We start from the raw sequence: 123500 nt of genomic DNA, 5'->3' as shown, positions 1-123500 counted from the left end.
TGTATAGCTCTTTATGGACAAGACCTGAGGGGGAATGGGACTGTGCAGTGTTACATGGGAAGAGAAAAAGAACCATAGCTAGAAGAGAGACGAAAAGGAGAGTAGAAGGGATGCAGAGAGAGACGAACGGGAGTAAGAGAGGAGAGACAGTTGAGAGTGCTGGCTGTTTTGTTAACCCCCCCCCCCCCCCTCCCCGAGTTCAACTTACAGTAAAGTACAGGACAGCAGAAGACGAGTGAAGAAAGGGACTTCAAATATGACGACATAATTGACATATGTACCAGTCCCAGGGACTTTGTTTTAGAGGCGCCTGTTAATGTGTGTTTTTCTGTGTGAATGCATGTGTAGGATGTGGTGTAAATATCAATACCACGACAGATATGCTTTTGTTGTCACTATCTGGACAGGAGAGTCCAACCTCTCTGCTTTGAGTGCATCTTTCCTTAGACCCAACACCAAGACCAAACACTTTGTCTCTCTCTCTCTCTCTGACACTCAATCACTCACTCACTCCCTTTCTTTCTCTCTCTTCTTCACACACACACACACACACACACGCACGCACACACACACACACACACACATACATACACTCACTCACTCGCTCACACTATAAGATCCTCCAGCCTCAGAGCTGGGTAGACGCTGGGGCTCTTGGGGGTATATAAATATATAAATACCCCTCTTCTGCTGCAGAGGGGCTCCGGTTTCTAGCCCCTGGATTCAGACAAGCTCCCCCGTGAGCCTGGAGCCCACAGGAAGACCTCACCCACCGCAGAGCCACACAGAGAGACCATGAGGAGATACACACTGCAGAGACGCCCTGACAGTGCATGCACACACTGTGGACAAACTCATCCTGATGACCAATGCAGGAAAAGATACCCACACAATCTGTTTCCGAAACCGCACGTGGCTAAAATGCTGCCGTTGTTTTAGGCCAGTGATTAGCGTTGGGCTCGTGTTTTTTTAATACCCTCTTCTCCCTTTACCACCTTTGTCACCCAAGCAGCTTCCATGGAGGATAAGGTAGGACCTGAAGAGGCTCTGAGGTGGGTTCCTCTCTATCTCTCTCTTCTCCCCCTCTCTCTCTCTTCTCCCCCTCTCTCTCTTCTCCCTCTCTCTTCTCTCTCTCTCTCCCTCTCCCTCTGTCTCTCTGTCTCTCTCTCCCACTCCCTTTCCTCCTCCCAATCTACGGGCGAGATTACACTTCCTGCCTTCTCCCCAGTCCTATGTGCAGCAAACTGAATTCTCAGTCTTAATTTAGAGCTGGGCGTCGCGGCCTGGAGACATGAACTCCTGACCCACCTTTTAATGAAGACAGATCAGGTGACAGAGGGAGGGTCATCAGCATTATTAAATACACATCGCCATGGGTGCGTCCGTGTGGTGGCTACATGTGTACAGGATGTCGCCTTGTGGAGGCGACATCCAGATGAATCATGAAAAAGTGTATCATGAATTCTGACAGGATTCGATCCTGTGTGGATCTCCAATGCCGTCAGGGGCCCCAGCGATCAGAAGATGATAACTGTAGGTCCACTATAAGGTTTGTTACTAGCCATGCTATCAATATGAAGTGTAGTAATAACTCATATCCCCCGCTTTCCTCTCTCTCTCTCGCTCTCTGCTTCTTTCCGTTCTCTTCGTCTTGGAATCTCCTGACAGTAAGATACCCCCACACCAACACTTTCCTTTTCGGGCTACCGGGAATGCATGACGTAATTTGGGAGCAGCTCTTGCTTGTGCTAGCAGTAGGGTAGTGTGGAAAGTAGAGTATGCTGTGTGTGTTTATGTGTATGTGTGCGTGCGTGTGTGTTATAAAGGAGTCAGAACGAACCAATACGCAGCTGCTGATTGGCTGAAGGGCGGTGATTCCTCCTGTCACGATTTTGGTCGCTCGCAGGCTAGTGCACACCGTTCAGCGGTAGAGTCGTGCAGTACACCGTCCCCCAGGGTGACGCATGAAGGGCTCTACCAGTGGTGGGACCGAGGATCTGGATAGCCGCTTTCGTTGGTGAGAGAGTGGGAAGAGCAGAACAGCGCAGTGTGCTGGAGCGACCAGCCGCCTTTCATCTGTAGGGCTGCGGTAGAACTCGTTCATCATGCCGGTGTTTCACACCAAGACGATCGAGAGTATTCTCGAGCCGGTGGCGCAGCAGATCTCCCACCTGGTCATCATGCACGAAGAGGGAGAGGTGGACGGTAAAGCCATCCCGGATTTAACGACCCCGGTGGCGGTGGTGCAGGCGGCAGTTAGCAACCTTGTGCGGGTGAGTCCCATGTTTGCCATCTCCTTCACCATTTGGAACATGGAACTCTCTCTCTCTCTCTCTCTCTCTCTCTCTCTCTCTCTCTCTCTCTCTCTCTCTCTCTCTCTCTCTCTCTCTCTCTCTCTCTCTTACACACACACACACACACACACACACACACACACACACACACGCACGCACGCACGCACACACACACACACACACACACACACACACACACACACACACACTTTCCCCCGTTCTAAACAATGACAGCAATGTATCAAACTTCGCCCTGGCGCTGAACCGAAAAAAGTTTGTGGGGCGGAATAAACGAATCCTGGTAAAATAAACAGAGCGAGCCTATGTCACGCAAGACCCTCTGTCCTTGAACCGAGAGGCAAAGAGAGCTGTCATCTGTCAATGAGGAGGAGAAGGTGCTTGTGCAATGCCCTGTAATGTGCCCCCAACTGCTCAGAAAATTAAGGTGTGAATTTGTTATTGGCTTGTTGTTATAGTTCAAAGTCCTTCTCAAATCCTTATGGAGACTTTAGGCTTCCAAGTCTGCATGATATATTTCCACCTGCCCCCCCCCCCCCCCAGCCCTCTACTACAGACACTTAACCTCAGTTTTCTCCCTATGTTCTTCCAGTCCTGCATACCCAATGATTGGTATTTCTTCACCTTGTCAGTCATCTCCAATTCCTTATCTTAATTGACTGAGCACTCGAGTTTTTTTTATGATCACAACTTCATTATCTGGGGAATATCAGAGCTTGGCATGACCTGCTGTAACCTGCGGTCTGGATAAAAGACAGAGGAAGTGGCATCGGCAGGGCAGACCAGGGGGAGACAGATGCGATTCAATGGGTTCTAACTGTGGGCAGATCGATGCAGGACAGACCATTATCACTGCTCTGGGGTCATTATTATTGACACACAGGCAAACTGGGTCTCACACTTCATCGAACATCAGGACTGAGCTTGCATCAGCTAGTGGTGGTGGAGTAGCAGGAGAGAAGGACAGGGGGAAGGATGGAGGAAAACAATTTAGGGGTAGAAAGGAGAAGAGAACCAGAAAAAAGGATAGATTGAACATGAGACGAGGGGACAGAGAAAAAGGATGGAATGGAGAATGGGTGATTTAAGGGCAGAAAAAGGATGGAAATGAGAACAGGAGGGAGGAAGGAACAGAGGGATCGACAGCCTTGGTCCAAGTACAGCAAAATAAAACATGTCTCCCAATGAATGAACTCAAATTGAAAGGCTTCTTAGTCCTGAACTAGAATTACTGGTGCTTCTGGGAAACTGGCCACTGGTGTTCAATAAGACTGGGTCAGAATTTGGCCAAGGGCTGTTTGGCCCTAGACTAACTACCGAGAGTCCTTCCAATGGGGTCCCTCCCTAAGTCTAGTTTCTCTGATGTTCGGTTGCCACTGGATACTTCGACATTCCCCTATGAAGCATACCTTTAATCTCCTCTCTCTCCCCCCACCCCCATCTCCCTCTTTCTCTCTCTCTCTCTCTCTCTCTCTCTCTCTCTCTCTCTCTCTCTCTCTCTCTCTCTCTCTCTCTCTCTCTCTCTCTCTCTCTCTCTTTTATCTTTCCTTTTTCTATCTGTCTATCTCTGTGTCTCTCTGATTTGTCATTGTACTTTTGTATGTGTGTTTTGGAGCGGGAGGATGGTGGATCCATGCCGTGAGAGACACTCATCCGAGGGGGTTAATGCTGGCCCTCGGGCAGGCAAGTGGACAGACAGGCAGACAGACCTGCAGGGAGACAGACAGGGAGACAGACAGGCAGGGAGAGGAACAGGCATCTGTGGAAGAGAGATAGAGGACTAGGGGACACGGGAGTTAGACGTAGACATTTCATGTGGGGCACGGAGAGAAGTGCGAGAAGCTGGAGATGAGAGAGGGATGAGAAAGGGATGAAGGAAAGAGAGAGGTGGTCCTTAGGAGAGGGAGGAGGAGTGGAGGATGACGGGAGAAGACGTATACAAGAAGGCGTCAAAATGGTGGGAGTGGTTCCATGTTTAACTGTTCTCTGTTTTCCCAGTGCAGTTGTGTCATATTGACTGTGATATCCAAGCAGTGTGACCAGACTGGGAGGCTGTTCTCAGTACTGTGCTTCCAGACAGCAGCAGCAGCCAGGGTCCCAGAGAGAGAGAGAGAGAGAGAGTCAGAAACAGACTCACTCATGGATGGTGTGACAGCATTACAGCACACCGATACTGTTACACTGTTAACCCCAACCAGGGAGGACTGAACATTAAGACCCTCTAAAAGAACCACGTCATTGAGCCACCAACGCACACGCCATATTTTGAAACTGACCCACATATACTCGACATTTGTCTCCTAAACTGTCCCAACCTGTCTGTTTAGGCAGTAAATAGAGAGTACATTTATGCAGGTAATGTGCTACTTTAGCTGCAGTTCAAAAACAGCAGGGAAGTCCTTCCCTGGCTCCTGTCCTGTCCCTTCTGTAACCACACATCTGCTGCTGCAGGTGGGAGTCTGCATGGATGTCTGAAGTCAACATGGACCCCAACTATGTGGGGGAGGGGAGGAAGGAGAGAGGGAAAGGGAGGAATAAATAGATTTACTGGTTGGGGAAGTAACACACTCGCAGAGGGCAAGCAGAGAAAGTGGGAGAAGAGAACGAGGTTGAAGAAAAGCATGAAGGAGAGAGGGTGAGAGGATTGGAATCCAAGTGGAGAGGGAGAGATACTTGGGCAAGGAGAAAGAGAGAGAGATGAAGAGAAAAAGAGAGAGAGAAAAAATAGAGAGAGAGATCTGAGTAGTATGCTCTGCAACTGGGGCTCCCTGCTGAGTTGGGAAAGTCTGGCGTCAGTGTCTTCGAGTGAGACTATCCTCAGATCACATACACCACAAACACACACACACACACAGCTATCTTGGGTCTTTAGGACTATTTACAGGGTGTTCAGACAACTCTCACTTGCCCCACCCAGTCTGTCTGTTTGCTGTCTGTCTGTCTGTCTGTCTGTCTGTCTGTCTGACTGTTTGTCAGTACGTCTGTCATCTGGTAATCTAACCCTGTACTTGACCCTTAAGTAGCCCTGACATCACCAGACACTTTTATTTCCTTTAGAGTAAAAGGGAGAGTGACACATGGACAGAAAGATAGACAGTGAAATAGAAAGACCTGTTCGTTTGGTTGTCATGGCGTCATGTGATTCCGAGAAGACCTGGTCAGATGGGTGAACTCCTCGGATATGATCATGTAGCCTGAATATCTTTCCTATCACACACACTCTGCTTGTCTTTCCCTTCCTCTTTACTTTGCTCAATGCCTCTGATCTGTGATGTAATAGCTGGCTTACTGTAAACCTCTTAAATCTCCATTAATTAAGTATTGAACATTAGTTGTGAGCACTGACTGCCATTGCGAAAGTCCTGAGGCCTGGTACAGTTACTCTTAAATAAATATCCTTATTTCTCCCTTGATCACTGATCTTGCATGACTTCATCATTGGCAAACTCACAGACACACACAAACACCCACCCACTCATTTTTCAATTGGCTAGTATTTAGAAATCCCAGATAAGTATGAAAATGATCAGTCATCTTTACAGATGGTTTGTAGAGTGCCCTAAACTCACAATTCGTTCAGTCATTCATTCTCCCATTTACGCATTCATTCATTCATGCAATGATTCAGTCTCTGAATTGTTTTACTAAGACTGTTCTCTGGACTCTTGTGGCCCAGTTTGATTTGAGCGTGGAAGGATGTTGTACAGGAGCATAATGATGTTCCTTATCTGAGGCCGAGATAGCATGACGTTCAGCATGCTTCCTCTCTGGAGCGGAAAACCTATTAACTGACTTTCACAGACACTGGAAACAGAGACTGATGCTCTAGCCTCTGTAATTGCATTTGGTATGTGTGTGTGTGATGTGTGTGTGTTTGTATGTATCTGTGTGTGTGTGTGCTTGATGTGTGGGCCATGTGTTTTTAAGAGATAACCAGCTCCATCACTATGGTGATATGAACAGTCTCCGCTGAAGGACAGAGCAAGGTCACCCGAAGTGTGTGTGTGTGTGTGTTTAAACGCTGAAGCGTTGTGGTGTTGTTCTTCTGTATGATGCAAGGGCATTGCCTCTGTCGTTCCTCCTGAACACAGGCTAATCGAATCTCATAAAACAATGGCTGCTATTGATGTTTCAATTGAGATCATTGAGACTCTAAATGAGCTCATATTAACCTGTTATATGCAGAACTTCAAATCAAAAACATGGTCAGCACACACATTTACCACAGTTTATTTCTAGTTTGGGTGTGAGACTGTTCATAACACATGTTGTGTGTGTTTGTGTCTGTTCAGGAGCTTGTGTGTATGTGGGTTGGTGTCTCACTGTGGATTTGTGATGAACAGAAGTGTTTATCAGACCTTCAGTGAGAGTACCCCCTTGTGTTTGGCTGTAGCCCAGGACCAGGCCAGGCTGCTGGGCAGACAAGACTAGAGCAGCCCCTTGGACAGAGAAAAATGGGCTCTTTGTCTTGGGTCTTCAGGCTCGCCACACAACCATACTGAGATCAGTCTGTCTCTCCTTTCCCTGGCTTCTGAGATTGGACCTAAAGGGCTTTTTGACCTACACCATTATCACCATGATGGCCTGAGTCCACAGCCAATCAGCACCCAGAACTCCGTTCCTAACTGTGACACTTCAAATTTCCTTTGGCTGATCACTTCCATTCTAGGTTGAACAGAGGGAAGTGATTTAGAAAAGCATTGTAACCATTTTCAAACACTTGTGACTGTCCCTGGTTTTTAGATGAGGCTGAGGACAGTGTTCCCAGATGGGCGATCTACAAACAGACACACACACATATATACACACACATTGATTCAATATATTTACTTTCCCCTTCTCTTATACTTAGTATGTGTATGTGTGTCTTATAGGTGGGGAAGGAGACTGTTCAGACCACAGAGGACCAGGTGATGAAGAGGGACATGCCTTCTGCGTTCATCAAGTAAGTCCCACTATGAGAAAGGTTGACTGTTGGGCTGTGTCTGAATCTTCTGAAACGGCATCCTTCCTTCTTCTTCGTCTTCCTTGAGGAAGCCTCCGACCTAACATGGTTATGTGAGTGGAAGCACATGCCTCCATACAGATGTTTCTTGATCAGATCAGTCATTTGTTCAAAGAATGGACCAAGGAAGGAGGGAATCAAGGAAGGAAGGAAGGAAGGAAGGAAGGAAGGAAGGAAGGAAGGAAGGACGGAAGGAAGGAAGGAAGGAAGGAAGGAAGGAAGGAAGGAAGGAAGGAAGGAAGGAAGGAAGGAAGGAAGGAAGGAAGGAAAGAAAGAAAGAAAGAAGGAAGGAAAGAAGGAAGGACTGTGGGCAGGGCCCTGCTGGCTCTTCAGCATCCTGAGAGATGAACTACTTTGTTGTTGACTGCATGGGTCCAAACAGCTGACTCTGGATCTGCCAGTGAGCTGTTACTCAGCAGTCCTGGGTCTCAGCCCTAACGCTGTGTGTGTGTGTTGTCGGGAGGTCAAGGAAGGCCATTTGTTATCACTGTTGCAACCACTTTCTCACTTCCTCTTTTTTTCAATCCCGTTTTTCCTCTCTGCACACTTTCTCCTTCTCCCCCTCGCCCTCCCTCATTCCTGGTGACTGTGGCAGAAGGGGTTGTCTCTCTAAGAGATACACACTTCCATGCTAAAGCACACACACACACGCACGCACGCACACATCACGTACACACACGCATCATAAATCTCACACACGGGGCTTAGGAAGGGGGCATGTGGGAATGTGAACCCTGCTAAATATAGATCCCTCTGCGGCCATCGATACCCTGACCAATGGGGGTCACGGAGGGGAGGGGCTATTTCTCCCCAGACAGGCCTTTATAACACCACTCTTAATATGCATCACCCCCCCCCCCCCCCCCCGGGGGGGGGCCATCACTAATCTGAAAATCATCTGCTATTAGACACAAAGTGTCACCTGCTACACAGAAATATTAATCTAACCAGCGGTGCCCCCGCACCCCCAACCTCAGATCAGTCGAAGAGGGATGCTCTAATGATAAACCCGGAAGAGTGTCATCTAAACAGGGCCAGTAGACAGCATGTGCCCTGTTCCTTGGATGGGAAAGTGGCGTTCTGTGGGGTTGCTACTGTATAAGTGGGGTAGACAAGAGATCCTACGCTGGTGTTCTGTCTTCGGGTTTGACCATTCCTGCTCTGAGACGGTTCTGTGTTCTAAGGGTGGAGAACGCGTGTTCGAAGCTGGTCCAGGCAGCCCAGATGTTGAAGGCAGACCCGTACTCCGTCCCGGCGCGGGATTACCTCATCGATGGGTCCAGAGGAATCCTGTCTGGGACCTCGGATCTTCTGCTCACCTTCGACGAAGCAGAGGTGTGAGTCTGTGTGTGTGTGTGTGTGCGTGCATGTGTTTAAATCTGGTTGTGTTTGCATGCATTCCCACACAGAAGGCACACACAAGCATTCAGCAACATTCAGGACACCAGCTTTCAGGCTAACTCACTAACTGACTTACGAGGCTGTTAGTGACCTTCCCCTGATAAACACAGGCAGTGTAAGTAGAATCACATTGAGCTGCTAAATACTGTCTGATCACCACACTGGCCCCCATTCCGATAGAGTGGCTTCCCTCAGTCACAAGACCTACATCACAAGACATGTACACACAAAAAAACACACATAGACAGACACAGACATACATGTATACACACAACCGTTTGGGTTATGGTTGTAAACGGAAGGGGGGAAACCAAAAGAATGCACTAATGCACGAGGAAGACTTAAATGCTGTGAGACTTTGTTATCTACAGCGTCATTGCGGAGTGTGGTGTTAGTGTAGTTGCCTATAATCGTGTGTGTGTGTTGTGTGTTGTGTTCCAGGTCCGAAAGATCATCCGAGTGTGTAAGGGCATCTTGGAGTATCTGACAGTAGCGGAGGTGGTGGAAACCATGGAGGATTTGATCACCTACACCAAGAACCTGGGACCAGGTAACCTATCCTAGCCTTCATCACTCAGCCCAGACCCCTGACTCAGAGAACGAGCCTTGGGACCAGGTAACTTCTCTTAGCCTTCACCCCTGACCCCTGAACCCTTATTAAAAAAAAAAACTTTGGGACTGACCCCTGACCCTTTCACAGTAACCAAACCACCAGCCTTTAACTTCCAGCCCCTGCTTCATACAAGCAGTCAGTTCTGTTGTAGTGGTCTGGAGAAAGAATCATCAGAAACAGACTGTAGATAGCGTGTGTGTCTGGATCTAGGAGCCTCACCTCGACAGAACTGTCACCACTGAAGATCCCAGTGCAGTAGCTGCTTCTGGCATGTAGGGTGATGATGACATCCCAAAGCATTAATGCTTTAAATGTTCTGGGATAAACCCTCCTACAATTGTTTTACCTTTTACAGATAACATGGGTTACAAAATGTATATTTTATTATGTATATGATTCTGAGGGAAGCTGTCTATTTGGCCCAGAGTAAAGAGCTGGAGACAACAGATATTCATTAGGATTGGTTGGTCCCGACCTCTGATTATTGGTGGGCAAAGTCTCTTCCAGCATTTTGATAGATTGCTGTCCTTTTCAGGGATGACAAAGATGTCAAAGATGATTGAGGAGAGGCAGCAGGAACTGACCCACCAGGAACACAGAATGATGCTGGTGTCATCCATGAACACCATCAAAGAGCTACTACCCGTCCTTATATCAGGTGTGTGTCTGTCTTTGTGTGTGTGTGTGTGTGTGTGCATGTGTGTGCGCCTGTATGTGTGTGTGCATGTGTGTGCCTGTGTGTGTGTGCCTGTGTGTGTGTGCATGTGTGTGTGTGTGTGTGATAGAAGCTGCAGCAGCAGGAGGTAGTACAGCCAACGGGCCTTCAATGGTTGTTATAGCAACCCTGATAATTACAGCCATTAGTTCCTGGGCCTGTTAGACTCACACACACACACACACACACACACACACACACACACACACACGCAGACCGCCCACCAGCTGCTGCTGTCTACTGTGGTGTACTGTTAGTACTGTACATGAAGTGCAGTGAACCACACACTATAACCCCCCCCCCCCCTCTCTCTCTCTCTCTCTCTCTCTCTCTCTCTCTCTCTCTCTCTCTCTCTCTCTCTCTCTCTCTCTCTCTCTCTCTTCTCTCTCTCCATCGGTGCAACACTTAAAGTGTGCTTTGATGGTCAGATGTGTTCTTGAATCTAATGGTGTCAAGTGACATGATGGCATTAAAAGTCAAACATGAAAAGACATGGTCATGCATGCAACCACGTACTGTAAGATGGTATACGGGAACTGAAAGCCGTCTGTCTTTGATTGTGTGTGTGCGTGTTCAAGCTCAGTGTAAGTACGTTACTGGTTGTACCAAAGAGGTTCTATGGAAATGACTCAATGCCACTGACACTTTATTTGACTTTAACCAGTGGACCAGTCCTATACGTTTTAGAAAAGAAGCTAAACAAATGCATCTTTTACAATTATTTAAAAAATCCTTTAGTTGAAATGATATTTGAACGTGATTGTGCCCAATAGTAACCCTCCTCTCCCTGCAGCCATAAAGATCTTTGTAGCGACCAAGAGTGGAGGCAATGCAGGCGTAGAAGAGGCTGAGAGGAACAGGAGGTTCACGTTTGAGAAGATGAGCTCTGAGATCAACGAGATCATCCGCGTTCTGCAGCTCACCACCTGGGATGAAGACGCCTGGGCCAACAAGGTGCGACACGCGCACACGCACACTCTCTCGCCCGCTCAAATACCTCTGCCACCTCAATCATCTCCCCAGTCCTGGGTCTAGTACCCCCTCACACCCTCACACCTGTCATCGACACCTTAACCTAACTCCCTCACTCCCCCATTCCCCTCCTCCTCCTCCTCCTCTTCACCCCTCCCTCCTGTCTTCTCCTTCCATCCCTTCTCCTACTGTTCCTGCTTCTCTCCTACTTCCCCTCCTCCTCCCTCGTCTCCTCCCCTCCTGCTTCTCTCCTACTTCCCCTCCTCCTCCCTCATCTCCTCCCCTCCTGCTTCTCTCCTACTTCCCCTCCTCCTCCCTCATCTCCTCCCCTCCTGCTTCTCTCCTACTTCCCCTCCTCCTCCCTCATCTCCTCCCCTCCTGCTTCTCTCCTACTTCCCCTCCTCCTCCCTCATCTCCTCCCCTCCTGCTTCCCTCCTACTTCCCGTCCTCCTCCCTCATCTCCTCCCCTCCTGCTTCTCTCCTACTTCCCCTCCTCCTCCCTCATCTCCTCCCCTCCTGCTTCTCTCCTACTTCCCGTCCTCCTCCCTCATCTCCTCCCCTCCTGCTTCTCTCCTACTCTCCCTCCTCCTCCCTCATCTCCTCCCCCTCCTCCTGCTTCCCTCATCTCTTCCCCCTCCTCCCACTCCCTCTCCTCCCCCATCACCTCCCCCTCTCCTCTCCTCCCCCCCCCCCCCCACCATCAATATGTAGTACAGGGCAGCTGGTTGGCACCACAGTCCTGCTGACATGGAGGCTGTGTGTGCATCCACTCTTCTGACAGCAGCCTTCAGTCTCTTTGATTCGCACTCCTCTTTCAAACCTGGTATTATAACTCTTGATTTCTCTTTTTCTGTTCTTTCTTTCTTTTCTTTTTTTTGGCCCTTCTCCATTATTTTCCTCCTTGTAGAAGGTAAGCCTCCTCCTGCCCCCCCCCTGTGCAACTCTGCGGCATGCCTGTGTGTCCTTTTATAGAGGCTGTTTTGCTTTGTGTCTGGTTTGGGTTGGCTACTGTGTCTGTAACCCATAAGATGCTGCGAGTGAGTGCGTTCACCTCACCTCAATCATTGTTGTTTGTTAGTGAACTTGGCCAGTCTCTGTGCAGGAAGCTGACGGATATCTGTCCATAACTGTTTTCAATGTAGTGATACATGCAGTTTATATAACAGATATATTGGCTTTACTATTTCTACGTACAAATTATAACTTTCATTTCATGTTTTTACTTATCTGCCTGATTACGTAATGGCTGTTTAACTTTTATAGCCTGTTTCTCAAACTAATGTACTAAAGGCTCCCGTTCATGTATCTGTGAGATGTTCCTCATTGTTACTGAACATCTCCAATGTGCCACTGATGAGGCAGAATGCACTCTATGTGAAAGTCCAGTCACATTCCACCGACCACTCACCACTTGCATTTTGATGAGGTCATTCCAGGCTGAGGTAGAATCTGTCTTACAAGTATAACCTGTAACTTGGAACCCTACATGTACTGTAACCTGTAACCCCACTTCACAACTAGACCAGCCAGGGCAGACAGACACACACAGAGTGTGTGTGTGTGTTGACTGAGGTGTTTTGATTGCCCAGTGTGGGTCCGCTCTCTCTCTCACATCCTGCATAATGGATGAGAGTTGGTGAGACTTGCAGACATCCATTATACATGTCCATTATCGAACAGGTGCCTCTGAGAAGTCCATTACTCAATAAGGAAGAAGAGCTTTTCTCTCAGACCCCAAGTAGTGAGATTGATTCTCTGTGATGTCGTTATGTTCTCCCTGTTTCTTTACCCTCTCCCACTCTGTCCCTTTACACCACAGTCCTGAGCGAATCCTTAGCGATGCCCTCACAACCTTCAACATTTCATGACATTGAGGAACAGTACATGGAGGGGAATCGGTATCGATAGTCAAACGATCCATAACTGAGCGGCACTTTGTGTGGGTGTTTCTGTGCGGACTGGATGGTTCGTCTGTTAGTGTTAATGCTCGGCTGTCTGCTTGTCAGGATATGGAGGCCATGAAGAGATCTCTGGCTCTGATCGAGTCTAAGATGGCGCTGGCTAAAGGCTGGCTGAAAGACCCCCATGGACAGCCAGGTATACAGCCAATACACACACACACACACACAGGTGCACAGTTTAGTACACACACAGGGACACAGTCTAGCGCACACTCACTACCAGAAACAATATAACTACTACAGTAATCTCGTCATGTACCTTTGCGTTTGTGTGTAGGAGATGCCGGGGAGGGTGCAGTGCATGTGATCCTGGACGAGGCAGGGAAGGTGGGCGAGTTGTGTGCCGGGAGAGAGCGGAGAGACGTCCTGGGAACCGGCAAGACCCTGGGACAGATGACCGATCAGGTGTCCGAGCTGCGAGCCAGGTAGAGGGGGCGTTTGCGTCAAGGCGTGCGCATGTGTGTCAGGGTGGCAACGTGAATCTTGTGTGCTCTGTTGAAAGAAGTGACCAGAAGGATAGAGCGTGGAAAGTGTGCGTGTGCGTTCTAATGTGTGTGTGTGTGTGTGTGGTGTAGGGGGCAGGGTCCCTCTCCCCCGTGTGTCCAGCGAGCTGCTCAGTGTTCCCAGGGTCTGGACCTGCTGTTCGGGAAGGTGGACAGCGCCGCTCGCAGACTGGAGGCCTTGATCAACGCCAAGTCGGCCATTGCCCGGAGGCTTGATGCTGCACAGGTCACACAAAACACACACACACATACTGAAACACACACACATAAGGGAGTCAGGTGGCTGAGCGGTGAGGGAGTCGGACTAGTAATCCGAAGGTTGCCAGTTCGATTCCCGGTCATGCCAACTGACGTTGTGTCCTTGGGCAAGGCACTTCACCCTACTTGCCTCGGGGGAATGTCCCTGTACTTACTGTAAGTCGCTCTGGATAAGAGCGTCTGCTAAATGACTAAATGTAATGTAAAATTACCGTTATTTGACTGCAATCATATACACATCTGACCGTGGGTGCTTCTGTGTGTGTGCGTGTCCTGCAGGCATGGCTGGCGGACCCTAACGGGGGTCCTGAGGGGGAGGAGAACATCAGGGCGTTGCTGGCGGAGGCCAAGCGCATCGCTGACCTGTGTGAGGACCCCCGCGAGAGAGATGACATCCTGCGCTCCATCAGCGAGATCGCTGGACTCACCTCCAGACTAGTGGAGCTACGCAAGCAGTATGACACGCACGCGCACACACACACACACAGAGACACACCCTGGCTAACCACCAGAGTTCTGTGAAGGGCCTGCTGTCTAGGGACAGATGGTTTGATGCAGGCTCTTAGATGGGGACCTATTAGGGTACATTGGCTGAATAACACGATCAAATCCTCAGCACTGTTATCAAAAATGTATTCATGCAGCTAAAGTCTACCCTTGAGTGTTTTGGAACACTGTGGGATAAAAGGTTTTAGATGTATCCTTTTGTCATCCTCTGACTTTCTATCTCTCCCTTTTTTCTCCTTCCATCTATATTTACCCTCCCCTCCCTCCCCCTCCTTCCCTCCTTCCCTCCTTCCCTCCCTCAGGGGTAAGGGTGACAGTCCGGAGGCCCGTGCGTTGGCTAAGCAGATCGGTGCAGCGTTGCTGACCCTGCAGTCTAAGACCAACCGGGCCGTGGCCAACATGAGGCCTGCCAAGCCTGCCATTACCCTGGAGGGAAAGATGGAGCAGGCCCTGCGCTGGGTCAACAACCCTGGAGTGGACGACCGAGGAGTGGGTGAGTTGAACGGGGAGGAAGGGGGGGGGGGGGGGGGGGGTGGAGAGAAGAGAGGAGAGCAGAGGAGGGGAGAGGGGAGGGGGTAAGAGTGGGGATGGGAGAGGAGAGGGAAGGGAGAATGAAGGGTGATGGGAGAGGAGGGGAGGGGAGAAGGGATTGGAGAAGGAAGGACAAGGACAGTATATCCAGTAAAAGTCTATCCAGGTCAGGTTGTATTTTGTGCATGCGGATGAGATGGGCCGTAGTGCAGGTCCCTGGAGAAGGCTCTGTCATCTGATGGTTTTACACCAAAATAAACCCAGTGACCATCGGGTCCTGTTATGCCAGCTTTTGTGAATGTTGGATGGCGTGTCAGCTTGTGGATAACATGTGTGTGTGTGTGCTTGTGTGCGTGTGTTTGTGTGTGTCTGTTGGCTGGCAGTTGTACCATATTGAAAGATGTGAGTGGTGCGAGGCTATTTGTGGGTCCAGGGGGAGATGGAGGGTATCTCTTGTGCCAGCCATGCCCTCCCTCTGAAACCACCACACACTTAGACTCTGACCCGCGCATACTCTTAGAGATGATGATGACAGATAGACATTACTGCAGCCACGTTCAGTGACTTATGTCACATACACACAGATACACCCCCCCCCACACACACACGTACACACACATGTCCATTAACCGATGTGGGCATTCTGTGTCTATCTGCACCCTGCTGAGAGTGTTTTGCTTCTCTCCAATGCTGTCTGATTGGAGCAGTGTGTGAGCGGCCCCAGAGCCACACAGGTAACGTCTTCTGATGTCTCCACTCCTGACCATTCCAACACTCCTCCCTCCCTCCCTCCCTCCCTCCCTCCCTCCCTCCCTCCCTCCCTCCCTCCCTCCCTCCCTCCCTCCCTCCCTCCCTCCCTCCCTCCCTCCCTCCCTCCCTCCCTCCCTCCCTCCCTCCCTCCCTCTACGTCTCTCCCTCTCTTTCTGTCTGAATCGACGTCTTTTCTTTCTCTCTCTTTCCCTACCAATCGTTTTCTCTCTCTCTCTCTCTCTTTCCTTTTTCTCTCTTTCACTCTCACTTTCTGGCCCCCCGCCGCCCCCCTCCACTGACTTTCTGCCTGTCAGTTCTAGTGAGTAATGTGCTGGTCTCAGCCAGCAGTTGAGGTAAAGTAGCTTGACCCCTGACTCCTGACCCCTGACCCCTGACCTCTGTCCCCTGTCCCCAGGTCAGGCAGCAATCAGGGGCATGGTCTCAGAGGGGCGGAGGCTAGCAGGTGGGCTTGGAGGGCCGTACCGCCAGGACCTGATTGGTCGCTGTGACCGCAATGAGGCGTTGATGACGTCGCTGGCTGACATGGCGGGAAGGGGCGAGGCGGAAGCACCTCACGCTCGAGCCACAGCTGCTCAGCTGCAGGACAGTCTGAAGGTGGAGCCCAACACACTACCACACACACACTACTACACACACACACTACTACTACTACACACACACCCACTCTACTACTACACACACACACACTCTACTACACGCTCACACTCTACTACACACACTACTACATACACACACTCTCTTCTACACACACACACTCACACTCTACCACACACACATTACTACACACAATCTACTACTATAGGCTTGACTACACACACACACTCTACTTCATACTTACACACTCTACTACTGCACACATACACAGTAATAAAGACATACACGCTAGTACATAGGTACACACTACTACTCACATGCAGTAATAGACACACACACTACTACCGCTGCTATACAGTCCCTCCCACTGTCTCACTCAATCAGCATCAAATGTGTGTTGTGATTTCAAGGCCATGATCTTCCTCTAGTGGTCAAACATGGTATTGCTTTTTGATCTGGATATTCATGCTTCACGACATTACTGGAATGGGCTACTATGGATCCCTGTGTGCTTAACCCTTGTGTTATCTTCGGGTCATTCTGACCCATCAGTCATTGTGACCCACCGTCGTATTGCGACAAATTTACCGCATAGAAAAACAAAGTGAAGCATTTTCTTTTAACCGTTGGGCTGTCTCAGACCCCCCACATTGCAAAGGTTAAAAGAAAATTATTTTTATTTGTTTTTGTATTGGGTAAAATTGGGTAAACACAATGATGATTCGTTATGAACCTTTGGGTCATGTGACCCGAAGGCAACACAAGGCTTAAGTGTGATGCAGTATGGACTCTAACCATCTTCTGTGTGTATCTGCAGGATTTAAAGGGGCGCATGCAGGAAGTGATGACACAGGAAGTGTCGGATGTGTTCAGTGACACCACCACCCCGATCAAGCTGCTGGCTGTGTCTGCCACTGCTCCCCCCGATGCCCCCAACAGGGAGGAGGTCAGTACTACACCCTGAGCGGTAGAACCCAGTCAATCACTACGAGTCCATATCTGTGTGTTCTGTGATTGAGGAGTGGATTAGTATAATCAAAGCCTCAATTGTCGGGCTAAAACATGTTCTGGGCTCGTGTGTTTGTGTGTGAGTTGTTAACAGGCGTGTGCTGGTGTTGCAGGTGTTTGATGAGCGCGCGGGGAACTTTGAGGCTCACGCAGGGCGTCTGGGGGCCACGGCGGAGAAAGCCGCTGCCGTCGGATCAGCCAATAAGGGCACGGTGGAGGGCATCCACGCCGCTGTGAAACATGCCAGGGAACTCACACCACAGGTACGCCACGGAGAGGGTGCGAGGGGTTTCTTGTTTGTGTCTGTCTGTCAGAAGACTTCCTCCCACGCACTTCTTATATCTGAACGTAGGTGACCTCGGCTGCCCGTATCATGCTGAAGAACCCAGGTAACCAGGCAGCGTATGAACACTTTGACACCATGAAGAACCAGTGGATCGACAATGTGGAGAAACTCACAGGTAAAAACCTGACCTGGGGTCAGAATGACAGAATAAGCCAGCTTAGCTAACACAAGACGCACAAGAGAAGGCCATGATATCTTTCTTATTTTGAAAAGGATTTCAATATGGAGGGCTAGTTTGAGAATGAGAATCCTGTGTGTGTGTGTGTGTTTGTGTGTGGTATGTGTTTGTGTGTGTGTGATGTGTCTGTGTGTGTGTGGTGTGTGTCGACAGGTCTGGTAGATGAGGCTATTGACACCAAGTCTTTGCTGGATGCCTCTGAGGAGGCCATAAAGAAGGACATCGACAAATGCCGCGTTGCCATGGCCAACGTACAGCCCCAGATGCTTGTTGCCGGGGCGACCAGCATAGCCAGGCGAGCCAATCGGGTGCTGCTGGTGGCGAAGAGGGAAGTGGAGAACTCTGAGGACCCACGATTCCGAGACGCTGTCAAACACGCCTCCGACATTCTCTCACACACCATCTCACCCATGGTGATGGATGCCAAGGCTGTGGCGGGGAACATACAGGACCCAGGTAAACACACACACAACCAATATATATAGTCCTCACACACACACTCACATACAGGACTCACACACACACACACACACACACACAAAGACACATTCTCACACATCAGACTTCTGTTCCCTCTTTAATCTTTCACAGCTCTTCAGAAGGCCTTCCTAGATTCCTGTCTGAGGATCCTGGCATCGGTGGGGAAGGTGAGAGAAGCCTTCCAGCCCCAGGAGCCTGACTTCCCCCCTCCACCCCCAGACCTAGACCAGCTGCATGTAAGTACCACACAGACTCTCTCTCTCTCTCTTTCTCTCTCTCTCTCTCTCTCTCTCTCTCTCTCTCTCTCTCTCTCTCTCTCTCTCTCTGTCGCCTACTCCCTCTAGCTCTCTCTTGGTCTGCCTCCTCTTACTCAGCACACTTCCAATACTTGTTCCGGAGATAACCTTGCAGATTTTCATGCCGATCATGAAGGCTGACACAGTCCGTCTGCGTGTGTGGGTGTGTGTGTGTGTGTGTTGGCCCCTCCCAGGTGAGTGACGAGCAGGCACCCCCCAAGCCCCCCCTGCCCGAGGGAGAGGTGCCCCCCCCCCGCCCCCCGCCCCCGGAAGAGAGGGACGAGGAGTTCCCCGAGCAGAAGGCTGGGGAGATGGTCAGCGAACCCATGATGGTGGCTGCCAGGCAACTCCACGACGAGGCTCGCAAGTGGTCAAGCAAAGTCAGTGAAACCTCACACACACACACAAGTGCTGTAGTCCTGCGGACAGAGCGGTCAGTTAGTGTGTAAACAGATGCCGAGAGACTGTAGAGCGGAGGTTTGTAATGCGAGTTGATGGGACATGACATACACATCGATTTATCTGGCAGTAATCTTCATAGTGCCAGTGCAGATTTTCGAGACGTACAATGAGGATTAGAATCTTCTATGATGTCCTGTGGATGCAATGGCTCGATCACGAAATACGCTGTTGTTATTTTCTCCTAAGACTATGTGTGTCTCTGAAATGTGGAGATCTGTGTCTGGATTCCAATTTCAGAGGAGAACTGGAAACTGTCATCGACTGGAGGAGAGTCTGCATGCAGGGTCGCTACTTAATACACACACAAACATAAACACACACGCACACACACACACACACACACACACACAGACCCTCAGGGGGGTTCTGCATGTGGAGGCCATCTAATGAACCCTTAGCCTTTCCTGCTACAAGAGAAATGTCACCCACCTCCCGAGAGAGAGTTAGAGCCGAGTCAACCGAATCACTCTTCACGTTCTTCTGTCTGTTTTAGCTGAGTGGCGGTGTGTGGTTCTAATGCTAAGCTGGGCCTCTTCTACAGTAGGGGACTTCCAGGTCTTTCTATATACATGATGGATCTCTTGCCTTATCAGTGAGGACATTCTATCCTTCTTTATCACTAAGTCTTCTTATCACATCTTTAGATATTTTATAGAGAAGCTCGAACGGAGACTGGTCTTACCCAACTACAGTGCTCCTCCCTGTTCCTGACCTGTGTCGTCTTAAGCAGTATTATCTATGGGAACAAAGGCTGCAAGAAAAATAGGCCACATGACTCGACAGTGACTTCAACTAAATCTGAACTCGAAACCACTAAAACTCCCAGCAGGCTATTAGGTGTAACTGTTGCCTCTCTCTTTCTGGAAGTCGGACTTAGTGTTGGCATTCGAGCATAGTTCAAAATGGTCTTATGTCTATGCTGGCTGTTTCCCCTCCACCGTACCTAAAGCCTCCATCTCCTTTCCTCGCTTTTACTTTATAGCATAAGAATGTCTTCATCAACCCTCCTCCTCCTCCTCCTCCTCCTCCACCCTTCTAGAACTATCCTACACCTCCACCTCCTCCTCTTTTGCTAGATTTCCTCTCTGCCTCTGTCCCTTCCTGCAGATCCTCTCTCAGTGAACTATATCTTTACCTTTCTCCATGCCTCCCTCCCTCCCCTTCCATCCATCCCCCCTTCCCTGTCTCCCCCCATCCCTTCCTCCCTGCACTCCTCCCCCAGCCTGAGGATGAGGAGGCAGTGGAGGAGAGGGAGGTAGATGATGAAGATGAGTTTACTGACGGTGAGGATGACTATGAACCTGAGCTCCTGATGATGCCCTCCAACCAGCCTGTCAATCAACCTATTCTGGCAGCTGCCCAATCTCTACATCAGGAGGCCCGCAAGTGGTCCAGCAAGGTCTGCACACACACACACACAAACACGCACACCCACACAAACACACACAAAAGCACCACATGGAGGACCCTGTGTGGTACAGACACACCCACTGGATTTAAGCCACACCCTTATGGCTTTCACTGCCAACCACTGGCCACCACATCCTGACTGCACCGTGGGAACTTTCAACTCTGCATCCGTCATTACCATGGAAACCTTCAACCAGCCATGGCTGTTGATGTGGTTGTTGTTGTTGCTGCTGCATCACAGGCAGATTCAAAGTTCACACAGGGTTATGCTGGGGTTGTGCTTAGATTGAGGATTGTTGGAATGGCGTTTGCTGCACCTGATGGATGAACTGGGACTGGCTTCACAAGTCCCTACCAGTCGTGTTCACGTGATTGATTGGAGGAGAGTGTGTTAAAGAAGGACGAGCCAGTCACTCTGACAGGTGGTCGCTGCTGTCAATCACTCTGCCTCTGGCCAACCTGTGAAGCCAAGGATGACAGTTTCCCAAAGACTTCTGTGTGATGTCGCTTTCAAAGTCAGTTGGCCTGCCTGCTTGTGTGCCTGCTTCTATGACATGGTCACCAGCTGATCCTGAGCCTGCAGGGTCATTTGATCCCAGCACAACAGAATCACATGCTAACACCTCACGGATGCTACTAAACTGCTAGCGTTGGCATCATGACAGCTAACTTCAGCTCACCTCTGCCGTGTGGGGCGGTGGGCTACAGCCTGAGGGTCTTGTGCCTCTGTTCCACTCTGTGGAGGAGAACATGGAGCCAGGGCCTGGTCACTTTCACTAACCGCTCTTTCACTGCTTGCTGCCACTGTTGACGGTCGATCGAAATGCTATCCTACTTAGTGCGTTTCAATGTACACTACAGAAAATGTTTCCGCATTTGGATAACAGTGTTGTGAAACATGATGACCGGTCACTGATAATTACTTTTGAAGGAGGGCCATATACAAAATCATATGTGGAAAAGGGTTTTATATAACGACGGCATGTGCTTCTTTCAATGTCCCACTTAAAACCATGACAGTCAGACCCACCCTGACCTTTGCCTTCTGCCCCCCCCCCCCCCCCCCCCCCCGCCTCCTCACTCTCTCTCTAGGGTAATGACATCATCGGGGCAGCCAAACGGATGGCCCTGCTCATGGCGGAGATGTCTCGTCTGGTGCGTGGCGGCAGCGGTAACAAGCGGGCATTGATCCAGTGTGCCAAGGACATCGCCAAGGCCTCCGACGAGGTCACCCGACTGGCTAAAGAAGTGGCCAAGCAGTGTACCGACCGACGTATCAGAACCAACCTACTACAGGTGTGTAGGGTACACATGCGTATACACGTAACGGAAAACACGCGCACGATTTATTGACCGGAGCACAAACACACTGAATTTATAGTCATTGTGACTTCTGTCTGTGCTGTGTGTTTTTGTTTTCTTTCTGTAGGTGTGTGAGCGTATTCCCACCATTAGCACTCAGCTGAAGATCCTCTCCACTGTAAAAGCCACAATGTTGGGACGAACCAACATCAGCGAGGAGGAGTCAGAACAGGTATGGCACACACACACACAACCAAACACACACACACACAGGACCACAGTGTAGTCCCTCTCCTCAAAATGATCGACGTCAGAGATCTACATCTCTCACACGGGCCATTTGTCTTTCTACCTCTCCACTCCTTCCCTCCATCCCCTGCAGGCTACAGATATGCTGGTCCACAATGCTCAGAACCTGATGCAGTCTGTGAAGGAGACAGTCAGAGAAGCAGAGGCAGCGTCCATCAAGATACGTACAGACTCCGGCTGCACCCTGCGCTGGGTCCGCAAGACCCCCTGGTACCAGTAAATACACACCTGCTCGCAGAGATAACAGTACTGTCTACCAGATATACACACATACAACCTTGATGTTGACCACACACACTTCCTGGTAGCACACAAACACGTGACTTTATGAACGTACTGTATAGTACACACCTAGTACACTCAAAACGCCCACACACAGAACATTACAAAACAGGCAAAACCTGCAGGTGAACTCGACCCTGGTGTGTTTAGAACCCTAGGAACCAGTTTACTGCTAGAAGCCCTTCTTCTCTGGGTCGAGTACAGCTTTGCTTCACAATATATCCCTTTATCTGTAACGGTAACATGTTAGGACAACTACAAAAGGTTTTTAATATATATTTTTTGGTATGTTGTGTTACAAAAGGTTTATCCAAAATCCCAGGTATATTTTTAGCATGAAATGTTTTTTCTATTTTCTTAAAAAAGCGAGTGATCTATGAACTGTCTCTCTGCCCCCCCTCTTTATGACAGTACGAGCTTTAGACGTTTACTTTAGATTCTGTTTTACCAGTGGAGTTTTTCTTATTGTCTAAATGTACATATTTTTTTGTCTTATTGCAAATGACATTCAGCTAAGGGTTGAACAGGAGTGAGTGCCCCTGGCTGATGGTACACCAGTTCTCCCACTTCATGTTTACGTTGAGTGGCAACACTTTTTAACACATTTATTTGTGAGGTCTGTTTGTGTGTGATATTATTTATCCAATAGGCTAACATCAGGTGATATTTTAACGGGTGCTTCACAAGTGTGCTTCATGTTCTTTGACTGTAGTTTTATTTCAAGTGTTACCATGTTGAACTATGCCAAAGGATTTGTTTGACCGTAAAGCATATTTACTCTCAACTTTAAAAGCACAAGCTAAATGAAAGAAAATTCACGTGTTTCTTTTTTGAGAAGTTGGGTCTACCATAATTTTCTAGTTTCAAAGATGATTGAATTAGTACTATGTTTCTGCAGTGTGATACCTAAGTTAGTTATTAGATGAAGCCCATTTTTTTTTCTGTATGATCTGTGTAACAGTTGAACTGTTTTACTTTGATACTTTATCATGAATGATAGTCAAAGCCATTCTTGACAGACATGCACACAGCTGACCTATTGTTGCTCTACCAGCCTGTCAGTTTGAGGCCTGGGTCAGGCACTATTTCCAACAATCCCACAACAGAAAACTCTGAGGTAACTAACTCAAACACACCCTCAAATCATTTTAATTATGCCCACAAAATCGTTTTTTGTGTATTTGACCCAGGTTCTGGCAGTTTAGTAGTACACAGTCACCTGTTGTTCTGAGGACTGGTGCGTGTGTTAGTAGGGGAGAGTTTTTTAACAAGACCCCGGTGGCTTGTCAATAATAATACGAAGAACGTTGTGTGAAACTGTGGGCATGAATAATGTCACAGTGCTATGGTATTTAGAACCTGTAAGGGGAGGCTCTGCTGTGTTGGGGCGTTTAAGTGAATGGAGCCGCTGAGCAAATGCCCTGTTGTTTAATAATAATGACTAGTGATGAACATAGAGCTTTGTATGTAAGTGGTGATTCAATCCAAGACAATTACCAGATATTTTCAAGCAGCAAGGGGCTGAGGTTTGTGTACTGTATTGTACTACATTGTGTACTGTAAATCATATCCAGCTGAACCCATCAGTATTACCCTCAGCCCTAATGAATCCTAGAGACTAACAACATCTAGCATTTCATGTAGAACTCAGGGGTGGTCTACCACTTATACGTCTGAAATACTTTGATGTTAGAGGGAATTATTACTGAAGCATCTGCTTGAGCCCAGCCTAAGGCCCCATCAGCCAAGGGTGGACAGTTTTGTGGTGAAGCTGTTATCTATGGGTGACATGGGGTGGGTTGAGTGTATGTACGTGTGTGTGAGCCATCTTCACTTGAGAAACAATGTATTATTGAACTGTAGTATGAAGGCTGGCACTCTGTGTGCACAGTACTCTGAACAGTTAGCTGAACTAGTTAACTAGTCACCTATGGTTGTCTGTCCAATCACAGATACTGAATAGCAGCTTGATCCTTTCCAGGACTTTACTTCAGAAGAGAGTCTGTAGCAGTCCCGAATGACTGAAGGACTGGTTAAGGTTACCTATACAGTGTTCTCTTACTGACTGACTGACTTGAGTGTTAGGGTGTGTATGTGTACCCATTGTTCCACACTCTGAATGTATGTATGACTACTGCCCTGCCAACACAATCTGCTGTGCCTTGGAATAATAAAGTACAAAGCTAGTAACTCACTTCAGACTCCTCCTTTTCCAATTCTAAAAGGCAGCTGCGTTTTGGAAGTACCGTCTCTCAGAATGTCTGATGTGTGCTGCATGTAGGGCGGCAAGAAATGCAGTAGGAACCAAGCAAAGAGTCAGATGCACAGGGATATATTCACATTTCAAGCAGTATAATGTGAAGGCCTCAAAGCTGGAATACAGATTTTTGACACATACAGGTGCTATAGATTAGTTACTCTTCCCAGCATGACCCTTGAAAACCAGATTGTATTTGTTAAAATCCTGTGCAGATATTCTAAGCGTGTGAACAAGTTTAGTGATGCAGGTAACTGGGTCATACCCGTGTGTTTTCCTGAGGCAGCCTTCCCCCATTTTCCTACACAAGCAGTAATTAAAACTTGCATTCCAACGACAAACCAGGAAACAATCCGTCATTTTAGGCACTTTCCACGATCAAAACGCATAGACGGTTTGGAACTGTGTTGAAACACATCGCTGTCCAAATCCATCCATTGATATTTTTTCCCCATTATTCCTTCAGGTTGGGGTGAAAAAAGTCTTTGGCGCATACTGTACAACACAAGACAAGCATATTATCTGCAAAGGCCACTGGTGTGAATACGTGCGCTGTGTTCAAACGTGTGTGACACACCGCAAAGCTTATACTAGGTTCACATATTAGCTGGGGTTGGTTAGGACACCGTTCTCAAAAAATAAACTTCTCTACAAAACAGCTTTGGAATCCGGTTATGTGAGAAAAAGGGATACAACGTGCGCTTGTGGTTGAACACTCAGAAAACAGGTGAGGATGCATTTTGTGTGTGTGCACATGGGGCTCATGCCTCCTAATATTCCCATAAGGCAGCATTCAATAGGTTTTTGACAAACAACAATATTCAAAGCAGTTACATTTACAGCTGTCCCTCCACCAAAGGAAGGTACAGCGATCCATAAAACACTTAAAACCAGAGCTATTATGATTGTACTTCATGACCACAGAGGAGAGATTCTTAAGGCTAATATCCTTTACATAATTCCAGTTCAAACCAGTAACATGTACTTGAATGCTATACACAATAAATAACCCAGAATCCTATGGAGCAGGGTAATATAAAAGTTTAAGAATTGACACTTGTAGGGGGTGGTATCCTTGACACTTGATTGGCACGTTGGATAGTTGACCTTTAACCTATCTGGAATCCCTCTTCATGTCCGCACTTGGAACTTTCCTGCCTTCGTTACATATTTGACCCCTTTAAATGGCTTGTATTTCTCGCCATACATGTCAAGGCGATTCACCTTCAACCCTGGAAGTGCCAACAGAAAAAAATAAGTCAACAAAGCTACACATAGATAATGAAAGCGGGTGTCAATCCGTTAAATACTGAGGGTGGCTGAAGTCAGGAGGAAAAGGTCCAGAGGTCAGGGGGTACCTGAGATGGCCAACTGCTGGATCTTGAGGTCGATGTTGAGAGAGGGGTTCTCCTCCGGCTTTGGCGATCCAGCCTGTAGACTCAGACTGCCCTTCAGGTTCGGCAGCTTCTGAGGGTTTAGCTTACCTATGTCCCACACCAGCACCTAGCACAACACAGACAGACAGATATTAAGGAGGGGGGGGGGTGATGAAAAAGTATAAGAAAAAAGGGTTAATAAGAGGAGAGGAAAGATCAAAGTCAAGAAGTGTAGATTGAGGGAGAAAAAGTTCATTGAGGCAGTGAGGACAATAAACAAGACCACATCGAGATGGCCAATCGTTGCCTTGGCAATATGCCGGCAGGAGATGAGTTGGTTACCTTGGTAGCGAGGTCGTAGGTGTAACTCCCCTGCGTGGCAATGAGGTTGGCGCTGAGGACAACTTTGGGCATGTGGACGGTGACCATCACCCCCTCCACAGTCTTCCCCATGGTCTGCTTGGGGCCCACGGTGATGTCAAGACGCCCACAGGAAGCACTGTCAAAGAAATTGATGTTCTGCTTCACATACACAGGGATGGCTACCTGGCTGGGGAGCAGAGGTGAAAGGAAGAAGACAGTCACTACGGGACTGGGTTACGGTGACGCGTTTGTTCTTTAGGTAGCTGTGCAATGCAGTAATGCAAGTCAAAGTCTTACATAGGATTACACATTAGACAGCCCTATTTCCTGTTTCTATGGTGTAGGTCAGCTGGGGTTTGATGTGCTTACTTCTGAGCACTGACATGGTAGGTCATGAGTGTGAAGTTTCCGTCAGGGGGGATGAAGGAGAGGACACTCTCCGCTTCCCAGCGTTTGAACCGCACGCAGGGGTGGAAGCTCACATCGTCTAGGAGACGGGGATTCTGCAACCATTCAGTTGGCACAGGTTTGAAATGGGACCGTTTCTGGAGAGCCTCTCCCTCACACACAGACGCAAACACACACACACATACATACACAAACACACACAGGGACCTACCATGAACGAGAGTGTCAGGTCAGGCATCCCGGAAAGTTTCACACAGGCTTCAACTACTCCCTGGATCTCCGCAAACACTGTTGTACCTGGACACCAACAGATACTGTTCTTGAAAAATAACATTTACAGCCACAAGACTATTTCTGTTAAGTTTTAAGTTCACGTTTCAAGTTTATGTCCCATTTGTAACAAGTAAAAGTATTGGAATTCAATGTAAATGCATTTCAATGACATTCTTATGCATCTTAAGGAGAGAATGACAGAGAGCTGGATGTACCTGATTTGTCCAGGATGGCGTCTATCTCCTCCACAACATCAAAGTAGGCCTCGTTATTGGTGTACTTCACTCCCGCCCGCCTCCAGGGGATAGTCGACAGTTGACCCGTGGGCAAACCTTCACCAACATTACTACTACCTGGATAACACAAACATAATACATTAAAAAATAAATGTATGATACTATGTGTGGTAAGTTAGGGTTTATAAACAAAACACAAAGGACCACCGCACTGATACACTCTACCAAACAAGGTATTTTGTGATGCATGCTGTTTGAGGTACAGTAGACCAACATAGCTGCAGTACTCTAACTGTTAAAAGCTATAACAGGTATTTCACAACATGACTTCCTCGTCTTCCTTGCAAACTCGCAGCTCCGCAAGACCTAAAAAAAAAAGCAGTGCACCATTTTTTGGCACGTCTCATGTGAATGGACAGAGTTTAGGGCTTGAATATCAAATCTACAGGGTATGTTATGATTGTTATGGTAGTCACTTGAATAGGAAAGCCTAGGATCAGATACAAGATGATAGAATAGAGAGTGACGGTAAAGCATTGATTTCCTGGTTACCTGTGAGTGTGTTGACGACCGATCGCAGGATGGTGGGTGGTCTGATCATCTCTTTGAGGACGTTGGACTCGGTTGCCAGGGGAAACCCGTTGTCGAGCATTTCCTCCAGCAGCTCATACACGATGACCACATTGTCCTTGATGACTGTCTCTGAACACTCGCCAAAGTAGTCCTGCGCAAGCCACTATCTGTTTACACTCCCTACACACCCTACCAACAGTCAACTCAAATTACACACTCTAGACTAATCAATAATATCTGGAGAATGTGTGTGTGTGTGGTGAAGTAGGGGCCTTTGTCAATAGTCAAATGTCAATAAAGTATTGAAATTGAAGGGAAACAGTGCAATAATTATATAACAGATAGACATAGCTAGCAGACAAAATAACAAAATGAGACAGTTAAGCCCCGTCACCAGTTCTATGACCCAGCTGAGTTCCATAACCCAGCTCTTTGACTGCTACCCCACAGTGTAGTTCTGACACACCTGGATCATCTCAGCCACCCGGTGCAGGAACTCGATGACGAACAGCGGGGGCACCTCCGTCTGTATGACGGACAGGAAGAAGAGCTTGTCTCTGTAGATGCTAATGAGGTAGTGGTGGGGGGTGCGCAGGACAGGGGGCACATTCTCAGGCTCCACCGCCTTCTCCTTGGCCTCGAAGAAGTAGTCACACACCGAGCGACTGATGACACTCTTCCAGTGCTTCTCCAGGAAGATGTCACCCGTAGGGTTGATCAGGAACAGGCTGTGGATCATCTCAACTGAGGCATTGTGTGTGTGTGTGTGGGTGTGTGTATGGGAGAAAGGATTGAGAGAGAGAGCCGGTGTGCACAATGAACAAATGGTCTTGTGAGTTTGACAAATCCTACATTTGTTTCGCCTGAATGCTTTTGTCAATTATGCCCTTGCTAGTCATATGCCTGCAGAAAAGTGGCATCCTCTCGCCATATGTACTCACACACACACACACACACACACACACACACACACACACACACACACACACACACACACACACACACACACACACACACACACACACACACACACACACACACACACACACACACACACACACACACACACACACACACACACACACACACACACACACACACACACACAATCTTCTCATGAAAGCCAATCATGTTATAATATTTGAATACAATACAGTTTTTGTTATAATAAAATGCTATCAACCAAACTAAATCCCCGCAAAAATGGCAACAAATTATAATTTACAATAAATCAAAAGTAAAGTAAAGTTTGACAGCTGGTGGGGAGTGTCGCTGTTATCTGTCTACAACTCTTTTCCGGTGCAAAATCATTCCGTTTTAAAGTCTAATTTCAGTTTCTAAATGACCTTCGAATCTTTTTCAAGGAATTACAGCGAGTTTCGATATGTCAGTTTGGATAACACTCATAATGTCTCGTAAAATGTTACCTGGTTGTACTCCAGTGATAGAAGCTGGAATGTTGCTTTGTGGCAGTGTGGAGACCCGCCTCTTCCTCTCTCTGCTCGGTCCCAGAAGTGACGCATTTGTTTGAAAATGTGTCAAAATTGTGATGGCTTATTTTCAACTCAAAATTTATAAATAAAGAACCTCAAAGCTTTCCGTTTTTTAACGTCAAGCGCATAACTACTGGGCGTCAAGCAGTATTAAAAGTTCCCAAAACCCACTCAGAACAAAGAACATACAACTCCTTGTTTCGCATTCAGTTAAAAGAACTACAATTCCCAACGATTAGTTTGTGTCACACTTCAATCAAATCTTATGAACCGGCAAATTCAGAAATAGTTCAATACTTACACCAGAATTTTGACCCCATGATATTGACCCCACCACGTATTTCAGACAATCATTAAAGATCTGTATGACTGAACATAAAATACATTATTATGAGAATTCTTAAAATGTATGAGCAATTAAAGGCAATTAAACACAAAGTGCATTGTCTGTATGACTACATTAAGAAGAGGATGTGCAAAACAAATACACTTGTTGGTATTGTGCCATCAATAAGAAGCTGGTCGAGCAAAATAATCATCCTAAAATAGTTGTAGGCCTAAAATATTAGATGCACTTTCTGTACAATTTTCCAATCGGTCTCTATGACAGCTCTTCTCTTACTGATACATCTTCTTTACACACAAGACAAGACATGCAATGCACAAAACATTTGCAGGAACAACATCATCACCACTATACAAAATAACAAAAAATTTAATTAACCAATAACCATGTACACAGAAGATTTAGATACACAGGTTTTATTTACATTAATAAGACAATTACTGTTCTCCCATTTTGAAGAACAGTAATGTTCAGTTCTTATTCTAATGCTGGTTATGGGGATAGTCTTTTGTCTTGGAGGTGCTAGAGCAGTTGGTAGCACCCAAAACTCCCAGGGGTAGAGGGTGGTCCAAGTCATGCCTTCCAAACCACATGAACGACTCTGGTTCCAGGGCACTAGCGGCTGCGGTGGACTTTTCCAGATGGTTTCTGGGGAAACGCCTGAAGGTAGCACTACCTGATGACAGGCTGTCTGGGTAGTCTGTGTGATAGGCTGAGAAGTCTCCTTTGGTCACCCCCGAGCCGTTCACATCACCATGGTTGCGCAGACAGGAGGAGTTTTGTTGTCTCCTTTCGTCCAGGCATTTCTTTCGCCCCAAGCCCTGTGGATGGTGAAAACCATGAGCAAAACGTTTTTTTATTTACAGTTGTATGCATTATTGTTTAAATGTGTTCTAGTTTTAGAGTGTTAAATGCTGGAAACAATGGAAGAGGGATAATTACATCATCAAATACTTGGATGTTGCCTTGCAATGCTGATCTGTTATCGTGAGCTGAAAACGGATAGCTTATCCCTGTGTTTTTCTGCAAAAAGAATAATAATTTACAAGACAAAACAGAACCACATTCCAAAGAGTACAGTATTCGTATTCGTATGTAGGTTCATGCAGGACCATTATGCCAGACTGTGGCATTGACATATATCAAGGTTAGATTACTAGAGTTAGGCTAGTAGATCGTTCACACTTGTTCCGTTGTGAAAAATATTTAAGATATGTTCAGTGTTAGATCCAAGGCGTGCTGCCTCTTACATTTAGAATAGGTCTTGTGCTTGTGCAAGCCTCCTGTCTGGTAGTTTCAGTAACTGATACATCTGTATGAGTAAACTGATCAATTTAATCAACATTAATTTAATTATTTACAAAACATCCATATGTTTAATTTAAAGTTCAAAGTAACAATTATTGCTGTACAAGCTACAACAAACATTACATTTACATTTATGCATTTAGCAGACGCTTTTATCCAAAGCGACTTCCAAGAGAGAGCTTTACAAAAGAGCATATGTCAAACATCAAACATCATAAGAGACCAAGCTATCCAAAATAATCTTACCCATTTGCCATCATTTTCCATTATGGAATATCTCTTTCCACCTTTTGTCATTTTGACAATATTGAAATGTACTAAACTACATTTAGATCTCAGTGCTCACAAACTTCTTACATAATCTTGGTTGACACTGAAGGTCTTCTCATTAGAATGAAAACATTGTGGCTGTGTAGCTATAGAAACATGCTCAAAACATAGATTTGACATTCCAGAGTTAGTAAACTGTCTTTAGCTCACAAAAATAGATTGTAAAATATGTAATATACAAATAATGCACTTTTTTTTTACAGTGTAAGATTTATTTTACATTTAAAGTGGAGTTTTCTATTGTTTCAAGACTGTAGTCTCTAAATGCAAAAATATATCATTCGAAAGTATGTTACTAATAATATAAGTGAATAAGATTGGGTAAATGACTAACTAATTAATTAATAAAATAATAATACTCATGCGGTTTATTGATTGATTTATACCTTCAAAATATGTATTTAGTTCTAGATTTTTCTGGACGTGAACCGAAAGCTTAAGCATTTCCGGGTTGCACACGCTTACAAAACTAAAACAAGCAAAAGAGAGCACGTACATTTCAAATTAAAAGACCTCTTTCACTCACACCATCACATACAGTCCAGTAAAACATGTCCATACCCCCGATATACAATTAAGTTTTCATTGTTTAGATATACGCAGGTAATATTACAGAATATTTGTAAAAATGTTTTTTACATATGTTTCTTGATGTTAAAATGTGTCTATTTTTACTTTCTGCATTTTTGCTGTGGGGCTTTTATTTAGCTTTCTTTCTGAGCCTGACCGGAGGTTATACTTCAACATGTTCAACTTTAAACACACACACACACACACATACATCCTACCAAAAGGTCTGAAGCTGTGTTTGTTATTTTGGAAATCAGACAGAAAATACATTTGTATTAATTTTAAATCAAGCTAGCTTAATGGCAACTGGCTACTATTGTTGCGACCAGTCAGGGTTGTCTAGCCTGGTCCCTAGTTAGGTAGCTAGCTAACCAGCGTTGCTAAGTCGCAGTTTATATATTAACTTTGAGTCGTTAAATCATGGATGTGTAGTTTCCATATACAAAACAGGCAACATGAGCGGATCATCTGAAAACAGGGAGGATGGTGGTGTCCACTCTGATTCTGTGAGCGAAGAGTTGAATGGCAGTAGTGGTGGAGACGTCTGCAGCAGACAGGTAAGCATAGCTAGCCTTTTAATATAGTAGGCTACTGCTAGGTTGTTGTCAATGTGTTACATGTGGATTTAGACAAGCGCATACCAGTATAATAGATTTAACAGTGTAATAGATTTCAACATGGTTGCCTGCCTTGCTTACCATGTTGTCACTGAATCTAGTGTTTGTCATTCGACTTCTGTGCATTTTCTTACTTATGTAATCAGGAGTCTGAGTCGTACCTGGGCAACAATGAAATAAAGAGCTGTGCAGTGGTCAAGTACTCTGCTGCCCCTCCACCCACCACCTATGCACTGCTGCAGGAGAAGACTGACCTTAAACTGCCTCCTGCCAACTGGCTTAGAGAGAACCCCCAGCTGGGATCAGCAGGAACCACTGTTCTAGGATCCAGCAGCAAAAGCAAGCCATTCTCCAGGTACGAGCTCTGGGACTCTGGGGAAATACAGAACCGTGTCTGCATGCATGTTTGTGTTTCACAGATATTGTCATCTCAATTGGAATGCTTTTTCTAAGTATGGTGAAGTGTGATGAGCAAGATGGCGGGTTTGTGCCATACAGTAGATTTAATCCATGCTCATCTGAATGTTTTCCTATCCCCACAGTTTTGGGATGGCTTATGAATTCATCGACTCCATTGGTGACGATGTTGATGTGGTGTCAGACTCAGAGGTTGGGAACATGAGTGAAAAAGAAATACATGAAGCAGAACCGTTTCATTTGAATGCCACTATTTGAAAAGAAACCAAATTGCTTTGCACCCTTTCCCAACTCAGAACATCAAGAAGCTGCTGAAAATTCCCTACAGTAAGTCCCATGTCAGCATGGCGGTTCACCGTGTGGGCCGAACTCTCCTCCTGGATGAACTGGACATCCAGGAGCTCTTCATGAAGTCTTCACAGGTACTGTATGCACCCAGCCTTCTGACAAGCCTGATTAGATTGACCCTGGCTTGAAACTAAGATGATGGTGAATCATGGTATTTCGGTACTGTGTTCTATGTGAAAGACGGGCGATTGGGCGTGGCTGAAGGAGTTCTACCAGAGGCTGATCGACCAGAAGTGGCAAAGGAAGAAGAAGAGTAAAGAGCACTGGTACCAAAAAGCCATCCTGTCCAAATTCCTTTACTACAGGTGAGGACTTTGATGACGTATCTCTTGACATAAAGGGGTTTGGAAAAGCAATTACGTGCCAAACATCACCCATTGGCACAACTCGGATGACATGAATGCACTTTAGATAAGGTCTTCTTGGAGCTTATAGATTTTGGTCGTCTCCATGTTGTTGTCCAGTATTAATGGGGACGGAGCTGCGGAACAGGTCCAGGAGCACCCAGACGAGCAGGGCGAGGAGGAGTGTGAGGCGGAGGAGTTTGCCCCCTCCTGGCCCGCCACCTTCACCAGCGCCAGCTCCGACGCGGATGAGTCCGGCGCACACAAAGGGGTAACGACCGACGGGAACGGGAATGAACGGTGTTTGTAGCACTCTGTAGTCACTCTACCGACATTTACCTGACTGCTGCCTCTGTCTCCTGTCCTCAGCAATGTGATTCCATGGAGAACCAGTACGCCTTGGGTCAGGTGACCTCGGTCCTCAAAGAACAGAACCTTCCAATGCTTTTTAACGAGGGGGAAAGCAGTCAGGTACCCACAGGGACATATTACTACTATACGCTGGGCTGTTGGGATGTAGGGACGGTTGTCGGGATCTTAACTTGATATCCTCTTGTTGCTTCACCGCACAGGGTCTGAGGAATGACTTTGTGCGTAACATTATGTGGACCTTTGAGGACATCCACATGCTGGTGGGCTCCAACATGCCAATATTTGGAGGAGGACGCTACCCAGCTGTCAGTTTACGACTCAGGTCAGAATCACATACATATAGTACAGAGAGTTTATTTTTGTTGGTTAATTTCGGATAGGATTCCCTGTGGGATCCTCTGTCTGCCATCTGTACCGTTGTGGTATTTCTATCTAACGTCTAGAATGTTCTTCCTCTTTCAGGGACAACAATAAACCGATCAATATTCTCACGGGTATAGACTACTGGCTGGACAACCTGATGTGCAACGTTCCAGAACTAGTCATGTGCTTTCATGTTAATGGTATTGTCCAGGTAAATGAGTCTCTTCTAAGTTGTATACGACACTGGGAGAATATATAGCGTTTTCCTTTGTTCTAAATGTCTTTTTCTGTCATCAGAAATATGAAATGATAAAGACTGAGGACATCCCCGATCTGGACAACTCCACTTTCTCCACCAGGGTGGTTAAAGACATTGCCCAGAACATCTTGTCTTTCCTCAAGTCCAACTGCACCAAAGAGGGTCACACCTACTGGCTCTTCAAAGGTAAGGCACCAGTGACCCATCACGTCAAATCATGACGTCAACCCATCAGCGGTGTGTTGACCCTTATCCCTCCCGCCCTCACCCTGATGACTCTCCGTTTCTCCTCGTTCCCAGCCAGTGGAAGTGACATCGTGAAGCTGTATGACCTCACCACTCTCTGTGAAGAGGCAGCAGAGGAGAAGTGCCAGAACCCCTTCACTCTCCCGGTGGCTGTTCTGCTCTACAAGTAGGTAGCCCACCTGTCAGACACAGTAACGACGAATGGCTCCTGTACACACAGCTGTGATGGCTATTTTACACCAAAAGGTGGACTCATTTTCATTGTACGTATTTTACTCAGGCAAGTGTTTCCTGTAAGGTTTAGATGAATAAGTGGCATGTTTTGGTTAAGAGTCCGGTGTCTTGTTTTTGTCAGAGTGGCCAGCAACATGATGCTGAAGACCAACCAGAACAGGAAGCACTATGGCACAATCAGAACACTGCTGCTCAACTGTGTCAAGCTGTTGGACCAGGAGAGACACCCCCAGGTAGACAGTGGACTAGTCCAGCATGAAATACCACCCTAAATAATGGTGCAGTTGGTACACTCCAATCAATCAATCCGTTCCGCTCTCATTTCCCTTGGGTCATCCTCAACTCCGCCCCCTGCTCTCTCTGGGATTGGTTTAGATCATCGCCTCGGCCCACTACATGCTGTCAGAGCTGTTCCAGTTGGACGAGCCCCCCGAGGAGGATGGCGGCGAGTCTCTGCAGGGAGGGGGGTCGGAGGACAGCTATAGCGAGGAGGAGGAGGAGGAGGAGGAGGAAGAGGAGGAGGATGAAGAGGAACTGCCGGAGGACAGCGACGAGAACGGCTCTTACAGCACCTGCTCCAACCTGCCCGACGACAGTAAGGCCGTCGCCATCATCAAGTCTGTATGGGAGCTGTCCGTGCCCGAGAAGTACAAGTCCACCCACCAGATTCGGGTAAGAGACTTTGACCATTCGTAAAGAAAGGGAGTTGAATAGAATTGTAACACGAACCGTTGCTCTGCTAAGTGAGTCTTGCGTTCTATGACCGGGCGAATCCTCGCTGTTTTCCCTCCCCCTCTGCAGCCGAGCTATGCTTTCGCCGTCTCTCAAGACAAGGAGGAGAAATGTCGCCATGTCCTCAGCTACGTGTTGAAGGTGTGTGTGCGTGTGTGCGGGGGGGGGGTCCTTCTGGTAACGCACGGCTGGGAGAGACCGACCGTGTCCAGCGTGGGATGATGCCCAGTCACAGCGAGATGAAACGAGGCGGTGTGGTGACCTGTGACCTGTGTGCAATGTTGCCAGGGCCTGAAGGCGGTGGACGGGAGCATCAAGAAGGAGAGCGACCTGCCGGCGGCCGACCCCAACACCCCCATCCCCCTGAAGTACGAGGACAGGAGCGCCAGCGGGGCCTGCGGCGCGGAGAAAGGCATCGCCCTCCTCCTGGACCGAGGTAAGCCACCCCCCCAAACAGACCCCTTCCGTGCACAACCTACAATACTGTCAGCCCTTCTTTTGGCTTCAGAGAACCGGGTACAAATTCATGCTTCTGTTTGAAATGTCTCTTTCTTCCATCTCTCTTCACCCCCTCTTGGTTTCTTTTTTTGTTTCTCCTTTGACTCTCCTCGGTTCTCTGCCTTCCCCTCTCTCTCCCTCTGGTCCTCCAGTGGGTCCCTTCCAGGAGGACCAGAAGCTCCCCACCAGGTCGGGGATGATCCCCGGGTCTTGGCAGCACCGGATGAAGCTGCAGCTCTTCTTCAAGGCCTCCAAGGCCTACTACGTCCTGTCCGACGCCGCCACCAACCTGCTCAAGTACGGACGGGCGCTGCGCTACATCAAGCTGGCCCTGCAGTGTCACGGTACGGCTCGACGGCCGGGGATCGTGGGGAAACGTGGGCTTGTTGTGCAAGGCTAAAGCTCGCTTTGAGAACCCGGGTTGTAGGTAGTGTAGAGATCTTTTTCCGAGTGCTCCGGACGACTTTCTCAACGTCCAAATAAATCTTTTGATATCCTCCTTCTCTCTGTTTTCCATCTATTTCTGCGGCCCTCCTCCCTCTCCAGACGCCTACTGTTCGGTGAGCAGCACTCTGCACCCCAGGGTGCTGCTGTTCCACAGCCAGTGTCTCTCTCTGTGTGGGGACATCCAGCTGATGCTGGCCCAGAACGCCAGCAACCGCGCCGCCTACCTGGAGGAGTACAACTACCAGACCAGGGAGGACCAGGAGATCCTGCACAGCCTGCAGAGAGAGAGCAGCTGCCAGGGTACTAGTACACACTCACACCTGGAACGAAACACACCACACATGGAGGTTCCGCCTTATGCTTGATAGTCGAGTGAAAGCTTCATGCCGTAAATACCATGGTGAAACACCGATATTGAGAGTCTAAGCCCCTTTTTCAGAGGTTAGAGCAGCATTGTCTGACTAATTCCTCTCTGGCTTGCCTGTCTGTCTGCTTCTAACCCACCCTACCCCTCTCCTCCTCCTCCTTCCACCCCCACAGCCTTCAACATGGCCACAGAGCTGGCCATGGACCCGGAGTACCAGCTGTTTGTCAGCAGCAAGTGTTACGAGGCGGCCCACGAGCTGCTGACCTCGGGGGCGGTGAAGGAGCACGGGCCGGAGCAGCAGCCCCAGGTGCTGAAGAGGCTGGGCAACATCCGCAACGAGATCGGCGTCTTCTACATGAACCAGGCAGCCGCCATGCAGACGGAGAAGGAAGGTGAGGTGACTTCCTGGATGACGGGGGCGAGAAAAAAGCCGATGTTGGACACAAACTCACCGGCTCCCCAAAAACGGTGTTTTTTGAACTCCATTACGCCTTCTTTCTCTTTTTTTTTTACTTCCTGTCCAACTCCACGCCCTTCCTATCCCCCCCTCTCCCTCACTCCGCAGCGAAGAAGTCTGTGTCCGTGGCAGAGCAGGAGATGTGGAAGAAGAGCTTCTCCTGCTTCGAGAAGGGCATGGAGGACTTTCACGCCATAGGCGACCTCACCAACACGGCCCTGCTGCTGTGCAACACCGGCAGGCTGATGAGGATCTGCGCCCAGGCGCACTGCGCCGTGTCTGCGGACCAGAGCAGGGGCGAGTTCTCCCCAGAGGAGGCCCTCTACTACAATAAGGTCTCTGCAATGCTCAGCTTTTCTAGTGGGCCCGCGAAGGCAGTGGGATTCAAACAATGCGCCCTAACCCTTGTTATCTTCTCACTTGCTAACCGTCTTTTATTTCTCCTTTTTTTCCCCCTCACCCCATCACTGCTCTACTTTCTGTTTTTCTTTCTTTTTCTGTCTCTTTCTTGCTTGTTCTCTTTGTCCCACTCCTCCCCCCTGCTCTCCAGGCCATAGACTACTACCAGAGGGCTATGAAGTCTCTGTCCACCAGGGGGAGCCACCCAGCAGTGTGGGACAGTGTTAACTGGGAGCTGTCCACCACCTACTTCACCCTGGCCACCTTGCTGCAGGACTACGCCCCTCTGTCCAGGAAGGCCCAGGAGCAGGTACACGGTGACAACCGCACAAGCGGAAGTCAAATCTTCTGAGATAAAAAATGCCAACAAATACATATAAAGACAATCACTGGACTGGTATCCAGCCCTGTCATGTCAACTGTCCCCCGAAGATTGACCCTGTCCCTTGGGATGTCATCCCGATTCTGTCCTGCGGCGTGTGTCAGATTGAGCGTGAGGTGACCGAGTCCATGATGAAGTCTCTGAAGTACTGCGACCTGCAGACCGAGTCGGCCCGCCAGCCCCTCTACCAGTACCGGGCCGCCACCATCCACCACCGCCTGGCCTCCATGTATCACAGCTGCTTCCGGAACCAGGTATGGAGGTCCCATCCACATGCACGCTTCGTTTTCGACACTGTCCTTGTCTACGATTAGTTATATCCACGTTTTGTAATATTGTACATGTAAAACGTACATTTCCGTATCGTGGTGATTTACGGTATGCCTAATTTCCTTGGCAAATATGGCTGGTTCTGTGTTTTGATTGGACCGTTCAGTTTTGATGCAGTTTTCCCACCTCACCACTAGGTGGGGAACGAGCACCTGAGGAAGCAGCACCGCAGCCTGGCGGAGCTGCACTACAGCAAGGCCATCCGCCTCTTCCTCAGCCTGAAGGACGCGCCCTGCGAGCTGCTGCGCTCCCTGCTGGAGAGAGTGGCCTTCGCCGAGTTCACAATGACAAGTCAGTAGTCTGTCAGGCCCAGCGCTCCTGGACGGTCAAGTCATTGGTCCTCGACAATGGAGTTCAGGTAGGCTGTTAATCGACTGTTCTGGTTCAAAACCCTCTGCCGCCTCCCTCAGGTCAAAGCAGCAGCGGGGCCAAGCTGAAGACCCTGACTGGAGCTCTGGACGTCCTGTCTGATACCCAGCATGCCTTTCAGCTCATCCACAAGGAGCTGCAGGAGGAACACACAGAGGTAGGACACCAGAGCTGCGGGTCACACAGCTAGCAGAGGTGGCCGTTCAAAAGCGTTATTTGAATTGCTTATAACGCACTCTTCTCTACCCAAAGCGCTAATGATTAATTCTACCACTTTTCTTTTAGTTAACATAAAAAAATGACCCAAATACCACACAAGCGTTAATGATTATAGATTGATACGGTCGCAAGTTCTCTCCGCAGGGTGTCCGGGCTCTCCCTTAGAGATAGGGTGAGAAGCTCGGTCATCCGGGAGGGTCTCAGAGTAGAACCGCTGCTCCTCCGCGTCGAGAGGGGCCAGTTGAGGTGGCTCGGGCATCTGATCAGGATGCCTCCTGGATGCCTCCCTGGTGAGGTGTTCTGGGCACGTCCCACTGGGAAGAGGCCCCGGGGAAGACCCAGGACACGCTGGAGGGACTATGTCTCTCGGCTGGCCTGGGAACGCCTCGGGGTCCCCCAGGAAGAGCTGGTGGAAGTGGCCGGGGAGAGGAAAGTCTGGGCCTCCCTGCTTAGGTTGCTGCCCCCGCAACCCGACCCCCGGACAAGCGGAAGATGATGGATGGATGGACGGTCGCAAGTCATTCACTGCAAATGTCCCTAACCCTCCCATCTCTCTCTCACTCTCTCTCCCCCTCTCTCATCCTGACAGAAGGAAGGCGCAGACGGCCCAGAGTTTGCTGGTTCTGCCAGCAACGCTGATGCTACTGTCTCTTTAGGGATGAACGTACAGGAAGTGATGACATTGATTGGCGTGTTCGAGCCCAGCTTCTCCTTCCTCCTTTTGCAGCTGATCAAGCTGATGGCCGCCATGAAGCGCAAACCAAGGTAAGAGAACGACGCCGTTCGAGATGCAACTTTTCATGACACACAAGGCCTGTCTAGACGTTCAGGTGAAGAAAAAAAAGGGGCCCAGAAAAACAAACAAACAACCCCTCGCTGTTTCTCTCTCCAGCAATAAGGACGAGGAGCTTCTGAAGACCTACAAGAACGTGTACTCCAAGCTACTGCGAGCAGACAAGACCGCTCCTCTCCTCGCCCGCATCGAGCTCCACCTGGAGCTCCTGCACCTGCTGACCCCACACGCAGGCAGCTGTGGAGACGTCGTCCCGTCCTCGTGATGAGACCGGTGACAAGGACGCACACACCCTCAGGATTCCGCTTCCCACACAGACGTAGCTTCTGCGCGAGAGCGGCGTCACCAGCTGTGCCTTGGTCTACCGAGCGATCGCCAGTGATTAAGACGCTAGGATCATTTTGCCTTTTTAAATTGTACATCTGACTTGGTTTTGTAAAAGATCACAGGTACATTTGGACACTTCTTTGTACGCCCTATAGCTACGGAGCAAATAGTTTATTAAGAAAATGCTAGGAAGCATGGCTTAATTTTCGGACTTTGCTGATAGGAATAATGCTGTGAAGAGAGCGGTGTTCGGTTGCTTGTTTTAAAGGTTGAAACATTTTTACAGTATTATATTTCAGATCTTTTCTTCTAAACACGTATGTGCAATAATCTGGCAAAGTTCCATACAAACCGCGACTTGGCGTGTCCAGGTTGCTTTATATTTATGTTTGAGTGTGTCAGCATGTTTGCCCAGACTCAAAATAAAACTTCAGTGCTTATTTATATCTGGTGGGTGAACATCATTACAGCCCTGTCGTTGCCAGGCGGTTGCTGCGGCTCCCAGCAGAGGCCTGTGTTGGTACACAGGACTGGAGAGGTCACATGATACGGTAATGCCATTTGTAATACCCTGCCTGTGATCTGGGTCACCCCGTCCCTGCCCAGCTCTGCTCTGGCTCCCTGGGTAGCAGATGGAGCAGAAACCCCAAACTCTGGCTTCTCCCTGTGGCTTGGACAGCTGTCTGCTCCCCTGTGCCTGGGAAATCTGTCCTGGCCAGCTGCCTTCAACATGGCAACTGGAGGAACTTAATAGGGGAAGACAGAAGGTTAAACTAGCAGAAGTGGTCAAACAGTACCCTAGGGATCCAGTATTCCATGAACTGTTAGCTCTCCTAAGAATGCAGTGGAGTAAGAACGGTCTCAGACGAAGCAAATATCTTTTGCAAGTACGTCTCACCACATACATTTGTTTCAGAGAGGAATATTTGTCAGGCAGGAATATTTATTATTAAAGTGCAAGTAACAAAACGGAAGAAAGCTCTATAAATACAGTCACTAAAACATGCGTCTTTAAATAACAATACAACTAACAAATTGACAATCAGGACCGGTAGTCTTGTTTCCATATATTAGCGGATTTCGAGTTATTAACTAATGCAGCTCTATGTGGTTGAATACTATGTATGTAAAGATCATGTTGCCCTGACATTCGTCACTGATGTAGTTCTGTCCTTGGTTTTCACTCCTTACTGTACTTCTATTATCCCATCTTCCTCATTCACTTCAGCTCTCCATCCCTCTATTTTACTTAGACACACAGATTTGAAGGTAATACTAGTGCAAAGCAGACGAGGAGGCATGGATAGGGACGCCTGCCTCCAACCAGCCTACAGCACAGTCTCTCATCCCTGGATAGCTGCCTGTACGTTTTCTTTTAGTGGCCTAATTTTGTACACCTGAGGACTAATTAGGTTGTCGACAAACAGCATTGAGTTAGTTACAACTAGGGTTGTAGAGACGCCAGCTCTCCAAGGACAGAGATGGGGAGCATCTTGTTTAGTGTATAACACTTCTCTCGTAGACCTGGTCTTCCTGGGTGGTTACTGTATGACACATCTCTCGTAGGCCTGTTCCTCCGGGGAGTCCGTCTCCAGAGTGGGGCTGGTCGTCTTCTTGCCTTTGCAGTGTGCAGCTCCATGGTCCAGGATGTGCTGGAGGATGTCCTTGCTCTCGCTGGCTGGCAGGTTGTAGAAGAAGTACTGTGGTGCCATCTGAATGAACCTGGAGGTTGGTAGAGTATATACAGGGACACAGACATTCTGTGAGTCATGGACACGGCTTCAGCAGGAATAAAAAATGAGCCAAATGAACCCATCGATAACAGACAAAGAGACTGACCCAGTTTATTTCATACCAAGGTCATTTTTGAATGATACCCACTCATTTCTAGAGAGGGATTAACATCATTTTAAAACATCAACCAGAGGCCCTATTTTGAGCATAGTGGAGAGATTAAAAAAAGCTACATTTCTGTGGATGTGGAACCCTCAGCCGGAATGTGAAGGCTGCTGGACTGTGTGTCATTAACACTCTCTGTTAAGCTGCATCGCCACTCTCCCTGGGAGCTGTGCAATCCCTAATCCCCTTTCAGAGACTAGATACTGGAGGACGGATTAGGAATTCCCCCCTCCATTACAAATATTTCTCTCCACAGGGCCATGGAAAGACAGGAACCACAGGGAGAACTAGACTAGAATAGTTTGATTCCTTAGCTCTTCTTGGTCTTGTCCTTTAGAGGTTCCAAAGTTTTAAAGCACACAAGCTTCAGTGGAAGTTTCGGGATGAAGACTCGTTAACAGACCTTATATACATAGAAACAAGATAAACCTATTTGAATGTACTGTGCAGTATCACAAAGCACGAGACTATCCCCTCCTTTCGCTGGTCAAGCACATATAATCGAAATCTAATCTCATCTAATCCCGATCCGGGAGAGGCAGATCCACTGCGGTTACTCACTCTTCCGGGGAGATGTGTGAGACGGTACGCAGGCAGTTGTCCTCGGAGAAGGAGTACTGGTGGAAGAGGATCCAGTCGGGCAGGCCCAGTTTGGGGATCTTGGTGCCGTAGCCGGACAGAGGATGGATCTGGGCCACGTGTTTGTGGTTCAGAATAAAGTAGTTCCCCGATCCGTCCACATCCCTCGCCACCTGGGAAAAAGCACACGGGAAATACGGATTTCAGAAAATGTCTTAAAACAACAAAAACATTTTTTTGGGGGGGGGGGGAGTGTTAAATTACGCATGACACGAAACACATACCAGGCACAGCCCAATGTTGACATGCTGTTACCTGCATGAAGAACCCTGCCAGCAGAGCCTTCTTGATGTTGAGGGTGTTGATCCTGGAGCCGAAGGCTGGCATGGACACGGGCAGCTCGATCCTCCTCAGGGTGGCCATCAGCTCGGAGCGGAGGGCATCGGCTGTCTGCAGGGCGGGCAGGCTGAGGTAGAGGTCCTGGCACCACTTCTCCACACAGAAGTCTGAGGGGCGGGAGAGACGGCAAAGGCAGCTGATGTAGCCTCACTGCTAGCATGTGGATGTCCGTCAAATTGAACTACTTGAGCAATGCTCTTGTCTGTTACTTCTTTGACCTTATAGAGTCAGTAAGGTGCTAAATGCCTTTCCTCCAGCTAGCATCTCCAGTGAGGACTTACTTGGCTCCTGCTGGTGCTGCTTGAAGGCCTTGTAGATGTTGATGAGGGTGAAGTGGTCTCCTTCAGGGTGCTGGAACTTCATGTGGCACTGGGCAGCCTCAGGACGCAGCTCCGCCGAGGGGACCAGGAAGCAGGAAGGAACTGAAGGAGGGATGAATAAGGAGGGAGGGAGGGATTTGAGTCAATACAGTTCTATAAAACCACAAAGCCCTATAAGTGAATTGTCATTCCTCTCAGAGTTTACAGGCCTTCTCACCTGTCAACATGGCAGCGATGGTGACCACCTCGTTGACACAGTCAAACTCGCAGGAGGCCAGCAGGGTCTTGGCCATCTGGGGCTCCAGGGGCAACTCGGACATGATGATGCCCATCTCGGACAGGTTGCCGTCGTCATCCAGAGCTGCCAGGTAGTCCAGCTCCTCCAGAGCCTGCATCAGACCTTCTGGATCTGGGGGAAGAACAGACATGGAGGTCACGTCCACCGGACATGGTAGTTGTGACTGTGATTGTTAGTATAGCCATCACCAGTGCTACAGTAGACCATACACCTAGGTTAGGAGGAGGTATATGATGGAGCAGTTTTTCTTATTTTCTTCCATTTATTTTGATAATATATGCCTTTGTAAAATAAGGGAGTCAGGTGGCTGAGCGGTGAGGGAATCGGGCTAGTAATCCAAAGGTTGCCAGTTCGATTCCCGGTCATGCCAACTGACGTTGCCAACTGACGCACTTCACCCTACTTGCTTCGGGGAAAATGTCCCTGTACTTACTGTAAGTCGCTCTGGATAAGAGCGTCTGATAAATGTAATGTAATGTAAATGTAAATAATGGCTGGCTCTCATTTTATTTGGAACATTTTCAGGGTGGGGAAGCATGTCACCCTGATATAGCCATCAAAACAATGACATTAGATTAGGACTCCATATACCCCATTAGCACCTGTCATGCATCACAATGCAACTCACTGTCTGAGTGGCTCTGACATGAAAGGATAGGATGTGCCATTGTAGCCATGTAATAATGGTGCACCACAGTGCTGCAGCACTGAATGTCAAAATCACAATAGTGGGCAACAATAATAGGCACAATAATGGGCAACAGTCTCAACATAATAGCATGGCAATGAGGGGCCGTGATTGAGAGACGTGCACCTTTTATCTATGTCATCCCATCATGGGCTTTGAATGGACTGTTCACACATGCACAGAAACACACACACACTCACACCAGCACACAGCTTGGACTGGCTCTTGTTGCTAATGAGTGTTTAGCAATGTTTCTGTAGCTGCTGCTCATCCCTGGACATGGGGAGCCAAGTTTGAGAGGAAGAGAGAGAGGGAGGAAGACCGAGGGAGAAGGAGAGAGAAAGAGAGAGCGTGTGTGTTTAATGCATTCTACAGACAGACCTCAGTACACGGAAGCAGGTCAGACCGAAAACAATGGCTGCTGAACAGCCTGTCAGCCCAGCTCACCCAACGGCTCACTGACCCCCAATAGAACAGTGGGCGATTCTGTGGTCAGCCACGCAGGCCTATTTTACTGGGCTCATCCCAAACTCTGTGTGGCTCTAAAACTTCAAAATAGAACTCAGCCCCAACGACAGCATGCTATCAATATAAGGATGCTGATCTTGAGCTTCCAGTCCAACTACTCACATCAAAACAAACCCTACACAAACAATTCACGGTAGCACATAGTCCTTGACACAAGCTGCAACATCATTATTTTCTATGATCTGACCAGGTCTGTCGATGAAGTCACAGTGGCCCAGACCGGCGATCTCCATCCTCTTCAGGAAGAGCACAGTGGAAGTGATGTCAGACTCCAGAATGTGTGGCCATGTCTCATTGGCCAGAGGCATGTCCTCTGGGTACAGACAGAAACATTTTCCTGTGGGGGATACTGAGGTTAACAAGGGAACAGATAATACAATTGCACATCACTTGACTACTAGTCGATGCCCAGAATTGATTTCCGTCTGCTTTTGAGCAGTCTGACCTGCCAGCTGCCGCCGACTCTCTGCTTGGCTCTTACTGATTGGACGTATGACAGCAGAGTTAGTCCTAATCCTGGGGTTGTATACCTGTTACAGATGACCAGAAACAGATCAACATCAAAAATACTACTCAGCAATTCCACATATCGTTACAACACAGTCGTATACTTGAGGTATAAGATCCATCCTGACTACGTACGCATCTTCTCTGGACCCCAGCATAGATGACGAAGCGGATTGAATCGACAGCCCAGAAGAGCTCCTCATTTGGGCTCGAGGTGAGGAAGACCCTCCTGGCCCTGCCCTCCTCCCCCTCCCCCAGGACGAGCAGACTGCATCCCGGCCCAGGGTGCACGGTGATGGGCAGGAGCTCCCCTTGGGCTGTTGGGAGGCCGTGCCCCTCGCGACGCAGGATGTCCTGGGCTAGATCTATCTCCTGGTAGGGTGACAGAGAGAGAACGGGAGAGAGGGAGGGACGTTTGGGATTTTTTACGCATTCCAAGACTGGTTCACTCGGAGATGACATTTTGTACCAAATTGATCGCTGACCCGAAGACACATAAATAAGCATCAACTCTCTTTGTAAAAAGACAGCATCAAAATTACAAGGGTTACGGTACCCTGGCCTTGGCACTTCACAGCTCTAAGCCATCCCGACAGGACTAACCTGAGAGGTGGCCAGGAACACCACCACATCTCCTCCTTCCTGCGAGCGGTGGATCTCCAGCACCAGGCGCAGCGCGGAGCAAAAGTAGTCCTTCTGGCTGGCCCCAGCAGTGCTGCTGTGCACCGCCTCTCCTCCAGCCAGGCCCTCCAGCTGGATGAAAGGGGCCGGCGCTGAGCCTGAGCCCCAGTGGGCCAGCAGCTTAGGGCCGGGATGGGAGGCGGTGAGCACCACCACCCGCAGCTCTGGCCTCTGAAGGCTGATGTCTTTCAGGAGGCCCAGCAGGACGTCGGTGCTGACCGTCCTCTCGTGGGCCTGGTCGATGATGATGACGCCGTACTGCTCCAGCATGGGGTCGGACATCATCTCCCTCAACAGCATGTCGTCCGTACAGTACCTGGATCAGGAGTGAGAGGGAAGAATAATGATGATACTGAATAGTTACACTGAACAGTGAGCATAAGTGAGTCCAATTGTTATACTAAATGAGGATAAGTGAGTCTGAGTAGTTACACTGAATAGTGAGAATAGGTCAGACTAAATAGTTATACTAAATACAACCAATACACCTCCTTATGTTCATTACCATGCCCTAATATAGCCCTACTATCTGTACTGCCACAATACATGCACAAAGCAATTGATCAAATTGCTCTTCAGGGTTTAACAAAGTAGAGGGTCCATAACACATGCCCCTGATTGGTGCTCTAATGAAGCTGCGGTGACTGGCCACTCTGTAACAGGGCTTAATGTACTCCATTTGTTAATTAGTGTGGTGAGTGAATTCATAGTGTCTCCCTGGCTGCATATATCTTTAGCCCCCTGCCTGATTGTGCGTTGTCTTTGTTCTATGCCGGACTTCTAGTGGGGGGTGAGGCGGGAGGGCAGCATATGGACCCACAGAGGACTGGGCAGCTGCCTGGAAGCCCCTTGAAAAGAGGCCCCTCAAGCCTATTGTTCACTTTTTTCCTTTCTCTTAAAGAAAGGACAGCCGCCTAGGAGGTGGGGTGACGCAACCCGCGAGGGAGTTTGAGAAAGTGTGCCTTTATAACTGTGCTGTGTGTGTGAATACTGCAGTACGGTACATGAGTCGTGTTTACAGACCTGAGGACAGTGTCACTGGAGCAGCATGTCTCCAACGGAATGCTGTAGCCCACTTCATGACCAATGTTGACGTCCATCTCGTCAGCCACCCGCAGGGCCAAAGCCACTGTCTGCTGCTTGTGTATCTGAGTACACACCACCATGCCGTTCCGGTACTGGACTGAGAGGCAGAACTCTGCACACCACTGAGGGATCTGGAGATAGCACAATGATAGAGAAACAGTAGATGAACTCTGTTGGGAGGTGATTTATAACACTTCACATAGAATGCTATCGAATTCATATTTAACCATGTCATATTTTATGTGTCATCTAAAGAAGTGGTTCTCAACCCTGGTCCTCAGGTACCCCCTGTCCTGCATGTTTTAGATGTTTCCCTGCTACAACACACCTGATTCAAATGAATGGATTGTTATCTAGTTATGCAGAAGCCTGGGAACGACCATTCATTTGTATCAGGTGTGCTGGAACAGGGAAACATCTAAATCATGCAAGAGAGTCCCCGAGTACCAGGGTTGAGAACCACTGATCTATAGTAACTATTCCAAGTTGACACTTGGCAATTTACAAAATCATGCAGTTTAAGTTGTAGCCTATGTCAACTCACCTGAGAACTTCTGCCTGTTTTGGTAGTGCCGCTGACCATAACAAACTGTCTGTTGACCAAAGTTTCCATGAACTCACTCTTGGCTTTCCAAACTGGGAGAGCAGTCCTTTCCTTCAGCAATTTATAATACCGTGAGGAATAAGGCAGTCCATCAAATTGATTAAGTTCCAATACATCATAATATTCCACATTCTCTTCACTTGCCACATCTCCATCTGAATCGTAACCTATTTTCTCCTCCAAATACTCCTCCCCTGCTGTTGCAATGTCCTGCGCCATCAATTGCGATTTACGACGCACTCCTTGTCCGATTATGTCCATGTGCGCTCAAATGAACAGCGTTAGGAATTACAAAAAATAAATGTGAGCCAGTTTGCGTAAAACATGTTCAAAGTCGTTCTCTGCAGTTTTGGCGGACTGTGCTTGCTGCCGCTCTAACTTTGTTGCCAAAAGCAATACAGAGGGCACGATCCAGTGGACCATGAACACTGAATGTGGTCATGTGGTCACTAATCCCATCTATGGTGATACTAGTCCTCCAGATCAGATGAGACAGCAGGAGGAGGGACATAACATCATGGAATGGAGAACAATGCCTAATGAGAATAGATGACTAAATCATCGTCTATTTGCAAAAAAATAAAAATATGATAGATTATTAAACAGAATATGAAGAATATGCTGAATCCTCTATGCGAAAATAGTTTTCCAACTTGGTGCCAAAAGTCTATAAAATTTCCCCAAGTGTGGTTCACTTGTTTCCATAGAAACCATCAACAGGCACACACTTTTTCAGTCTTGAGATGAGAAAATAACTAGCAAGCTAACTAGCTAGCAAGCTTGTTAATAATAGTAAACATTTTTCATTTGGATTCTTGGACTGAATAACGATTTTGTTATTCAAGGAATTTTACGTAACCTATTTCGATGACAACTACAGGTAGCTATCCAACTTTATAAAGATATATTAGGTGGCTTTGATTTGCAACTAGGAAATTGGCTAGCTACAGTACAGGACGGTACAGTACTGTATTGTATCTGCCTGGCGAGCAATGGACATAGGTATTACTAGAGCTAGTTAGCTGTAAAAACAAATTTAAATAATGTATAAGAAACATATTAGAATTGAGAGGGATCTCCATTTATATGCGCCAACAAAATGTAATGCCTTGTAAATAATCAGAATTTTAGCTAGCGCTCCCTGCTTTGAGTGTTTGTTGCCATCTAGTGACCTAGTATGACACATTGAATGTGTTACTTCATCTGGAATGTTGGATGCACTCGACCATGCCCCTTTCTCTTTCCCATAACGTGCAACATATTGTTCAGGGATCCCTAAACCATTTAAAACACCATCACCCCCAGTCATTGGAAAAGTGAGCCATCACAGCATTGAGTTGTGCTGGGAGACAGAGGAGAATGAACCGAGGAGTGGTCCACCTGAGAGATGGACCAGCTTCTCTGTGGAAGAGATGGACCTCAAATCACACACATACGGGACCATCTACGTGTGAGTATCCATAGATTACTATGAGATAGGTTTCCCATACACTACATTTTCACAGTAATCTGCTGAAATGCTGGCTAAATGTGTTATTGTTGGGTCTTCAGTGGGTACAGCAACCAACACACTGTGCAAGGCCTGGACCCCAGCACTGCTTACAGATTCCGACTCAGGTTCACCAGGCCAACAGGAGAGTCCCTCTACAGCCCATGTGTCTCTGTCTCGACCACGCGTGAGTCAATAACCAGCCTCGGTTAACCAACATACAAATCACTAACCTAAAATGTTCGTCTGTTAGCACAGCATGGTGTTTCAGACACCTGAAATGGGTATCTTGCAGGTGAGCCAGTGAGTGGGATGAGCTTGCACCGTGCTGTCAACATGAACGATGAGGAGGAAATGACCAGAGTGTTGCAGTCTGGGTGGGTGAGCATTGAGGAAGCCCGCTAGGGAGGAAACAATGATCATGTTACATTAGACTGAAGCTTTTTTGGATTTTTGTTTTTGCAGGTCAGTCGTCGTAAATGTCCATGACAAACTAGGCTTCACTCCTCTCATGGTGGCTGCGCAGAAAGGCTTTGCCAGGTACAGTAGAAATGACGCACTTGTTATAGTCTGGTGTGTATTGCATATGAATCACACACACCTGGTAAGCAGCCTTGCCTCAGCCCAAGGACTCCAGGAAGCCAGCAGCAGCATCGCCTGCGCTAGCCAATGAATACAACGCACTCTTTTTTTTGCTCAGAATTGTCCACCAACTGGTGGAGCACGGTGCAGATGTGAATATGAAGAACGGCAGTGGGAGAGACAGGTGTGTCAAGGACCCCCCTTTATCCACCCATCTGCTTATGGGTCTGACTCGCGCTTGGAAACTTGAACTCGAAAGCTGATCCTACGTTCTCCTCCCTTTTTTCCCGCCCAACCAGCCTGATGCTGGCCTGTTTTTCTGGTCACCTGGACATAGTGAAGTACCTGAGGAAGTTCGGAGCGTCGTGGAAGTCCCAGGATATGGGGGGCTGCACCCCCCTCCACTGGGCTGCAGACGGGGGACACCTGGCCGTCATCGCCTACATGATCCAGGACAAATGCGAGGTGAGACCGAGGGCGTGGCAGGAGCAGCACGTGTCTACGCCGTCCGTCCGTGATGTCGAGTCGTAATAAAGCCAGTTTGTGCTCTGATCCCAGCTGGACATCCGGGACGGCGTGTCCCAGTGGACTCCTCTGATGAGGGTGTCGGCCGTGAGCGGGAACCCCTCGGTGGCCTCCCTCCTCATCAGAGCCGGGGCGGACGTCAACGCCAGGGATAAGGATGGGAAGACGCCGCTCATGGTGCGTGGCGGGCCACACCCCTCGCTCTCCCACCGGAGAGCTCCCATCACACGTGGAAGAGCCAGGGTCGATGATGTTAACCGTATGAGAGATGCTAGAATAGCGGGGCGTACGCACGGGAAATATGGTGGCTCAAACCCTGGTTTCATTGGTTTAACTGCAACACTTGCAAGACGTGTTGGAAGAGATGAAGGGTATTAACCTTAGATGTCCACTAGGTTGCAGTGTTGAACAACCACGAGGAGCTGGTGCAGCTGCTGTTAGACAGCGGAGCAGATCACGATGTGAAGAATGAGGTGAGGGAGCACCACGGGGAGGGGTTGACATGATGGCTCTGTACCTGTTGGAATCACTGATGTTTACTGGTTTGTCTGCAGTTTGGGTCGGGGGCAGCTGAAATGGCGAAGGCCTTTGGAAGAGAGGTAAGGTTGTTCTCAATACATTGGATAACACGTGTTTCTTATGTTGTATTTACTTTTTTTAAGATTTACTAATCTTGTTTTCTCCTCTCCTGTAGAATATCATCAATCTACTGGAACGAAAGAAGAGTACAGACCATGAATTAGAGTAAGAATGAATAAGAATGAAATACAAAAATACTTATAATATGACTACTTTGAAAAGATAACTTACATTTTTAGCAATTCAACTTGAATTCATATTTGTCACACATGAAAACGATTGTTTGTAGTCACCTATTCTAACTGACTGCTTAACTGTTGTTGCTCAAATTTTAAGTAAAAGAAAGAAGTGTAAGAAAGTGTTTCCAACTTTATTTATTTATCTATGAATTCACTGCATATGTGGTTTTGATCAGAGGCTTCCCCGGATGGTAAGCTATTCCCATTCTATATGAACACAGTCCTATGAACTAGCCCGAATACTCATTACGGAAGGAACCATCATAAAATGTTAGCTCTCAAATGACTGTTCTTGTCTAAATGAAAACATTAAAGTAGCACGTATACCAACAGACACATTATTTATATGAACTGTACAACTGGGCTTCGGAAACTTTTACAGTTATCAACATTCAGTACATTTGTCATTATGAATGAAAGGAAAGACGTGGCATAAAACCGATATTCAGTCACTACTCATCAGAAAAACAATGAATACTCAAGTGTGATGCGTTCCCAATGTTGCTCTGTGTGACATATGCATTGCACAATACTGAAGATAGGAAACGATCTGCGTAGAGACATACAGTATAATGTCAATCCGGACCTAGAAACTACAGAATGAAGACATAATTCACAGGGATCCAGTCATGATACCCACAATTGTTTTTGTACAGAATGCTTTTCTGAGCAAAGATTTAGATTGTGACTCATCAAGAACACAGGTCTGCTGCACACAAGTGGGCCTAATATACACAGTCACTCAGCACCACACAAAGTTCTAGTGAAAAAGATTGTGTACAAGATCACAACTCCCTATATTTTGGTTTGAGTTATTTTAACCTATTCATAAGGCTTCAACTTAATTGTGGGACATTGTAAACAGGATTACCATGAATGCTTAAGAACTTTAAACAATGGGAAGTAGTCGATGATCTTTGAAGTTCACTTCTCATAAATCATCATAAATCGTGTGGATGTTTTAATGGTAATCCTAGTTGAAACCTTGTTAAAAGACACCAGTGAAAAACAGGACTGTGTAGAGTGGGGTTTGGTTTGTTAACAAAACTGATGTGATCTTGACACCGAAGTATGGAATAGCTCCGCAGGCTTCTATGATACAGAACTCATCCACTATTGCATTACTTGGTGTTACTGTATTTTCCTGGAACACACTGCCAGGTCACGTCAGACTCATGTTCCACAAAGAGCATTCACCCATCGTAGAGCTGCCAGCAAATAGTCTGAAGTCTGTCAGAGATTTTAATCTTTACGAAATGGGCGAATGCAGCATGTCTTTCAAGTTCTTGGTCCTGACTTAAACAAAAATGGGCACATAACCATCTGTCAATCTCGTAAATGTGTTCCAGTTCATCAGAGGAATGCACAATTCAAGGTCAAGTACCCTGTTGTGCTGTTCTTTCTGAGCCTGATACCCTGTGAATAAACCATTATCCTACACAGACCATACTAATGTTAACAAAGACGGAAATCACTTAATGTCACACAGAGAAGACTTACCAAGTAAATGAATGTCAAGCAAACTACAAACATGTAAACAATAAGTCATTTGCGTTCTCAGCATCTGTAGTTGGTTGAAATGCACCTTTGTTCTTGTGTCAACATAACACCGTTGGTTACATGAGGGGAATACATGTCTTGAGAATGTACAAACAGTTATCGATGATCAACTGAACACAAACCCAAACTTGCTTGCACTGCTTAGAAAAATACAAGTACAGTAGCTATTCCTACAACTCTCCAAGCAAGGCAGTTTCCCTTCATTTTGACCTCAAACAACCAGTTTCTAAGGATTTCTTGTCTCTTTAATTATTTAAGCAACTTCACAGGTTATAAAAAAACACTTTTTTCAGTATGCCCTCCCTCCAAACAGTAAAAAATCACAAAGAAATACAAAATAAATCCCCACACAACACATCAGATCACTCTTCTGGTTGAGGTTAGGGGAAATTGATGTTACTTCGAGCGAGGTGCGCATAATGATAATAAGTTAAATAGTTCATTTTGGTACCTGAGCGAGGATGACAGAAACCTTTTAGAGTGACAGCACCAAGGTGAGTCGTCGATCCCCATTTCCCTATTAGTCTGAGACCCCACCAATGTCCGAGATGGCTCAGAGAGTCCTGTAGTGCAAATGGGCGTCTCCCAGTTCTTCATTACTCCGCCTCAGCCTTGTGAGGTCAGCGCTCGTAGTGAGGCTTTGGCAGTCTCAGGGTTTGCATGGGCGCAGGCCTGCAATGTGATGAAAACCATGTGTAAATACAGAACCTACACACACACATAAGTACACACACACATAAGTACACACACACACACACACGTGCAACCTGAGAGACCATTGCAAGACCTAGCAACATGAACTAGTAAGAGCACTAGGATTGACAGCTACTTATCTAATATTCAAAACCTTTAGTGTAAACATGTATTGAGCTACACTTCCCATTCCAGACCTACTGTGTGAACAATGTACCAACAGAACTCTGTAGTGTGGGGTTCAAACACACCTGTTAGGTAGCGGGATGGCTGGTGGAGGCCTGGGCACAGTGGGGATGGGGATAGGCAGGGGTCCAGGGCCAGGCAGGTGGACCCCCATCGCCAAGTGATTGCGGCCCAGTCTGGAGGTCCTTCCAAGGGGGTCAGCAGGCAAGGGCTTCTGGGGAGGGCTGGGCTTCTCACGCTCCTGAAAGGCAACAAGCTGTAGGCTTTACTGATTCCGAATTTCCGTCGATTTGAGATTCTAGTAGGTTCAAGGCATGAAAGGTCATTGAGAATGTTGTGCCTGTGGGCAAATCATATCCTACACAGGTTGGACAACTGGGAACAAAGGAGTATGAACTACAAGTGTAAGTCTATATTCTGCCAGAATATGTCAACAAAGAATGTCCCCGTTTCTTCAGTAGAGGGCACTGTGTCACAATCTGAGACAGACGTCCTGAGGTGAATCCGGAGCATTGTATTTGAGACCATCAGGTCTCTGTGAGTGTTGACTGGGAGGTTGTCTGAATGCGATGCCATCATGTGTTACTAATCTAGCTTGGGGGAGGAGAAGGGTGGGGGGAGGAGGGGGACATAATGGCTAACATCTGCTACCGGCTTCACAGCTGTTCTGCACAGTGTCAGAAGAGCAGGGCCAGGGACCAACCTTGAGCAACATTTGCAGGGAGCTGCCAAGCTTCAGACAACACCAGACGGATGAGATTTGGAGATTTAGAGGACAGAATGATAAGTCAAACATTTGTCAGTGGTTTTGGGAAGCTTGTGTGTACGTGTGTCATTGTGCCTTTGTCACCTGCATGGTCCAGATCTTGCAAAGGACCTCACGCCCTGGATAATGTTAAACATGTCAGCAGTTTGGTGGAGGTGATTTCAACCTCCGATGCTTGACCGACCCCCCCCCCCCATCACCTCAGACAGATCACTGCATCGTGTTCCTGGTGCGGTCGTGCTCATGTGGCTGCAGCCACATGTAGGGTGTATGACGTCAGCGGAAGACATGTCCTGCATACCAGCTGGGACAGTCACAGACCGCAAACCATCATTGACGAGGGAGATGGCAACAGTCCAGTCAAGGACAGCTATGATAGCTATGACAGCGTTTTAGATATAACCCTCTTTGCACATAAATGACTGAGTTCTATCACACAAACAAATGTACTTTGTACAAATGTACAAACAAATGTCTGAGATGAAGCCATCACGGCACGTTATCACGTTATCCTGCATGTTCCAAATAAAACTAACAAAAAATCCCACTCTTTTCCACTCTTACTTGTGTTTGACACTTGGTCCAGTGATGTTAGATCGGACAATAGGAGGTGCAGTACAAAACAGTGTGTTTATCACTTAAGCAGGCTTTTAGAGACACTAAGTAGATAAAAAAAAAAGGTTTACCCGCTGTGCCTGTCTAGATGCTCAACACCACTAGTCAGACCTGAGATTCTCCACACAGTTAAAAGCAGGTGCAATGAGATTGCTGCAATATGGAACACCTCTGAAGCTCCACTTTGAGCCTGTCTCTCCTTGTGGACCCTCTTGCCAGAGGTCAGAAGGTTGAGAGGGTAGGAGGAGAGGAAGAAGTCCATAACTGGTGATGACCAGGTTCAGAAAAGTTTTCAGTTGAACACGTTCAAATGTCATATTTTTGGATGTGAAGTCAATGCGCCAAATACCATAGACGTTTGCTTTTGTGTGTGGCAATGAGAGTTTGTACATGTTCTGGTCAGGAAGAGCTTGTGGGTCTCAGGATCTGAACTCCAACCCCTGATATGAGCTCCATGTGCTGGCTCACCCACGTGGAAGGATGTTTCAGATCTGTATCTGTCTCCCTCCACGCCCCCCCCCCCCCCCCCCCCCTCCTCTGCCCGCAACATCTGGGACTAGTTCAAGTACATGTACATACACTGGAGACAAAAACATGACCGACTCCATGTCTTCCTTCCTCTTTTTACAGCGTTGCCGCCAGACAGAGTGCTGAACGCCTCGTAAAGCAGAGACAGCTGACACGGTGCTATCTGGATCAGCTACACAGGCAGAGTTGACCGATACTGTCTGACCAATACTGTCTGACCAATACTGTCTGGCCGATACTGTATGACGGACAGACAAATTCAGCGACTCTGCCAAGTGTCTGACTCATCCACATTGAAAACTGTACGTATACTGGTCTGTAATAGAGATGTGGACAGGTTGACTTAAAAAAAAAAATATATATATATATATACATTAGCTCAGTATGTATTGACAATGAATCACCCAATCATATCAGAAAAATCTCCATGGTGTGATGAACACAGATGGGTTTGATTCGCTTTTAAGTGTGTGCTATCAACTCTGGGTGTTTTTATGTAATGCATTCATTGGTAATGTATTCATTTAGCAGACGTTTTTATCCAAAGTGACGTGCAGGGGGGGCTTTAGACCCACAACCTCTTGATCTGCAATCAACTGCTCTAGCACTGAGCTATAATTGTGTATTAATCCATTTTAAACCCTGTAGAGTCCTGGTAAATAAGCTGGGGTCATGCAGCAGCAAAGTATGATGCCTTGAGTACCCACCTGATCCAGTCTGTAAGCCTGCTGACGGGGCAGGCTTTGGAAGCTCGGAGCCCGGGAGGACGAGAAGCTGGTGTGAGGTGGCAGGGCCCTGTGGTGGGGGGGCACGGGGGGCAGGGTGGGCTGGCCCACGCTGAGGGACACGGGCATGGGGTGGCTGATGTGTATGGGCTGGTAGTGGGGCAGTCGGCGCAGGCTGTGGGAGTGGAAGTTGGGGGGGGGTAAGAGAGGCTCCGAACTGAAGTAGGATGGCTGCAGAGAGAGAGAGAGAGAGAGAGAGAGAGAGAGAGAGAGAGAGAGAGAGAGAGAGAGAGGGACAGAAAGATAGAGACAGAACCGAAGATACAGAGAGGAAGGGAGAGAGAGGGAGGGAGAGGGGCAGAGAGAGATCATTGTCTTAGTGTTAGTTTGGACTGGTATTTATTCCTCCTTTAATACTAAACTTTCACTTACATATGAGTTTGTTTATTCAGTCCAATCAAAAGCCAAGCCTAGTAAGAGGTGGTTATGCTCCAGAGGCAGACACACAGACATTGGCATTAACAGCCTCAGATGGTCTAGACAGCTGTTAGTCCTCCTGTCCAAAACAAACTAATAGCACCTGAGATTGCTGGACTGGCTACTGCTGGATAAACACCCGTACACACACACACACACACACACACACACACACACACACACACACACACACACACACACACACACACACACACACACACACACACACACACACACACACACACACACACACACACACACATACACACACACACACACACACACACACTGCAGGTTTAGCCAAGACAACCTGCTGTGACTCTGCTAGACATCTGGACAGTGAGTGATTGCTGGAGCAAACAGAACAAGGGCAAACATGTCTGTTCCTGTTACCTGTAGATAAACAATGTAGACGTTTAAGATTCAGAGTCTTGATTCTCTGAATAGGAGACACACAGGTTTGACATGGAAGCTGGTGTTTCTTCCTGCCTTGGCCAGGCGACCTCTGACTTTTAACCTTTAACCCCTGAGTAACCTCTGTGTCTTGTAATGCACACCATCTGGAAATCGCTGGCTTAGCCTCTAAACATGCACTCTGTCTCTTTTATGTCTATCTTTCTGTCTCTATTTGTGTCTGTCTGTCTCTTTCTCTCTGTCTCTCTCTCCCTTTTTATCTTCCTCTCTATCTTTCTCTCTCACACACACAGACACACACAAATCCCCCATCATTGTCATACTCACACAAACACATTTCCCTCAATGCTTATCAACACAAGTCCGAACCAATTTTCCTCCTATTTGGGAATCAATCAACTCAGCTCTCTCCTCAAACACAAAAGCTTTTCATTGACGACAGAAGCTTAATGCACAGCCCAATAATGATAGCGCAGCATAATTTACATTTCAATTCAGTAGCGTTGTCTCTCAATTAAAGTTTTTCCCAGCCCTCTGCCAACAATACTTCTCTAATTAATATTTCTTCAAGGGAGGGATGCTACTGACTGAATCAATTATGTTCACAGCAGACACAATGTTTCGTTTTGACAATAATCCTGGGATAAATAGGTTTGGATACGCATGACGGCTCAGTCCACGCTCATTCCTCATAGAAACTAAATGTACTTGGAATCCAATCCAGTTGTGTGCACACACACACATACCTACATACACAAACCCACACATACATACCTAATTGTTTCCATCTGGGTTGATAGAGACCTACCTTGTATGTGTTACCCCCCTGAGGCTTGGCAGAGGGCTGGTGTGGAGGGGACCTGTGGTACCCATGGCCTCTGGTGGGACTGGTCGGTCTGGTCCCCACAGATCTGCAGACAGAGATGTCCCACAACTCACGTTTCGGATGTCAAAGACAAAGTAGAGAGACGGCTGTGCACCTGGTTGATCTCATCATACAGTGAGGGTGTATTTGTACTTTCCATGCTTCCATTTGACATCTTTCCTACTTAAAAGCGAATGGTTCCAATGGTCATTTGGACATACACTACAATCAGATATATGAACATGATTTGAAATTGTTTATGGGTGCACCAACCCAGAGGATAGCAAGTGCTTTGAGGGCCCTGTTTTGTGGTAAGGTTCGAGGTCCGTACCTGAGCTTCTCCATGGTGCTCTTCTTGTTGGTGAAGAGCTGACGCACCAGGGTCTTCCTCTTCAGGAACACCACGGAGGCCACGCCCAGCAGACTGAGGAGCGCCGCCACAATCGCCACGGTCACCACCTTGCTGTCGGCTGACGTCACATACGACAACGAGCACATTAATACGCACGCACGCACATCTACGGCACGGGACACGACAAGACAAGAGCGCGCGCGGCGTTAAGGCGGGGACGGGCGGGGCGGATCTTTGGTGAGTGGAGGAGTCCAGAGGGGACTGAAATGGAGCGTTGAGAGATGTTGAGTGAGTACCTGCCAGTCTCGTAGGCCCACTGTCGATGCTACCTCCAAACCCAGCCTTGGCGCAAAGGGGAGGAGCCCAGTGTGGCTCGCAGTGGCAGTTTTTCTTGTTGTTGCACACCTACAAAGTCCACAAGGGTCGCGGTTAGTCAACACACAGAGTACCTCCCCCTCTTATGTCAATCAATACCGATATATGACGTTGCGAGCATTTATATAGTGACTACAATGTGTTCCAAATCAATCATATACACTAGCTGATGGCACATGTCTTGTTTATTGTGGGCTGCAGATATGATGGATCAATGTTGCACATATAGGGCTTCCAGATGAATCTGGGAGCTTGTGGTTCATTTCCTCTGGCAGATGGGCCTGGCCATCTCCCTGTTCAGACATATTTCCACCACAGCCTGAACAGTGATGAGCCAATCACATCAGTTTATCTGATATGATTGATGCGATGACCGTAGAAAGAATGCCCTTGAAGCATTTTTGTAAATCAGAAAGATGATGTTTGGTTTCTCTGATTGATGTATCTGTTCACTCCAATACAATAGCGTTCAGAGGCATTTCGGTCTGCGCCCCTTGGAAATACAAAATGAACTGAAAGATTCCAGACTAAAACACATTTGCAAATGTGTCTGGCAATTCCAGAATACAGGGGGTTCCATCCCCTTTATGAAATGAATATACGTTCCCAGCCCACTTCTTAAATAATTGGTTCGCTTCTCCAAATAGAGAACACACACAGTGCTGTTGGTTTTCATGTGGTATTGAGGAGAAGAAGGGGGGGGGGGGGGCATGACACAGGGCTGTGCATCGTCAGTCTTGATGGTTAAAATATGTGTGGGGGGGAGCCCATCCCTGAGGCGGGGGAGGAGAGCAGGGTTCCCCAGCCCAGGGGGGGTAATAGAGGCCAGCTGTCAGCCTGAGGGAGCTCTGGGGCCTGGGCTGATCCAGAGCAGATCTGGCCTGTCGCTGGGAACAGCTCTCCACGGTCACTGCCTCTGAGCCACAGACACTCCCTGTTTGGGGGTGGTTGGAGGGGGGTAACGGTTGAACAGCCGCGGGCCCACAGGGGCTAGGCAGGGAGTGGTACTGATTGAACCTAAGGACAAGTACTGGACATCCTGCAGGTGCCCATACATGGCAGATTGATGGTGAAGTGAATTCCATTGAGTAACATTTGAGAAACTCACAGGACATAAATCTCATACCAAGTTAAAATTAGTATTAAAAGCTTGTTCAAAGTTACAAGTCAAACACCGAGGAAACTTGCCCTAACAGGAGCAAAAATTATTCTCACTCTTCATTTATTCAAGACAGGGTTTCAGATCAAATTGAGTTAAAGGTGGAGTTACAGTCGCTGTAACTGTAACTTTCAAGCAAAGGTTAAACTATGGAAATGTCTCCAACTTCGATTTTGCGTTTCGCTTCTGGTGAAGATGACGGCATTGGTGAGTCAATCCTGCCCTGTGTGCCCGTGTGCTTTGTTTATGGAGTTCGACATCAAAGTAAATAAAACATTAAAGCACCTCTCTGTGCATTATTGATGGGAACTGAAACAGAGGTGAACATTTTGGCTGTGGTTGTTCTCCTCCATACCCATGCACAGTTGTAGGACAGCAAGCCCTGCCTCCCTCATGCCAGGAGATGATGAACGACACTTTAAGTAGAACATAAATGACACCATTAAACTGGATTGATTTAACCTCCCCAGGGGAATGAAGATTGATTGTACAGCATGGGAGTACCTGCTATAATTCACACGGGTCGGTTGCGGAGCTGTACAGTACGGTTCGAACATGCAGAGGTGTCGTACTGGAGCAGTACAAAGTTGGGTGAATTCCACAGAAGGCCTTGTGGCTCGACTCACCCCTCGCCCACTGCACTTCCCTGAACACTGGTGCACCCCGAACACACTGACGTTCTGGCACTGACGGTTCAGACACATCTAGGGAGAGGGAGGGAGAGAGAGAGAGAGAGAGAGAGAGAGAGAGGGAGAGAGAGGGAGAGAGAGAGAGAGAGAGAGAGAGAGAGAGAGGGAGAGAGAGAGAGGGAGAGAGAGAGAGGGAGAGAGAGATAGAGAGAGAGAGAGAGGGAGAGAGAGCGAGAGAGAGGGAGAGAGGCGGGAGCAAGAGAGCGATAAGGGGGCACAGAGAGAAAGGGAGGGACAGTCAAAGGGAGAGAAACATGTTATCGTCGAAGCATTTTTCACGTGTAACGACACGCCACTACGTATTAGGTCTAAGCTTCAGGGACACGGCTTCCAGTCAACACGTCTCTCCACTATCGGTGGCTGCAGTCCCTAGTGTCCACGAGTGTATCTTGTTATCTCTCTCTAACACGGTCAGAGTGCCAGGCCTCTCACCATGCCCTGGCCACACTTGGTGCCAGCCAGCACCAGTCCAGGATCGGGCATGTCATCACCCAGGTAGACATGTGTCCCCCGACACAAGATACGCCCCCCTTCCTGAAGAGGGATGTTGGTCTCTATGGAGACGGCATTGGTGCCAATCACAGGTCGGTTGGCCCCGTCTTGGCACTGTATCTTGCCACACTTAGCGTCTCTGTAAAGATGAGGTCACACGCACACACACACACTTGGTTTCAAAACAAGACCCACAGCACTTGATCCAAGCACTAAAAGTGATCGTTTCCACACCAACAGTCTATGACGTGTGAAAAAGGGCATGTAATTGTAACCAGAGATGAAAGACTGCCAGACTGTCATCATGCGTCTATTATAAAGCCTCCATGAGTCCTCTAGTCATTACAGAAATTACATCAATTAGCAATGCTTGATAAGAGCCTTCACCCAGGGGAGATCCAAGAACAATTAGAAGACATGAATAGCATAAAGTGCCTTACGAATACTTCGAACTCTAATTAGTTTGCTATCTTCTCAAAATATCCCCCTCCCACCCCTCTGTTAATTGTAATTTCAAGGCTATTTGTCACTTTCAAATGTGGATTGTAGATGACACCGTTGATAATGCTAATTGAGATGGTCGGTGTTGTTTCCTTTGTTGGTTTTCGTTTCTGCTGTTTTGTTTTGAAAGACAAAGGCACCAGACAGGCACCAGGGCAGCTCCAGAGGCTTACCGCGCCTCACACTTGGCAAAGGAGCCTTTGGAGTCCTTCCCACAATTCCCATATGGGTCTCCTGCAGAGTTGACCCTCTCGAAGCAGATCCCTGGGGCTGGCTTGGCTCCTGCAGAACAGGGAGTGAAACCGAGGGAAAAAGAGAGAGACACAAGGAAGAGAGAGAAAGAGAGAGAAGACAAAAAAGACAGGCCAGACTGTGTTAGAATGCTCAATGCAATGGCCAGGGATATTCCTCCAGTCCATCAAGGGGCGCTCTACTGACCTGGTCCCCACAGTGTGATGCACTGTTGCTCGTGGGTCTGGCAGATGCCATTGTAGCAGTGTCCGTCCACACTGTGGCAGGCATGCCCGTCGTGGAGGTACACGTTGGCTGGGCAGTGGGGGTTGGCACCAGTGCAGAACTCTGGCAGGTCACAGGAGTTACTGGATTCTCTGCAGGGCGTGCCAGCGGGCTTGAGCTACACATACGCAGGCACACACACACACACACAAACACAAACACATCAAATCACAAGCCTTGCATCTTATTGATGTTTCACAGCATGGGATTACAGCCTGATGCGACTGACAGAACGTTGCAGCAGCTTTTTCGAAATCAAACAGCACGAGAAAAAAAAAGCATGATTAAAAACGTTGGGGGGAAAAAGGGCTGCTTCATCTCCTCTCGCTCAAGTGAATTTGTTTTCAAAGAAAGGATGTACTGTACATCTGATGCGTTTGTTTGATCACCATGTCAAAGGATGGGATCATGACTGTGGCAGACATAAAGCCATTTAAACAGAGCAAAACCCACAGAGAAGCAGTATGACAAAAATATGGTAAAAAGCTGCCTAAAAGGACCTGAACTCGCCAAGGACACGTTACTTCTAAAGCGGCGACTTAATCTCCCGTGTCCCCACTCAGGACAGTCCGATTTGTTTCTAGCAGGTTGAGCACTTCTCCATAGCTCCTCTGCTTTCTACTGCACATTTACTGGATTAAGAACCCCTTGACTCTGGGTGTCTTCATCCCTGGTCATACAGTATGGCGTGCCAGTGGAACAGTCGTCAGTGGAGCAGAAAGAATCTAATTTCCATGCTGATTGTCAACTCAACGGCGAGGGAAGAGGAGAGAGATGGAGAGAGGCAAAGCATAAAGGAAGAAGGGAATGATGAAAGAAAGAAAGAAAGAAAGAAAGAAAAAAAGAAAGATAGAAAACGAAGACAGACTGCAAGGAACAGACAACTAGAGACAAATGGAGAGGGAGCACACGAGAGAGAAAGAATGAGAAAGAGATAGACCGCAAGAGATGGATGGTGAGAGAGGAGAGACCGAGACAGTCATAAAATAGCAAGGGGAGGTAGGAGTGAGTTGAATAGCAATCTTACCATGCAGTCTTCACAGCACTGTCCATGGGCACACACTGCGTCTCCCTTCAGAGTGCATGTGGTGGCGTTGCAGCAGGGGTTCAAACATTCCTGATTACACGCACACACACACACGCACGCACACACACACACACACACACACACACACACACATCAACACACAAGGACATGATTAGCCGCAGGCTCTGTTTTGGCCGTGTCACCTCAGCCTTCCAGGTCAGCGCAGTGTACTTCCTGTGTGGAATTCCCCTGCTTGACGGCCCTGGAGACCCCATAGTGCAGGCCTTTGAACCCTGCAAGCCAAACCTCTGAGACACAATAATATTGAACCAGAGGTGGGGGACTTCATTCTTGAGTACAAACGTGTACTCAGCACCCCCCTCCCTCTAGAAGCTTCTGTGTTTTGGATTAGAGAATTCTGTGGAAATATACTCTGATGTTAAGACCAGAGAGTTTTGATGGGTCGTCCCTTGCTGTGGGCAAAGAGGTGGGTAAAGAAGGATGTGGTTGAGATGCATGTCAACTGGAGCAGTGTGAAGTGGTGGTCGAGGTTATTTACTTGTGTGGTGATGAAAGATTAGTAGGGGGTGTAAAACGCCTGAACAATGCAGAGGAACATTGTTAAACAATGTGGAGAAGAGAGGGAGGATAGAGAAAGTGGAAGTTGAGAAACACGGGTCTGGTGGGAGAGAGAAGGAAACCGACAGAAGAGAAAAAGTTGTGAAAGAAGGGGAATACGGGGCATGAATGAAAGAGTCCAGAGAGGTGAACGTTTTTCTCCTTAGGCAAAAAATGAGTTGAAACAGTCTCATGACCACAACAGCTACTCCTTCTCTCCCGTCTTTCACCTCCTCTCAACTAGGCCCCTGGGGCTGTCACTGAGGCATTGATGGAGGACTGGAGGCTAATTTGCTGGCCTCTCCTCCTCCCCAACCCCATCTAACTCCCCCTTCGCCTCCTCTTCCTCCTCCCCCTCCTCCTACTCCCCTCGTCCTCCTTCAACTCCTTTGGGGGGAGGTTTACGGGCCTGGCCTCTCTTCTCTCCTGTGGCCTCGCGCCATCCTATTGTTTGTAAGAGTGGAGGGAAAGCTTTCATCTCCCGGTCCAAATGGGAAGCCAGCCAATCACACCAGAGCTCTGGGGTGACATCACTAGGTGGAGGAGGGGTACAGAGGGTGATGGAATGGTGGACTGCCAATTTGAATCATACTACTCACGGCCAGTGGTTTTATCCTGATTAGAATTTCTCCCTAATTGAAGCGAAGGACCTTATGCTAATCATTACCGTTCAGAACATTACGGGCTCAATCAAATCAACGTGTTTGCATAGAGCTGACTCCAAAGTAAGCCATACAGTTTGTTTGATTATCCGCTTACTCACTGAATACCACAAGGAAGCAGCCAACTCTGAAGGAAAGAAGTATCCAGAGAGAGAATGATCCGGGTGTGGGAAGAGAGAAGAGAGTGCCAGAACACTTACACACAAACTATCCAAATGTCAAATGTATCTTCATCAAAAAACACTCCCTTTGATGGCATACGGCCTGAAGTACTTCGTCATCCGAAAGGCATGACGAACCCACCCTTATCAGGTTCATAACCTGCTTGACTGTGGCCATGTTTCATGGAAACACGAAAGAACACAACACAGAGGTAGCTTGTGCTCCTCGGCTCTGCTGAGCTCGTCTCGTATAGCTTGAACTCTCATGTAGAATCGCTTCGTGAGGAGTTCCGCCCTGCTTTGTTCTTTTATGCACAGCGATATCCTGCCTTGGATGCGAGGCTTAGTGCTGTGCCTGAGGTACCTGCTCCCCAGCTGTAGCTGTGTGCTCAATTCCCAAAGCTGTGTGCTGGATGTGTCGGAGGGGCTAAGTTGTTTGGCTGGCACAGCCTCTCTCTTTCGCCAGCCTCGCCCCGATTACGCCACTGTTAGTTTCGTCTGTCACACATTTGGACATTGCGTTTGATTAATGAGCCCGTGAAAAGGAAGTGACATCACTGTGGCGGCGTGTAGGGGCTGAGAGATGAAGGTGCATGTAAACAAAGCATCATGTTGAGGGTCTCTTGTGGGGATTTATAAATTGGGGTGTCTTGTTTCACCTCACTTTCAACACGTTTGTTACAAAATAACAATGTCTGTGGCATGGGAACCATTTCGAGAGACTGGTTGTGGTTTGGGGGGACAATGTAAATGGTTGAGCTATTCAACAGTCATTCCTCGCAGCGTTATTTGTTGCCCTGTTTCCTTATTATGTAAATATCTTCTATTTACAGTCGGTCATGTTCACGGTTGGCCCCATGATGTCAGTGTGTGCGTGTGTTACCTCCAGCTCTCCACAGTCACACTCCTCTCCCTCCTCCACGTATCCGTTGCCACACTTCTGCCCCCCGTAGAGCACCTTGACCTCGGGCATGTTGTAGAGGCACATGCCCACTCCCTTCTCCAGACTGGCCGCCAGGTCCTTCTTACTGCAGGTGCTGAACACCGTGGGGAAAGGGTACCTGAGGGAGATGGAGAGAGGGGGGGTTAGAGAGAGAGAGAGAGAGAGTGTGTAAGAGGGAGAGAGAATTACAGATATGGAGAGTATGTTGCTGGTAAGAGGCTACAGGTAGTATCAGATTTTATATATTTAGGATTTTTCATTGATTCTAATCTCTTCTTTAAAAAACAGGTAAAACATGTGCCAAAGGTCTTAAAATTTAACCTTGTGAATTTTTTATATATAAGAAACAGTCTAACCATGCAGCACAAGCCAGCAGCACAACATTACAATCTATCCATATTCTCCATAAACAAGCTCTGAAAACACTTGATAAATAACCAAAAAGCCACCATCACTGCAATATCATTTGTACGTTTTTTTTATGGTATGGCTCCACCTCCGCTTAGTGATTTTATTGAACAACGCACTCAAAGTAGCAGACACACTAGATCTGCTTCAAGAGGTGATTGTGTTATTTCACATAGGTCTAGCTCTTTTAGCAAGTCAGCATTTTCTGTGAATTCAGCACACACTTGGAATGCTCTGCCATCACACATACACGTACAAAGCATTCAAACATAGCCTTAAGGAATGGCTTGTTGCCAATCAGGTTTGCAAGCATTGATGTACTGTCTGCCTATATGTGTGTTTGTCTTGTTACTAAGTGTTGATGTATGTTATGTGCCTCAGTGTTATGTATGTGCTTGTACCGCAGGTACACTTTTCTTATGCTTATATGTGAACTGGTTGTGTCTATACTGTACGTTACTGTCTGTTTATTGACTCATTTTAACCTCAGTATGTTATTTGACATTTTGTAATTTTAGGCTGGCTTTACTGTAAACATTTGGCCGGGGACAGCAGATGAAAATTAGCCTCTCTGGCTAACTCTGTCTCACTTACAGTTTTGCTGTTGATTGGTGTGCATTGTCCCTGAAATAAAAAAAGAAAAGAGAAAAGGAGACCAGGTTGAGAGAGAGAGACAGAGATGGAGACAGAAATGGAGACAGAGATGAATGTTGAATCAACACTGGCGGCAGCGGTCACAGTCCTGACCAACCCATGGAGCGCGGCCCTCAGCCCCTCATGGTCAGGGTTGTGCTGTCTGACTATCTAAAAGGCACAGGCCCAAACCGTGAAGGTCAGAAAACTTGGTTCAAGGGAAAGCCAGAGGAGCTGTGAACTGAACTCACAGGCGAAGCCAGACAGCTCTGACCGGAGAGCATCAGACACTTGCTCATTCACTCAGCCTGTGAACATATTTAACGGTCTAGCAACATCCGATGCACTCTAATTTGACACGGTTTCCAACTCACAAAGGGGCACAAACTACCGAACCAACAAAATGAAAGCTATCCAACAAATACGTCTGCTTGGCAGGCAAACCCCTAATTTCATACATATTTCTCCACTGCTTATACAAATATACAAAGAAATATCTTCAAAAGAGAAGCTTGGGTAATCGTGACCCACACTGGGTGACTGACAGAGCAGAGGCACAAGGTAGGTGTATGTGTTAGTTGGTGTGTGTGTGTGTTAGTTGGTGTGTGTGTGTGTTAGTTGGTGTGTGTGTGTGTTAGTTGTTGTGTGTGTGTGTGTGCAAATGTGAGTATAGTGAATAAAAAGGTTGTTGAAACGAAATACAATTGGTATACAATCCTGACTTTTCCAGGAACAACAGTGATCTCCTCCAAATCCTCATGTATGTTTCCTGGTTGTGACCCGGCAATATCCACCCCCAAAGGACTGATCAACACTCCCTCACACTAAAGTTTCTTGTTGCACATTTCCCATTAGCATGCACTGTCTTCAGGAAGGTTTACCTCACCTGACTGACAGTTGCCACATTGCCATTCTCACTCTGCACGCTGAGCAGACTTTGTACAGTAATGCTGTGCATGACAGCGGGCGGGATAACCTATGCTCAGCTGGCACATGATCCAGAGAGAATGAATGGTGGCCCAGGAGATTGGCAGAGAAGGAGAGGATTTGAAGGGGGTAAGCCTGGACTCTCTCAGAGAGAAGTCATGGAGGATTGAGTTGGGGGGAGGGAGCATGGTGGTGGTTGAGGAGGGGGGGGGGGGGGGGCGACACTTCTGCGGCTGCTTATAGTATGTAGCCATCTGTAGAAGCAAAGGTAGAAAATACAATGGAGCTGGAAGACTGGTGAGAACAGGGGAGCATGCGAGGAGTTGATGGAAACTGCCGGAATATAGGGGTTGAAAAGCTTCAGACACAAATGCAGCAAACTGCCAGGATCTGTGTAAACAGGGCATGTTCTGTGAGTCTTGGCACTATATGGAGCGGAGGTTGGTGCATGTGCCAATCGGCAGAGAGCTGGTATGTAAACCATGATGTTACACTGAAAGGATTTGTCGAACGCTTCGTTACGCAGAGTAGGTTTATCCCATTTGGAATGGGATAGAAAGAGATCTGCAATGCTTCACCTCGGACTTGTGTGAGTGCCTGTGTGTGCACGTGTGTGCTTGTTGGTGTGTGTGTACGTTACAGTAATGTGTGTGTGTTGGATGTGTTTGTGTGTGCTAGCTTGGGTAAGGAGATTGTATTTGGCAGCCATTGCTTTGGAAAAAGCACTGTCAGGTCATTCATTAGTGAGTCTCCTACACGCAACAGAACAAAACCCAGTCAGAAAAACATGTTTTCCTCAACATACCAGAAAAACACACAGTCCGAACATCGACTTCTGAGAAAAACCCACCGGAATCTTCCATCACCCATCACCTCGGTGGGTATCGAGTGTTCTCTATTCGCACCCTGCGGTGTAATCACCGCCTCACTGCGCCAAACCTGTTTGCTCCTCTAATCCACTAGCCCTGGTTTTCAATCAGCTGTTTACCCCCTGACCACACGCAGCCTCACCCAAAGTCCTGGAGCCCTGCCACAGGAGCTACAGAGATGGCAGGCAGACTACTGCACAGAACATCAACCCACACAGCAGAGCACAGCAGAGCACAGCAGAGCCTGCTGTCAATAGCATGGCTGGCACTGATAACGGAACAGAGCCGGGCAGAGACATTCCGAAAAACAGAGATAGAGAAAGAGAGAGAATGTGAGAGAATGAGAGACTGTGTGTGAGAGAGAGAGACAAAAAGAGAGAGAGAGAGCAGGTTAAGCTCCATTGGTAAACAGCCTAATCTGCTGGGCTCGGTCAGAGACTAGCCAGCCTTTCCCCAGCTGTGTAACCAGAGATGGTCTGCTTGGACTGGAGAGCCCTGGTGGGGCTCTGCTCACTTAGGCCTTTAATACAGCCCTGGAATGTGGATACACACCCACACCCACACACACACACACACACACGCACACGCCAATGACTGTTATCACAGCTGAAGACACGTGCCACCTTCGCCGTCCAGGAAATGACACTAAACTGGAACTACAGTGTAGGCTTCACTGCGTAATATAAGCTCAAACCCCGTGTTTTCACCATGTGCAGCCATGCAGCGCAGATCTAATTAGGAGCAGGAGGTGTTAGGGCGTCAGCCGCATAATGGTCACAGGGAATTTGAACCAAATTCTATCACACTGCACTGGCTGACTGACAGGAGGCATGAAAGGGAGAAATGGGATTCACCAAGCAAATATGGATTCAGGCGAAGCTCTGCAAAAGAGCATAACCTGATTCAAATTCTGATCACTGGCTTGATACCACCGGAGATGAAAGATGTCATATCTTACTTAGAGCCATGTGCAATAACAGACGGTGCCTTTTGTAGTCCTCGGGGGCTCCCAGAATGACAGGCAGGCTTCTAACTAACAGGAGTTCAATGTCAGATCCCACTGAGGGAAAAGAGCAAATTGATAGGATCTGATCTGCTCTTTAGTTAGCCAGTCTGACCTATGAGAAATCACAGAGACGTCGTCATTTGCATTTTCATTAGGTTGCAAGGGAGCGGTGGAAAGGCCACCACGGGGGGGGGGGGGGGGCTGCGCGCGCTCCTCTGCAGCTGGTCTCCGGAACCTCTCCTCTGGTTCGTGACACGGCCGCTCTGGGACCATCTGCCCTCCTGCTGATGGTCTGCCTCACGGGGGTGGGGGGGTGGTTGTGATCTAGAGCGGGCCACTGCTGGAAACACGTGTGGGACCCCCCCCCAGAAGACTGGTGTCAGTCTGATGATGTCAAACAGGAAGCTGGGTGGGTGGGGGGGGGGTGGGGCCTGAGTTCGAGAATGACTTTGCAGATGGAGGAGGAGGCTTAGAGGTGAAAGGGAGGAGAGATGATGGGTGGAAGGGGACAGAACAGGACAGGACGTGACAAGGCAGGATTCGGGTGGGGTTCGGGCCGGGCGGGGCCAGGGTGGGGTTCGGGCGGGGCCAGGGTGAAATGTACCGTTTCTGCCCATTCAGCAGATGTGAGGCCGGTGAGGCTGTTGAGGCTGGTGAGGCTGTGCTAAACACCGAGCTACGACTCTCCTGGGTACAGCATCACTGCACCCAACGTCTGCCCACCATCAACACAACCCTCCATCCCCCTCCCCCTCAGCAAAACACCTGCTGCTCAACAAATCCTGCTCCCCTTAATCTCAGCACACATTGCACCGTCGAAGACAAGGGTTTCATCCCAGCCAGTTACAAGACTGCTTCTCCGTATCAATATATTGCATCGTGATAGAAGGACTGAGGTACCTTACCAAATCTCCATTTTCGATGGCCGTCTTGCCCTCTCTCTCTCAGAGGGGCCAGTGCTGCATGTCAGGCCTGGCACCGCACCTCTCAGTGGATCTCTGTCAGTGCGCCCTGTCCCTGATTAGGGCTGGCAGCGCCACGGATAATCATGTCATTTAGATGCAGCCCCGTCCTCCCATCCATCAGTCAGTCTGACTTAAGACCTCCCCTGACACGACGCTCTTCTCTTCCACCAGCCCCAGTGTCTGGAAGTCGGTCTGTTTGTCTGTCTGTCCGTCCGTCTGTTCGACTGCCTGTCTGTCTGTCTGTTTGTGTAGTTGCCTGACAGCTTATTCTGTTTTCTGGACTCAGAAGAAGCAGAATAGCTGGGGCAGTGATAGAGCGCTGTGGGTAGTTCTAGTCCAGGGGCAGAAATAAATCAAATCCATGTGGAGGAAATAGCTTCAAGATTGGTTTTCTGAAATGACTGGTCTTGTCAATGAGCAACGATGTGGAGTCAGGTCCGAGATGGATACTTTAGAAAAACGTATGGATACACCACATCGATGTTCTGACTGTCTGTGTGTATGTGGGTTTGCTTTTTTGTGCACGTGTGTGTCTGTGTGGGGTTTTGTGTGCGTGTGTGTACAGCAGAAGTGAAATAAGAGTGAACTGAGGACATTAGTTTGTGTCCCACCAGACACCTCATGCTGAATATAGGGCAGAGCCAGAGTTCTGACTGAGCGCATGGCCCTGAGCAATACAAGTCAAAAGAGCACCGTGAAAGAAAGTGCTGCTGCTCCAAGAGAAAAACTAAACCGATGGCGTAATGTTGCTTTTTATAATTTTGCTTCAATTCCCTTTGCTCAACATGCTTACATTGGACACGTAATGCACTGTTATTACACACATTCCACAGTTGATAATGCTCTTAGGGATCATGACTCGCTTTTAGCAGAATAAATATGTGAATCACTGAAGTGACACTTAATAACTCTTTAAAGATTTGACACCACAAGATTTAATTAATTGATGATTTACACTACAGTGAGCGCTTACTTTTGCATGAATTATAAAAGCCTTCACAAACTCCAAAGGTGGGGAATGATGCTTACGCAGTCATTTCGTGCCACAGTGTTTTTTTTTGCCAGAGATTTTCTTTCCCTTCTTCTGCAAATCAATGTTGCATGAGAATAACAGCATGAGCTCACCGCACAGCTCTTGTTCTCAAGTCTTTTGCTGGCCTATTTCTTGAGTAAAAGGTCAGATTAGTCTCACCGGGCTCAGTCAGACGGGTCAGCAAGACTCCACTACCTCCACCTTCACCCCCCACCCCCACACCTCCCCCCCCCCCCCCCCACCCCCACACCTCCCCAAACCCCTCCCGCCCTCCTTCCAGATCTGCTGGAACTTTCGATGGATGCCTTCACAGCTCTTCGCTGAGTTCCCTTCCAGCCTGTCGCCGTGTTGTTTTATGAGCCCATCATTGAGAACAGTGTTACTGTGTGTTTCATGGCTGGGCTCCGGTGACAGCGGCGAGAGCAGAGGCCAGTAAAAACACCGGCGGACGGAAGAGACGGAGGGGTGGACACAGGCTGTGAATCAGCTGCGACCAACAGGCCGCTCCCCCCATCCCCATCCTCACACACACGCACACAGACAGACACACACAAACAGACAGACACACAGACAGACAGACACATAGACAGACAGACAGACATACACATGTCCATAAAAGAATCAGAGGTGAGCCCTCAAAAACTGTACCAAACAGGAAACTGCACAAACCGATCTTGCACCGACACCAAACTCCTCTGCTTGGGCCGCCATCTGTCATATCTAACTAGCATAAAAGAGCCTTTTTTTCCACTCAATTTCTGCCTGCTTTCCTACTCTAGTAGGAATGTGGAATCTGTCCCAAACCAATCAGTCTGCGTGGCAGGACTCATCATCAGATAAGCTAAATTGGCATCAGACCAAGGGTGAAATCTCCTATTACGCCGTGGGTGCACCTTATCTGACTGCTGTTGACTAAGGAAGCGTCACATGGCCCATCACTCTTGGCTAGGCTGTTATCAAGCGGCCCCAGGCTACAGGGAGGGAATACTAGATACAGCTCTTCTGTCTTCAGCCTCGGTTAGGTGTGTGGGTGTGTGTATGCGTGTGCGTGTGGGTGTGATTATTGTTCTTCGCCCTCAGAAAGATGCATGGCCAACACTACATAAACAATGAGACACGCGAGGACAAATGTTTACATGCGATAACGATCGACTCTCTTCGCCGGCACTTTGGCGATTAATCTTTCAGAGAGGCCTGCTTGCACAAAGGTGGAGAAGAGTTGCTAATTTATTCCGAAAAGTTAGAAGGAGAGGGCTTCATTTACACACTCGTAAAGTGAAAGGCTGGTTAGGGAATTGTTAAACAGTTTCAGAGAGCTGTGGAGTAGAAGATCAGAGAGGGACCAACAGAGGCAGGGGGACCATATAAAACACTTGTCCTTGGTGTCCTTGCACTCGCTGTAAACTCCATCTCAAAGCCAGACCACTGCAGAGGATTAACTGGGAAGTTTCCCCCAAACAAGATAAAATAAATGGAACTGTCTCTTTTATGGGGCATTTTTTCACCTCCAGACTCCGAAGTGAATGATTGAGAATTTGAATGTAACCTATGATGTAAAACCCATCTCCACACCTGGATAACAGTCTCGTTATGGGCCGGCCCACTTGGCCTCGCTTACCCTGTGGAAGGGGTCATAATGCAGCCGCCACGGTCCACCGTCATCCTACAGCTGCACCCCCGCTCGGGTGTGTCGTGGTTCATCCCAAAGTTGTGCCCAAGCTCGTGGGCCAGAGTCACGGCGGCGCCCAGTGGATTTTCGGAGTGATCCTAGAGAAGGAGGAGATGTCAGGGTCAGCACGGTCCATTATCTGAGGGATTTTCGGAACACGCGAAGAGGAGTGCGGGGCAAGAAGGACGTGGCTCCCGAAGAAGGAAAGCCCTTCAGACACTCTTGTCGTTCTCCCTGCAGCTGCAGTCACCTGGGACATCGGGGACAGAGAGAGAGATACCGGCTGAAGCACGTACTCCTCCTGCTGGGACAGGATGGCTTCTGACAGCGCTGTTAACACACGCTGTCCCTTTCGGAGGGATGGGGGGGGGGGGAGGGTTGGGGCGAGAGGAAAGAGACTGAGAGAGAGTGTCGGGGAGAAAGAGAGAGGAATGGAGATGGACAGACGGACGCAGAGAGGCAGAAGGGAGAGAGGTGGAGACACAACATGAGAGAGAGAGACAGGAAGACAGACAGGCAGGCAGACACAGAGAGATGATAGAAAGAGAGAGAGAGAAAGAAAGAGGTGGAGACAGAGACACTTAGCAAAGCAATAAAGAGACAAAGAGTGAGACCTAAGGGTGCCAAAAATGACTAAAGATTGATGGAGGGAGTAAATGAGTTAATAAATGAGCAGAATTGGCCCAGTGTGTTTCACAGTTTCCTGCTAAGAGGGTGCTCTCTCTCTCTCTCTCTCTCTCTCTCTCTCTCTCTCTCTCTCTCTCTCTCTCTCTCTCTCTCTCTCTCTCCCTCTTTGTGTCTCCATTACACCAAGAAACTACTCCATGTAAGCCACAGCCAAGGAGAAATAAATGATTTAAGAAGTAAACCAACATGCGTGCGCGTTTGCTCTTAAACAGACACACGCAGCTACATACGCAACATACGCACGCCTACAACCTTGCACATACACAAACATACACACGCATTCCCAGGAGACAAGACGATGGAAATCCTTATCTTGGGGCTGCCTAAAACCTAGGCAAGGACAACATGGGTCAGTGGAGTGACAAACACAGTCACTAAGAGCATGTGACGACGTGACAAAGAGGCTCTCTCTACCCTATTGGTCTCCACATCTGCCTCTTCTATAGCTGCGCCGCTAAGCCGAGGTTTGCAATGGTGGTGAGGGCTCTTCTGTCTGGGGCTGCTCTCTGATGTTTTCTGGAGACTCGTGAGAACATCACTTGCTCTGTATCTGCACCACAGGGTCACATGTCAGGGCCCATGTACACAGCTAGCTATTTTCTGTCCTGATTACAGAGCTCAGCGGTGGGATATGATGGAGTTTTGCTGGCAGGATAGGAAACCAGTCCCTGCTCTGTCATGTTATAAGCCTCTTCTCAGCATCGCTGAGTGGTCTGTGTGTGTGGGTCTGTGTGTGTGTGTGTGTGTGTGCACGTATGTGAGGATGAGGGAGGGAGTCGGGGGGGGGGGGCATACCGAGGATATCTCCCTCTGGGTTCCTCTTCACTAAAACCATAATAGCAGAATCAGTAGGGTTAGGGTTAGAATGGTGGGACGCCCGAGTCTTCCCAGCTAAGCAGATATGAGCTAGCTGTGATGGCGAGAACATGAGAGGGGTTAGCTTGGCCTGTGGAAATCGTTTATGGTCTCTGTGATATCCTTTCCATTTTGAGCTGGGAGTGTTCCAGCTCCGAAAGAAAACGACTGTGCTTTGTTTACCATACCGCTTTAACCCCGGTGGCATACGAATAAATGGCCCAAAAGTGTTTTTGTTTCTGAGAACCCCAACATGTTGGAACTGTGAAATTGAGAGGGCATATGGTCCAAATGAAGGGATTTGAGGCTGATCATAACTATAGCAAGTGTATACGGTATAAGAAGTGGTTCATCTGATCGATCGGTCTCATATAACTGTGTTTCAGATTGTTTCATCCTGGGCCAAGCCAATGCCATGTGTACATTATGGGATGGGATAGGAAGGACAACCATGTGGAAAAACACAAGCAGCTATAACCAGGGGAGAACCAGATCTCTTACAGGAAATCAGACCTCTCTGTTAAGAGCAGTACTGCTCCAGGATGACCCTGAGAAGGAGCTTGCCTGGCAGGTTACAATGAATATCACATGTTCCAGTGGGGACCGACACCCACAAGGTAGTAAATGTAAATGTATGATACTTCACTCTACTCCTGTGTATATGAAATGTGTTTCATTACAAATGGATAGAATATACAGTATACTGCCTGGAACAAGCCATTCATCATCACCTTCATAAAAATGGAAATGTAACATTGTTTAAAGTCTGTGCAGCCTGATTTACCTCCAAAGGCCGTCCAACCACTATGTAAGCCGGGGGACTGGGTGGTTGAGTAATGACAAGCCTGCCTATGACCTTAAGTGGTGTGTGTGTGTGTGTGTACTGTACATGTCTGTACATGTGTGCACAACACTGTGTATCCAAGTGTACGGAGGAGGGGTAGTTAGGTTCCTGGTTTGTAAGTGGTAATGTCTGAAGATCCTTGTGTTTACTATCACCTCCACAGTTTCACAAAACTCTGAGCACACCAAGCACCAGCCACCTCCGCTGTCAGTGAAAGAGAAGGTCAGGCCTGTGGATCACATCCATGCTAGTCCATGCTGGCCACAACTAAAAAGCAGGGGGTGGGGGGTGGTGGGTGGGGGGTGGGGGGGGGTGCAGCTTCGGACTCACCATGACGATGCCCCCCGACTGCTCCACCGTGCACATGCTCATGATGGGGGCCATGCCGATGGTGGTCCCCTGGAAGTACACCCCGCTGGGGCAGGAAGACAGACGCACATCAGGGGGGCTTTGGCGACAAGATTCCGGCGTGTGTGTGCGAGTCTGAGTGTGTAAATGTGGTCTGTGCAGGGTGGTCAGGGAGAGCTCTACCTGATGAGCTGAGCGTTGTCGTGGGGCTTCTGAGGCAGCAGTGTCCCCTTCCTCCAGTCCAGGAACTCATGCAGCGTGGTGAAGGGGTCCTGGGTGACGGGACACTTGTCTGAGTCGCTCCACACCTCCAGGCCAACCAGCGCCACACGGATGTTCAGGGCCCGGTAGAACTGAGCGGGGAGAAGGGCACGGGGTCTTCATATGGGGGAAGTGGGGTACATGGGAACTGGAGAGGGTACGGGGGGCTAGGGGACTGGTGGATGGGGGACTTGGGGGACGAATAAGACCGTAAGGTCACAAGAAGGAGAGAGACACATCGTTTGATGTGGAAACGATTCCATTTCTACCCCATTACCCTTTCACCTGTGACAACTGCCTATTTATACGGCATCCATCTGGAGCCCTAACATAAGACTTTCGAGACAAAGCAGTTGTGAGAGACTGACATTAATATATCACACAGGAATCACATTCATCTCCCCCGTCGGCCGTTCTTCTATTTTAAACGTGTGATTTATCACTGCTGTGTGTAGCAGGGGTGAGGATCGTACCTTATCCACGTAATTGGCTATCTCGGCCAGTCTCTGTTTCACTCTCTCCACGTCCTTCCCCTGCTTCTGAAACTGAACACAGACAACATTTGTGTCACTAATGTTGGGTCAACAGAAGTCACAAGCAACCTTCAAGTCAACCCTGTGCTTCACTTGGTATGTTGTTGTTTATAATAAGGTGGTACAAAGTTTCCAAAAGAGATTCGATTGAAGGATTGAAAAAAGCTATTGCTGAAGTGAGAACCGCAATCTCCTGTGCTGACAGCCTCCTGTAGTGGACTGTGATGTTGTTCTGACATGTGTAGCACAGTATGCCAGACAGGTTGTCAAGCTGAGATCCATCTGGAATGAGGGTCATCTCCATGTGGGAGAGGAACCATCATCGAGCCAACTGGGAGCCAGGGTTCCTGGCAGACACCCGTTCCGTGATGAGACAGCCTTTCCATCTTTACCCCACTGAGCTTAAACCTGAATTCACACCCAAGGCCTCTGACAACACCGTCTCCCACGGGCCTCGATACTGCGGTCTGGGTGGTAGACCTGACCACTTCCTCTCAAGCCGAGGACAGAGGGGCAGCTGGGAGGAAATCCCAAAGCGAGCCTGTTTTCTCCTTGGCAGACCACTTCTGTATCCACACACGGTTTCCTGTTTCCTGTCTGGGGCACTGGGGAATAGTTCAGAACTTCCTGTGAAGCCCTGGACCACATTGGCTGTTGCACACTGACCTAATTCTACAAGTCCTCGGGGAGCTTCGTTTTTTCCCTCCAGTCAGGCCTGTTTTCTTCTTCTTTTCTTCCTTTGTCTGTCTGTTTCCACTGTGGTAATCTCTATCAGTGAAGAATGGAACACCATGTGTACGCATAAACATGGAGGGCGTACCTCTCTGTTGTCAGCAACAATGATCAGCTCCACGTACTTCGTGGCCTTCTGAGCATGTCTTTTGTGCTGTGGTGCAAAGAGAAACAGAGAGATAGACAGAAGGTGGACAAATAGGTTATGATGGATTCTGGGAAGGAGACAAATAATCATGGAAATACTAGATAAAGAAATAATAAAAGTGACCATTTAAACAAAGTTTGCACTCTGCGGAAACTGACATCCTCAATTTAACCCGCCATTATTTTCATGGGCTGACTGTCATATCCTGCCTGGTAAACAACACACACACACACACACATAATTTCTTGCAGAAAAACTGGCTTGTAAAACATTGATAGAAATGTTGGTAACACTTTATAATAAGTCAACGCTTTTTGGCATTTACAAAGTGTTAACTAATAGTTAGTTAATCCTTTATAAAACATTTTGAAACATTAACAATACATTATTAAATAGTTAATAAGCTAATAATTAATAAGATAATAATTATTAAACACTATGTTGATCATTAATAAACACTGTTAAAAAATATGTATTTTTTTGTTCACACTTTAGATTAGGTCACGCAAAAGCCTTAACTAACAGTTAGTAAATGCTTTATAACTTGCATTACTAATCAGAAGTTGCATCATTAGTAAGTCTTTATAAAATAGTTGTTAAGATATCTGCTAAGTATTAGTGTACATAATGTATTCGACTTGCCGTACATTAATTAAAGACATAAGAAAATATGTTGTTAGTTATTTACTCATGCTTTGTAAAGGTAATGTAAATGGTTTGTTCACCATTTGCTAATGCTTTCTATAGCAGCTCATGTACCACTAACACCTTTTAAACTACTGGTTTGCAACTATATTAACAAGCTGTCTATAAAGTATGATAATGCAGTTATCGAACACCTTATGAATTGTATTATGAATAAAATCCATAATATTTAACAGTGTTTATTAATGATCAACATAGTGTTTAATAATAAGATTATTAACTATTTAATAATGTATTGTTAATGTTTCAAAATGTTTTATAAAGAATTAATTAACTATTAGTTAACACTTTGTAAATGCCAAAAAGCGTTGACTTATTATAAAGTGTTACCGAAATGTTTAGTATGAATCATTACAAAAGATCTGTCACACTATCACCTGTTGTTTGGTATTACTCTGCCATAAACACAAAATTATGTTGCGGCATTACATAAACAGGGCCTGATTCATGTAAGCTCCAGACACTATTCTTTCCAATCTCCTCTCCATTTAGGTGGCCCCTGGTTCTGTTATAGTGAACTTTGAAAGCCCTGGATGCAGGTCACTCGATGTGAGTGTTTAATCAGAGGCTAAGGCTGTTATTCTGGATGGCTCGATGGAAGTAGGTACAACAGTGGCAGATGGACGTGAACACCTGCTACATGGAAGCCAGTGTCACAGCTTGTCCTGTGGCACTGTGATAGATGTCTGAAGGCAGGGTGAGAGACTAGGGCCAAGACCAGACCTGTACCACAGGATGAGACACTAATATTCCCATGTCCAACCATCAACAGTTTAGAGGTTCCAGGCCCAGGCCCATCCTTATCAATCCACATCAATCAATATTTAGACCAATACTACTGTCCTGTTTCATGAGGGTGACAGACAGGGTGAAAAACTCAACCTGGTGCCTTACCCTGGTGCTGAATGACTGAAATGGGCTCCTCAACTGGTTGTCAAGGGTGTCAGAAGACAAGTTGAAGCCATGTCCACAGGTTCCAGGGGACAGCTTGAGGTCTTCTCCTCGGTAGATGAGGTGGGTACCATTGTCAGGCTCAAATGCTGGTTCCAGGATATAGGTTTTGTTTTCAAGTGCAATTAAGCCCCTAGGAAGGTAAGGGACACTGTTTCAGGAAGACAGTACAATTGTTTCCCCAAGTCTGCCACATACATTAACTGAATGGAACTGATGATTTCAGGAAAACTGAGTTTTAAATGTGAGTTCACCTTCAGTGTGACTCGAGTAGTGTGAAATGGCCAAACAGTCTGAGAGTGATGGCCACAACTTCACATTGTCTTTGCAATAAGGCTAAATGACTATTTCTCCTCAAACATCCATTTAATAGGAGAGCCCTTAAAATGAGATGATCACCTTAGTAAAATGGAATGCTTTAAGACTTTCATCAAAACTCCAGTTTGTTGACTTTTTCAGCAAAATCATTTCTTGGGGGTATTTACTATTCCAGGTCAATGTTTTATCACAAATTTATAACAGCCAAATGTTCCTGGTCATTAGCTTTTATGGCCTCGTTAAAAGCTTTTAAGGCATGCAAAACATTTTCTCCAGCTATAATGCAGCTCCGGTTTTAAGGGCAATTAAGCAGGAGATGACTGTACATCAACAAGCTTTTTGTTGATGCGCTCACTCCATCGGGATCTTTTATAGTTTCCAGGTGGCCATTAGTTACAGATAGATGCCTACGGGAGAGTGGAGGAGAAGAGAGGATAATTACTGGATGCATAGCAAGAGAAGAGGATGCAACCCCCTCTCTCTCCAGGGACTGTGCGTCTGACCAGCTGTGAAGGGCTGTAGGTAAAAGCACTGCAGGTCATGTTAAAGAAATGCAATCTGCTCCCGGAGATGCCTGTGGACACTTAAACACGTGGTCCCAGGCTGCAAGAAGACTGCCCCTGTTGTCTGACTCACCGGAGGCCGGAGCAGGTGCTGATGGTGACATCAGAGTAGGGGTGGTCCTGCACCTGCCCGTGGTAGTAGCAATTCCTCTGGGGACAAAATATAGTTAATCAGACTGTGAAACTAAATTCTGGACACATGTATAGTTGTTTTTTTTATTTATGGTCTACAATGGACATGAGGAGAGATAGAGAATAAAAGGTCATTTAGGTTTCTAGAGACAGACACACTGTAATGACTGTCTGTCTGGACGAGGGGGCGAAGGAAGTGTCTGGTTTTGAGAGAAAACAGACATTTTATGGCTAACTGTGTTCTTTCAAGTCTGAACCAAACCCTCCAAGATCAACTATCATTTAGCAACCAGCCAACCATTCCTCAGTCCCAAATATACTTTCTGTCAATACTGCACTATGAGAGGAAATACCTCAGGCTGGCTCTTTACAGACTTTTACAGAGGAAGCTCAGCTAAGTTTTTTATCTTGGAAAAAGACTTGGGTTCAACTCTGCAAAGGAAAGTGTTTGTGTCAGGTTTGTACACCACTGGCTCTTGCTGAGTCACCAGCTAATGGCCTTTAGCGTGACATTAAATATGAACACAGGGGTTCAGCAAACATTCTGTGTATAGCATCTATATTAATACCACCAACTCATCTTTCTTTCATGACACAGTGCTGCTGTTTTTGGGCAATAATTCAAGTGTTCTGTATGTTGACCCAGAGTCTATAAAGACATGGTTTACTTCTGGGAATGGATCCTTCCATACGGAAAGGATAGGCTTCTACAAGGTCAACTTTGCACTATTTATAAGTCTAAGGAAAGATAAATATCAGCAGATTCAGACAGGAGTCCTGTCAACATAACACAACTTCAGCATCTTCTATTGTACCTGACTTTTGAAAGTCCATCACTCTGACATGCAGTACTATAGCCTGCTCTGCATGTGGCAAAAATACTTTTAAATAATAATAATATACATTTTTGCAAGATATGGGCATCTTATAATTAGCATTACTAATGACAATACTGTAGGATGACCTCTCCTCTTCTTCTGCACAGGGCAGATGAGCAGGTACAGAGAGTAATGTAGTTTCCATAGCAAGGCAAAACATCTGGCATGTCTCCCAAATGAGCTGACAAAAAAGGTATGAGACAAGCTAGTGAGGGGAAAACACCTAGCTCCAAATGTTCCACTTTGGTTCATTCAGTTTCTGTCAGAAAGTAAGGAAAAGAAAGGTGCTGTATGCGCTCAACTGAACTCTGAGAGAACTGAGGTGAAAGGAAACTTAGAAGGAACACCCATTTTGATCCATTTATTACACCTGTCTATACATTAGGTGACTGTCTCCAGCATGCACTTGCACAAGACATTTAGTAAAATAAATCCATCCATTGTAAATTCAAGATAATATCATAGACTTGTGTCATAACCTGCTCCAAAAAAAATCAGATGGATTCCAATTCTATTATCTTGATGAGAACAGAATGATCTAATTCACCACCCGTCAGTCTACACCATCGACAAATACCAGCCTGTCTGTTTGTCATGCCACCGGTCCTATTCTTCTAGGCATATGATTCTGAAAACATCCGTTTATAGCTGACGTTCTTACTGAATCATCCGTTATGACATGCTGAGAACCACGTCAACTCAAGCATGAATATCAGGTGCACTTGTTCCCCTGCCTACCGTAACGTTGTGGGCTGTGATGACTGCACTCCCGTCCTCCAGGTAATGTGTCTCAGTGTAATGGCTTGCAAACAGACCCCTGCAAAACAGACAAAAAACAAACAAAAGAAACAGGGACATCTGAAAAGGGTTATTTTCAGACCCAAAATGAAGAGAATTGTCTACTCTGTTTTATAATAGTCTGGAACAAAAAAAAAATCTTCTTCTCAGGCGTTCTGTATTCCTTGACAGGCCTCTGGAATGATTCATGTTGAAGAAAATGGCACAACAAAGACGGTACACAGGGAGTAGTGGAAGTGAATTAACAATGCCCTGTGTCCATGAATGACATACCCCTGCTAAGGCAATTATTCCAATGTGTGTGTGTTCGTGTCGACGTGTGCATGTGTGTGTGTGTGCATGCGTGTGTGTGCGTCTCAACAGCTGAACCGTCAAAGTGACATCTAAGGGGATGGTCCGAGAACAAAATCGAGGATAGTGTGTGTGTGAAAGAAAGAAAGCCGATGAAAGACAAAATGCCCTCCTAACTACAGTGCTTTCAGACATGTATCCACATGGAGCAGGCTAATATGTCGAAGCTCTCAGGAGAGACATCTAAAAGACAGACAGCTTTTTTTTTAAAGCAACCAATCCACTGTGCAGTCCCAGAACAGGCTGGGTTGATAAAAACACCCCCCCCCCCCCCCCCCCCCCAAAGCGATGACCCATTTACCAGCAAGGATGATATTTAAAAATGTCATTAATTCAATCAAAACACACGTTAGAGTGGGATGGCTGGAGAGGATTTGGGATGGATCACTCAGCGAGATTGAAGAAATGGGAGGCCGTGTGCGTCCAAGTCACAGCAGGAGACATCCCACCATGCTAGCCATCCTACGCTGCCTGTTCTCACCAATATCCAGGATTAGCTGACGAAGGATTACACATTAAAGACGTACACAAATTCAGCATCTATGGATGGTATATGCCTCCGAAAACTGAACTGACCAACAGATCCATTTCTGCTGTCATTGCTCCCATATGACTTAACTACTGGCCGTCTTTTAAGGCTATGCCTGTGTCGCCATTACAAACTCACCACCAAGCAAAAGCTGGGAAGTTAATGTTATGTAGCAGGAAGACGATCCATATTACACTGAAGGCCGTCAGAGAGCACGATAGACAAGTCCAAAAGCTGATATTTGCCTGACATGGCATAAGAGGATATGTTTGTAGTCCAGATAGGATTTGTGTTTGCTAATGCTAGTTCCCCGCAAAGGCTAAAAAGATAATTTCAGGGCAGGAAGCTGGCTTAAGATGAATAACTCATGTCAAGGTGCCATTACATGCATTAGGAGGTTGGCTGTAGATTGAACATGATGAAATCATCCCGTAATCAACTCTCTGGTAAAGACAGATGATGGAACAAAGGCTCTCTACAGCTGAGTGTGCGTGCTGCCTCTCTGCATCTCCCTCTTGGCCACACACCTACAGCTCTCTGGGGTTCTGGGCCTTCCCGAGTCCAAAACATCATGAGAAAGGCAAATAGCATGCATAGTCATGGAATATCTGATCTGAGTCTTGGCTTCTTCAGTGGAATGACCACATGCAATGTGCTCTTCAGAAAACAGAATCAATCATGATATGTCTGATGTTGTTGTTGTTGGGGTTAGATCCTGCATAATATGATGGTTAGACCCCAGGCTTGAATATCCTCACAAAGCAAACAGATCTCTGACAGAAGAAAGAGAGCGAGGGTGGAGGTTTTTTTTCTGGACATTGTAAAACGCCTAAATTTGATTATGCCCATTCCCCGGTAATGAGTACCCACCAGTGGCCATCTTTTTGTCAAGTGGAACCAGTAGCCAATCAAATGACATTTAGATGGCGGATCACTTCAAAGTAGCTACTTTCCAAAGCCTTTGATCTCGTCCCGTAGGAATCGGCGTGACAGTCACCAGAATCCCCTTGCACAAACTCAGCGTGAATCCCAAAGGCTCAGCTGTAGAGATGTATTTTTATTTTATTTTTTTCCAAGTAGAGAGATGTATGGTTTCTACAGTGGTTGGGGAGTCAAAGATTGGATGGGAAGACCATGAAACACCTTTGGTTTAAGAGAGAAAAAACAAGAGATTTACGTATTTATCGAAGGATTCGGGAGTATTTATGCCATGCCCTGACACATGCCACACAAGGCCACACAAGTCAAGTCTGCAGTTTGGCTGTCAGGTTTGATAACCGTCATTGACGTTAGCAAGGAATAAAAGGCTTTAACAGCACGGCCCCTAACATTTCCAACACTCCTTTAGCACTCTATATTCCATACTGTCCAATGTGACATACAAAGAAATATACCTGTCAAGATGCAAAGCAGTGATTCGCTCATTTGTAGTAGCCTTTTGCAGTTTACAGTCTCTAACGTTATCACAAACAAGAAGAGATAACGCTTACACGCGATGTTGTTAATTCACTGTTGTAAGCGCCTTCACTCCAAGGTGTTATATTGTTTAATGGGGATAAACAAAGACAATTGTTATTTCTGCCACATGTACCACTCACTGGCTTAATACACATATTCATAACAATTGAAATCAATGAACATTGATTTCATAGGCCTTGAGTGGGCTGTGTTTCATTAAGCATGGACAAACATTTAATTAGCACTTCCTTAATAGACACACAGGTTAATTGTGATGAATGAGACCATTTAAGTGGAATCTAAGGGAGGTCTAAACAACAATCTATCTTCCTGTGGTGTTCCAACACCCTGCCACTGACGACATCTTTCCAGCGATTCATATTCGAACCTAGTCCTGTGTTTTGTACATTATTGTCAATAATACTTTATCAGGTTTAGCAGACCACAGCAGAGACTTCCTAATGTATAAATAGGATCCGCGGCATAATCAACCAAACAATGTAACACTTTTTTAATAAGGTACATTTTATATTTTTCTATGATGTAGGATCTGTCAAACAAACAAAAAAACACACGCACACACACACATGCATCATCTTAAGTGCTTGCTGTTTGCTTCCATAATTGGGACGAGTCAAACACAGACTGAACGCAAACCAAAACAGGATGATTCCAGAGTCTCCAGAGCAGAGGACAAGATCTTTAGGTGGAACTCGATAGGTCTCTAACTGGATTTCTGATACAAAGGTAAAGCAATTTGAAAAAGTAGCATATTGTAAAAACATTGTACACATTCCTGTAGACTGCTTCCACTCTGCTTCCATGTAAATGTGAGGAAAGTGCAGCATTTTAATACACATGAAGCCACAACTCGTAATAACTCACTATTACGAGAACCCCCTGGAGCATTGAGCGATTTGAGTGCAATTCAGTGCTCTTTGTAATCTGAGTAATTTCATTGAACAAAGTCTCTTGCCTTCACAGACGTGTAGAGGAGTGAGCGAAAGAGAGAGCCATAGAAAGGTCTGTGGTTGACAGCCATAATTCTATTTCCACACGCCGTTGCTTTCAAAAATTGATTTACATACAGCTCCATGCCCCCCCGGCTTAGGCATGCTTCTATCTGGGGCTCTGCAGCGAGCTCACAGAAGGAGGGGGGCAGAAGATTCTCACTGAGCTGAAGAAATAATGGACTCTCATCACAAACACTGGGGGAAGCCTCAGAAGGACTCTGATGACAGAATCCAGTGACAACCTACTGATCATTAGTCAGTCCTATCTAGCTATGATAAGTTATCAGTGTAAAAAAGGTATCTACAGAAGTCTAAAGACTCTTTAATTGAGTCACTGTTAATTAATGCATAAATTAATCTTCACTAAATTTTTCATCCAACTTCAACATGCCAAGGTTTCAGCCTTAAAGAAACTAAATATTAGCATATCACCAGATCACTTGTTTGTGGGGTCTGACCAATATATATATATTTTTTATATTTGTCAACCTGGTATCCTTGAAGGCAGAGGACAGAGCATATTCTCTGTTTCCAGTCTTAGAAAACAGTCCTGTCAGCAGTACTCTATACGGCACATGCATCCCAACAGCACTGCAGTCTCAGATGAGTCAACCAATGGAGATAGACAAAAAAACAACTCCCGAGTGGAGGAAATACAGGGTCTTCCCATCAGCAGCGAATCACAGGCAGGCACAGGAGTTGAGTAGCTGTGGTGTTGGCAAGGAGAGCAAACAGACACACATGAGGGAGGGAGGGAGGAACGGGGTTGGGCGTGGGGGCGCTATCTGGGATTCAAGAGAACACGAGTGTCACCGCATATATATATCCGATTCAAACCAATTTAATTTCCATTGACCAGCCTGAACATACTATCCACAGGTCATCTTTGACATGTCTTCTTAAAATGTACTGTGGCAAATCATATCGTGCACATTACCAAAAGGGTGGGAGAAAGAAGATCTCAAAGAGGTTGTGTGAATTGCCCTATTTGATGATTTTGTACAGCCCTTTGGTCGGCATTGGCTCTATAAATAAAACTGACTTGACTTGAATCAAGTGATGTAGGCTACATATTGTTAAATGGAAGGCCAGCCTACAAGCTTAAGTGGTGACCTCCAGAGACATGATAATGATGAAGGAAGACAGCTCTCTGAAGCATAAGCAAAGCTCACATTCATGTGGATAAGTTTAAAGTGGTCAACACACTGAATGGAACTTCTACACACATCTCCTCTCCCCTCTCTGCCTTCTTACTTTGCAACCACAAGGTCTCTGTCTTTTTCTCTCCCTCATTCACAATACCTGTGAGTCTTCATCCTGCGCAAGAGTCCCTCTCGCCCAAAGTTTTCATTCTGCACCTAAGGTCTCTTTCTCTTTTTGTCTTTCTCTCTCTCTCTCCCTCCATGTTTGTCCTTCGGCTGTAATTTGTTATATATTGAATTCTTGATAGAAAATGTTTTTATGTTCTCCATAGAAGCAGGGAAATGTCTTTAGAGTAACACACTATTCTAAAGAGGAAGCAGGAATACAGAAAAAAGAATTACTGTGCATTGAAACAGCCATGGATTTGGTGTGAAACAAATCATTGTACAGAAGAGATTTATCACCAGAATTCTGCTTGTGCTTGCCCTGGACCTGAAGTCACATGACAACCCTGACCCTGAGATCCAGAGGTACACTCCAGTTTTATAAGAATCAGCCATTTCATTGCTGTTGGCCTACACATCCGGAATATGTAACACCATTAAACAATTCCCTCATCGGGCATATTTTCCCATTTCACTGTACAATGAACATGATCTCATACTCTTTAAAGGTAACAGCTGGCCAGTTGACAGTGGTGATCCTTTTAGATATTATACGATTAATAGTACATGAAGTCAAGACTACACAGAGGGCTTCTTTGGACCAAAACTTTTCTACTTTGGTATTCTGCTTCATTCCTTTTTGAACAGCTCTCTATTTTCTGAAGTGATTAATCAATCACAGTGACACGAATCAACTGTAGTTTGCAATTGACCTAACACCATGTGACAGTTTTTATGTTAGCGCATTAAAAACCATAAACCTGGAATGGTGTTTCAAACTCACACATACGCAGTCACCCCATTCCCCTAATAGGTAGGTAGGCACTTTTTAACACCAAGGAGAAACTGTGGTAATAACTCCAGGTAGTGTATGCACTTCCCACTCCTCAGAGAAGCTTAAGTATCTTCTATATTCACATTCACCGGAACTAATGAGGGACTAGGGATCTTCAAGGAAGAAGACCTCTCATTATTCATAGAAAAGAGTAAACAAATCCATAAATGTTATTGTCAGAGGGTTCATATCTCTCCAATTAATCAGAAGTTATTCCCTAAGGCATTTTCATTGTTCAGTCAGACTTCTTTTGTCTAGTGGGAGAATACACAATTAAACGCTGTAATATTCAAAATATTCTCTCCCTTGTTCTTCCTTCCTTCCTTCCTACCTTCCTTCCTTCCATGCTTTCTTTCTTCTTTTTCCCCTCTCTTTCTTTCTTGTGTTCTTTCCTTTTCTTCTTTCTTTCTGAAAGTGGGAGGTACAGTACAAAAGACCGGTAAAAGAGGCACTTACATGCTGCTTTAGCAGCAACTCATAAAACGGCATGTTTCCTTAGCTGTCACTGTTCCCCTTGTTGCTCCTCGTGTCCCAATCCCCACAAAGTGCCCTGGCTCTTCTCTTCAAAATGTCTCACATCATTAGGTCCACTCCTTTCTATTTGTACGGAGTTAGCGTTGATCCCCCAGAAAGATAATGGCACCCAATCTGTCATTCCACACCCCATTACCCTGGTAACATGGCGGAGGTTGTGTCTTTCACTCTGCAATGATGTATCACTTAAACAAAGGATTGGGTGACTGCGCCGTGTTCCTTCAGAGCAAGGAGTCTGCAGAGCCGAGAGAGGCTTGGGCAGGCAGAGACCACGGCATCGATTAAGGACTGGATACGGGTGAAGACACACTAAGGACTGATTGAAAAACTTGTCAGCCTTTTAGTTTTCAATTCTGTGGGGCTTGTACCGTTGCTAACCCTTGCCTGTTTTACTTGACCACTGTGCAGTTTGCAGGCTACTATCACCTCATACAGGAGGTACCAGCGGGGTCACCAAACGTTCAAAGGTCATAGGTTAAGGGACATAGGTTATTGGGTGAACATTAGGTGCGTGGGGAGGGGAACCAGTTGAAAACGGTAACATCTGTGACAACCTACATATCCAAAAGGCGTCCATTATTCACATAATGGATAACAACTGTGGTAATCTGTCTCAGCTTGTTTAAATAGCGACATCCTTTCATAATTGAATGCCTTATCGCTAAAGCTGTCGCTTACTAAACTAATCCTGCGCAACCTCATCTGCTTCCTGGGCAAGGTTTTCCCACTGGTTTTGTCGGTGTGTTTGCTCACTGGTTCCTTCAGCTGATTGTCTGACCACTGTGTTGTCAGGCTCACTCAGGAAATCGCCTCCGTCAGACCTCGGATGCATTTCCTCTCTCTGCGGCGTTCTCCTTTGCATGTCTCACAGATTCTAAATGTGTGCTTCCTATCCCTGTTGCGTGTGTGCGTGCGGTGTGTGGCTGTGTTGGGGGCAGTGGGTGCGTGTGTGTGTATGTGATTGTGTGTGCACGTAAGTCGAGACCACAAAGAATAACATATTGGAGCTGTGGATGGACGCTTATCACACTAGATTCATCCCCACCGCCATGTTGTGAACTACTGCTAGCTTTGCCTTGTTGAGTTTTCACCTCCAGGCCAGTAGCGTGTAATCCCCCTAATCTATCCATCGCCTGGATCATCTGATTGTTAAGTGAGTGATTGGTCTGGATTATCCATATGAGATTGAGATCAGTGGCACTGTGGAGCAGGAGGAGCAGTCAGACTTTGAGCTCAGCGAGGGGACAGTCTGACCTCATAGCTTTGGGGCGGCTGAAGTTCCAGTTTTATAATCCTAGAAAATAACTGATGTATGGGACTCCCATATAAAGCGATATCCTTCTTCACCGCGGTTAAAACATTTTTTGTCTGTGATATTGATGGCATGAGGGACCGTGAGAATAGCGTGTTCTGGTGAAAATGTGGATATCATAGATCCAAGATGGGGAAAAGGATAGATGTGTCTAGTGTGCAGGGAAATGTAATATAATCCCATAGTACTACGGGCGCATTGTCTCTGAGACAAATGCGTGCAAATGTACACATGATGCATACACACTGTGCTTCTATCATCCCCGGAGATCTGCAGAGTAAAGGAGAAGAATGCATTCAATCGTGCTCCGGAGATCTCCCGTTTCCACTGATCCAGAGAAACGTCGCCCCAGATAAATAGATGCATTATGCATCATTAACATCCACAGTCCACAGTATGGAAAATACATGACCCCTTCTAACTTACCATATTTTTCCCTCTCGCCTAGTGCACGGTTGTAGTTTATCTCAATGTGTCTAGCAGGGGGATATTCAGAGCATGTCTTACTCTGTGAAATGGGCGAGGCTGGGCATGCATCACCCCTGTGTTCTCATTTGAAAGCACTTACTCTCTGTAATGCGTTAAAGAACGTAGCAGAAAAGTGCTGATGCGTGCGGGACCTCTCCGTTCCGCTAGCTAACACCCTTGACAGGTGACCCATATATGTAAGGTTAAAAGCAGTGAGAATTGGGCGGCATCCCACCCAATGTTCTCCTGCTTAAATGACGAATGCGAAAAAAACCCACACACACACACACCCACCCACCTAGGCACAAACACAACACATTTTGGCTAAGTGGTCCGACAACATTATTGCCAGGCTAAGAATAACCCCAAGACTAAACTTGCAGGAGGAGCCAGCAGTGATGCAGGAGTTGCCAGGGGTCTCTGAGAAGTTCCACTGCTCAACAAACTCTCTTAACTTCACAGCTACCTCAGAGACAGAGAGGGAGGGGGGGGAGAGAGAGACACAGAGACAGAAAGAGCGAGAATGTGTACGAGAGAGAGAGAGAGAGAGAGAGAGAGAGAGAGAGAGAGAGAGAGAGAGAGAGAGAGAGAGGAAAAATAGAGGAAAAGAGAAAGAGAGAGACAGTGAGAGTATTAAAAAATGTAGCAGTGAACAGCAGGAAGACAGGGAGAGATGGAGACCCCTGGGGCTTGGTTCGAGGCCCTCACAGGCTAAAGTAGCACTCCTCTGATCTCCCTGCGCAGCACCTCTCCTCTCTCCTCCCTCCGTCTCTCTGTTTCCTAGAGGGGCTTGAGTCTTCCCAAGAGCTCTCTCAGTCTCTCACGCCACCCATCGGGATCTTAATTAAAGACCAATAGAAGGAAAGGTCTTCCTCTAATGGTTTCACTGAACAATCATTTAACCTGCTGCTGATTTGCAATATGAAAAATCCAATCATTTTCATGGTGTAATGGAAAATATCACTGGTTTAGCTGTAGGGGGTAGTCACTGACACTCTTCCCTACAGTCCACTCTCACAGACAAGACTCCACTGCCAAGAGTAATGTGTCACGACCTCAGACCCTGGCAGTAGATCCAACCATGTAAAGGTTTCACAATACTAACAGTAAAACCGCCTGTACTAAGCATGATTTAGACTTAGTTTGACCAACATATGTGTAAAGACCACAAATGTTCATTACTCCTAATGGCCAATGCAACTCCCCATAACTGCTCTTCGCAATTTTTAAACGGGGAAATGCACGCTTAAAAACTGTCTCCAAACCTCTGCAGAGATGTGTACAATTTAACCTGGCAAGGCCTGGCAGGTTGGTTGTGACAGGCTTAGGGCATTAGGCCTTGGCACCACAAGCAAGGGGCCATGGAGATTTGGCGTTGAGGTGGAGGGCACATTGTGTTTGCAGCAGGGGGAGACTTCTGGGCCAAATCCCCCTTTGGTGGTTGTAATCAGGACAAAAGTGGCCTGTGGAGAAGGAGGGGTCTGGTTCTCATAGAGACAAGCTGCTCCCTCTTACTATACATGAGAAAACATACATACTGTACACATACACGCTTGATTTATTTCTCACCATACTATCTTATACTATGCTCTGCTATATTCTTTTATACTTATTCTATAGCTTATTATATAGACAGAAACAAAGAGGTAGAGAAAGAGAGAAGCTGGAGCTGATGCTGATGTCCGGCGCGCCTGAATTGTAATTAACCAGTTTGCGATCCCCAGCAAGGTCAGTAGGTGGCTGCAATGTGTTTAGTCTGTCTAGAAACCCAGCGCTACAATGTGTTTAGTCTGCGCTGCAAGGGAGCTCTTTAAAAAGGGAGTCAGGTGGCTGAGCGGTGAGGGAGTCGGGCTAGTAATCTGAAGGTTGCCAGTTCGCTTCCCGGCTGTGCCAAATGACGTTGTGTCCTTGGGCAAGGCACTTCACCCTACTTGCCTCGGGGAGAATGTCCCTGTACTTACTGTAAGTCGCTCTGGATAAGAGCGTCTGCTAAATGTAAATGTAAAAAGCCCCATTAGGCTTCCGAGCTGACATGCCAACAAGCTAACAGCTCATTATTCTCTGCAGGACCAGCGTGTGGCTGAAAGACAGGTCGACGTCTTCAAGACTTGACATATCTAATTAAATAGCTTGGAAAACGAGGTCTCTCTCTCTCTTTCTGGCTCTTTGTCCACCTATTGTGAATGAGCTTTGTGGCTAATGATGTGCACCGCAAGGGACCATCAGGTGTGGGTGGTGGGGCATGTCTTTGTCAGTTCCCTTCACTGATTCGACACAGTTTGCATAAACAGAAAAGAGTGCTGAGGAGGATGTTGCTATGGGCATGTTTGTGACAGACCATAATGATGTTGTTTAATGGTGGCCTTGTGTTCCTGAATAGCCCTTTCCTCCAGTCCTTCCTGAGAGAAAAGAATGAAAGGAAATGTCATCATGGGGAAGTATTGTGCAAAGCTGTATGGGTAATCTGTCAACATCTCCAGTCTAGAATATGACAAGAGGTAGAACAACTGATCACCAAATCATTTTCTCAAATGTTTTGCATTAATGACATGAATGGCAAAATGGTTTTCAATGTATTGATTCAAGCTGAAATCCTGAAGGCCGCGTTGATTACATGTATTAACTCCAAATGCACACACATGAAGTCACATACACATTTCCACAAATGAACACAAACAAATCGCCTATGCATACAGAGAATCACATGTACAGACACAAAGACACACACACACACATTGCACAATTTTTCCCTTGAATAGTGCTGTCGCAGTCTTTGATTACTGTAAATGTGGTCATGTCCCATAAGACGATCATTGGTCATTACAGGCAGGTTCACAAGCTATGGATCACTACAATGCTTTAAAGAGACCATTCTGTCACACACATGCACACACACACACATACACGTCAAACCAGCCGCATGTGCAACAAGCATTAAATATCATATGTCACACAGTCGCTGTTACAGAGACCTAGGAAAATCTTTTCCTTTCTTTTTTTCCATATGTGCAATGACTGACATCTCGAACACGAAAGGTAGTCATGTGTGAAGGCAACATGGGGCCTCATTGGAGACAGACAAAACAATATGGACAAAGAGTGGTCCAACATGCTACAGTAAAACATCTTACATTTACATTTAGCAGACACTCTTATCCAGAGCGACTTACAGTTACTTACAGTAAGTACAGGGACATTCTCCCCAAGGCAAGTAGGGTGAAGTGCCTTGCCCAAGGACACAACGTCATTTGGTTGGCATAGCCGGGAATCTAACTAGCAACCTTCTGATTACTAGCCCGATTCCCTAACCACTCAGCCATCTGACTTCCTATCTTGTGTCAGTAGAGGATGCAGTCGACAATGTGCAACATAGCTCAAGAATTCAGACGTGTGCTCTGAAACCTTTTCCTGACAGCTCATCTTTCTGAGCTGAAAGGAGACTACTTGTACTATTCGTCTGTTTTCTGAATAATCAGAGCTGTATTCTGAGACAGGTACAGCTGAGGAGCAACAAGTCCTGGAAAATGGAACAGACAGGAGAGGCCCTCCACTCAGACATTATAAACAGAAACAGGCACACACACACATAAACACACACACACACACACACAGGGGAAAAAATACTTGAGAAATTAGACAAGGACTCCAATAATCAGGACTCAAGCTTTCAACTCTACTTCGGAGACTGTATCTGCTCAGGTAGAGGCTGAGAGAGAGAGAGAGAGAGAGAGAGAGAGAGAGAGAGAGAGAGAGAGAGCGCCAGAAGCAGCCCAGCAGACAGAACATTCTGGTCCAACTGCGAAACAACCTTTTTTGGGTCAAACATTTCCCCCAAACAAAACTGACGTTTGCTTTTTGAGCAATTGGGTGTGTTCAACCGGGAAGCTGTGAGAGTACGTACCAAACGGAGGGCAGAGGGGGGTCAAACTACAGAGATACAGCGCTGAACTACAAAGTGTTTTCAAGGTACATACATTAAGTACACGCCCAACAGACACGTGCACAGGAATACACGCAACTGCAGACGCACATGGACACGGTACACACAACCGCGCACACACACACGTACGCACGCACGCACACACAGACACACACTCCCTGCTGCTCTCTTGTCCCCAGGCCTTGAGCGTCTCTGCACTGTGCTTCAGGATAGAGTACTGGGCCGACGCCAGAAGGCTGCTAGCAAACATATTGGTTTATTAATTAGATCTGGTAGTCCGTTTACATTGGCAAGCCCTACATCATTTCTCACTGGCTCCACACCAGAACTTCTCTGGAGCTTCGCCAAATGAGGAAACCTTATGGACTCAGCAGAATCCAGTAAAAGACCAACACTTACAGTAAACCTTCCATAACTCGGCACATGATGCCTCTCCTAACTGAACCCTTAGGTCCTCAAAATACAATTTACTAACTCTTCTCTTCCTTTGAGCCAGTTAAACAAACAGGGCCCATGGAGAGCGAACCAGCACTACAAGCCCCTCAGATAGCTGAGCCATACCTGCTCCACTCAGACTCTCGCCAGGGTTCTGTGTGAGGGCAGTTATCAACCCCTGACATACTGATTTCTTCAGTACATTTACATTTTACATTTAGTCATTTAGCAGACGCTCTTATCCAGAGCGACTTACAGTAAGTACAGGGACATTCCCCTGAGGCAAGTAGGGTGAAGTGCCTTGCCCAAGGACACAACGTCAGTTGGCATGACCGGGAATCGAACTGGCAACCTTCGGATTACTAGCCCGACTCCCTCACCGCTCAGCCAACTGACTCCTACCGTACCATCATTTACTACCTCGCCTTACGTCAAGAACCAAAGGCACATTTCACTTTACAAGGGTCCACAAATAGAACCAATGAACAGATAAAACTACAGCACCTATGGGACAATTTGCAACCAAATCCTGTAAATTTAAAAAAATCAGAATCTGCTCTGGTAGTGTGTCTATAAAATAAGGATGAGCTATGACTCCACCAGCCTACTCATCTGTAATGAGGTCAGCATCTCCTCCTCTCCTCAGCTCGGGCCATGAGAGAAGTATTGGTCTGGGGAAGACAGTCAAGGCTACTGATCTCCCCACGGAGGGGTCACTGACCACCTGTTCTCAGCCGGCACAGGGACTCATATCAGCGGACACATCTGGAGCCCGAGGGGGGCAGAGCGGAAGGGACTGGCAGCCAGCCGGGCCCGGCGCAGGGCTGACCGATCTGTCACAGCTGATGCTGGGGTCACCGGGGGTCGGAGTGGGGGCGGGGGCGGTGCTAGATGGAATGGAGGGAGGGAGTTGAAGTCGGAGCAACGTTTTTTTTCTTTCTAGGAAAACATCAGAGGGAGACTTGAGAAAGTTGAGTGTGAGAAATGGGAAGTATTCCCTGAATGGGGGGGGGGGGGGGGGGGGGGGATGCAGTTGAGGGTGGTGGTAAGGGAAACGCTGCACTCAATGACCTGAGCAATGTTTTACCGGCAGTTGGGGACAAATGTGAGTAGAACCATATCAGCAATCAGGAGGCAGGTACGGCCAGGTTCATTATGTCTATTTATAAAGAGAGCGTTGAAATCAGAGCGCTGTGTTGATCCCAAGGGCCTCCTCCCTATTGGTTCCAGTCCACACAGTGATATGACTTTGTCTTGTAGAAACCTTACATTACAGACTGAGGTCTATGCTCGGCCATAGCGACACAGCATCTTTCTCCTCGTCTCTTCATGTCTCTAAACAGAGTCCAGGATACGTAGCAGTTGTATAGCTCTCCGATTTGAGTGGGCAATACTATACTTGAGAGAATATGGTTGCTTCCTGCCCTCCTGATCTGACAAATGTCCATCTCTGTGTGTGGAGCCCATGGCTGTGGCAGCTAGCAGGAAGTGATGCGGAAGAGGACTTACTCATTCTTCTCCAGTACCAGGACCAGCTGTTTGCCTTCCGCTTGGACGAGCAGCTGCAGTGACGCAGGGTGACTCTGGAACAGACAGATGCCACAGGAGGGGTCAGGGGACAGGACGGTCCGTGTTTCAGCCAGACCCACAATGACACACATCCAGGACAGGACATTTGAATTGACAGGACTGGACATTGGCATACAGGAAGTAGGTTCTCAGTGGTGGTTGATAGTGTGTGACCTCTGACCTGACTGATGTTTCAACCAACCAAATTCACAGCTTCAAACCTTGCCTCAGTTGACAAGTGTCCATGACAGTGAATTAAACACTCATGCTTATATTGAAAGTTACCAAAATGTCCCACATCAGCACAATATTAGTTACAAATCAACAGCTTGAACAGTTTTGTGGATTGGATTCTTTTTTTTTTTTTTGAGTGAAAGCAAAAAAATTTACGATTGTCTGCAAATTTCAGAGCTGATTGACATTCCTTTCACCAGGCCCCCCACCTTCTCTTCACCTTGGGTTCAAGTTGTGGAGGACCATGGGAAACAGAGACTTGAGACTTTGAATGTATTGTGACAGGGCTATCAATTTTTTTTTGACACACACACAAAAAAACACACCTTAACAAAGAGCTCCATGCCTTCCAGGCACAGACTCTCAGAGGGTGTCCAAGAATAAAGCTGTTGACAGGGTTAGGAAAGAAAGCTTCCTGATAGAAAATCACAGTTTAGATAAATGTCTATGTTTCATTCTGTCATTTGGACAATGTTGAATGTCAAACATACTGACAGATAGAAAGAAAAGTCTGAGCAACAGAAAGGCAAGTAGTGTACCGAGGTCTAGAAAATTAAAGCAGTTAAATCCACAAACCCTTGTGGAAGAAAAGGGATTTCTGATGGTAATCACAATCAGTAGATCAGCAAGTTCATTATTATCTATTCATGTATTCTACCTTATTACGCATTATTTCGGTATATGTAACAGTGGTGGCTGGTGACTCAAAAAAAAAAACACGGCATGTTGTTTGTAGCAATTAGTCGACTAGAAACCTATTGTAAATGTACTCTATAGCTAGGGTAACATAATGCATCTGAAGTGTATCCCCAACTTCAACAAGATATAGATAATTACTCTTTATTAATCACCAGGTAAGCAAATTTGGTCAATGCGGTTTTTCCCCTGAAGCTTAAATCTTATGTCGGAATTGATATGCTCCCTGCTTCTGTGATACCGATGTTCCTAGGGTCGCAGTACTGTGCCCCTGGAACCTTTGTACTAGTCTCACCTATTCCGTGTAGCCCAGAAACTAAAGGGGTTCTTCATTTAAAAATCCAAAACATTTTTGGTAGGGTTAGTCATTCAAAATGATGAAAAACGTTGAGAAGGAAACTTTTGAGTGAGGAACCCTTCTCTTCTGAAAGAAAAAGGTGCAGTGGTCTAACTTTTTCCAGAGCTGTATATCTGGACAAAATGTCAGCCTTCCGGACACGGCCATTCATTTGATACTATATCCAAATGGCTTACTAGAATAATAATGAAGAATACGAACAAATACAATAGGGTTCCTCCTACTGGAGTAATCCTACCAAGGTTTTGACCAACAGGGTTCTGCTACAGTAAATTCAGGCATGTTTGTCTGCCACTACTCACTGTGTGTCTGTAGAGGGAAGAGATGGGAAGTTCACGTCAGGCTATCATCCAAAAGTTGGTCCTGACTCATCATTTTTCATTTTCTCTGTTCTTTTTGAAAGAACAGCAACCTGCCATGTCGGGACTACAGGGAAGGAGAGTCTAGTAGCATCTTGGAAAAGATCTGTACCCTTATTAAGCACATTAGGGAAAATCTATAGGACTAACAGCTGACTCCTGGGCAATAAAAGTAAGAACACAGCGTCAGCTGTAGGTGTTCTTTGGATTCAATTATGTCCAACACTCACAAAATGGAGTGAACGGAATATTCGATGTAGAACTATCTTCTCAGTTATCAGAGCAGTGGGCTATTGTGTTAAGGGAGGATGTGTAAAGGACACTTCCAGCTTGCTTTGAGTGGCTTGGGACAGTGTGTTGTTTTACCTTCACGATTCCCCATCTTATCCGAGATTGACTCTTCCTTCGAGGAGAGTTTAAAGGGGTTCTTCCTGAGCCGTGTTTCTCTTCTTTTGGAGAGGCTGTACAGGACTTGAGAGTCTAACGTGATAGGATTCCCCTGTCCCCCTAAGGTGTAGGATTTCCTTGAGCCAGGAAAAACTAATCCATGCCAGAATTCTGTAAGGGATCAATCTAGGTAAGCCGGGCTGGTTTAAATATTCAGGGTGTACTAAGACACCTCATCCCCCCCTCTGCAGAGCTCTCCTGGCTTTGCAATGGGGGATCCCAAATTTCGGTTTCCTCTCTTTGCGAGCCAAGTGTTCGTGTAGGGTTTCCCTCCCTGAGGCAACCCCAGAACCACAAACATTAGTCCGGAACACAGAACCTTTACACTGTGGTACTGCAGGCAAGCTGAAGCAGATTCACCTGCAGTTCCGGTCTCAAGGGACTTTTACAATGTACAATAGTTCAATGTTCTTTTAACTGACGTTGGTCAAAACCTAAAATACATGCAGTTTAGGATTATGACATACATGTACTGTACAGTAACTATACCCAGCAACTGTGCTCTTTGCTGATCGATCCAGTGGGGTTTGATACAGAGATCCGGTAGACTAGGTTCCAATTCTTGCTGCAACCTGATCTTGTCTCAGACAGCGCAGAAACCGATCGGGAGGAAATTGCTCAGCCCTGGCCTCTCCTATCTCCCAAATCGTTTGAAAATGCTGGGTTTCATGCACGGCTGACTTGTAGAGTAGGAAGCCTGCCGAGTTTGGGGAATAATTTCACAGTGTGTGGCGCCCCTGGGCTATGTCACGCTAAACAAACAACAGAGGGGGCCATTCAAAACAGCACAGAGAGAGAAAGCAATGAGGGAAGCCACAAAGGGGAATCTACAGAGGATAAACAGAGTGGGTAGAGGGAATTATGAGGAGCTCTCCTCTGGAACAGCAGAGCAGGGCGAGGAGAGAGGCAAGCATCTGTGCTTGGCTGGGCTCTCAACAGCAGATTAGCATTGGCTGGCCCGGCCTCTAAGCACCATATTAGCATTAGCCAGGGCCACTAAGTGGCCATGTTATGAATATTTACCCTGGCTGGAAGCTGGCTGAGGGGCCCGCGCTGGTCTCTCCCTCCCAGCTGCACTGGAATGGTTTTCGGGTAGCGATGTAGCTTAGCGATGGCACCGCCTCCCATGCTGGACTGGTCCATGTTGCTCCCTATAAACACATCAAAGACAGTGATGAAGACAGGTTGGACATAAAATAAAGCAGACCATGATATACCATGACAGAATGGAATATATAAATAGTTGAATATTAGAAATGTGATTCATAGAGTAGAGCTTTTATCCAGGTCAACAGACAAAACTACTGATCTACAATCACGTTTTGCAAAGAACAAGTTCCACTGCTGGCAGAGACACCGCATAACCTCAAGCAACACTTAACCCCAAAGACAAGCATAATTACGTACACTGACTAATTTAATATAGCAATGGGTCACAGTTGGCATTATGTGAAGTGAGGACCAATGTCATATTATATGACTGAATGTAATTATGTTGTTCCATCAGAGGGAGAACTATCTGTCAGAGAAAAATACAAAAGAAAATGAAAGACCTTTACTACTGCATTACAGCTTTCTTTAATACAATGTCATGTGTACAGTATCAACCCCACACACTAGCATAGGTAGGCTACATGTAACTCATCATGGTCATGTATTACTGAAACACCCTGTTATGTTAGCCATCCTCTCTTAAGGTATACTTTATTGGTAAAAACAAGTCCCTTGTACTATGACAGTAGTGTCCCCAAAGAACCTGCAGCAATACCAGTCTTGCAGGACCTGCAGCAATACCCAAGATTAATAATGGATGCTCTCCTTCTCTCTCTCTCTCTCTCTCTCTCTCATTCTCTCTATCTCTCTTTTCCATTCAGCTCATGAAGTACTCAGCCTATACAATATCTCTAGACTGCTTTGCATCAGCTCTAACTTTGCCACTGTTGAAGATGAACACTCTCTTTGTTACGCCCATGCACACACACACACACACACACACACACACACACACACACACACACAAGGTTTCTCTTTGTATACTCCTCAAACTCCCCTCCATCCTCTCCCTCTACCACTCTCTCAAGCTCTCACTCTCTCTGTCTTCCTATCTCTCTCTGTTCTTCTCTAATCTCTTTTGTTCAATAATGCCATGTATTCATAACGGTCTCCTCTACTAAAGTAATCTTCTTTTCACCACGGATTGAAACAGAAAAGTACATTCTGAATGCCATTTAACGTAACTTAGACAGTGAGGCATGCATCATTTTAATACTGTACTGTATTTCAACTGCCGGGGGATATACAGCAAGCTGTGTCCCAGGCTTGCTGTGGGAAACCTGTGGGGTGCTTTTCCATCCAATCAGCATCCTTGCTGCTGCCACGGCTCCCACACACCACTGGGGCTGTCTGGGCTCTCTGAGGTCCACACAAAGCATGCTGCGATAACAGGCCCAGGGGGTTCCTGTGTGGCCGAGGAGGAAGTGATGGGAACACGAGGGGGGGGGGGGGGCGGGGGGAAGGGGGAAGGGGTGTTGACTGAGAGGAGTGAAGGTGAAGAGCAGAGGGGTGGAGGAGTGGAGAGAAAACCTCCTGCTCACCACAGTGGGAGACTGAGAGAACCTGCCATCCACCAGTGGAGATAGCGAGATGGGCTCCTTCTCTGATGTTCTTATAGAGCTCCAGATGGATCCTAGACCGGGCTGGATATGCCACCAGGCAAACACAGACCAGTTTAAGGGCTTGTCCACGTCACTGTGGAAAGGCTTGTGTGCCGCGCATGTTTGTTTGTGATTCTGTGTGTGCGCGTGTCAGACTAAGACTTTGAGCCCACAAGAAGTGTCTTCCGTGAATGATGTTTGCTCGCCACCGTGCTCCGTTCAGCTCTCAAGAAGTCTTCGTTTCTCTGTCACGCTGTCTCTCTTTAGACAGACAACAGCGACTATCTTAAAGGATGACGAGGAGTGCCGACAACACGCAGCAACTGCTTTGGTTCCATGTTCAAAAAGAAGAGTGTGGCGTACTTCGTGTCTGGCCTGACCCCCCCGTTCAGCGTAATAACCCTAACAAGGGCACAATATGAGACATTCAGTTTTTAAGGGATATATGAGCGCACGCCTACAGTAGTTTGTTGAATTTAGTGGTGCATTAAACCCACATCGGAGTCATCCCAGCAGCCACAGGCTGCGGCTGGACGACCGTAAAAACAGGGAGAGAAAAAGAAAGTGCATTTAACGAAAGGCAGGCAGACATTTTTCAATAAAAAGCTTTTAGCACCACAACTGTTCTCACTTTCACGACATGTGCTCTCTCTTACAGAAAAGAAAGTCGTATTTTTTCGTTGCATTGTGTCGCTACAGAGAGAGGCTGCCTGTGTGCGCGCCAGTGTTATACAGTGTGTGTGTGTGTGTGTGTGTGTTTCGATGGTGGAGGAGGTTGCAAATTGAACAAGTATGCGCATGAATATTCCATCTATCATCTTTTCCCTCACACTTGGGAATCAGGAATAAAAAGAAAAAAAGGCTTTCATGATTAATTGCATGTGCTTGATCTTCCTTGGGAACGTTTGAAATTTTAAATAAGACCGGTTCATTCCCTTATGTCTTTTGGGGAGAATGATGGTCGACCGACCACAGCCCTCTTGACTATATTAAAAACCCACGTCTGTGTGGCATATTTTAACTGCGCTCTCTTACATGGGTCTTGAAATAAAAAAGGGATAAATCAGGGGTGTTTCATTATTTGGGCTGCCCCAAGTTTCAGATAACAACGGAATACATTCCCTTTTATTTAAACCTGATATATGCAAGCTCAGCAGTGCTCCCGTTCAAGCGTGTCTCTTGAGGAAGAAGGGAAACAGTCATAGGGAGATATAGGGAAGTGGGGGGATGGCAAATGAAGGAGAGAAGACGGATGAAGGACGACAGGCAAGAGTGTAAACGGATCGAGAAAGAGAGCAGGGGAGATTTTGGGCTACTGGTCAGGTTGACTTTCAATACACCCAGAGGGTGTTAAAGAAGCCTTTCCAGGAGTGTCTCTCTGCGCTTTAAAAACCTAACAACTAGTACACCTCAACAATCATCTCACGTCTTGCACTCCCAGAGAGGATTCACATTTAAAGTTAAGGATGAGGTTAAGCTCACTCATCTCTTATGTCAGTGGAGGCTCAGGAACCTAAGCTCTCATTGCACCCAATAACGTGGGAGAAACATCAGCGGCCTTCACACCGTGGCTCACAGCCATTTCTTTAACGATAGCAGAGAGATCGTGTGAAAAGTCTCGCGTTCAGATTCTTTGCATTTGGTCTAACATGCGCAACAGCATCGCTCGAGGATACTGTAACCTTTTGTACATCATTATCCCTACAACATCAATGGATCTTTGATTGCAAAACCACTCAAAGAACTGAAAGACATGTACTGAATTGATCCAATAGCAAAGGCAGAGGACATCCACCATGCTGTAGTTTTCTTTTTACAGATTTCTATATTGTGATGTGAAGTACCGTTCCTAATAACAAGCTTTAGCCTTTCATGTTCACAGCATGTATAGTAAAGAGATTGTGGCTCTAGCTTCATTTCAAAACACATGGATCCTTTGAACGTGGCAGTTACGGTTTCAGGGCTAATGCTTTGACATCAACTGAAGCACTTTAACATTCCCCTTGTTAAAACAGTGCAGTATATCCATTTTCCACTACCCTAAACAGCTTACTGATTATGCTGTTTATTAGTGTACATGGTTTTTGACACTAAACCTAGCTGAGGATTCATTAAAGCACAGTTCACAAAGCTACATTCAATGGCAAAAACATAACTGAAACAGTTACCCTAAATTGTAGGGTCTGGAATCCTGATAATCAGAATTTCTAAAATCCCCCCCTAAAAGTTCTAAAATAATAATCTAGCAACACCAGAGTCTGGGGAGAAAAACTACAAACATCAGGAATTCATCTTTTGATTTAGGGGGTGGAGTTGGGATTGGGATTAACATATACAAACAGAGCTCGCCCTCCGCACCCCTTTCCCTCCGGCCCTTCTTGACCTGTATGTAATGGAAGGTTTGTTTTGCTGTGCTAAGTGGGACCAGTTGTCCTCCCAGAGAGGATTGGTCATGCTGTCCAAAGCCCCTCATGAGGTAATCATTCTCAGCAGTTACAGGAGAGGGGAAGGGCCCCCACTGGGTCAGAGAGAGAGAGGGAGAGGAGAGATGGATAGGTGGAGAGGGAAGGAAGCAGAGAGGGAGGGAGAGATACCTCTTGGAAGAACTAAGACTGCTAAAACACCCTTCCTTCCTCTCTTCATCCAATCCATCCAACCACCCATCCCCCTTGCCATCCTCTCACTAGCTCCTCTTGCCAAGTGATAACACACTCCAAGCATTTGGCAATTAGTGCTGGGGCTAACTGGAAAAGTGGCTGTGAAAGCCCTGGTGGACCCCCACCCTATCTCAAACCGTCAAACTCATATGTAGGAGGCTTGACACACGGCCAGCATACAATGGTGAAAACATGGTAACACGAGACCCCCGAAGCCTTAAGACTGAAGCCCTTCTGTAGAAGGACGCCTCTCAAGTGTTGAAAGAGTGCAGCGTGCGTGTGCAGAGCGTCCGGTATGTTTGTGAGCGTGTACAGTGAGTCAGTGTGCGCGCCGAGTACAGCGCTCCTCCCTCCCCATGGGGCGGGGGTTAGTAAGGTCTCCGTCCAACACCCACTTCTGTCTCTCAGGAGCTCCACTGGAAGCCTTGTCTAAGAAGGACACTTGTCCACCCAGGTCTCCAGGACCCTAAGCCCTCCAGTAGGGGAGCACTCCAGCAGCCCGGGAATAAGGCTAAAGTAGCAAATGTCACCTAACAATCAAGCTGCGACTGCAAAGGATCGAGCTCCAACACACAAGCATGTTTGCTGACACACACACAAACCATACGCACCTTAAAAGATCTCAAAAGCCTCAGGCAAAGCTGCCTCAACCTCAGATCCGGCTTTTTAATGAATATTTCATGTGGTTTTTGATCAGTTCTTCAGATTCTAGTCCTTACTCAAGCCCATGTTTAACAAAATTGACTAGAATGTGGCAACATTAAGTAGATATAATCGACGTGCTAAGTAGACCACAGCTGATCATCAATCTAAACGCGTCAACAAAAAAATTAATCATCCCAAGTCAAACATTTCTTTGACAGGTTTATACGTTTTCCTCCTGGGATGTGTGTGTTTGTTTATCTGTTTATCTCCCGGAAGCAGTGCAGACTGTGTCTGGTAAGCAGCAGGTTTCTAAATCACCCTGATAGCTTTAATGGCCAGTGACGGCGAAGAGACAGACATTGCTCACTGAGCTTCTCATTCCCCGGTGGTCGAACCCTTTATAGTATATCAAGGTAAAGTTGATACCAACTTGTCCCCATAATGTCAAATGCAGCCAATGAGCAGGTCTTTAAAGACAAACCAGGAAGACGTTATTTCCTAAATGGTTTTTCCAGAGGGAGGCAAGACGGCTCGTTTCAAACAGGATGGCCACCATTCATCAGCATTCCACGGCATACTGAGAGGTGTATGTGAGTTACATCCAGAAAACAGCCATGAGAGGTACACTCCTCATGGACTGTGTGTGTGCGTGTGTGGAGGCATGCTGGGGTTTATAATAGCAGCTTTGCTTTCTCCTCCTTAATTTTGGGATACAACCAACCGAAACTCTAATCTGTTTCATGAATGCAGCTGACCAAGAGAGCATTCGTAACCGGTAATTTCCTCAAATTCAATCAAGTTAATTTCTCTCTCAGTGTAATTGTTTATTGAACCCTGCTGAATAAATCACAATGCACAAAATGTTCACAATAGTGTTTAAAGCTTTGTAATGGAAATAAACAAGATATAAAGTCTATTTATCTTTGCTCTGAAATGAAAAGGACATGGTAGATAGATCATTTACATTTCTATATATACCATTATACAGATATATATACATGTATAAACACACACACACACACACACACATATATATATATATATATATATATATATATATATATATAGAGAGAGAGAGAGAGAGAGAGAGAGAGAGAGGGGGGGGGGAGTGAGAGACAGACAGACAGAAAGACACACAGACAATTGACTCAGTGTTGAGTCATTAATGATTTGACTCTACAGTAGAGCCTTCAAACCACCGACTGATTTCTTGTATAATGATGAAAAATCGACTTTTGCCAAGACACCGTTCGCTGGAAACCCTGACACTCAACCTTTCTTCAAAAACCTTTCTTAAGCCCTACACACATGACACCACAGGGTGGAGACAACCGCAGATGGTCTCTATCTCTCAGCCCCTAGTCATTTCTGGTTGTGGAGGGAAGTTGTTGAATAACTGAGTGTAGCTTGCTATTGGTCTCCTGCTGACTTCAAAGCCCTGTTTTGACCTATTTCAAAAAATATATATAAATACATATATTTTGCTCAAGGTAAGGTTTAATAATGGGAGTTACCTTTTGGGTGCTTTGGAAGAAACCTTCTCCCTGCATATTTTTTTTTAACAAACTTCCTATTTGAGAATCTCTTAAGTAAACCGTAAGTAAGCCCTACTCTTTTCCCTTTTCATCTTGGTGGGTGATGCTGACACTGAAATGACCACGGTGAGATGGGATTACTTTGAAGGCATGCTGTACATTATGTTCAAAACATACCCGGAATTCCACATCTAAGATTTCCATTAACAACTCAGCACAGAGGCAGATGAAACACAATGTCCCGAAATGCCCTGGCCCATGTTTTATGAAACCCTCTGCTAATACCAGCAGTCTTATATCATCATGCTGTTCCTGGGTTCCTGTTGCTGGGTCAGTGTGTGACCACCCTGCTGTGTGGGGTGAGGGTGGACTGACACTGTTCTAGACCTACACCCTAGCTGTGGCTAACCGCTGATGACAGACTGAGTATTCACAGATGCCAGAGGCTCTTAGAAGATCCCTGGCCTGATCAAAGGATATGTCTCCTTCACTCTCACGCCAGAGGTGGGAGTCCGGCCTGAATGTCTGTCATCCCCTCAGTGTAGCATATTTGATCTCTCTGCATTTCTCTCTCTCTCTCTCTCTCTCTCTCTCTCTCTCTCTCTCTCTCTCTCTCAAGCCTTCACTTTATCCAGGATCATTTGATGTGTCAATGTAAACAACAGAAGAGCTCATAATAACCCTAACCCTAATTCACACACACTCCTAATTAAGTCTAGTTCATTGTCTGAAGAAACGTATTCTTATTTTTAGAGCCAACTACAATGAGGGATATCTAAAGCATAAAGACAGTGTGTCCATTCACTGTTGCCTGTCAGACGTTCCTGTTAGTGTATTATCTCTGAGCAGGAAACAATAGCCACAGGATACAGAATAGCTCTCTCAGACGCAAGCCCTTCATCTCACTATGCCTAAAGTAGCATGTAGGAGAAAAATAAAGGTCCACACACAGCAGTGAAAAATGTATCAGGAGAAATACCTTATTGTTTTTTAAATGGTCTATTAAATGTCACACTCTTATTCAACACTTGGTAGACTGTACCTTGCTTACAGTTCAACACCAACCTGTCGTGAGTACTCTATTCAAAAGATATTTCAGTCAACTTACCGGCATTGAAAATAGAGTCTGTGTGGTCAATTGCTGTTGCCTGGGACAACATAAATAAAGCTATAAGAAAGTTATTCCAACTCCAATGTCTCATTTTGCGCAGTTAAGATAAGGAAAATAGTCCAGAGAAGTATATCACAACACCAGCATAATAATATGAGGTCCACAACTCTTCACTGTTAAACACAAAAAGGGTGCTACTTGCACAGTTTGATAAAGTCCAAAACACGCAAACGCCGCTGACTCCGAATAGATCAAGGCGCCTCAGCTATTTAAAACTTTTCATCCGTGCATGTTCGAGTCTCTGCCTGTCTTGCCCAAAGATTTGGAAACGATCTGTCCAAACCATTGATAATTTAGTTAGAGTATGATGTAATAGAGAACGACGGAGAAGGGAGCTGGATGATAGGCTACTACAGAACTGGTCTCTTCGGGAGACAGTTCCACCGCCTCAGCATCTCTTGTGCACCCGAGCAGTAACCAACAATCGCCATGTGCGCTTTTGTCTCTGTTGGGTCCTAGCGCCAGGTTATCTGCAGAAAGACGTACAATAGAAATAATTTGAATCTTAAAGAGCAATACGAATGACAAAACAAAACCTACACAGACATACATTTCAAAATGTATTAACATTGTTCTTAACCGACAAAGCTTTCAGGTCACATTCTTCTTCTAGAAAAACCACCTGCTTTATGAGCTTGATGCGTTCTAGCCTACACGAGGCCAAATAAGTAATTTAGGCCAATTATTAGGTTCTGTCTGTGTAACCGAGGACATAAGCTATTACAAATCCTATTGACTCAGGTCAGACACCTTTTTGGGATTTAAGTAGAACTCCACCTGCAGAAGAAATGTAAAGTAAAACTTGTTTAAATGTTGGGAAGTAGAAATTAGGTATTTGTATATAGACTGCTTGTGCGACCCTACTATACAACAAAATACCTCTAATGAACCCCTGAAGACTCACCATAAAATGTTGACTGGTTTGTTTTTCTTCTCAGATTTCTGGCAGGCCTTTTTTCTAAGTCAAACAATTTCCCTGTTTTATTCTCTCAAGTTAAACTGTGTCTTATTTTCTGCTGTTTTCAGTGATCTACAGTTCTTATAATTGCCTGTTCTGAAAGACAGCCAGTGGGTCAATATGGGTCTGCAGTAGTCTATAACACACTCCTCAGAATCCTTTATAGCAGTGATGTTTCTGAAGCCATTGTCCTGCCAGACTGTCACACACCTATGGACCCAGAAGCGTGTAGCCACTGAGGCTTGGTGGAATAAGATACATCTCAGACTGCAGGACAGACTCCTGCTGTAATACAGATTCACTGGGATACCTGAGATTGACAGACAGCTTTCTCTTAGTGAATATATATACCCTGTCTGTCAGTGCTCAGCCATTGCAACAGGGTTACATGGCTTCAGGTTCTACCCATGGCTCTTCCCATTGGGTAGAACCCTGTCAAGGCAAGGTTATGCGAGGATTTTATGTTCAAGTATGTCGGCACCCCATGTGAATGAATTCATTGTTTTTGCCTGCGCCTTCCAGCGCTGCAAAGATGCAAGGCTATTGTTTGTATTCACTCCATTGGTTTACTTCAAAATGGCTATACTCTTACCCCTTTATTTTTCAGGGATATTTTATAACTCAAATTGTGTGTCCTTCACCCATTCCTCTGATTCTGTCCCATTATCTCAGTGTAAATGCCATGACTGTGATGTCAGTCACAATTACAGGCTAGTAGGGACCATAAGTCCCAGGCTTTCCCCTGAAGCTTCTGCTCTGATTACGATGTCATCTCAGGGTTGGTTGTCAAGGACCTCTGTGACAAAGACCTCTTTCACTGGATCTCCCTGTCTCCTGAGTTCTATTAGCGTGGAATGCCAGTGTTCTGGATGGGAGGTTCCAGAAGCTCCAAGGAGAACGTGAAGCCAAATAAGTATTTACTGCTTGCTTTTCACAGACGCCAGGTTATGACATGGTGATTTGCACATTGTACTATCATCTTTAGAGTTCTTGAATTAGCGCAAGGTCGATAAGAATGACAACACAGGTTCATCTTATGAAATAGTATATTGCATTTTGATTGACAGATATTACATCACGTAGAGAAGAACTTCATCACGCTAATTAAAGGAAAAAATATATCTTGCTGCTAATCATTCAATCTTGCTTGAATGAATAAATGAATTAAAACATTGCCTTAGAATTTCAACAGCTAATGCAACATTCAGCTATTTTATGTCATACCTTATTTAAACTGTCCTCTGAAAATATCTCACCGGATTATATATATATATTCAAATAAAAAAAAGGAAAAATATAATGTCCTTTGGTTAAAAACTGTAAAAGCCGGGTGAGAGAGATACAAATATTGCAGTTTGGCCATCAGAGGTACTGTACATTTTATTGAGCTATTCAGCACTGTATCTAAGTTACACCTTTCAGAACCTGGTGACACGTGAGTATGAATAATGTCATTCATATGATTTTATACTGTTCATGTCAATAGTAGATACCTTGTTGTCAAGGTGAAGGTGAAGTACAACATTCAGGTATTGCATGCACAGGGTAAGCACAGACTTACATGTAGCCTAATATGACAAGGGCATGGGTTGAGTTCCCGACACAGTAGAAGAAAATCTTGGATATACACGCTGAAGAATGCTAAAATGACACACTCAAATTGCATCCTTCCTTAAATCACTTCACCTTTGCAGGAGTTGGTCCAGAAGTCTCTGAAAAAAATCACAAAAAACACTGATTATTCCTGAGAAAAACAGAAAATGCCCAGAACATACAGAGAACACAAATCATACAGGCCACCCTTCAATCTACTAAAAGCAGCTGCAGTTCAGATAGTACAGACTCCTGGGTCTAAATTGGCTTTCACATCCATCAGCTGTCCCCTCAGGTGGTCCTCTCCTGGTGGAGGAATACTGCTCACCTAGTATCAGGCCAAGGATTGGCTACAGTACCTGTATGCAATCACTCTCCACTTAAAGTGATGGTGGGGATGTCATTCCAACCATTTACAGCCACCTGTCCTTTTCTGTGCTTTCTCATGCTAACAGATCCCTCAGTGGGGTCCACCTCTCTCTCTGTTTATCGCTCTCTCTCTCTCTCTTGAAAAAGTGGCATTACATACACCAGGCAATGCTTTCAATGAGAAAGTGTTACTCTTTCCTGTCATTGTAGGCCAGAGGGTTTGGGGAGTCATCATATCCGTCAGACGCAGCAACTGATTGGATTGTCTTCCCTTGATGAACACTGGTTGACTTTGTTACAATAGGTCTAAAACTGCCTTAGAGAATCTCCAACACACCAGTTGCCTGTTTGTGGGCATGTTTGAACTTTATGTATAGTGCCTTTGAACCAGATGAGAAAGTAGACATCAATACTGACTCAATCTTTGTGTCCAATTTAATGTGAGCAACACTTCACTAGACCTAATCGAGTCACCTTCAGGCCACCTTGTCTATGGAGAAGCTCTAAAACCCCTGAAGTGAAAAGGGCTCTTAATTATCTGGGAACGATGGGGACATTTTTTCCCATTTCTGTCGTTCCACCTGACTGATGCCGAGCCCAGCTCACTGTCCTGATTTGTCAGTAATGGAGGTGTGACTGAGGGATCAACAGCTGAAACAGAATGTGTCTGACAGCCTGTGGCCTAGGATGACAACATACCCCTTGCATTCCCTGGAGACAGATCGCGGGGTTAAGAGAGCTCCCACACGTCACATTAGCAATGAACTATCTAATATACCCTTCGGGTTTTCCAATTCTCTGCCTGTTGGGAACTCAAGGTCTCTTAGGACGGTCACAAATAGCACATCATTCCTAACAATACGTAACAATACAACAGGCTAATTGTAAATGGTCACAGCCAAGAATGTGAACATCCATCAGGAAAGAGCTGCTTTGGTTACCGCTCTTTAGAATAATGTATAATTCACTGGACGCAATGAGCACAAGCTAGTCCTACTGAGGTTGAGAACAATCATGTGACTGATGACATTAGAAAGGGCAGTAGAACTCTACAGAAGTCAAACAGGGGCCTCTGCTGGTCAAAAACTGTGCAGTATTCTGTTCTGAATATGAGCCGGGGAGCACCCTTATGTGGAATGTATTTAGTTTTAGAGAAATTAAACTAGCACTCAATGATATCCTAACACACATAGTACACACATAAACACCTGAAACAGACACAAATAAACCCAACATCCTATACCGTACGGTCAATTGGAAATGACGACAGGATATCTGTGAAGATACAAAACGATCAGGCTGGCTAACAATGTCTACTTCCTGTGCCTCTCTGACAGCGTGATCAGTGTCCGACAGGATGCAGGTCAGACGAGGTGCCAGGGGATATCAGATGAGTGTGGCGGTGGGGATATCAGACGAGTGTGGCGGTGGGGATATCAGACGAGTGTGGCGGTGGGGATATCAGACGAGTGTGGCGGTGGGGATATCTGTAGCCTGTCTAGTCTGGCTGCCTCACACCTGGAGGTGAACAGGTGACAGCAGGAGCCGTTACACTGCAGGGGAAACCCCCCTGCGTCCTGCCTCGGCCAAGACTTCCATCCACCACACTCCTTATCAACATGTTCTCCAGCTACTACAGTATCAACCCCACACACTAGCATAGGTAGGCTACATGTAACTCATCATGGTCATGTATTACTGAAACACCCTGTTATGTTAGCCATCCTCTCTTAAGGTATACTTTATTGGTAAAAACAAGTCCCTTGTACTATGACAGTAGTGTCCCCAAAGAACCTGCGGCAATACCAGTCTTGCAGGACCTGCAGCAATATCCAAGATTAATAATGGATGCTCTCCTTCTCTCTCTCTCTCTCTCTCTCTCTCTCTCTCTCTCTCTCTCTCTCTCTCTCTCTCTCTCTCTCTCTCTCTCTCTTTCTCTCTCTCTCTCTCTCTCTCTCTCTCTCTCTCTCTCTCTCTCTGTGCAAACAATTCAAGGATCAATACAATTTCAAAAAGAATTCCAGCAATATCAACTCTGTCAAACATTACCTTCTTAAAGAGCTCAGCACGCAATCTGTTAGTTTGTGATACTACCCTCCTCTTCTCCTCCTCCTTCTTCTTCGTGACCTCTGGGAGCTTGTTGTAAATTCTGCAGACGTTAAAAGCCATATTCAGACAAGGCAGGGGAGGTGGGGAGCAGAGCACTGGTGGGCCAAGGGCAGCTTAGCGACACCAAGGAATCGGTAAACTAGAAAGCAGTCTTTATCTGACCACACCACCAGCGGCAAACCTGCATGCACTGATAACCCTGCCTCACACACATTTCCTTTTTCGCTGCTACAAACGAAGTCGATTTGTTAAGAGATCCTCCAAGTCAGATTAAGGCATGGTTGAAAAAAATAACAATGGGCACATATCATCGGATCGGGAGTGTCTCCTAAGATACGATACGTTTGAAAGCAAATGATAAGAGTAACAGTCATTCATTTCACTAATCAAAATAGACATTTGTCTGTTGTAACATCCAGAATGTGTGTGTGTGTTTGTGACAGGCAGCGATAATGATGATGCTCAGCTTGAAGCAGATAAGCGGGTGAGAGAATGTCCTGTTGTTGGTTACATGACTCACCGTCTGGACCTTAGCTGCATCTCCTGGTCTGATATGGACCTTTCCCTCGGCCTAAACAGGTTATCTGTGAATCATACACAAGTGTCTGCAATGAATACACGCAAAGGTTCAGATGCTGTGAATAAACACACAGGCACTCGTTTGTGTGCGTGTGAAAACACACACACACACACAGACAACTTAACAGGCTTGCACACGTTTTCTATCCCAGGTCAGCTGAGATTTACTTAACTTGTACAATGGATTTTTCATTACAGTGTGTTAGTTGCGATGGTTTTTGACTTTGGGATTTTTGCGGTTGTGAACTATGTTGTAGTAACAGATGATGTCCAGCAGAGAGCAAGGTTGGATACTGTACGTTGAGATACAGTATAACACAATGTACTGACAGAAATGATGTTCCAATATTCCCATTTCCACACTTCTAATGACCCATTTTAAAAACAACAACCAGAACTCCAACTGTGTCCAAGCCTTCAAATAAGCCCACACCATAAGAGACAAACATATTATTGCTCAGTACCGCTGAGTGGATCGGGCTTGGTGTAATTGTCCCCCCTGTGTCTGGCCCTGTCACCCCAGAGCCCCTGCACCAGGTCTGGGTTGGGATCCTGTAGGGCCCTCCTCCTCCTGGCTCTCTGCTCTAGTCTCCTCACCCTGCCCTGGGAGCGGCTGATGAAGTCTGGCCTGAACTGCTCCAGAGCCTCCTGGGGACAGCAGAGAACACAACAGACAGTTAGCTGCTTGTTCCCGAGAGAGTAAGGCAATAGCTTACGGGGATTTCTGAAACAAATTACTGTACATCCGATCCCTTGAAATATGTTTTTTCTCAAATTGGACAAAAGTATTGTACTCTGGTTATGCGCAAACTGCTCTAAATAACAGTAAGCCTACTAATCCAGATAAATAAAATATGGGCTGTGTTCCTTTCTTATAATCCCCTTCTCTGTGTCCTTGATGACTAACGCTTAAATAGGTGTAAGCAGTATGGTAATAGCTTGGCATAACCTTATTGAAAGTGTTGAGGGAACTTGCTCGGCAGGAGGGAATACAAATCCTCAGTGATACCTCATAAAAGTATTTTATATTGGAGCTTTACACTTCACCATGGTGAAATAAACCCATTTAACCTTGACGGGAACCGAGAATATAGAATAGCAAGTTCCTAGCCACTACAGTTGGTCTTACTGCTCTGTACTGGAGTTATCCTTATATAAACTATACAAAGTTTATATCAAATGTGATATTAAATATCCTTCTCCCACCGATAATTTATCTCCTCAAAGTAACCAGTAACAGTTAATTCATAGATTTAACAACTATGTGGCATATATCAGACAAAAACAGTCGCTCTAATATAGTATTAAATATGATATCACCTCCTCTGGTATATTCACATGCTCATGATTCCATACAGTGTGTGTGATGCTGACTCCAGACGTACTCTGAGGCTGAGGGTCCTAGATGCAAGAGGCGATATGTTGGCCATCGGGCAAGAGCAGCAGACGGACTTTGTGTGTGCGTTGGGATGGTTGTTGACATGAGGAGTCTTTATGGAGCCACCTAGTCTCTCTATCCTCTCTCCCCTCTCCTCACTCTTTGGCTGTCTTCCCTTTGTCCTGAAGTCACCTTAAAAAGACAACAAAAACAAGACTTGGCAGTATTTTATGACAGGTATTAACACTTTACATCTATTCACTTCTGTGACAGGGATAATTTTTCAGTCAGCAAATGACAGATCCAGGTCAGTTCGCTCATCAGCCAATCAGAGAGAGTAATAATGATTGGAAGTCAGGTGTGGAAAGGTGCAGCGATTACTCCCAAAGTACCATCTGTAGACCGATTTTGGATGTCTGTCTCCATGCTGGTAGGTAAACCTCATGACCATGTTTCCTCACACACACACTCTCATCAATCCACTGCTACTATAGCAGGACACAGCTGCAGCTGTGTGCACACTAGACAGTACCCTCAGCTCTTATCATGCTGTTTGTTTCAACTGTATTACCTGCGGTACGGCATTTGTAATAAGGTTTTTTTTTTTTTTTTCAGATATGATGACATCCTGATATGTGTTGCCACCGTCTAGGGATTTTAGTTGGGCGTTTGACAGAAACGGGGATAGATGAAGCATTAGGGCTGAATGAGACCTGCCGTCCTTCTGTGTATTTTATGATCTGGGGTAGTGGGGAAATGAAAGAGACCTAAAAGTGACCCTTTGTACAACTCTGTGAGGAAAAACGAGAAAAGAACACAAGCAAGGAAGCATGCTGGATGAATAATGAAAAGGACGATGACATCCATCCTCGTCCGATCTCCAGCACCCTCGCCAAGAGGTCCTGTGGAAAACGACTGACGCAATTATGCCACAGACATAGCGTAGCAGCAGCCAATTGCGGAAGAAGTATGTGATATGCAGCTAGTCAGATTGCTAAACAAAAAAACGAACAAAAAAGTATCTGTCCAACCGGCACTGGGGCTGGCCGATATTGACCTGTTTGTGAAACAGCAGGGAAAGAGAATCGCTTTGCTGGAGTAAATGCAACCTCTTTGTCCTGAAGAGTGTTTAATAATTCAGTGTTGTCTCAGCATCTTTCTCCCTTTTTATCTCCCTGATATTTTCTTATGGAACTCTTAAGCAGAAACACAGTATGCCATGACATGCCGCTGTACAAATCATTCCCTTCTATATGTACTACTGACTACAGGCCTCTACGTACTGTCCACAGCCAGCCAGACACAACTATTCTGTGTGGTCTCTACATGCTGTACTGTAATATTTCCACTGTTCAGCCGCCATGCTTGGCATCCCCACTACCCTTGCAGCTTACAAGAATAATGATCTTGTTTGTTTGCACCTCACTTCTCTCTCTCTCTCTCTCTCTCTCTCTCTCTCTCTCTCTCTCTCTCTCTCTCTCTCTCTCTCTCTCTCTCTCTCTCTTTCTCTCTTATTCTTTTTCGCTACTCTCTTTGGTATGATCTAAATAGTAAACAAAGCACAATTTTCATGCCCAGATTTCTTCCGAAAAATATTTTTGAACCTAGATGAGACAAACCTGGTTACGTTTTTAACAAAAGTAAATAACATAAAACAAGATGTGAGCTCTGCAATGCTCTTTGTGGACTCCTTGGATCCTTCAAATGCCTCCCTTCTGTACAAAATGACAGGTTTCAAACAGAACCCTTGTCTCACAGTAGACCCCTACTCTCTATTGAAGTCACCTGAGGGAGACTCTCACAACATCCCACCTACTGAATAATACCTCCCACTGGGGAACTTTAGTCAGATCAGCCCTGATCCAACTACAGCCAAAATGTGCCCTGAGGCCAGGCCAGGGGAGATCACTTAAACAATGCAGCCATTCTCCTCAGGAGGTTCTGCATGGACTTTAACAGCTGTGGAAACCTAGCTCTGACCAAACCAGTGTATGTGGTAAACAGATAATGCATGCGAGGGGTGTAAGTGAGAAGGGGGAAGTGGAAGGGGGGTAGTGGTTGGGGGGAGACGAAATGGAGAAAAAAAAGAAGGATGTGTGACTTTCTTTTCGCATAAGCGCGGCGTTAGGCTATTATGAGAGCATGTCGCTGTTGCAGATCTGTTACCAGTCTGCGTTTCGATACACAACGCTGCAGTGTTGGGGGGAAAGCTTTCCTATTAACAATGTATGAGGTATAAATCAAAGGGTGAGAGGCAGGAGTTAAAAATGAGACTTTACACCTTCTAAGACTGCCTCGGTGGCGCCTTCCACTCCCTGTTAAGACTTGGAAATGTGATTTTATCCAGGCGTGTATGGAAATAGAAGCTTTTGAAAGGAATACTGAAGAATTTGCATACAGTGGGTACTTAAGATTTGCGACCGGATGTGTGGAGATGAGATTCCTACCTGGGTTGACATTGCAAGTAGGGTGCCTGAGTCTGAAATTGCTGAAGGGAGGATAGCGCTTCTCATCTGCATTTCCATTCTGCCAGCTGGCCCCTGTGTGTGAGAGGCCTGGTTCCCTGAATGACAATAGTCCTGGAGTGGAGCGCAGCGTGTCTGAATCCGTGCTCTGCCTGTTAGCTCCATCAGAACAGGTCGCTTTCAGGACCTCACACCCCCACTGCTGTAATGGGTGGCCTCTGCTGTGACCCGAGTCAGCCTTCTGGTTGTCCAATTTCTGTATGCATTCCTGTTTAACTCTGGATATCCTACAGTCTGTTTTGGGGTTCGTCTTAGGGGACCTGTGGTGGGGCGCCCTGCCCACGTATAGAGACAGAGTGGACCTGTGCACCCTGCTACTCCCGTCCTCTGCCTGCCCCAGAGAGATGGAGAGTGACTTGTTCAGAAACAAGACAGAGCTGGAAGACACCAGAGGCACCTCCAGGTGGAGGCAGGACCGAAAGGAGTGCAGTGGAGGCAGAGACCTGGAGGAGTGTCCTGCGTCCTGGCTCCTGTCCCCTGCTGGGGAGCTGTATCTATATTCAGGCAGCCCAGCTCTCCTCCTGCCTGCCCCTCGCATCAGGACCCTGTCAAATATGGAAGAGCCCTGCCTGTCTTCTGGTACCTTCAATATAGAGGTCCTCTGGATTTCTAAAGCGGATTTGTAGCTCATGGTACTCTCTGGGGATAAGGCAGGGCTTTTGGTCAGCGTCCGGGCTGTACTGACTGGCTGGGGCTGAGGGTAGGGATGCAGGATCTCATGTGACTGGTAAATGTGGGTGTTGGAGACTTTCCGAGACATGATGGTGATGGAGGAGAAGCCTGCCTTCGTTTCACCTACCAGGACATCTGGGACACTGGTTGCCCTCTGGAGGGTTGGAGCCCATCTCAGGGAGTCACCAGAGCGGTTTAGCCCCGATGGGACTGGGGTTTGCCCCTCCATACCAACCTCTTTTCCCCTCCAAACACTCCATGGTGGGCCATCCCTGTGCAGCCAGGCAGGAATGGCAACTTTGCTGGAAGTCTATTGATGAGAGCAAAGAAAGATATTAGCCAAGAATATAAATTATCAGGACTTTTTTGAGTTAGCTTTCTTGGTTCTATCTATGATACTGAGTCACTTTGTGTGATTCTGCAACATATTTTTAATTGCCTGAGATATAAATACAAATGTTCACAAAGTTGACTTGTTTCCTGTCCTTGTTTTGAGACGTGTTCCTGTTACCATAGTAATATGTGCCTTACATGGCTGAAAACAATTCACATGATCTCAACTCGGCATAATAAAGCCGAAGTGACACATTCCAGTATAGCCTACCAATAATGCTACAATTGTAGACTAATTAATAGTTTAAAACTGCACTTGGTATTTTTAATGCACTAACTGAACCCTTTCAATATTTAGGTCAAGTCTAACAGGTGGGTTTAGTTTGCTGATTTGCATGAGGCCTCTAGAAACCAGGCCATGGCTTGATAAATAACACAACACAACAGCATGGGACTTGAGACCACTGTTGACTCATAGTCCCATGTGTTCACTGAGAACAGTTTTTGTTGTTTGTTTTCAATATAGTTAGTGGGTATAGTAATAGTAATGTTGAACAGAAACAAGAAGGCCTATGCTACTATTTTGTGCCTCTACAAAGCACAATGAATTCAAAACTATACAATAAATGAGCTTTATAAAGGCATGAACTTGATAAAACACAATAGATGGCAGATTAAGATGATGAAGCCTTTGGTTTTTCAAGTTTTCCAAGTAAAATGAAAAAGGTTCACAATTTCTTCATGAAGTATTACTTTTTAATCAGCAGTTTCTTAGATTTGGAAGGGAGGGGGGCATACTGTGACTGAAAGTGATTATGTAATGCAAATGTAAAAATGAAGGGAAATGCTAATAATGTGTGGAATAATTAAAAACATGGTACTTTGCCTGTTAATGCCTGCAGTGAAGAAAACGAAATGACAACAATAATGTTTCATGTAACTTGCCCCTCTAACAGTACATCTGGCCCCTGCTTGCCCTCCCCCCAGTTGAAATTGTTTAGCACTTCCACTGCTTTCAAATAAAACTTGCCATTATATGATTTACCTCGTTGATGTTGGGTGTTGAAAGGCTGCAGGGGAATCTCCTATTCCGAAAACTCATGGACAACGACCAGTTATTGTCTATTTTTCCAACTGTAAATTCAGTTATCAAGAGTTAAGCAGGAACATTCGTAACGTTAAAATGAACTCAAAACACAAGACCAGAATCAACTAAAATATGTTGCAATGTTGTTGTGAAGTTATAGAAATACTGACAGTTCTATCTCAGCATGCCTGGAGAGTGCTCAGACTTAGTGTTCTCTGGTTGATGATTGTTTTGACAGTTAAATCCAGTTACTCATGTGTAAAGTCATCTACCAATCGTTGCTCTTGATTCACTTTGAGATAGGCTTCATCTGACCTTCATATCTGTTGTTGCTTACAAAAGGAGGGGTAGGAAGAATATAGACCGGCTTCTAAACACATAAAATCCGTTCATGTTTAAGATTCGCTTATTGCGTGCAACATTAATTTTGGAACCATAAAACCCGAAACTATCAGTTTTGGGTGGATTTTCAATTGAATTCTCTTATGAGGTAATACATCAATTGTTTCCAGTCTGATATTTGGTGAGGGTGACAAATTGTAGCCTACGCTGGTAGTCGCTTATAGAGACTCGGATATGTACCTAAATCCAGAAATCATGTAATGCTGCTATCCTGTTTATCCTACAATGTCATTGTATGACCCAGAAAAATGCAGTCATGTTGTGCATTCTGTTTGCACGAGCACTATTGTGTGAGTGAAAAGTAACATTTACCGCGTATGCTCCAGTTTGAGCCACACATGGGACGGGAATATGGAGCAGAACTAAAACACTGAAATACAAAATGATGTATTCATAGTTCCCCCCCTTCTCCCATTTTTGCTTTGATTTATTTTTTGCCAACCCAGCAAGAGAAATTGGACAAGCTGTATCAGTATCTGTGAGATATACGGTGTGTGTGTGTGTGTGTGGGGGGGGGGGGGGTCGGGGGGTGGTTTGTTGTGAGATGGGGATGTTATTTGTTTCACTGTGTGTTTGTGCGCGCGTGTCTGTGTGTGTCTATGTCTGATAGGGAGACAGCACAAAAAAACATGCCTGACAAAGGAGTAATGTTTGTAACAAGGCTGCATTTAGTCATAGTGCCCCCTCCCCCCATTTCTTTCACTCTATCTCTCCCTTCAACCCCAACCCCAGCATGCTACGGGTAGGGTACGGCCCATCAGTGCCTTGGAACAGAACGAGTGGGGTCTATGTGGTACTGTGTAATTTGTTTACTGTGCTGTGTGAGAGCAGTGATTGAGTCAGCCTTTGAGTGTTGACAGAGAAGGGAGCAGAGAGGAAGGCCATGGGAGCCCACAGCTGGTTAGGGAACACAGACTATGCAGAGCCCAGGGTATATGGAAAATAAACACATCAGCCAGCAATGACAAAACACACTGTATGGCTCTCTGTAGTTCACTGAATACAGTATTTGCCCCATTTTTCATTTGCTGAGTTTCTATGTCATTTTCCCTCATGTCTGTCAGTCTCCTGTCTCTGCCCAATTTAGGAACCAGACTTGCAGTCTTGCTGGCAGATACTTTATCTGTCAATGTATTTTGTTCATTGTTAAGAAATCGCAATTTTGCATACCTTTATCCTTCAGTTCATCTTCCCTGCACTTATTATGTTTGCGTCTGATAGAGTCGATGCAGAGTTCAATTTGTCTCTGGAAAAACAGACATTTAAAGTTTGTTTAGAAACATTCCTGTAGAATAGCAGTGTGGATGATGTTACCAGACCAGTTGCTATCAGACCAGGGCAGTGAGGTATCAATAGCAGAACACTGGTCTTTGTACTGTGGAAAACAGTCATTAAGGAACCTTACTGAGGTATGCAATAATTGTCTTGACTTGGATGATAAGCATGGTCACATGAGCCCTAATCCATAAGAATTCTAACTAGGATTCACAGGAGGGGAGAACATTCCAGAGGCCAGATATTTCTTTGTGGATGTTCACTTTTAATCCTACACTCAGGAGGCAAAAGAATGATTATGACAAAGCAGATTATCCAGTGAAACCTCATGTTGATACAGATCTATTTAGGAATGTGTGTGGGTAAGGGTTGAAATGTATCAAAGATACAGTAAAGCATTAACTTACCTAAGTACCAATCCAGTCATATTGGAACATAATGTTAAGGTATACTACTTAAATTGTATGCATGCATACAAACAACATGTTAAGCAATCTGATACAAAATGGCCCAGTTTAGAGACATTGAACAGCCCCTTTTGTTTAGGAAACAGTTTGTAATTACAAAGATACTCTGACCGAGACATTGTGTATTGTCTTACCTGGTATAGAAGACTGTTGAGGTTTGGCAAATGAACTCGAAGTCCCTTTTTTCTTAAGGGTAACCACCCATTCTTAACGAGAGTACAGACCTGAGCTCGTTCTCTGCCAGGCGTGCATCTGATCCGTGCTGTCTCCAAGTGGCTTAGGGGGCTCTGTGTTCCCTCCAGCCCCAGAGAAAACAACTCCTCACTGCTGACAGGAGACTGACAGGAGGAGCTCAGCTCATCTGCTGAGTCAATACGGCCTGACCAATGGTCAAAATCATCCACAATGCATTCTGTGATATGTCCACCCCAGGTCTTGTCCGGTACTGGCCCATCCCATTCCTGAGTAAAAGTCCCACAGTGGTAATGTTGTAGGCTCTCTGATAAAGGGCACAAACCAGGTCCTGATTCAGCTCTGGCACTGCTCTCTGGCTGGGGAATGTGGGTAGAAACATACACCCGGGATTTCTGGAGCTCCAGGCAGTTACTTAGGCCCTGTTCCCTCCAGTCTAGTCCTCTGGTAGGGCAGCTAGTTGTCACTCTGCCCCCACTTCCCTCCGTCCCTATGGGCTCCAGCTCAGGTAGATGAACAGATGACCAGATCTCAGGTTTCAGGGCTTGCATAATGGTGGACTGCAGCACAACTTATTAATGAGGGACACGGCTTCTGCGGTTTCCGTCGTGACACAGCAGTAAAAGCTGTTCTCCTTCTTCAACACTAACAGCTTACTCAAACAGAGACTTTCAGAATATATTTTCCCAAAGGTTTTATAGGAAGAAATACTTGTTCTGGGAACTGGCAGACCTACATTTAAATAGAGGAATAGACTAAAAGAAAAGAAAGCATAGCAAAGCAAAGCAAAACTATAAATAAAGATTTCTGGGTAGTGTTTGTGGCAGCGAGACTGCTGAACATCCAACTTATTGTTTCTCTCCTTTGAACAACAACCAAGTCTGATAAAGTAGGGTGATACCAATGTCAGTTATGAAGTAAGTCGTCACCAATAATACATCAAACCGCTACTCTGCCAAATAATAATGTCGAAAATAACTTACTTTCCAGAATGTGAACGGGTCAACAGACATCCATGGAACACAGCTCAAGGCCAGATGAATGATGTCGCAGGTCTCAAGGCTAATTCTCGAAAATGAGAAGTGTGTTGTTAATCAATGGCTTTTATCCCAAGCATTGATCTGATGCTGTCCCAAATACAGGTTTCTGACTCACTCATCAATGCCAGATATCCTGCTACCTTGAGAGGACAACAGTGTCACACCTCTGAACTCGTGAAGAACTCTTCACGACACAACAGCCGCAAATGACTCTCAACACTTTCGTCAGTATTGCACTGTAAGTATTCCCCCACAATCACACTCTGTAACTGTGTTGGCATTGCCCGTGGTTTTAAACTGAGAGGAAAGGAAAACCTCTCTTTTCACCCTTAAATCCAAACCGGCCAAACCCTGTAAATCGTTCCATGGGTATCCGCTAAGTCTGGCAGTAATGCTTCATGGTTCATTTAATGATTACCTCTGTTTAAAGTTCCCTGGCTCTGTGCCCGCTCCCTAATGAGCTCCGCAGCTATGGTTTTAGTCATCGGCCCAATTCCGAAACAATTTCTTTACTCTTCCCTTAGGTCTGCATGTACCTGGAGTGCTTGAGAATGTCATTGTATTAGGGCTTCGGGTTGAACTCCCTTCAGTATGATGATGGACCAGATGTAAATATCTGGTTATCTATAAATATTATTATATAATAATAAGTAAGGCATTCCAGTTCCAATCCACTCAAATCCCTGGTGTGTAAACTCCATGTACATACAGTGTATCTAAGGCACCGCAGTAATCATATTATTAACATGATGAACAAAGAGAGCAAGCCACATTAATTCCACTAATAGTTTCAAATTTGGCCACTTCCCTATGCATTCATTGTTCCCCTTGGTAATATGCTGTATTACCACAGGGGCATGTTGCCCATTCTTGATTTACTGTTACTGTCAAGGGCAAGTGTATTGTCCATCAAGCCACCACAGTATTCATGTAAGACTGTAGCCATAACTATTACCATAAAAGAAAGAAAAATACTTTAGAGGTCACTGTCCTTCTCTTTGACGAAGGGACAGTGCATCAGGTTAGCGCCCTCTAGTGGCCAACGCTCTGTCCCAAAGCCAAGAACAAGACTTGAAGCCTTTTTTGATGGAAGACTTGTCCATCCAAAAACAGAGGAGGCTATATAACTACACTAGTTTTGGATCCAACTCTAGTCCATACAGACCATACATCCAGCTGTCTATAAACTAGCTTGGTGTGATTAGCTACTCTCTCCTGTGGTCTCTCACTTACAAATATCTCTTTGTCCTCTAACATTAACTTATTGCCGTGGAAACTGAATCTCCACTGGGGAGGGAGGGGAATTCGGCTTATTTGCATAAAATACATCTAGAAAGGGGAGGCCCTTGATGAATACCTCAGGTCTACCACCAGAATACTGTTATAATGACATGGCATGGTTTAGTGATAGGGTTCTTGATGTTCTATGGATATCTATAAAGAAGATATCAGGTTGCAAGCATTTATATTTAGGCAGCAGCTAAAATACATACCTCTGATTATGAACCTCCCTAAGCAGACAGATAAAGTGATAAATAATATGATTTTAATCTATTTGATACAGATCCGATTCATCCTGCATAAATCCGCAGGATGAATATTTTATCTATGAAGTGTTTGTTGGAGAAAATTAAATGTATCACTGCTCAATAGAACAATGTTAAGTTCTGTGCAGCATTAGCTTTGTATAATCCAACTCATAAATGTGATTACCCTGCACTATATAAATTGTCTATGTAAAGCTTTCATGCCTAACACCCCAGTGTGCCAGAGCACAAAGTGTACTTTGTCATGTGGGGAAGCTTAATCTCTTAGCATGCTATGTGGAAGAGCATCAATTCACCAGGAACTTTGAAGGACAATGAGATAGTGCCAGATTAGAGATTTTATTTGAAATTTTGCTCCTGTATTTGGGTAAAATCTGAGAGCTGTGTAAAAGAGAGAGAGAGAGCTAGACAAATAGAGAAAAGAGGGGGAGAGAGATGTAGAGAGTCATGCAGAGATAACTTCTCCATTTGGTCAAAAATGGTAAATTGAAAACTAGTGTTAATAGTGCACCATGACAGTTGGCATTTACATAACCTTTATATCAAAAAGAAGTGCATTGCCAGGGGATTCTTGAAATCACTATTAACACAGCATTATTGATCAGTTA

At 46.3% G+C, this 123500-nt stretch overlaps 8 protein-coding genes across 12 annotated transcripts; 3 read left to right on the top strand and 5 right to left on the bottom strand.

Moving 5' to 3' along the window:
- Positions 1 to 1993: 1993 nt before the first annotated feature.
- LOC136943198 (vinculin-like) lies at positions 1994 to 24410 on the top strand. 2 transcript variants are annotated; one of them, XM_067236444.1, is made up of 23 exons: positions 1994 to 2273; positions 7187 to 7257; positions 8502 to 8652; positions 9160 to 9268; positions 9867 to 9989; positions 10840 to 11000; positions 11926 to 11928; positions 13025 to 13115; positions 13257 to 13404; positions 13555 to 13708; positions 14020 to 14195; positions 14550 to 14740; positions 15944 to 16143; positions 16961 to 17089; positions 17265 to 17414; positions 17504 to 17612; positions 17829 to 18131; positions 18267 to 18391; positions 18646 to 18831; positions 20136 to 20312; positions 21416 to 21619; positions 21753 to 21857; positions 22008 to 24410. In XM_067236444.1, exons 1-23 carry the CDS (start codon positions 2106 to 2108, stop codon positions 22152 to 22154), a joined length of 3381 nt encoding a protein of 1126 aa, XP_067092545.1. In that variant the 5' UTR covers positions 1994 to 2105; the 3' UTR covers positions 22155 to 24410. The 2 variants fall into 2 exon arrangements, with proteins under 2 accessions (XP_067092545.1, XP_067092546.1); XM_067236445.1 differs by lacking the exon at positions 20136 to 20312.
- Positions 24411 to 24551: 141 nt separating this feature from the next.
- Positions 24552 to 29183, bottom strand: LOC136943642 (AP-3 complex subunit mu-1). Of its 2 annotated transcripts, none has more exons than XM_067237040.1 (9): positions 29130 to 29183; positions 28169 to 28446; positions 27682 to 27853; positions 27109 to 27246; positions 26832 to 26917; positions 26582 to 26715; positions 26192 to 26399; positions 25832 to 25976; positions 24552 to 25705 (listed from the first exon to the last, which is right to left on the bottom strand). In XM_067237040.1, the coding sequence occupies exons 2-9, from the start codon at positions 28439 to 28441 to the stop codon at positions 25605 to 25607; spliced, it is 1257 nt and encodes a 418-aa protein (XP_067093141.1). In that variant the 5' UTR covers positions 28442 to 28446; positions 29130 to 29183; the 3' UTR covers positions 24552 to 25604. The 2 variants fall into 2 exon arrangements, with proteins under 2 accessions (XP_067093141.1, XP_067093142.1); XM_067237041.1 differs by having other exon boundaries at positions 28169 to 28228; positions 29130 to 29147.
- An 840-nt stretch (positions 29184 to 30023) lies between these two features.
- On the bottom strand, positions 30024 to 31146 carry tex36 (testis expressed 36). Its single transcript, XM_067235698.1, has 4 exons — positions 31096 to 31146; positions 30812 to 30853; positions 30484 to 30564; positions 30024 to 30362 (listed from the first exon to the last, which is right to left on the bottom strand). Exons 1-4 carry the CDS (start codon positions 31144 to 31146, stop codon positions 30024 to 30026), a joined length of 513 nt encoding a protein of 170 aa, XP_067091799.1.
- An 837-nt stretch (positions 31147 to 31983) lies between these two features.
- On the top strand, positions 31984 to 40708 carry edrf1 (erythroid differentiation regulatory factor 1). 3 transcript variants are annotated; one of them, XM_067236155.1, is made up of 25 exons: positions 31984 to 32306; positions 32513 to 32721; positions 32909 to 32975; positions 33080 to 33205; positions 33312 to 33436; positions 33596 to 33746; positions 33845 to 33946; positions 34048 to 34169; positions 34310 to 34421; positions 34508 to 34655; positions 34770 to 34881; positions 35071 to 35182; positions 35325 to 35621; positions 35751 to 35822; positions 35970 to 36117; positions 36332 to 36523; positions 36726 to 36926; positions 37167 to 37385; positions 37559 to 37785; positions 38001 to 38159; positions 38336 to 38485; positions 38699 to 38852; positions 38972 to 39087; positions 39742 to 39914; positions 40042 to 40708. In XM_067236155.1, the coding sequence occupies exons 1-25, from the start codon at positions 32205 to 32207 to the stop codon at positions 40205 to 40207; spliced, it is 3762 nt and encodes a 1253-aa protein (XP_067092256.1). In that variant the 5' UTR covers positions 31984 to 32204; the 3' UTR covers positions 40208 to 40708. The 3 variants fall into 3 exon arrangements, with proteins under 3 accessions (XP_067092256.1, XP_067092255.1, XP_067092257.1); XM_067236154.1 differs by having other exon boundaries at positions 39739 to 39914; XM_067236156.1 differs by lacking the exons at positions 39742 to 39914; positions 40042 to 40708 and adding an exon at positions 39216 to 39292.
- Positions 40709 to 41196: 488 nt separating this feature from the next.
- Positions 41197 to 48270, bottom strand: LOC136942839 (putative pre-mRNA-splicing factor ATP-dependent RNA helicase DHX32). The gene is made up of 11 exons (XM_067235851.1): positions 47799 to 48270; positions 47192 to 47385; positions 46091 to 46484; positions 45623 to 45859; positions 45426 to 45510; positions 45168 to 45317; positions 43684 to 43875; positions 43428 to 43568; positions 43063 to 43253; positions 42730 to 42920; positions 41197 to 41991 (listed from the first exon to the last, which is right to left on the bottom strand). Exons 1-11 carry the CDS (start codon positions 48117 to 48119, stop codon positions 41811 to 41813), a joined length of 2277 nt encoding a protein of 758 aa, XP_067091952.1. The 5' UTR covers positions 48120 to 48270; the 3' UTR covers positions 41197 to 41810.
- Positions 48271 to 48660: 390 nt separating this feature from the next.
- fank1 (fibronectin type III and ankyrin repeat domains 1) lies at positions 48661 to 51376 on the top strand. Its single transcript, XM_067235852.1, is given in 10 exon segments — positions 48661 to 48738; positions 49128 to 49308; positions 49410 to 49724; positions 49813 to 49887; positions 50048 to 50113; positions 50229 to 50394; positions 50488 to 50631; positions 50850 to 50927; positions 51009 to 51053; positions 51149 to 51376. Coding segments are annotated over 10 exon segments (1137 nt in total). The 5' UTR covers positions 48661 to 48725; the 3' UTR covers positions 51203 to 51376.
- A 32-nt stretch (positions 51377 to 51408) lies between these two features.
- Positions 51409 to 106397, bottom strand: LOC136942838 (disintegrin and metalloproteinase domain-containing protein 12-like). Its single transcript, XM_067235849.1, has 23 exons — positions 106304 to 106397; positions 98728 to 98855; positions 95551 to 95624; positions 81800 to 81878; positions 80125 to 80201; positions 79114 to 79303; positions 77455 to 77520; positions 76575 to 76646; positions 76024 to 76193; positions 75823 to 75907; positions 73056 to 73204; positions 65537 to 65714; positions 63213 to 63302; positions 62108 to 62303; positions 61843 to 61951; positions 61109 to 61307; positions 60614 to 60691; positions 58750 to 58858; positions 58433 to 58619; positions 58045 to 58147; positions 56328 to 56576; positions 53777 to 53952; positions 51409 to 53504 (listed from the first exon to the last, which is right to left on the bottom strand). Exons 1-23 carry the CDS (start codon positions 106395 to 106397, stop codon positions 53453 to 53455), a joined length of 2910 nt encoding a protein of 969 aa, XP_067091950.1. The 3' UTR covers positions 51409 to 53452.
- A 1963-nt stretch (positions 106398 to 108360) lies between these two features.
- On the bottom strand, positions 108361 to 116778 carry c5h10orf90 (chromosome 5 C10orf90 homolog). The gene is made up of 6 exons (XM_067235697.1): positions 115800 to 116778; positions 113360 to 113544; positions 112439 to 112622; positions 111916 to 111979; positions 111336 to 111435; positions 108361 to 109036 (listed from the first exon to the last, which is right to left on the bottom strand). Exons 1-6 carry the CDS (start codon positions 116776 to 116778, stop codon positions 109007 to 109009), a joined length of 1542 nt encoding a protein of 513 aa, XP_067091798.1. The 3' UTR covers positions 108361 to 109006.
- Between the last annotated feature and the right edge of the window lie 6722 nt (positions 116779 to 123500).

Source organism: Osmerus mordax, chromosome 5 (assembly GCF_038355195.1).
Source record: "Osmerus mordax isolate fOsmMor3 chromosome 5, fOsmMor3.pri, whole genome shotgun sequence".
NCBI classification, from domain to species: domain Eukaryota; kingdom Metazoa; phylum Chordata; class Actinopteri; order Osmeriformes; family Osmeridae; genus Osmerus; species Osmerus mordax.
The sequence above is the reverse complement of the archived record's forward strand: the minus strand, read 5'-3'. Positions and strand labels throughout refer to the sequence as shown.

Excerpts from the sequence above, each read along its gene's own strand:
- LOC136943198 (XM_067236444.1), top strand. The coding sequence starts at position 2,106 with ATGCCGGTGTTTCACACCAAGACGATCGAGAGTATTCTCGAGCCGGTG. Across the intron at positions 7,258-8,501 it reads ATGCCTTCTGCGTTCATCAA|GGTGGAGAACGCGTGTTCGA; the intron begins GTAAGTCCCACT and ends CTGTGTTCTAAG. Across the intron at positions 16,144-16,960 it reads AGCTGCAGGACAGTCTGAAG|GATTTAAAGGGGCGCATGCA; the intron begins GTGGAGCCCAAC and ends GTGTATCTGCAG.
- LOC136943642 (XM_067237040.1), bottom strand. The coding sequence starts at position 28,441 with ATGATCCACAGCCTGTTCCTGATCAACCCTACGGGTGACATCTTCCTG. Across the intron at positions 27,247-27,681 it reads GGTCGTCAACACACTCACAG|GTAGTAGTAATGTTGGTGAA; the intron begins GTAACCAGGAAA and ends TGTGTTATCCAG. Across the intron at positions 26,918-27,108 it reads CGCCATCCTGGACAAATCAG|GTACAACAGTGTTTGCGGAG; the intron begins GTACATCCAGCT and ends GTTGGTGTCCAG.
- tex36 (XM_067235698.1), bottom strand. The coding sequence starts at position 31,146 with ATGACAAAAGGTGGAAAGAGATATTCCATAATGGAAAATGATGGCAAA. Across the intron at positions 30,854-31,095 it reads TGGAAAATGATGGCAAATGG|ATGTATCAGTTACTGAAACT; the intron begins GTAAGATTATTT and ends TTACTCATACAG. Across the intron at positions 30,565-30,811 it reads CAGACAGGAGGCTTGCACAA|AAAAACACAGGGATAAGCTA; the intron begins GCACAAGACCTA and ends TTCTTTTTGCAG.
- edrf1 (XM_067236154.1), top strand. The coding sequence starts at position 32,205 with ATGAGCGGATCATCTGAAAACAGGGAGGATGGTGGTGTCCACTCTGAT. Across the intron at positions 34,170-34,309 it reads GCTGTCAGTTTACGACTCAG|GGACAACAATAAACCGATCA; the intron begins GTCAGAATCACA and ends TTCCTCTTTCAG. Across the intron at positions 35,823-35,969 it reads TCCTCAGCTACGTGTTGAAG|GGCCTGAAGGCGGTGGACGG; the intron begins GTGTGTGTGCGT and ends CAATGTTGCCAG.
- LOC136942839 (XM_067235851.1), bottom strand. The coding sequence starts at position 48,119 with ATGGACATAATCGGACAAGGAGTGCGTCGTAAATCGCAATTGATGGCG. Across the intron at positions 45,318-45,425 it reads GAGTCGGCGGCAGCTGGCAG|GAAAATGTTTCTGTCTGTAC; the intron begins GTCAGACTGCTC and ends TATCCCCCACAG. Across the intron at positions 42,921-43,062 it reads TGGCAGGGTTCTTCATGCAG|GTGGCGAGGGATGTGGACGG; the intron begins GTAACAGCATGT and ends GCTTTTTCCCAG.
- LOC136942838 (XM_067235849.1), bottom strand. The coding sequence starts at position 106,397 with ATGAGACATTGGAGTTGGAATAACTTTCTTATAGCTTTATTTATGTTG. Across the intron at positions 62,304-63,212 it reads AGTGCTGTGAAGACTGCATG|CTCAAGCCCGCTGGCACGCC; the intron begins GTAAGATTGCTA and ends GCGTATGTGTAG. Across the intron at positions 56,577-58,044 it reads AGGGGGGTAACACATACAAG|CCATCCTACTTCAGTTCGGA; the intron begins GTAGGTCTCTAT and ends CTCTCTCTGCAG.
- c5h10orf90 (XM_067235697.1), bottom strand. The coding sequence starts at position 116,778 with ATGGAGGGGCAAACCCCAGTCCCATCGGGGCTAAACCGCTCTGGTGAC. Across the intron at positions 112,623-113,359 it reads CTAGGACCCTCAGCCTCAGA|GAGGCTCTGGAGCAGTTCAG; the intron begins GTACGTCTGGAG and ends TGCTGTCCCCAG. Across the intron at positions 109,037-111,335 it reads GTGCTGAGCTCTTTAAGAAG|AGACTTCTGGACCAACTCCT; the intron begins GTAATGTTTGAC and ends GATTTTTTTCAG.